General features: G+C 37.3%; 1 protein-coding gene and 1 non-coding gene across 3 annotated transcripts; one reads left to right on the top strand and one right to left on the bottom strand.

The window, feature by feature from the left end:
* Positions 1-79,892: 79,892 nt before the first annotated feature.
* Positions 79,893-80,002, top strand: LOC114673875 (U6 spliceosomal RNA). Its single transcript, XR_003724729.2, has one exon. It is a non-coding gene; the product is annotated as a U6 spliceosomal RNA (small nuclear RNA).
* Positions 80,003-85,971: 5,969 nt separating this feature from the next.
* DSC3 (desmocollin 3) lies at positions 85,972-139,429 on the bottom strand. 2 transcript variants are annotated; one of them, XM_015121770.3, is made up of 17 exons: positions 138,435-139,429; positions 127,973-128,057; positions 126,738-126,937; positions 125,275-125,394; positions 121,539-121,694; positions 120,132-120,276; positions 118,096-118,262; positions 114,081-114,215; positions 113,479-113,664; positions 103,635-103,891; positions 103,380-103,522; positions 102,139-102,363; positions 99,370-99,594; positions 96,869-96,990; positions 92,587-92,844; positions 90,237-90,279; positions 85,972-90,154 (listed from the first exon to the last, which is right to left on the bottom strand). In XM_015121770.3, the coding sequence occupies exons 1-16, from the start codon at positions 138,501-138,503 to the stop codon at positions 90,253-90,255; spliced, it is 2,520 nt and encodes an 839-aa protein (XP_014977256.2). In that variant the 5' UTR covers positions 138,504-139,429; the 3' UTR covers positions 85,972-90,154; positions 90,237-90,252. The 2 variants fall into 2 exon arrangements, with proteins under 2 accessions (XP_014977256.2, XP_014977255.2); XM_015121769.3 differs by lacking the exon at positions 90,237-90,279.
* Between the last annotated feature and the right edge of the window lie 4,750 nt (positions 139,430-144,179).

Here is a 144,179-nt window from a genome sequence, read left to right as displayed (position 1 = left end):
CTTAATTTGGGCTTTAGCGCTGTTTGAACTTTGGCTTGTTTCTGGAAAGAAAAGAGAAAAACGATGATAAAAGCAAATTATGAAGGACATGCAAGTCTGTTAAAAATGTAATTATCGATTTAAAATATAACACAGTTCTATCTTAGGCCAATTAATGGATAGATACAAAGAGATGAAATAAGAAATAGTAAAATGATACACAGGTTTTTCAAAGGCATAGAAAAAAAGAAGACATTCAGAGAAGTACAGATTTGAACAGAATGTTTCATAGAATAGTTTTATTTTGGAGCCTACAGGAAAATTCTTTCCAAAGCATGTAGAACTTTTTGTATTCTTGAGATCATAGAAAAAAAGAAGCAAATTCAAATCCTTGGCACATGATCCATTGGAATAAGAAAGAATTAGCCACATTCAGGAATTGAATGATGAAAAAGCAAAGTATTTTAGCATTTTTAATAGGGCTAATTGTATTATTGAGTGATAATGGCAAATGTTAACACTTGATTAGAGCAGCAATAAGTTAATTATTAAGTTTATGGAAATACATCAATCAGGACAAGGACTAGAATGTAATTAGAGAAAGAGGATAAAATTGATTAAGAGTGAATGAGTCAAGAGTTTCTAAAGAAATAAAAGCAATGAAAATCCAATTACACACATAAATAATAGTAGAAGCAAGCTTAATCAGCATTTACCTGCAAAGTTCTACAACGAAGAAAATGTTAAAAACAAACAAACAAAACAAGGATGCTTAATGGGGCAGAAATAATTCTTAAATAGTTTTCAAAGAGTTTGTATCCTGAAGATAGGAAGCAAGAATTATCGAGAAGAAGGCCACACTAAAGCAGTGAAAATTAGATACATTTATTGCCTTTTGTATAAAAGGCCCATTTCACTGAAACGACCACTGAATGTGTGTCCCACTTCTGCATGACTCCAGCTGGCCAATAGATGCTACCTTGGAAAGATTCTTCAAAACGGAAACTTGTATTAGGCCCTTCTTGCATGCTTTAAAGACATACCTGAGACTGGGTAATTTATAAAGAAAAGAGGTTTAATTGGCCGATGGTTTCGGGGGCTGTACAGAAAGCATGGCACCAACATCTGCTTCTGGGGAGGCCTCAGGAAGCTTACAATGATGATGGAAGGGGAAGGGGGAACAGGCATTTCACATGGAAGGACAGGAAGCAAGAGAGAGAGTGTTGGGGTAGCTGGAATGTTAGCTGGCTGAACATACCAGAAGTGCTGAAAATATTATGAATAATAAGATATGTCTTGAGGTCTTTCCTAAATATTTCCCAAACACATTTAAACAACCAGATCTTGTGAGAACTCACTATCACGAATACTGCACCAAGCCATGAGGGATCCTCTTCCACAGCCCAAACACTTCCCACCAGCTCCCACCTCCAGCACTGGGGATTACAATTCAACACGCGACGTGGTGGAAACATATATTCAAACTATGTCAATACTACATCAACAAAGTTTCAAAGGTAGTACACTGATGTGATGGCTAGGACAGAGACGAAATGACATTAGAGGAAGTGGTAAGAAACCAGGCTCATGGGAATCAGAGAGATTACAGACACAAGACATAAATTGAAGCAAGGCACACATTCTTATTTCATAGCTGCTGTTTACCTCCTCTCACTTTTCTTTCTCTGCACTGAGCAACTTGTTTGAAGAGAAAACTAAAAATTTAGAAGATATTTAAATGGCAATTTGGGCTGAACTGACTTAAAGAATTTTGCATACCCTGTGACCTCTTTATTAATTTATAAGTGCATGCATTCTATTGTGCTGTCTAGAGAGAAACTTTGACTTAAAAGTACAATTTTAAAAAAATATTTATATATTTGGAGAGTACGATTGAAGATTTCTTGATGCATATATTTTGTAGTGGTGAGGTCTGGCCTTTTAGTGTGCCGATTACCCAAATGGTGAATATTGTTTCCAATAGATAATTTTTCAACCCTCATCCCACTCCCACTCTCCCACCTCTTAGAGTCTCCAATGTCTATTATTCCATTTGGCATATCCATGTGTATCCACTGTTTAGATCCCACTTACGAGTGAGAAGATGTGGTATTTGACTTTCTGTTTCTCAGTTATTTCACTTAGGAGAATAGCATCCAGTTCTATCCATGTTGTTGCAAAATACATGATCATTATTTTTTATGGCTGAAGAATCTTCCATGGTGTGTGTATATATCTCTATATCTAAGTGTCCGTCACTAAAGGACTGGATAAAGATATGTATACACCACATTTTCTTTATCCAATCCTCCAGTGACGGACACTTAGGTTGATTTCTTATCTATGTTATTGACACTTAGGCTGATTTCATATCTTTGCTATTGCAAATAATGCTGTGAGAAACATACAAATGCAGGTATTTTTTGATACAGTGATTTATTTCCCTTTGAGTATACACCCAGTAGTGAAATTGCTGGATCAAATTTTAAACATCAATAAGGTTGATCATCAAATAATATTATGCTTATACGCAATCTTCAGAATCCAGTCTAACAGTTAACAATCAAACGTATTTAATCCAATTATTTTAAAATCTAACTATAATCATCAATTTTAATAAAAATGTAAAGATTAAAATGAACAAAAAAAAAGAAAATGTGTTTCTATCAATGTTAGGATTGTATTAAAAACCAGAAAAGAAAAGAAAACTGTGCTAATGTCATTTTAAGCTTTTAGTTCAAAATCATTCATCTCTGTGTGTAAATTCAACCATTACATCTCTCTGTCAGCTAGCTGAACACTCCAAAAGTGCTGAAAATATTAAGAAATGATAAAACGTGTCTTAAATTTTTTCTTAAATATTTTCCAAAGCTCTCTATTATACTTCATTATGTACATTTATGGTGATCATGATGACTTTGTTACCATTGATGCATATTTTATAATTTTACTTATAAAAGTGTGATAATTTTCTACAAGTATAATATGCCTATTTAAAATATTCTAGCATATGACACTGATTATACATATAATCAATTTAAATATCACCACATACTTTCATTTGCCCAAGATGGGCTTATCATTCTCCTTAAATTGACTAAACTTTAGACAGGCTTCTTCCTGGCTCTCAACTCCTGGCTTCCTGTATCTTACAGCATTTACTTAAGAAAATTTCTAATTATAAGTTTGTCTCTGTTCCTTTGAGCAGTAAATCTTCTATTAGTTTTACAACTCAGGAAATGTCTTTCTCAAGGACCTGGGCACCTTTCCTTTGAAATGTAATCATCGAGAAAGACAGTGCCCCTGTCTCCCAGTCTCTATGGGATAAGTGACAATTAGCTCTTCCATAACTGACAATTAGCAAACACAGATGTCGTAATCACATTGACCAACCTTCTCCCTAATGTCCACCAGTACTTTTCCACTAGCTCACCCAGTGCCTAAAAACCATCCCACTTTGTGTTTCAGTGAACATTAGTTCACTCCCTCTCTTCCATTGCAAGAGTCTTGAGTAAAGAGTTTCTTGCCTCTAGCTTGTGTTTGTGCAACTTTTCTTTGACATATTGCACTCAGTATCATTTCAATAGTGAGAAAGAGCACGTTCTCTAAAGAAGTTATGTTTTTTGTTTTTGTGTGTGTGTGTTTTGTTTTTGTTTTTGTTTTTGTTTGTTTGTTTGAGATGGAGTCTCACTCTGTTGCCGAGGCTGGAGTGCAGTGGCACAATCTCGGCTCACTGCAACCTCTGCCTCCTGGGTTCAAGTAACTCTCCTGCCTCAGCCTCCCTAGTAACTGGGATTACAGGCATGAGCCACCACGCCTGGTTAAGAAGTGATGTTTTAACATAATTTTTTTGTAGTTACATTTTATGTGCCAATTTTTATGATTATGATGAAAGATGACAGAAAAAAAAAACAATGTGGAAGCAAGACTGTGTGATTCATAGGGAACGCTCTTGATGTGCTCATTGTCACACCTAGATCTGGCCTTCACTGTACAGCGAGCTCATATGCTTGTCCCTGATGTTAGCATCTGACTATGCCTCTGTGTACACCAGAGCTCACATGTTACTTGCTGGCAGAATCCAGCTAGGAGTCCTTTTGGTTTAGACCGCATGTGAATCTGAATGCCACAGAGTTCACCATTACCCACATTTCTTACACACACTCAGCTTCATTTGTTCACATTATCTTTCTGACTTCATTTAAAATATTACACTCTTTAATATATGGCACCTTTAAAATTGAGGTGGAGCCTTTTAGTGAAAGAATCTGTTTTCCTAAAATAGAAATAACTTTCATATTTAATAACTTCAGGTTTATACACTCCTTTTTTTTTTTCAAAATGTAGAATTTTGAGGATTTTTTTTACTTATCAAAGTAACTTCAGAAGTTTTGTTTAAGGTGGTAGAGCGAGCGCATGTATTATCACCAATCATACCAAAAGTTTATTGACATGGAACTTAGAAATTACATTAAAAGATAAATAAAACAGCACTGAAAACCACAAGCAGAATGGGAAGAGGGATTTGCAGATTAGAGATTTTGGGAAGTTTTTAGAAAAACAGGTAAATCGTATTAAAAAGCAAAATGGAGAGGAAGAGCCTAAGTTTAGAACATTTCCTGCAGATGGTTACAAAATATATACGATAACTTCTCGCTGGCTGCATCGTAGAAAATATCTTAGCTTATAGTTACCAAAGAACAGAATAGTTGTGGTAATTACTTTCTATCACCTTTCAAATACTCAAAGTAGGAGGTACCAGAAGTATCTCTTAAGATATGTCTATTGCTCAAGAAATTGAACAATATGCGTAAGGCTTCTGGTGAACTATGGTTAATGATGGTAAATTGAGCACACATGTTTCATTCCAGAACCCCCAAAACAAAAACAGTACCTCTAACACGGACTGTCATACTTTATTTAGCTAGTGTCTTTTTAATGAATATTCAGACTGTTTTGAACTATTTCATATTTGATACAATTTTTTAGAAAATATCATTGTATATACTTATGGTTGTTCTTTGAGATTAAATTGACAAATTCAAAATATTTCAGTAAATATTTGATTGGAAACTTTACATACTTAGATTAATTTGGAAATTGCCTATATATTTGTAAATAGGGTGTTTTGAAGTGGGGATTATCATTTGTATATTGATTTGTGAGAGCTCCAGTCCCTAAAATTAAAATGTACTGATGTTGGTGGAGAAAGGAAGGCCTTTGCTCTCTGTATATGTTATACACCAATAGTTTGAGTGGGAAACAGAACAAAGCCATATAGATAGGGGGAAAAAAACAGCACCGTAGAGCATAATTAACTGCTGAATACCTGCAATAAAATTAAAATTATGAGACTCATATATCTGCTGCCCAATAATATATCTGAGTATATAATGTTCCCTTTCCTAAGGTAGAGAGAAGACAAAAGTGTGGGAAAGAGAAACCAGCCTCTTATTTAACAAATACTGAGTCAGAAGTGAACTTTACCTTAAACAAAAGTAAACAGAGAAAAAGAAACACAAAACCAATAAGATGTGTTTTTAAGTTCTCCATTTATAAAAAGGGAAAACAATCTAAAAAAATTAAGAAAAGGATTGCCATTTGAATCATATTATTCCGGGATCCAAAGACAATGGCAGAAAACTGGTAACCATAGATTATAAATTATAGCTTCTCTGAGAAGGCAACAAGATGAAAAGGAATGTTGACAGAATGAGAAGAAAATGAGGTGAATGAAATAAGAAAGGAATACAAATAAAAGAATTAAAAGTACTTTAGAGGCTGAAAAGTTCAGAGGATATGAAGTCCCATATTCGGAACTCAATAAGTATGTGTTAAATAAATCAATCAATAAAAAATAAATCTGTGAGTGGTACATGTGTGCTTTCTTGAAATACAAAAATAAGCAGATAAAGATAATGGGAGAAAAGGTGATAGGTAGGTAGACTAAAGAATGGAAATTCTATTTACTTGCTGGTAAATTTCCTTAAGAAGAGACCAAAACAAATGACACGGAAGAAAAATTAAAGGCATTTTTTTAAAAAAAGACATTTCCTAAAGAAAAGAGACCTGAATGTGATTATTTTAAAAATTCAGCAAGTTCAAAGCAAAAAAGTATGCAAGGAAACTTAGTTTTACACATTGTTAAAATGTAATAATAACAACTAAGTTATTTCCATCAGCCAGACAGATAAGGGGAAAAAATGCAACAAACAAGTTATTCACACACAAAAAAATAGAAAGTGGCATTGAAAAAGAATGTTGATAAAAATCAATCTTCACAAATCACATAAAACTGAAACTTCATATATATACACTTTCAGGAGAAGGGCCAATAAATCGATAAAATAAATGTTTTACAAACTAAAATGTGGTTGAAACTTAAAATCTGATATTAAGTAATATAAGGGGGAGATAATTTTTGCATATCTCAGAAAAGCACAATGAATATTATCTTGTTTAATCAAATATGCATTAGATAAATATATCTTTAAATATAAAAAATTAGTAGACATAAATATGGGGATAATTGTTAACACTGAAGAGAGGATAGTGTGAAGAGTGGGATATAGCATAAAACAAGTATATATAATATTTATATATACTTATAGGTACATATTTATATATTTTATATTATATTATATATACTTATATATACATAAGTAGTCCCCAGCCTTTTTGGCACCAAGGATTGATTTCCTAGAAGACAATTGTCCCACGGACTGGGGTAGATTGGGGATGGTTTCGGGGTGAAGCTGTTCCACCTCAGATCATCAAGCATTAGTTAGATTCTCATAAGGAGCTACAACCTAGGTCCCTCACTTGCACCATTCACAATAGGGTTCACACTCCTATGAGAATCAAACGCCTCTGCTGATCTGACAGGAGGTGGAGCTTTATAATTCACATATAAATTGCATATATCTGTATGTCCCAAATATAATATTTTTAAAAATAAAGAGAAGAAACTTCCACTTCAAACAAGATGAGTAATAAGGACTGGTTTTACCCTTCCATCTAATCTAAACTACTGAAAGACCAGATAAAATTCAAATAGCAATGATTTTCAGGATACTGGAATTAGATGAAAATAAAAGGTAGTTTCTAAGATACGGAAAACAAATGAGGTAATTCTTATGATTGCTCTAGCTTACAACCTTAAGAAAGTTTTCTGGCTGTGGTACTGAAAGGAGAACACAGATCGACAATGGAAAAGGATGGTTAGATCTCTCAGGGCAGAATACTGGAGAAGAGAAAACTGCACAGAACATGATAGCCAGAGAGTTTACCTTGGGATTCTGCAGAGTAATAATAATCAGTGCATCTGTGTGACGAAATGAACCATGGCCAGGAAGAGAATCACCTAAAAGGATTAGGGGAAACAGTACTCAGGAACTATACAGGGCAAGCAAGCTTGTCCTATTACCAAAAGTCAGACTGGGAAACTTTCTAAGTCATGGGAAACTGGGTATAATGTTCAGACAAGCCTTGCCTGAGTGGTGGAGAATAATTAGCTCTAGACTAATGACTGCTCTGATCCTGCATAAGGAACCTTAAAAACAGCTACCTGATGTAACTGTTTCCAAGTAACATAGTTGTATCCCAGAACAAAGCTCAAAAGTGTTTATAGGAATACAAAAAGATCAAGCACCCAACAAGGTAAAACTCACAATAAAACACTAGCAGACATGTAAAGAAGCTTTAAAAGATTATGCAAAACAAGGAAAAAAAAAAACAGTCAAATTCAACACAAAACCTACACAGGTGTTAAAATGATCAGACAGGGATGTTGAAACAATTGTTATGAGTGAATTCATTAAATGAAATTAATGACAGACAAAACACCACAAAAGAAAAGATTAGCAAACCTGAAGACATAGCCATAAAAATGATGCAAAATGACATGCAGAGGGAAAAATGTCTGAAAAAAAAATAAAACAAAGCATCAGTGAACTACAGAGAAACTTCAAGCTATCTAATAGGCAGGTAATTGAAGTCCTCAGTGGAGAGCAGTAGGGAATATTAAATATACATGTTATGTTATATATGTGTGTGTACATGTGTGTTATGTATGTATATATGTATATATGAGACACATATATAACTATATGTATATATAGAGAGAGAAAAGTCCAGACCCCTATTGTTTTATTGGTAGCTTCTACCAAACCTTTAAGGAAGAAATGACAATATGCTACACAAACTCGGTGGCACTATTGCAAAGGGAATACTCAAGTCATTCTATAAGGCCAGTGTTACCTTGACACCAAAATTGGACAAAGACATTCCCAAAGCAAACAAACAAAAACTACAACCTAAAATATCTTATGAACATATATGGAAAAATTCTAAATCAAATACAATATATAAAAGTAGTAGCACGTCATGATCAAGCTCAATTTACTTCAGAAATGCAAGATTGGCTTAACATTAAGAAATCAAGCCATGTAATTCGCCATGTTAACAAGCTAAAAAAAAAACATATGATCATCTCAGCAGTCACAGGATAAGCATTTGACAAAATTCGACACCCATTCCTAAGTTTTAAAAACTCTTTCAGCACCCTGGAAATAGAAGGGAGAAATTTCAACTTAAAAAGGGGCATCGACAAACAAACAATAGCTCTCAGACATAATTGTGAAAGACTGAATGTTCTCGTGCTATGGCAACGAATAAGGCAAGAATATATTTTCTCCCTAATTCTATTTAACATGCCGGAGGTTCTAGCTAGTGGTCTCAGGGAATAAAAAGAAGTAAACATTACCCAGCTTAGAAAGGCAGAAATAATCTTTGAAATTCCCAGATGACATAGTTATCTGGTAAAATATATGATGTAATCTACTAAAAATCTGCTACAACTATTAGTGAGTTAAGTAAGATGAAAGAAGAGTAAAAGGTGGTATAAAATGAATTGTATAGTTCAATACTAGTAATAAACAACTGGAAGTTGAAATTAAAAGGTAATTTCAAAGTAAAAAGTAATTAAAAAGTGGTATTAAAATACCACTTACAAGAACATCAAATATATGTAATCCTTTAATATAGATCTGACAAAATATGTATAAGAACTATATGCTAAAAATACAAAATATTAAGAAAAATTAAAAATGCAAATAAATCAAGGCATATATGTATATCAATGGGAAGACTACATTATTAGATTATCAATTCTTCCCAAATTGATCTATAAACTCAACAAACTCTCAGTTAAAATATCAACCACCTACAACCATCTGATCTTCATCAAAGCTGCCAAAAAAAGCAATGGGGAAAGAACTCCTTATTCAATAAATGGTACTGGGATAATTAGCCATATGCAAAAGACTAAACCTGGAACTCTTACTTACACCATATACAAAAATCAACTCAAAGTGGATTAAAGACTTAAAGCTAAAATCCCAAACTACAAAAATCCTGGAAGACAACCTAGGCAATATCGTTCTGGACATAGGAACTGGCCAAGATTTTGTAATGACGACAAAAGCAATTGCAACAAAAGCAAAAATGGACAAATGAGATCTAATTAAACTTGAGCGCTTCTGCACAGCAAAGGAAACTGTCAACAGAGTAAACAGATAGACTAAAGAATGGGAGACAATATTTGCAAACTGTTCATCTGGCAAAGGTCTAATATCCAGCATCTATAAGGAACTTAAACAAATTTACAAGAAAGAATCAATCCCATTAATAAGTGGGCAAAGGATATGAACTTTTCAAAAGAAGACATACATGCAGCCAACAAGCATATGAAAACAGCTCACATCACTGATCATTAGAGAAATGCAAATCAAAACCACAATGAGATACCATCTCACAGCAGTTGAATCGCTATTATTAAAAAGTCAAAAAAATAACAAATGCTGGCAAGGTTGTGGAGAAAAGGGAGTGCTTATACACTGTTGGTGTGGGAGTGTAAATTAGTTCAACAATTGTGGAAAGCAGTGAGGCAATTCCTCAAAGCGCTAAAAATAGAACTACCATTTGACCCAGCAATCCTATTACTAGGTATTTACTCTAAGGAATAGAAATAGTTCTATCATAAAGACTCACGTATGCATATGTTTATTGCAGCACTATTCACAATAGCAAAGACATGGAATCAACTTAAATTCCCATCAATGATACAATGGATAATGAAATGTGTTACATATACAAATTATCATACCACGGAATAGTATGCAGACATAAAAAGAAATGAGAGCATGTCCTTTGCAGAAACATGGATGGAGAAACTAACATGGGAACAGAAAACCAAATGCCACTTGTTCTTACTTATAAGTAGGTGCTAAATGATGAGAGCACATAGACACGTAGAGGGGAACAACAGACACTAGGACCTATTTGAGGGTGGAAGGTGGGAGAAGGAAGAGGATCAGAAAAAGTAATGATTGTGTACTAGGCTTAGTACCTGGGTGATGAAACAATCTGTACAACAAATCTCCATGACACGAGTTTACCTATATAGCACATATACTACTGAACCTAAAAGTTTTTTTAAACATAAAATCTCAGCTTTTTTTTTTTTTTTTTAGACGGAGTCCCACTCTGTCACCCAGGTGGGAGTGCAGTGGCACGATCTTGGCTCACTGCAACCTTTGCCTCTTGGGTTCAAGTGATTCTCCTGCCTCAGCCTCCCAAGCAGCTGGGATTACAGGCACGTGTCATCTATTTTTTTGTATTTTTCGTATTTTTAGTAGAGACAGAGTTTCACCATATTGGCAGGCTCGTCTCAAACTCCTGACCTCAAGTGATCTGCCCGCCCCTGCCTCCCAAAGTGCTGGGATTACAGGCGTCAGCCACCGGGCCCAACCAGCATAATTTATTTTATAGGAATGGAAAAGTTGATTCTAAAGTTCATATGGGAAAGCAAATAACCTAGAAAGAATAAAATAACTCTGAAATAGAATGAAAAGTCGGAGGGCTAACACTACTAACAGAAATGACTACATTATTTGTGGATCCTGTGCAAAATGAAAATGCAGAGCCCTTGTTCACCTTGTGGTTCTACCAGAATTCTAATGTTCATGGGACATTATGAATGCCATATGCAAACTGGGTAGCAAGGATCACCAGACACATATATTGCATGTACCTCCTCTGCTTATGTGCTTCCTCCATTGTCCCATCAGACTTCACCTACAATACACAAAGTTCAAAGGTAACATCGTTAAGAATTTAAGATAGCAACAGGAGAGCATTAATCCAAGCATGGGACCTTATGGGGCCCTGTGTGACTGCACAGGTTGTATGTCTATAATTTTGTCCCTGTTACCTAATTTTGACATATTATAAACCTACCCTAATCAAGATGGTTGATGATGGCATAAATATAGAGAAACTCATCAATTGAACAGAATATAGAGACCAGAATTAGATCCATGCATATACGGACAATTGATTTTTGACAAAGGTATGAAGTCAATTGAAAGGAAAAGCATATTATTTTTAACAACTGACGCTGGAAAATTGGATCTCTTCCGTAAAAATAAAAGCAGCTTGATTTATAACTCACACCATATACAAAATGAAGTAAAAATGGGTCATAGATCTAAATGCAAAACCTAACACTGCAAAATCTCTGGGGAAAAAAGCACTGAAAAAAAAGCTTTATGATCTAGGATAAGATTAAGATGTCTTAGATACAACACCAAAAGTGTAGACCATAAAAGAAAAATAATAAATCAGATTGTAAAGTACTGTGAAGGGTCTGAATTTCTATCTACCTTGAAAACTAGCAGATTAGCCTGCTACAGATTTGTAGATGCTGAAAGAAGACACAAGACTAAAATGACTAAAATGACTTACTGAAGACACAAATGACAGCATGAGCTTTGTGTTTACATCAATTCTCTTTGCCACCCAAGTCCCATGGAGGCTACCCAGCACAGTCCAGGTAGCATATTGTGTGGGTTTGCAATACAACTGCAGAACAGTGTGCTTTGGAAACCCCAGTCTTTTAAAAGGGGCTGAAAGTAAACTTGCCCAACTTTTGGTCTAGAAGAGGACATTATCTCTGTGTTCTAAGGCTGTTTGTTATACAAACATCTTTGAAATTATAATCTAGATAAAAAGTTGTCAATGTGTCTGCTGAGATGTACAGATGCAAAAGAATAATAGAAAAAGTTTTATCAACATAGATTTTATCAAAATTTTGAACATTTCTGCTCATTGAAGACACTGTTAGGAAAGTAAAATGACTAGCCACAGAAAATATATACATACACACACATATATATACACACACACATATATACACATATATATACACATATATATAATAAAGTCTTGTATTCAGAATATAAAAATCATTCAGAACTAGGTAATAAAATAACACAATTTTTAAATGAGCAAAAGATTTAAACAGACACTTCACCAAATAAGTATATTAAAAGAACCCCCAAGTTGTGTTATTAGAGAAACACACATTAAAACCACAATGAGATACCACTACATTATCCACTAAAATTGCTAAAATTAAAAAGATTGACCATCCTAAGTGTTGGTGAGAATGTGGAAGAACTAAAACCCTCGTGTACTGCTGGTAGAAACAAAAAATGCTAAAGACATTTGGGAAAACAGTTAACATACACCTACATGTTATTCAGCCACTCCACTCCTGGGAATTTACCCAAGACATATTAAAGCATTTGTCTCATACAAAGACTTATACACAAATATTCTTAGAAGCTTTATTTGTAATGCCCAGAAATCAGAACAACTCAAATGTCAATTAACATGTAAATGAATAGACAAATTATAGGATATCCACACAATGGAATACTACTCAGGAGTAAAAAAATAATAAACTATTGATGCATATGGATGAATCTCAAAAATCATGATGACTTGGTGAACTTCAAAAAGATGAGTTGAGGAAGAGAAACCAAGCAAAAAGAGTGCAGAGTGTATGATTCCTTTAATATATAATTCTAGAAAAAGCAAACAAACATGTAGTGAGAAAAAGACAGCCAGCAATTGTGTGGAGGCAGAAGAGGGTAGAAAGTATGAAAGGGCAAAATAAAGGGATCAAAGAAGCAGACAGAAACCTAGAAGGTGATGGCTCTGTTTATTATCTTGAGTGTGATGAGGTTTTCTCACACAGACACATATTATATAAATAAATATATATATATATAAAGTTAAGAAAGTATATGTTTCATACATGTGCATTTATTGTATGTCAGTTTACCTCAATTAAACTATAAAAAATAAAGCAAAATAAAAGAACATCCATTCATGATAAAAGCTCCCAGTTAACCATGAATTGAAAAATGCCTCAACTTGTTGAAGATCATATACAAAAAAACCTGCAGCTAACAACATAATAAGACAGAATTCTTTCCCACTAATATCTGAGAAAAGGCAAGGATGTCCACTGTTACCACTTTTATTCAATATAGGACTGAAGTGTCTACCTACTGAATAGGCAAGAAAAAGAATAACAAGCATAAATAAGGGAAAAGAAAAAAAAAACTGTCTCTTTGCAGATCATGATTGTGTATGTTGAAAATTCCAAGGAACGTGTAAAAAGATTCCTAGAACTGATAGGTGAGTTAGCAGGGTTGCAGAATATAAGATCAACACCCAAAAATCAATCACATTTCTATATACTAGAAATGCATATATAGAGACCAAAACTTAAAACATGATGCCATTTTGAGGGATGTCCCCAATGACAGTGAAATACTTGGGAATAAACTTGATAAGACAGTTATAAATCTATATGCTGATAATTTTAAAATACTGATGAAAAAAATCAAAGAAGACCTAAATAAGTGGAGAGACGTACATAAATTGGAAGACAATATAGTCAAGATGTCAATTTTCTCAAATCAGTCTTCGTTGTAATTCTTACTAAAATACCTGTAATGATTTTTGTCAACATTGACAAAATAAAGTGAGAGGAGTCACTGTACATGATACTAAGTCTTCCTATGTATCTACAGTAATCAAGGCATGTGGTATTGGTGGAGAAACAGATCAATGGATCAGAATAGAGTACCAAAAAATAGGCCCACACAAACATGCCTGATTATTGAAATGTGAAAAACCAACACAATAGAGTAAGGATAGCTTTTTAAATAAATGATGCTGGGTTAATCTATAGGCAATTAATGAATCTTGACCTAAACTCAAAAGGAATGATGGGCATAAGTGTGAATTTGAAAATTATAAAACTTTTTTCATATATAAGAAAAATCTTTAAAATCTAGGGCTAGACAAGGAATTTTTAGACTTGACAGCAAAAGCACAATAAAAGGAAAAATTAATAAAAATGTATATCATCAAAATGATAATTTTTTTCTGTTAAAGTTTATGTGAATTGTATAAAAATACAAGCTATAGACTTGAGGAAAATATTTGCAGACCATATATCTGACAAATAGCCGATATCTAGAATACATAAAGAACTATCAAAACTCAACAGTAATAAGATATGCAGTCCAGTTCGAAAGTGGGCAAAAGACGTGAACAGATAATTCAACGAAGAGGTTACACTGATGGCAAATAAGCAGTAGGGGGCGGGGGGAAAGGCTTGATGTCATCAGTCTTTACGGAAATGCGGATTAAAACTACAGTGAGATATCAGTATTCACCTATCAGTATGGCTAAGAAGAAAAATAGTAACAACACCAAATGCTGGTGAGGATGCAGAGAAACTGGATCTCACATATATTGCTGATGGGAATGTAAAATGGTACAACCTTTCTGTGAAACAGTCTGGCAGTTTCTTATAAAACTAAGTATGTAATTACCACATGAGCCAATGGTTGCACTTTTGGGCATTCATACCAGAGACATACAAACTTATGTTCAGAAAAAAACCTATACAGGAATGTTTAAAGCAGCCTTATTCATAATAGCCCAAACTGAAAACAATCCAAATGTCCTTCACCAAGTTAATGATTAAACTGTGGTGTATTATACTATGAAAAATGTCTCAGCAATAAAAGGAAAATTCCACGGATACACCCAATATTCCTGATGAATCTCCAGAGAATTATGCTATAATAATTATTCTTACATTATAACATAATAATTATACCTATTAGAAGGATACATACTATATGATTCCATCTCTATAACCTTCTTGAAATGACAAAATGATAGAAATGGAGAACATATTTTTGGTTGCCAGAGTTAAGGAGAGTTGGTGTGACTATAAAAGGGGCAGCATGAAGGATCCTTGCAGTGATGGAAATACTGTTTACCTTGTCTGTATCAATGTCAGTATCCTTGTTGTAATTACAATCTATAGTTTTAGAAGATGTCATCATTGGAGGAAACAGGATAAATTGTACAGAGGATCATTCTGTAGCATTTTTTTTTTTTTTTTTTTTTTTTTTTTTTTTGAGACGGAGTCTGGCTCTGTCGCCCGGGCTGGAGTGCAGTGGCCGGATCTCAGCTCACTGCAAGCTCCGCCTCCCGGGTTCCCGCCATTCTCCTGCCTCAGCCTCCCGAGTAGCTGGGACCACAGGCGCCCGCCACCTCGCCCGGCTAGTTTTTTGTATTTTTAGTAGAGACGGGGTTTCACCGTATTAGCCAGGATGGTCTCGATCTCCTGACCTCGTGATCCGCCCGTCTTGGCCTCCCAAAGTGCTGGGATTACAGGCTTGAGCCACCGCGCCCGGCCTTCTGTAGCATTTTTTACAAGTGTTGTGAATCTACAATAAGCTCAAAACCTCAAGTTTAAAAACAAAGGAACAAAGTTTATGATCTGCATATTTCAGACTATTTGAAGTTATATCAAGTGTAAAACAATAACAAGAACAAAACTGTAAAAATATTTTTAAAATACTTGAAGATATATCAACTTCAGACAAAAAATATGAAGTAAAATTAAACTCTCAAGGATAGAAAATTCAGGATATTTTTAAAAGGTGATAAACTCTGAAATCAGTGAAACAAATACACCAGTCTAAATAAATTCTACACATCTGGTTACAAAATTGATATGTAAATATTGTAAGTTACCTTTACAAAGAAGGAATATAAATAAAAATAATTTTAACGAAAGTAACTTATTTTTAAAACAACAAATGTCCTTTTAAAAGTCAAAATACTAAAGGAGGGACACTTCAATAGCTTCTGCTCCACATTTAATTTTAAAAATAAGAGAAATGTGTATTTTACAAATTGTGGTGTTATCATAACAACTTTTAAGCCTAGGATATTTATTTTTCTTTCTTAGCCTTCTCACAATTTCTCTAAATAAGCAGCAAGCTCAGATAAAAACCAAATTACGTATCTATGTTTATTTCATTAAGTATCTGCTTAAAGTTAAGAAGAATGTTTGCAATATTTAGTTTAACTTCTGCATCCAAATATTAATCACAAGTTCATCTAGGTGACTAAGCTCAAGAAAGCATCACCTTCAATACACAACATTTATTTATGGTTGGCACTATGTGCTATTGTTTGATTCTCTTATTTGTTTATGGTTTTGCATCAGGTGCTGTGTAAAAAGTGATACATAACTCAGGTGGCATGGTGCTATGACGAACACATAAAAGCAGAGTAGTTAATTTCTTAGTTCTTCATTGTAATGCTTGCTTAAAGTGTCTATACATTATATAATAATATATAAAATTATTGTGACTTTGGCACTTGATATATTACAAGCACACATTTAAAAAACTGGTAGATGTTTTTAAATCATTTGAAGATTTTTATCAAATAATTTTTTTAAATCCCACTATTGAAAAAATAAATATCCACAATTTAAAAAAATGCTTAGGTTTCAGGCCCTAGGTGTCTGAATACCACACCGAAGTGATAGCTGTAAAAAATGTCTTTAATTTAAAGAGAAAGAGAAAGAGATGAAATGGAAAAATTCAAGCCATATGTACTGTATTTGGATATTGAGGGAAACGTTGAAATAAAGCTCTGAGGTAAAGTCTAAATCCCACAACACCGTTACCAGCATTAATTGTCTCAACTATTCATGCTTTGGTAGATGTGCCTTAGTTTATACACAGCCTTTCTTTGGATTTTTAACATTCACAGTCAGAATAATCTTTTTCTTACAGCAAAGTTTCCATAATTAATTTTCAGAGCTGAAAATAAGCCTATGAATTGACCTAAAGAAAATCTTGATTTTGTCCATTTTCTACTATGCATTTTCTATGCTGTCTTTATTTTAAAAGCTGCTCTTAGGAATGTTATACTATATCCCACAGTGTTTCCTTAGCAACTTCTATAGTGCCCTTGGGCTACAGATCTTAATTCCACCACACGTCGTAAGTACTTTTTAAAAGTATAACATGTTTAAAGCTTAAGCTTTCATATATACAAAATTCAGCACATTTTCGGGTTTTCCTGTGGGTGTTTATAATAGCATCTGTTAGTGGCTGTCCACAGAAGTGAGCCAAGCTCCAAAAAAGACAATGAATGGCATGATTTCATAAGAATAACTGAATTATGGTTCTTCAGAATTTAACATCTGAAATCCTCTTAAAAAGATCCACTATGTTGGATCCACATTTAAATCTTGTTTCTGTGCTTGGTCCAAATGAAGAATTACTGTTATCTGAACAGCTTTGAGTACACTGCCTATAGATAACCCAAGGATATTGCTTTCTGAGCCCCTTAATCCCAAACCATATGAACGTTTTTGTATTTAAAGTGAGTCCAAATGTTTTCAAGCTTTAATGCGTACAGTTATGTAACAATGATTTTGCACCATTTTTGTTTAATTCAATTTCTATTCATTGCATTTCAAAAAGAAAGTGGAAAAATGCACCGAACTTTCCACTATATTATTAATGTATCATTTTGTTTATATTAATGTTATCACCTATTTTCTCCATAAAAGCAAAAGGTGTTTTATCATATTAGCAACTCAGTAGGAGTAACTGTGATAACAATAATACATTTATGTTGACCTTCTAGTTCTTATATTAAATGTTTTTATTCTATATAAACAGAATCATTTTTAATTCTGTATAGGAGATGCTAGATGATGAAATAGAAAAATCACAGGCTGGACACTCCAAAAAAAGTGAATTCAAATTCCAATGTCAGGCTTTACCAACCTTCTTTTTTTGGTAAATTACTTAATCTCTCGTCATCTAATGTTTCAATAGTATAACTGAGTAGTGTAAATATGTAAATATGGAGTATGTGAAATATATCTACTTCAAAAGACTAGGGTTTTTTTTTTAAAGACTTTTTTTTACATGTTATCTACAAAGATCAAGCATTGTTATTATTGGAGTAGATGTCTAGGATAATCTATTCAAGGAACACCAATTAGTCCAAATTGATGAAGCCTGTATCTCCTGCAAAGGAAGCACTAATTCCACAGCTATGCAATAATCAGCAGTAATTATTGAGGCTGTATTTCCAGATCAGAATATTCCATGTAAGCAGATATAAAAAGAACATTTGCCACAATGTGGATGAACCTAAAGATGTTTACGCTAAGTCTGGCCAGGTATAGAAAAAAAAAACTATATGATTTCACTTATATGTAGAATCTGAAAACATTGACAGAGAGGCAGACAGTGGAATGGTGCTTGCCAGGGGCTGCAGTAGCCAGAGAGACAGAGAATGGAGGGATGTTGGACAAAGGGTACAAAATTCCAGTAAACAGTCTTGGAGATCTATTGTACAACATGATAACTATAGGTAATAATGATATATTCTTAAAACAATCTTGGCATGGTGTGGTGCCAATCAAAAAAAGAAAATATATATATTCTTGAAAATTGCTGAGAGTAGATTTTAAGTGTTCTCATCACACACACAAAAATATGTCGGGTGATAGATATGTTAATTTAATCATTCCACAATGTACACATATATAAAAAAATCACACTGTATACCATGTATATATATACATACACAATTTTTCAAAAAATCATGTTGTACACCATATATGTGTATATATACAATTATATATAAATATTGTGCATATATATATGAACCAAGGCTGAATTTTCATGGAGGTGATGGTGACCAGTGGAGCAAATTGTGACCCATCTTGATATCAAGGACATAAAAAGGGAAGGGATCAAGCACTGTTTTGAGAGTTAAATGAAAGAATATAATTTTTATAAGTAGCGCTATCTATAACATAGAATAGATACTTAGAATGTTAGTTGTCCTTTGCTTTGCCGCTTGAATTTTCAAATAACATCTTCTGAAAAAAATAATATTGCAAATGGGAATATTTTCTAAATTGTACCAAATATTATATACACATTTAAATAGATAGAGAGAGAGACAATAAGCAGGTAATCAGATAGCTAGTAGTAGATGTTTATTCAGCACCCACCCCTGTGAAGAAATCTTTACATTAATCCTCAAAATAACCTTATTAGTGGGTACTATTACCTCACTTTACAGATGAGTAAACTAATTTCTTTTTGTATGTGGCTACAAAAGGTGAAACCAGGACTAGATACCAGCTGTCTCCAGAGCCCATTGCCTAGCAAATACCAGTAACAAACCACAGAACTATGACAACAAATTGTTTGTTTGTTTGTTTGTTTGTTTGTTTTTTGAGATGGAGTCTCGGTCTGTCACCCAGACTGGAGTGCAGTGGTGCAATCTCGGCTCACTGCAACCTCCACCTCCCGGGTTCAAACAATTCTCCTGCTTCAGCCTCCAGCGTAGCTGCGATTACAGGCACCCGCCACCATGCCCAGCTAATTTTTGTATTTTAAGTAGAGACTTTTCACCATGTTGGCCAGACTGGTCTCGAACTCCTGACATCAGGTGATCCACCCACCTCGGCCTCCCAAAGTGCTGGGATTACAAAACAGTTGTTTTTAAATATATACAGATTAAACACATATGACTCTTCAACATCTAATTTTAAATTTATTTCACAATCCTAGTGCTGATTACATAGCTGTCATAAAATTCACGTCATACTTTTAATGAAACAGAAAATATTCTGATTCAAATCCCATTTCTTTTCCTCACAGATTTTTAGTTGGAATTTACAGATTTTGTCAGGCAATAAATTGATAGGATCACAGACTACAAATATGAAAAAAAAATCTGCTTAAAAAACTTCTGGAATTATCAAACACCTACTATTAATCCCACCTCCAGATATAAACACTGACTTTTAAAAAAGTTGTACACTAGATTCTCAGAAAGATTAGGTCTCTATTGGGAAAGACAGCCTGTCTTAGAAGTCAACCCCAAACTATCTAACTCTACAGGAGATAAATGGAGATTTGCCTGGAGAGGGAAGTAAAATATTGCCATGAATCACCTTCCTCACAGCAGTTCTGAAGCTTTTAATTTTCAGCATTGCTGGTCTCCAGGTATGTGCAGTCGATTAACAGTCAACAGAAATTGAATCACCTCCATGCGGAGTCCTGGATATTAGTGTGCAACACTCTTTTAAACAGCTTCTTTCTTTCTCCTCTTTTCCTAAATCCATGCTTATTTTTCTTGTTTCATTTTCTTTAAAAGAAAATATGTGCACTATTTATCTGTCACATGGGTATCACAAATGTATTCCAGACAAATTAAGAAATTACTATATGTCAGAGTTATTGTTTAAACCCTCTTTTTCTTCTTCTTCCACTGTCACGGTCCTCTTTCCTGGACCTTATAAGGAAACTGATCAGATCTCTGAGAAATGACTCATGATAATACATGCATGCCACTGATGAGAATATTCTCTATTTTCTCTTCCTCTCCTTTGTTTCTTGTTCAGTTTTTACTTATCATTCTAGTTCCTCTTATATCAATTATCCTATCCTGTATCTGCTTCTGGTATTTGGCTTTGATAGCATTCAACAAATACTGAATGCTCAGATTTTCCAGAATTTACACTTACAGGATTTTCCCCCAAAATTGTCTTGTTTGTGTTTGTAGACAGCATAAAATGTATTAATTTTCTCTCTCTCTTTTATTTTAATTCAACTGTACAGATTTTATGAAATGTTTCTCATATATGTGGAGATCATTGCATAAATATGTTTAATTAATTCATCGGCAACTCAAAAATTGTAGTAACAAGGATTATCTCTTAGGTGTCAGTCTTATCTCAATCCAGAAATTTCTTGGATAATAAGTCTTCTGAGCAGTCTAATACCTATTATGCTATTAACATTTATACAGTGAGAAAGAAAAATATTATTCAGAAGACAGCACCAGCACCAAATTAGGAAAACAACTATGGGAAGTAAAAGTATTATATAATAATCATTTCTCAATTGGCTGGGTGTGGTGGCTCATGCCTGTAATTTCAGCACTTTGGGAGGCCAAGATGGGTGGATCATCTGAAGTCAGGAGTTTGAGACCAGCCTGGCCAACATGGCAAAACCCTGTCTCTATGAAAAATACAAAAATTAACCAGGCGTGTGGTTGGCGTCTGTAATCCCAGCTACTCAGAAGGCTGAGGCGCAAGAATAGCTTAAACCCAGGAGGTGGATGTTGCAGTGAGCTGAGATTGTGCCACTGCATTCCAGCCTGGGTGACAGAGTGAGACTCTATCTCAAAAAGATATAATAATAATAATTATAATTATAATATAATAATTATTTATTATATTTATATAATAATATTTATATAATAATAATTATAATATAATAATTATTATAATAATATTAATATATAATTATTAATAATTAATAATAATTATATGTCATATATATTAATTATATATTATATATAAATAAATATATAATATATAATATTAATAAATTATATATTAATATATTATAATAATTATATATTATATATAATAATTAATAATTATATTAATTATTAATAATTATTAATAATAATTAATTATTATTATTATTATTTCTCAGTATCAATGATAAGCTGTAGGGAGAATAAAACAACGTGTACATAGGGTGAGTACCTGTTCTTTGTATTCTGAATACCATACTAAACACAGGCACCGAATCTCTGTTCTCAGCCCAGACTTCCATTGTGAACCTGTTTCTGTGCCCTGCTATCTCTGTAATTCGGCTTCCTCATTGGTGGCTGTGTTGGTGATTTCTAAAGCACTGTCACCTGCTCCCATGTCTTCTTTACAGGTTGTCAATTTTTGTGTCCTTTCTTCTTTTTCATCTCTAAGGGTTGGTCATGGCCATTCCACAGAGACCAATGCTGCCTCCATTTCTCCTTGGTGGAAAGCTAAGAACTGGTCCCTCTACCTTCTGCAAGCTCTTACACCAAACAACCAAAACCTAGAAAGAAGATGGGAAAATATCCAGGAGCTGTTCTGTTTTTATACATACCCTCTCTTTGCTACATACCCCATTGACCTAATCTTTCGCAAGCCACTGTCACTCCTCTCACAGCATTTCCTTACTTACCCCTGAAGTGGGCAAAACTTGACCATCATAATGAGTCCCTTTTAACTCCCTTCAGCACAACTAGAGTTGACGCTGAAATGTTTGGTACTAGTTTATATAGCTGGAAGATAAATTCCCTTCCTCCAATATCTCAAACTATTTTATATTTGCAGCCCAATGTACAAATTCTTAAGTTAATGCATGTTAAAACCAGTGAACAAAAGGCTAAATTGTATGTACATTGGCAATGTTTTAAAACCCAGTATTATTCATTACTAATGTTTTATGTGTTAAATTTCAATTATGTGCTTTTATATGCCTAAACATTCTCTCTAATATTAATTTCTTAAGAAGGTGATTTGGAGTTAATTGCATGGCAAATGAATTTTGGTGTTGCATAATTAAGAAACCTCAAGCCATTTTCTTCCTGGGATCAATAGATATTTGACATATAATAGCTACATTTTGTAATCTAATTAAAGGATTATTTGACATATTATAGCTTTGGCACATGGAGTCAAGTCTTTCTGACAGAGAGCACTGATGTTGATTGTTTATTTTGTCAGGAAATCCTTACTTATTACACTGAGGACTTGCTTCATAATAAAAGACCTCATGTGTAACATGAACAATAATTTGTATCTTGAAGTGTATTAAATAATTTCTAGATTGCTCAATATTATGAATGTGGTAGAGATTGTATCATATGAAAAAGGAGAATCAACAATTCCACTTAAATCTGAAGATTTAAAAACCTTTTGAGGAAAAAAGGAAGTAATAGAAAAAAATTGCTTTAAGATTGCAATTTAGGTCACTTCCAGCTCTTCCAGTTAGTGTTTGATTTTGTATAATCAAACTTTATGTCCTATTTCTCATTAGCCATAATCTTTTTAATATGATTGGCTCAAATTAGAATAATAGTTATATTATTTTCAGGCTTGTTATTATTTTCGTGTCTTTTATTTGCATGTTGTTTTATAGAATACAAAGTTTAATAGTATAATTACTACTTATGATGTATATTGGATGAATCTACTTTTACAAATAGTGAAATCCAGGTTCAGATAGCTTCTCTTAGGTTACATAGCAAATAAGTGTTAGAGTTGGGACAGGAATAAAATCTTCTGACTTCAATGCAAATATTCATGACATCTCATATCCTCCTATTGTACTCTCAAAGGAAGCTTAACAGCACTAAGAGGATGAAAGACCAGTAAGAAAATATGATCATGAAGAGTTATCAACTCTTCCAGTGCTCCATTTCTTGGACATTCTTTGCAAATTGTTTTGGAGTGTTCTGAATTAAATCCTGAGGGCACTCCCAGAGATCACAAATAGATGAATACAATTTTGAAAATACTAAGTTTTTTGACTTTGAGAATTTTTTTACTTGCCAGTCATATAACTCAATCAATCACCAAATTCCTTCATTTATAATTATTAATAAGCACAGTGAGAGTAGCTACTATTTACTATCCATTCATTCATTTATTCATTCAGCAAATATGATATTCAGAGGGAACCTACAATGTGTCAAATACTTCTCCAAGAAGGTAATGCACAGCAGTGATAAAAACAGGGCACTATAGTCATTTACATTGAATTATCTCAATCTATCAGAGATGAGATTGAGATAATTGAAAAAACCAAAGCTCAGAGTTGTTACTCCCTTAAGGTCACATATGCTTCTGTAAGGAAAGAATGTAAATCCAAATAATATGCCTCACCTAAAACAAAACTCTCTCTTTTCCTTCCTTCATGACTGTCACATCTTTGATCTCATCTTTTGACCACTGATACCAGCCATATTTAGTTCTCACTATGTCACAAATTGATTATTCATCAATTTTCCATCTGACCAGTTGGCTTCCAGCTTCCTTCTATATGAATCTATTTAACCCACCATAGTCAGATCAATCTTCTTAGGACAGCAGTTTCAGCATTTTATTCATCCAGTCAACACCCAACATTCTCTTCAGCAGGTGAAATCCAAACTGCTTAGTCAAGTATTCTAGATCCTATGCATTCAGTTACAGCATACCTACCTAAACTATTCTCTTTTGCTACTTCTTATTATAAACCATACCTTCTACCCTCTCTCTATACTACTCCTGTCCTTCAACCATATGACACTCATTGTTGGCTTCTAGAATTTACTATGTTTTTTCTCCCACATACAGTTTGCTTCCCCTCACTTTCAGTTTTCCATAATTTATTTCAAAGGTCATCAGAAATCCCAGTTTATTTGCTTTGGTGTTTTTCACCATTTTTAGTGCATAGTGGTGTCCCTCTTCTAAAATCTTAATGCACTTGTTTTTATCAATCTTTTTTATTGTATTCTGCCTACATATTTACTTACTTGCATCATGTCTCTATTGACTATGTTACTAAATTGTAACTCCTGGAAATCAGAAACCCTGTCTTAACATTGTATTTTAACTGCTCCTCAGCACTATATACTTAATATACATTATTAACTTAATCTATTAATATATTAGCTACAGTTCATATGCTATTGACTAGTATCTTTCTCATTAAACTAAGAATTAAAAACACACTCTATAATTTGGATAGGAGATTTTCTCTGTTATCATGCATGACATCATGCTAGTATTGAATTTGATTGAAAAGAAAATGATACTATCATTTTACCCATATCTTTGCTTTCTATTCCATTAGGTTACTGGATATTTCCTTTAAATTACCACATTTTTAATATTTTCATTTGCAATATATTTTGTATTATCTTTCCATTCACATAATTATCGCTCTAGTCTGATCCCTCTTTGTTTTATTTCTGAACTATATTTACAAATATCTGTGAGATAATGGTCTCCCTTATTAACAAAAGAAACAATTGATAAAAGCAATAGAAAACTCTCCAAAATTCAAGCAATTAAGGGATGCGAAGTATTCCAAGAGCTTACTACAATTATTAAAAATAGTCAAATAAAATAAGCATATAATTACAATACAGGTATAATAACATATCTATAGAAGAAACATCAAAGTCAAAGTGGGTAGTGGGTAAAGGGAGTTAGAAAGTGAGATAGAAGGTTCAGAAAAGTGTAAGAGCAGAATTATTGGAGGAAGAGATGCTCAGGCTGAGTCTAGAAGGATTGCTAGGCTAATAATGGGATTGTGAAAAGATGCAGGGGAAGCATTCTGGGAAGAAATAATAGTACAAATATTCTTCTATTGTATTTAGGTTGTTTTCAGAGCCTATCTAAGGTTACACCGGGTCATTACTGAGCCATTCAGGGTCCTGGCAGAACACAGCATGCTCAAAGATGATAGGTGACTATTTACAAAGCCATGGTCAGGATTAAAAGAAACCAACAAGGAATAGTGCATTCCAGGACTAACAGCAGTGGAAACTGTCACAGTCCTAAGCCTGAAGGAACAAGGGAAGGGAACAGCTACAGAAATTTAGCTCTGCAGAGAGTGTCGTCTGAAAGGAACTCTGGCCTTCTGCAGGGAAATGCAGACAGCCTGTTGCACCCAAGCACAGAAGCAGCCAGAGTTATACAAATCTTGGTATTAATTTATTCTCAATTTTTTATTTTCTCATGATATCCACCATGGCTGTATCCAAATGGAAGTCAACAAGCAAGAATTGCTGCCATTCATAGGTCTGCTTCCTGGAGTAGACAACAGAGAGGAATAATGGCAAAGTAGATCTAGAGGGGCAAAAAGTAAATACCCAATTCAGTTCTTTAATTTCTCACATCACAGAAAAAAACAAGCTATAACATTTTATATATTTTACAAAGCACTTGAGGATCTCAGCAACAACAATAAAAATCCTCAGAATTTTTTACAACTGTGTCACAGAAACATTTTTCCTGGAGCTAAAAGATATTGATCATCTTCAAGGACTGCTTAGACAGCTGTCTTTCTAACTTAGAAAGTGTTCTTTCCCCACCTTGTTCCCAACTTGTTTTCCTGTAACAGAGGTACGCTGTATTTCGCTAGCGCCCAGGAAGGCTCCAGCACATCTAGACCCTCCAGAGTCCAGCCCTAAAAGAAGAAGACCTGTGTCCCTGAGGCTTATTTACTCTCATGGGACCGCTCTTTCCACCATGACTAAAGTTAAAAATATGCACTTACTTTAGCAGATGTTTTCCCTTCTGTCTGTTACTTGAGCCTACGATCCTTGCAAAATAACAATATATCAATGAAATCGCCCAATTTCTGTACAAAGGGTAAAGTAGCCAAAGGGTAATTTCATCACAATTAACATTTTTGAATTATCAAAAGAAGGTGTAACTTTTTCTGCTTTTATATTCCTCGATGTTTGAGTTATTCAACTTCAATTAACTTTGGATGTGTCCTCATTAATACCACCATTTTGAGTTTCACAAAGCAAAACAGTTGGTGGTTCCGCCCTCAAAATAAGATAAATAACATAAAGGACATGACTAATTCCTTCCTCCAGTTAGTAGGTCTCACTTTCAGGCTCTTCCAAGCTGCCTCTTAACCAAAATTATGTATCTCCAAAAACAAGCAACAATTTGCAATCACACTCTAATTAAAATCTATTTTTAAGATAGTTTTCACAGAGGAAACATTATATAGAGATGCAATTCTGCTTACATCGCAAAAACGTTATACATTGTTATTCAGGGTAATTTACCTTACGGATACAGCTTCCTACACATCTCCATTTTTGCTTGTGATGGGGGTCCCCAAGATCACCCTCAGATTTGATGATACACGCAGATTCACAGAACTCAGAAAAGTTATTATGTTGAAGATTACAGTTTATTACAAAGATAAAATACAATTTAAAATGAGCAAAGAAAAAAAGGTTTGTAACATGAAGTAAAGGAGAAATCAGGCACAAACTTCCATTTGTCCTTTCTCAATGGAACTGTACAGAGAGAACTTAATTCTTCCAGCATGATGTACAACACAACATTAAAAGTGTTGCCAACTAGAGAGGCTCACTAAGGCTTGGTGTCCAAGGTTTTTATTAAGGCTCAACCATCTCTTCATGGAGCACCCACATGACTGACCTTGCTACTCTCAGTTTCCAGTGCCCCCGGAGGTCAAACCGTAATAGCACATGGCAGGACCCTAAACAAACAAAAATACACATCTGTCCTATCACACTGTTAACCCAAACTGTGTGGTCCAAGGTGCCACACAGTTTACAAAGATACTTTTATTAGGCTGAATATTCCAAGAGCTCTGAGGTTGTCTTTCAAGATTCAGCCAATGCCCAATCCTGAAGGCTTTTGGAATGTGTAGGGTTTGGACAACTTAGGCCTGCTGAGTTCACCCTTTAATGCATGCTGCTGATAGACTTTTTAAAATATATTTGCTTAAGGAAACAGTCCATTGCTTTGTTCTGTCCATTATAAAAACTATCAGCATGAAAAGTGTCTTCAGAGCTCTGTTTATAAGACAGAAAACTGTGGTAGCTTTAAAAAAAATACTTTTCTGGTATCTATTACTCCCACTCCACAGGATTTCAAAATTCTCAAGGCCATATTTTAGCCACTTTATACTTTCCTTTCCCCCAGTGTTATTAAAAGAAGAAAACATCTACCAAATATCTGCCTAGAAATATGTGTTCATATCTGGAAAAGAAAAGTTGAGCCCTTTGCATGCTGCTTTGCAGATCTTTGCCTTTTCAACTTTTAGAAGCTGAACTCTGTCTAGTCTCCATTTAGATCCAGGCAGTCAAGTGCATTCTCTTATAGAAAGCAAACAACAATATCACACCAAAGTAATAATAGGAAATCCACGTAAGCCAAAAGAGGGGGCAATTGAAAAAATACAAATAAAATTCAACACTTTTAATATTAAAAATAAGTTATATGTTAGTAGTAAACTATGGTCAATTCTTTATTATTTTGTGTTTCATAAGTATTCTTTTTGGTAAATGCTATTTTCTTTCCTACACTTATTATACTTATTATATTGAATACACATTGACTTTTATTGAAACTTATTTCTGAAATATTCATTTTGTAGACAAATTATTATTGAACTAAATGGCTATATAAAAAAGATGTAGCATATTAATAATTCAGTCTTTGAATTATATTCTACTGACCATAGTAAGCCATCTGTTTTTATAAACAAAACAACAACAAAAAGTAATTCAATGATTTAATGGAATGTTTCTAACAATTGAAAGAAATTTAAAGGAAAAAAAGTAAAATAGAATATAATTAAAGATAAGTGAAAGAGTCTTTAAAGAATGCCCATTCTTACATCTTTTATTTGGTGGTGGTATAGCAAAACATAATAGCATTGTATACTTTAAAAAGCAAAACTTAAGGATCACATGTAAGCACTTGGACAAAAGTAACTTATGTATGAATCTCACAAGTGCTTCAACTATCAGGTTTAGCCAGACACTGCTAGAACTGGAAATTGGCCAATAAAAGTATAAATTCAATTACATTACTTTGAAGCAATTAAACTTGCCTGATCACTTTGACTGTGATAGAGAAAACATTAGCTGTAGTAATATTAGATCAGTGAGAGGCAAGACAGTGCAGCAAGAGGTAAAAGACCGATTTAAATTTTGCCTCGAGGTCTAGAGGGACTTGCTTTCATTTGCTAGAAATAAGCAAAACACAAGAAGGTTTAGTGTCACATATAAACAGTTATCAATCAAGATCTCTAGCTAATGCCAATAGACCTTAGGGGCAAGTTAAATGGCTTGTATGCAACACAAAACCACAGCATGATAGAAAAAACAATATTTCATTTTTATTGAACCATTTATTGTAAATGATAAAATAATAGCAAAGATTTAATAGGAAAAAAAGTCTGTTGTTTGAATCAACGAATTTATCTTTCTTCTTTCAAGAAAACATAAGAAGTGTACATTTATCCTAACATTCTGAGCTCCAAAAAAGCATGTGGTCAAGTGTTTTTGGTCGAATGTCTTGGCCTGAGCTATTAGGAAATTAATTTGATAATTTATTTTTAATGATGCTTCACTAACCTGAATGCCTTTGTGCTTGGATGAACCAACATATTTCTACAAATCGAACACAGCATGATTTCCTTTTCAGATTTCCCTATATAATAACTATTTGAAAAGGTTTTTAACTCTCAATGCTTTAGCCAATGTAATGTGTAAATTATTTGACTAATTTTTCATGTTAGCATTATTATAGGTTCCTCCTCTTCTGTGAAACAATTTATTCTCCCAGTTCACTAATATCTTCACAAATGCAGCATTGACACTAAGCAAAACTGATCCCCTTGAAACAAAATCCTTCCTTCTCTGGGCTTTCACAGGAGTACTTTTGTCAAGTATTCTCCTCTTACTTAACATATTCCTTTTTACCTCTTATCCTACTTCTCTCTCTCGTCACCTTATAAAACAGTATTCTCCGCATTCTAAGACCATTCTTCTACTCTTTATTTCTCTTAGTAATGTCACAATTTTCATTTTGTGAGAATGAAAGTCAAAGCCCCTATCCCACTTGCCTCCCTCATGCTTCCACGTTCCCTCTCCCAATGCCTGATAGACATTTGTCAGGAGATGGTCCTCTGGAACCTCTACTAACTAAATCATAAGCAAATTCCATTCCTAGTCCATAGCTCTTCCCTTCATTACTTCATTACTGAAGTTTGACCCCACCCCATAGGTGCTCAGTCCTGAGGCATGGTGCATTCCTTGACGTCCATCTCTCTTGCTCACACCTGGTCAGCCTCACCTTTGCAGTATGTCTAGACTCTGACCACTTCCCCCACCCCTACTGCTGTGCCTCTTCCCAGCCACTGCCATCTCCCACCCCCTCACTGGGTGGATAAAGACTCCAGTATCTCTGTCCTGTAGCCTCACAGGGGGCACTTTTTTTTTTAAAGTGTTTGTATTGTTTTTATTTTATTTTGCACAGTTCTTTTTATCCTTAAGTTATATGTCATTAAGGATATAATATCTAATGACTATTTTAAAAATTTGATTGTGGCAAAATACATGTAATATTTTTCATCTTAACCATTGTTATATTTGGTAGTGTTAAGTACATAAACATTGTTGTGCAACCAAACTCCAGAATTCTTTTCTTTTGAGACAGAGTCTTACTCTGTGACATCCAGGCCGAAGTGCAGTGTCATGATCTCTGCTCATTACAGCCTCTGCCTCCCCGGTTCAAGCAATTCTCCCACCTCAGCCTCCCAAGAAGCTGGAATTACAGGCATGCACCACCATGCTTGGCTAATTTTTGTGTTTTTTGGTAGAGACAGGGTTTCACCATGTTGGTCCGGCTTGAACTCCAAGTCTAAATGCAAAATGTATTTATGTTTCATATATACCTCATATCATGGCCTAAAGGTAACTTTACACAATATTTTAAATAATTTTGTGCATGAAATAAAGTGTGTGTATGTTGAACCATCAGAAAGCAAAAGTGTCACTATCTCAGTCACCCATGTGAACAATTGGTGTGGTATTTTTGGTATCACCATCATTCCTGACTCTCATTTTATATGCTACCAAGAAGCAATTATTTTTCTCACCCTTATCTAAACATAAGCACTTAACAATGAAAAATATTGACCGGGCGCGGTGGCTCATGCCTGTAATCCCAGCACTCTGGGAGGCCGAGGCAGGTGGACAGGGTAGTATAGACACGGGTCTCTCTAGATAAACAGGGTAGTATAGACACATGTCTCCCTAGATGTACACAGTAGTATAGACACAGGTCTGTCTAGAAATACATGGTCATATAGACACAGGTCTCTCTAGACATACACAGTGATATAGACATGGGTCTCTCCAAAAATACATGACAGTATAGACAGAGGTCTCTATAGACATACACAGTAGTACAGACATGGGCCTCTCGTTAGTTGTACACAGTGACCTCTTCATCAGCCATCTGACTGTTAACTTTCTTCTGGGTCTTTTGATGACACAGAATCAGCCCTTAATGGTGATGTCTATATATTCATCCATATTTTCAACTTATAATTTGTGCTTTTAGAATGTGTCTAAGAAGCTGTCCCCTAGCATTGAGTCATGACAATATGCACCTAGATGACTTTGGATTTAGAGATTTGGGGATAACTGACACCTTTTTAATGTTAAGTGACTCATCCATTCCTGAAGTCCAGAAAAAGAAAAACAATGTTTTTAGTTGAGTGTAAGGAAGTGATAAATGATCCTATAGCTGCCTCATGTGAGCGGATCAGACCGGTTCAAACCGGATCAGACTGGATGAAACCGGTTCAGACCGGATCAAACCGGATGGAACGGATCAAACAGGATGGAACCCGATCAAACCAGCTCAAACTGGTTCAAACCGGATCAAACCGGCTCAAATCGGTTCAAACCGGATCAGACCGGATGAAACCGGTTCAGACCGGATCAAACCGGCTCAAATCGGTTCAAACCGGATCAGACCGGATGAAACCGATTCAAACCGGATCAAACCGGATGGAACCGGATCAAACCGGCTCAAACTGGTTCAAACCCAATCAAACTGGCTCCAACCGTTTCAAACCGGATGGAACCGGATCAAACCGGCTCAAACTTGATCAAACCGGATCCAAACGACTCAAGCCAGTTCACACCAGATCAAACCAGATGGAACCGGATCAAACCGGATGGAACCCGATCAAACCAGCTCAAACTGGTTCAAACCGGATCAAACCGGCTCAAATCGGTTCAAACCGGATCAGACCGGATGAAACCGGTTCAGACCGGATCAAACCGGCTCAAATCGGTTCAAACCGGATCAGACCGGATGAAACCGGTTCAAACCGGATCAAACCGGATGGAACCGGATCAAACCGGCTCAAACTGGATCAAACCGGTTCCAACTGACTCAAGCCAGTTCCCACCAGATCAAACCGGATGGAACTGGATCAAACCGGATGGAAGCAGATCAAACCAGCTCAAACTGGTTCAAACCGGATCAAACCGGCTCAAACCGGTTCAAACAGGATCAGACCGGATAAAACCGGTTCAGACCGGATCAAAACGGATGGAACCGGATCAAACCGGCTCAAACTGGCTCCAACCGGATCAAACCGGATCAAACCGGTTCAAACCGGATCACACTGGTTCAAACCGGATCAAACCGGATCAAACTGCCTCCAACCGGATCAAACCGGTTCAAACCGGTTCAGACTGGATCAAACCGGTTCCAACCGGCTCAAACCGGATGGAACCTGATCAAACCGGATGGAACGCGATCAAACCAGCTCAAAGTGGTTCAAACCGGATCAAGCCGGCTCAAACCGGTTCAAACCGGATCAAACCGGATGAAACGGGCTCAAACCGGATCAGACCGGATGAAACCGGTTCAGACCGGTTCCAACCGGCTCAAGCCGGTTCAAACCGGATCAAACCCGATCAAACCGGCTCAAACTGGATCAAGACAGATCAAACCGGTTCAGACCGGATCAAACCGGATGGAGCCGGATCAAACCGGCTCAAACTGGTTCAAACCGGATCAAACTGGCTCCAACCGGATCAAACCGGATCAAACCGGTTCAAACCGCATCAAACCGGTTCAAACCGGATCAATCTGGCTCCAACCGGATCAAACCGCCTCCAAACGGTTCAAACTGGCTCCAACCGGATCAAACCGGATCAAACCGGTTCAAACCGCATCAAACCGGTTCAAACCGGATCAATCTGGCTCCAACCGGATCAAACCGCCTCCAAACGGTTCAAACTGGTTCAAACCGGATCAAACCGGATCAAACTGGCTCCAATCGGATCAAACCGGTTCAAACCGGTTCAGACTGCATCAAACCGGTTCAGACCGGTTCCAACCGGCTCAAGCCGGTTCAAATCGGATAAAACCGGGTCAAACCGGATCAAGCCGGTTCAAACCGGATCAAACTGGCTCACACTGGTTCAAACCGGATCAAACTGGCTCCAACCGGATGAAACCGGCTCCAACCGGTTCAAACCGGATCAAACTGGTTCAAACCGGATCAAACCGGATCAAACTGGCTCACACTGGTTCAAACCGGATCAAACTGGCTCCAACCGGATGAAACCGGCTCCAACCGGTTCAAACAGGATCAAACTGGTTCAAACCGGATCAAACCGGATCAAACTGGCTCCAACCGGATCATACTGGTTCAAACCGGATCAAACCGGATCAAACTGGCTCCAACCGGATCAAACCGATTCAAACCGGTTCAGACTGGATCAAACCGGTTCCAACCGGCTCAAACCGGATGGAACCGGATCAAACCGGATGGAGCCCGATCAAACCAGCTCAAAGTGGTTCAAACCGGATCAAACCGGCTCAAACCGGTTCCAACCGACTCAAGCCGGTTAAAACCGGAACAAGCCGGATGAAACGGGCTCAAACCGGATCAAACCGGATGGAACCGGATCAGACCGGTACAGACCGGTTCCAACCGGATCAAGCCGGTTCAAACCGGATCAAACCAGCTCAAACCGGATCAAACCGGATGGAACCGGATCAAACCGGTTCAGACCGGTTCCAACCGGATCAAGCCGGTTCAAACCGGATCAAACCAGCTCAAACCGGATCAAACCGGATGGAACCGGATCAAACCGGTTCAAACCGGTTCCAACCGGATCAAGCCGGTTCATACTGGATCAAGGCGGGTCAAACCGGACCAAACCGGTTCAAACCGGCTCAAACTGGTTCAAAACGGCTCATACTGGATCAAACCGGCTCAAACCGGTTCAGACCGGATCAAACAGGATGGAACCGGATCAAACCGGCTCAAACTGGTTCAAACCGGATCAAGCCGGCTCAAACCGGTTCAATCCGGATCAGACCGGATGAAACCGGTTAAAACCGGATGGAACCGGATCAAACCGGCTCAAGCTGGTTCAAACCGGTTCAAACCGGATGTAACCGGATCTAGCCGTTTCAGACTGGATCAAACCTGTTCAGACCGGCTCCAACCGGATCAAGCCAGATCAAACCGGATCAAACCGGATATAACCGGATATAACCGGATCAAACCAGCTCAAACCGGATCAAACCGTCTCAGACTGGTTCCAACCGGATCAAGCCGGTTCAAACCAGATCAAACCGGTTCAGACCGGTTCCAACGGGCTCAAGCTGGTTCAAACGGTATCAAAACGGATCAAGCCGGCTCAAACCAGATCAAACCAGGTCAAACCGGTTCACACCGAATCAAACCGTATGGAACCGGATCAAACCAGCTCAAACTGGTTCAAACCGGATCAAACCGGTTCCAGCCGGATCAAACCGGTTCCAACCGGCTCAAACCGGTTCAAAACGGCTCAAACTGGATCAAACCGGCTCAAACCGGTTCAGACCGGATCAAACAGGATGGAACCGGATCAAACCCGATCAAAACGTCTCAAACCGGATCAAGACAGATCAAACCGGTTCAGACCGGATCAAACCGGATGGAACCGGATCAAACCGTATCAAACCGGATGGAACCCGATAAAGCCAGCTCAAACTGGTTCAAACCGGATCAAACCGTCTCAAACCGGATCAAACAGGATCAGACCGGATAAAACCGGTTCAGACCGGATCAAACCGGATGGAACCGGATCAAACCGGATCAAACTGGTTCAAACCGGATCAAACTGGCTCCAACCGGATCAAACCGGCTCCAACCGGTTCAAACCGGATCAAACCGGTTCAAACCGGATCAAACTGGCTCCAACCGGATCAAACCGCCTCCAACCGGTTCAAACCGGATCAAACCGGTTCAAACCGGATCAAACTGGCTCCAACCGGATCAAACCGGTTCAAACCGGTTCAGACTGGATCAAACCGGTTCAGACCGGTTCCAACCGGATCAAGCCGGTTCAAATCGGCTCAAAACGGGTCAAACCGGATCAAGCCGGTTCAAACCGGATCAAACTGGCTAACAGGTTCAAACCGGATCAAACTGGCTCCAACCGGATGAAACCGGCTCCAACCGGTTCAAACCGGATCAAACTGGCTCCAACCGGATCAAACTGGTTCAAACCGGATCAAACCGGATGGAACCCGATCAAACCAGCTCAAAGTGGTTCAAACCGAATCAAACCGGCTCAAACCGGTTCCAACCGACTCAAGCCGGTTCAAACCGGAACATACCGGATGAAACGGGCTCAAACCGGATCAGACCGGATCAAACCGGTTCAGACCGGTTCCAACCGGCTCAAGCCGGTTCAAACCGGATCAAACCCGATCAAACCGTCTCAAACCGGATCAAGACAGATCAAACCGGTTCAGACCGGATCAAACCGGATGGAACCGGATCAAACCGTATCAAACCGGATGGAACCCGATAAAACCAGCTCAAACTGGTTCAAACCGGATCAAACCGGCTGAAACCGGTTTAAACAGGATCAGACCGGATAAAGCCGGTTCAGACCGGATCAAACCGGATGGAACCGGATCTAGCCGGCTCCAACCGGTTCAAGCCAGGTCAAACTGGCTCCAACCGGATCAAACCGGCTCCAACCGGTTCAAACCGGATCAAACTGGTTCAAACCGGATCAAACTGGCTCCAACCGGATCAAACCGGATCAAACTGGTTCAAACCGGATCAAACTGGCTCCAACCGGATCAAACCGGTTCAAAGCGGTTCAGACTGGATCACACCGGTTCCAACCGGCTCAAACCGGATGGAGCCGGATCAAACAGGATGGAACCCGATCAAACCTGCTCAAACTGGTTCCAACCGGATCAAACCGGATGGAACCGGATCTAGCCGGCTCAAACCGGTTCAAACCGGTTCAAACCGGATGGAACCGGATCAAACAGGATGGAACCCGATCAAACCAGCTCAAACTGGTTCCAACCGGATCAAACCAGATGAAACCAGATCGAACCGGATGAAACCGGATCGAACCGGATGGAACTGGATCAAACCGGCTCGAACTGGATAAAACCGGATCGGACCGGATCGAACCGGACCAAACCCGACCAGACCAGACGAGACCAGATCAGACCAGAGCAGACCAGACCAAAACGGACTAGACTAGACGAGACCAGATCAGACCACACCGAACCGGACCAGACAAGACGAGATCAGACGAGACCAAATCAGACCAGACCAGACCAAACCGGACCAGTCCAGACGAGACCAGATCAGACCAATCCGGACCAGACCAGACTAATCTGGACCAGATCAGACTAGACCAAACCGGACCAGACCAGACCAGACCAAATCGGACCAGACCAGACCAGACCAGACCAGACTAAACCGGACCAGATCAGACTAGACCAAACCAGACCAGACCAGACCAGACCAAATCGGACCAGACCGGATAAAACCGGATCAAACCAGACCGGACCGGACCAAACCGGATCAGACTGGTCAAACCGGATAAAACTGGATCTGACCGGACCAAAACGGATGAAACCAGACCAGACTGGACCAAACCGGATAAAACCAGATCAAACTGGATAAAACCGGACCAGACCGGATCCAACTGGATCAGACCGGATCGAACTGGATCGGACAGGTTAAAACCGGATCAGACCGGATAAAGCCGGATCAAACCGGACCGAGCCGGACCAAACCGGATCGGACCAGATCAAACTAGATAAAACCGGATAAAAGCAGACCAAACCGGATAAAACCGGACTAAACCGGATAAAACTGGATCAAACTGGATAAAACCGGACCAGACAGGATTGAACCGGATCAGACCGGATAAAACCAGATCAGACCGGATGAAACCAGACCACACCGGACCAGACCAGACCAAACCGGACCAAACCGGACCAGACCAGACCAAACCAGACCAGACTAGACCAGACCAAACCTGAGCACAACAGACCAGATTACACCAGACCAGACTGGACTAAACCAGATCAGACCAGAGCAGACTAGTCCAGACCAGATCATGCCAGACTAGACTAGACCAGACCAGACCAGGCTAGATCAGACCAGAACATACTACATCATATTAGACCAGACCGCCCTTCTACTTAGCTCTTAGAGACTGTGATAAGGTGCAGGACTCAGAGCAAAATCAGACCCTACATCATCATCATTATTGAACTATTGCCAATATTTACAAATCAGATTTTACCCCCAAATCTAATTTTCTAACTTCTCTAGAAACAGGAAGCCCTGGAAAAACTGAGCCCACATTTCCCCATGACAAGCATTGGCCTCAGCTGGGCAGCTGCTGTCCCTCAGCAGGCCACACTCTCTATTTTATCCTAGCCCCCGCTATTCCCTGCTGTCTGGAACCAGCTTGCTTCACTGGTCCCCACCAGCCCCCGTGGGCATGTGACGTGGGGCTTCTTGCTGAAGTCAAAAGATGGATGAGAGACCCATTAGTTCTGCTACTTCCCACTCATCATTTCAACTGCCTCTGGAAGCACTCATGTGAGCCAATCCAGGTGGAACATGAGGCACCTGTGAAAATGCGAGTTGCAGGAGAAGGTGTGAACCCAGAATCCAGCCTCAAAGGCATCGGGAAAAAGCCCAGGAGCCAGGGATGGCCCAGGGTCTCCACTCCACTTGCCTCTGCTTGGGCGCACCTCTTGTGGACACATTCACCTGCCTCAAAGGCACAAAGCCAGGTCATCTCCCTCCAGGGAACCCCTTCCTCTCCTGTCACTGTCCAGAGTCATCCTTTCTTCACCTGACTGAGCAGGGCTGGGAGGTAGGAGTGCATGGGGTGACATGGGGCTTTCTCCACCCAGTGCACTCTGTGCAGAAGGCCCACAGACAGCTGTCACTTCATCAAAAGCCTCACACCTCTCCTTCCATGGACCCAGCCCCATTTTCTCCCACAAACAGCCTTTGCTCACCTGAGACCCTAGGCAGGCAGTGGCACAGGACTCTCCCCTCCTGGAAAGTGGAGGCTGCTGTTATTAGTGTGCCAGGGACTCTTCTGCTGGAAAGGGTGCCAGGTCCAGTTGGCTCAAGCCCAAGCCTCCTGATCCCAGACCCCTCCCAACTGAAATCCCCTCGCCCACCAGCTGACAGCCTGTGGGTCAACAGAAGGTTTGAGAATTATCCCCTGACAGCACTTCAGCTTCATAGCCACCATTACAGAGCAATGGGGAGAGCCTCCCTGTGCACGGATTTCATAACCAGTCATTGGGTTAGAGCAAATCAGTGGTTTAAATATTTGGCCCTGCTGGCACTGGGAAGTGTGTGTGTCCATGGAAAACTCCATGGTAAACCCACAAAGGCTGTGGGGACCAAGCAGAGAATGCTTTGCCGCTGAGGGCTGCGAACTGGGGAGCGGAAGAGCCTGACCTGCCTGGGGAGGGCCCTAGCATTTTCTGACCTGCACCTGAACCCACAAATGACCACCCAGCATGCTGGCACAGTACCCTCACGTGTGGCCAGTGTCTGAGGGTTCAGGGCAAGGCGGGCACAGGACTGTGAGTGGGATGGCTGGGCAACAGCCACCTACATAAGAAAAAAAGCAAAAGAAAATTCATCATTTCCATCAGGCAGTGGTCAGGCCAGTTGAGTTTAGTGAATAAAAGAAGGTTTTTACCTTAAGCATCAATGTTTGTGTTTCTTTCAACACTCTTCTATATTGTGGTTTAAATTACATTGCTTTTTCAAAAGCTGTAATGATTGAATTAGTCAGTGTCATTTTGTTTGCATGTGACAGAATCCCCACTTGAACTTGCTCAGGAAAGAGGATGGCTGTTAGACTGAGGACGTTATGCTGAGTGCAATGAGGCAGCCTCCAAAGGACAAACAATGCCCAGCTCCACCGTACGAAGCACTAGCATAGCCAAACTCACAGGGACACACAGTGGAAGAGTGGGTGCCAGGGGCTGGGGAGAGGGCATGGGGAGTTTAATGGGGACAGAATTTCAGGTTTGCAAGATGAAAAGAGTTATGGAGCTAAACGGTGGTGATGTTTGCACAACAGCGTGAATGCACTAAGTGCCACTGAACTGCACACTTAAAAATTAAGATGGTGAATTTTATGTTATATGTATTTTGTGATACATTTTTTTTTTTTTGAGACGAAATCTTGCTCCGTCACCCAAGCTGGAATGCAATGGTGCGTTCTCGGCTCACTGCAAACTCCGCCTAGTGAGTTCAAGCGATTCTCCTGCCTCAGCCTCCTGAGTGGCTGGGATTACAGGTACCCACAACCACACCCAGCTAATTTTTATATTTTTAGTAGAGACAGAGTTTCACCATGTTGGCCAGGCTGGTCTCAAACTCCTGACCTCAGGCAATCCACCTGCCTTGGCCTCCCAAAGTGCTGGGATTACAGGTGTGCACCACCACGCCCAGCCTATCACAATTTTTAAAAATTAAAAAATAAATAAGGCCAGGTTCAGTGGCTCACACCTATAATTCCAGCACTTTGTTGCTGTCGTTGTTGGGTTTTTAATTACTGACTCAACCTTATTACTTGTTACTGACCAGTTTGTATTTTCTATTTTTCATAAATCAATTTTGGTAGATAATATGTTTCTAGGACTTTATCTATTTTTTTCTGGTTAAGCAATGTGTTGTCATATAACTGTTCCAGAAGTCTAAGACCCTTTGTATTTGGGGAGTATCAGTTGTAAAATCTCCTTTTTATTTATAATTTTATCTATTTGAATCTTTCCTGTTTTTCATACACTTACTAATGATTTGTCAATTTGTTTATCTTAAAAAAAAAAAAAATTCTTGGCCGGGCATGGTGGCTCACACCTATACTCCCAGCAATTTGGGAGGCCAAAATGGGCAGATCACAAGGTCAAGAGATCAAGACCATCCTGGCTAATATGGTGAAACCCCGTCTCTAGGAAAAATACAAAAAATTAGCAGGGCGTTGTGGTGGGCACCTGTAGTCCCAGTTACTTGGTAGGCTGAGACAGGAGAATGGTGTGAATCCGGGAGGTGGAACTTGAAGTGAACCAAGATCGAGCCACTGCACTCTAGCCTGGGCAACAGAGCAAGACACCGTCTCAAAAAAAAAAAACACACAAAAAAACTCTTAGTTTTGTTAATCTTTTCTGCTATTTTTCTAGCCTCTTTTCTTTGGTTTTGCTCTGCTGTTTATTATTATTTTCCTTCTGTTAATATTGGAATTAGAATGTTCCTTTTCTAGTTCCTTGGGGTAAAATAATAGGTTATTTCAGTTATTTCTTTTTTTCTTAATGTAGTCATTTATTGCTACAAAATTCCTTCTTAGTACTGATTTTACTGCATTCCCTAAGTTTTGATATGTTGTGTTTCTGTTTTCATTTGTCTCCAGTTTTTTTTTAAATTTCTTTTGTATTTCTACTTTGATTCATTTGTTCTTCAGGAGTGCATTCTTTAATTTTCACATATTTGTGAACTTTCTATTTTTCTCCTGTTATTTATTTCTAGTTTCATAGCATTGTAATTATAAGAGATACTTGATAGGATTTCAATCTTCTTAAATTGTTAAAACTTGCTGTGATCTATCACCTGGATTCCTTAGCTTTTGTGAAGGATTTTTCATGCATAAATGGTTATTCAAATTGATGGTTCTGTTAGGGAATGAGCACTGGAGAGTTTTATTCTGCCGTCTTCCTGTCACTCCAAAATCTCTTCAATTTCTCAATAATGTTTTAACAAAAGGCTCAATATTTGTATTTTATGATGAAACATGCAAATTATATAGCCAGTCCTGTCTGTGAAAGTCCTGGAGTTCTAGCCCCACCATTCAGCATACACTATTTGCATCACAACTCCTTTTATTAACGTTGCAAAGCACTTGCCTTCTATGTTTCATATTAGTCGTTTCTTTATGTTCTCCCTATGACATTAATGTTCACCAAGTTTTCACTCTGCTGTCAGATTTTATCTTTATTCTTTTGGAGAAGTCATGATACCTATCATTATTTTATTTTTAGTTCACAGACCAAGCTGATACATAACCTGAAATAGTTTGGCAACTTTATTTTTGACTTTGAGATACAGACTCTTTGGACATTTTTTAAAAGTACTCTAGCTTAGAACAAAGGCTCTCATAGTAGAAGTTTTGATCAAATATACCTTGATATTGTAAAGGTCCCTGAGGCAAAAAAAAAAAAAAAAAAAAAAAAAAAAAAAAAAAAAAAAAAGTGTGTAATTTCCAAGTGGAAAAGATTTCTAGCTTATAAATTTCTTTCCTATCCTAAAAAGCATCTAGTACCTTTTAGCTTTAGGAAGCACACCATTTTGTTCACAATATATAGACATACCTCACTTCCAGAGAAGGTGCCTGCTTCAGAGTAAGTGTAGGATAATTGAAAGTTTACAAATTAGCACATTTCATTGCTTTAAAGTGTCAACTCAGACATAGGAGGTAGAATACCATAAGAAATAATTTAAACTTAATTATTTAAAAGAAGACATAATTCTACAAGTTTTTAAAAACCTTTAGACCCATGTCTCAAGATTTAATCTTCTATTTAATTTATCTGCCAACAATGCTATAGTAGAAGTGAAATAAGCCAGTTTTTAAAACTAGTGAAACTGTTCACATTAGGGGATATTTTAGACACATTAAAATCAGATTCACCTTTTCTGGTCTAAAAACAAAACAAAATCCAACAGAATACTTGAAGAATTGTGAGGAAATAGTAGACATATTGTGTATTTCATAATTAGCTTAAAGTTTGCTTTAACATTTTAAGGTGTGTTTTTTTCTTTCTTCACAACATTCATTGACTCTATTTAGCCAACATTTAATACAATTATTTCAAGTTTATCAGGCAATAAACTTTGGTGAAGTTTCTTTGAATTTGAAATAAGTGAGTAAAAAATGGAGCATTAAATATGTATTATTTGTCATCTAGACTTAGAAAAACATGGAATCCTTTACTACTGGTTTTCAAATTAGACCTCTGCTAAGTAACTTCTATCGACTTGTTTTAAAACAGTGTGTAGACCTGTAAAACTTCCAAAACACTTTACTGAAAAAAAAATGAATGGAGTTACTGTTTGGGCAAACTGACCTCTTTGGTTAAACAATTAAATCCAACTTCTAGGAGTCTCTTGAATATTATAATTTTTTAAAAAATTAAGTCCATAAAATTTCACTTCAGAGTGCTTAAATTCTGCAGTCCTGAGTTAGGATCTGAAGATTAATGAGATAGTTTATCGTCACTAACTAGCCCACAAGAGAATGAATACTAATTAATTCATCATCAACAAAACTACCCCAAATGAGGACAGCCATAGAGAAAACACGTAGCTGTACTATTACCTAAAATATTAAGACAGTATAATTGAGTGTTTTCAATATTGACTGCACATCAGAGTAACCTACATATGTGTGCAGAGGTTATGGGTGTGAAGACCAGGGGTGAAAAATTACCAGTGCATGAGGAGTCCTACCCTCAGAATTTCTGATTTATTTGGTTCTGGTGGAGCTGGGAACTGGGTATATTGAAAGCATCCCAAGTATTTTTAATTGGCGCTTTGGTGGATAAAATTATTTTTTTCAATTTATCACCAAGAATGTTAATACAGCCTCAGACAAATGAGTAATGGATTCATTGTAGCTGCACCTATAGATTTGCATGAAAAGTCTCAGTATCATTTTTCCATGTGAAAGAAGTTTTGTTTTACGCTAAAATAAATGTGGGGCACTTTCCTTAAAACAGAGCCCTGAATTGTGGTGGTGAAGGTTCTGTTTGCTTTGTTTCACTTTGTGTTTCATCCGTGGGCATGATAATTACAGCTGAGTCCCAGCAGCATATGGCAGTGGGCTGGGGAGAAGAAAACCAAATGAGGACAAAAGCACAAATACAAAAATAAACATAAGTCAAGTTTGTGCTGCTGGATAGTTTTCTTTCATCTTTCTGTGAGGTTAATTAACTGCACAGTATGTCTTTGCCACTCTGATGCATCCAAAGCATCCCAGAAGGCTCCTCCTCCACAATCTAAATTATAATGATGCCTGACGGTTGCAGAATTTTTAGTTTAACTAGAATGTACCGAATCATTCTGGACAATGCAAAAGTGAACCTTAACCATTATCCATATTATAAACTGAATTTCCATTGCAGGATCTTACTGAGGCCAAGAGCTGGTGCTGACAGATTCAACAACACACGTTCTGCACTCCGGCTGTGAGAGGTCCTACCCCACACTATATCAAACCTACCAAACACCCCCATCAACCACATTAAAATTGCTTCAAAAGTTTTTACAAGGAGTATTATAAATTTGCTTTTAAAACTATCTGCCTGTGAGCCCTTCATTTCATTATAATTGACCATATTTATCTTCAACTTTGAAGAATTGAAAAAAAAATTATCCCATAGATTGTTTTCAAATTATGAAGATGAGAAGTTACCTTTTGTGAACACCTAACTAAACATTATTTGGTTTCTTTAGAGTTTTGTCCTTCAGTTTTACATCAAACATTTCTTTTCTAGTCCAAGATATTAGATATTATCATAGTCCTCTAACATCTCTTAAGCCCTAGACTTGTGCCTAAGTGTCTGATGAATAAATAAGACCTTGGTGCCTCAACTCGAAGATTCCAATGAGAGACTGAATCCACAAAAGGAGAGTGGACAGAACATATGTGACAACAGAACTCTGAGCTACAATTCCTGCAACAGCCAGCCCAGAGCAGACAGGACTAGTCATGGCCTGCCAGCTACTCTATTCCTCCTTTCCCTCCAATCAGAACTTGCTTCAAGCCTTCCCTTTTTCCTCTGTAAAGCTTATTTCCCTATCTGTCTTTGAGTCTCTGCCAAACGCCAGTGATTGTGGCTGATTCCCTTGCTACAGCAAGTACTGAGTCAATAGCTTTGCTTATTTTCATTCAACTAGTCTTCCTTTATTTCCATGCCAGCAAGGAAATATGGGAAAGGAGCTGATGACTGACTCCACATCTGACTTCTAATGATGTCTTTCATTCCAGCTTGCATTTAGAGGTCTACATGACATTATACACCTAATGAAGAGAAAGGGAATCAGCAGTTTACACTGCAGAGACTAAAGAATTTGGTAATTCAATACCATAGCAGTATAGTCCATTCTGATTGATAAAATATTGGTACAATTTTAAAATAATAAAGTTTTTAATAATCATTTTTAGAAGCAGACTAATCTGCAAAGAGGTGGCCTTTATGCAAAAGGCCACATAAGCCCTGGTCAAAGGTAAGAATCATTTAGGATCATTCAAATCCAACTAGGAGTAGCAATACAAGGAGATTTCTGTTAGTCTCATGGGTGTCAAAATTATTTCTCTTTCTTGAGAATATAAAAAAAAAAACCCTAGAGCTACAATAAGTTATGTTAGTGAACATAATTAAATAAAACTGTACAATATTGACTCCCAATAGCCTTACCTTTATTTGCTACCTTCAGCTGTAGAGTTTTTCTCTTTCCTTCACAGACGTCAACAGCATAATATAGGAAATCAGCAATTTAAAAATAGTCCATTTTATTATTGATGCAAAGACAAACCAGTGAGGACAGAAACATATATCTGAATTTCAAGTATGCAAAGCTCTCTAATTAAAATTCAAGATCATACTTAATCATCCAGATTTCCCAATTGTGTAAGTAGTGCTCTAGAATTAGGGCAGTCTTGACTCACTATAGCATCTTTTACTGTTCTCATTGGATGACTGAAATACTATGGCCAGAAACAAACAGAGGAAAATGAGTGTATGTGTATGTGTATGGATGTATGTTTGTGTGTATTCCGAAGAACCGTATTCCTATTGTTTCTACATGCCCTGATCTTAAGTGTTCTCATCTCTCTCTCTCTCTCTCACACACACACGTACACATGCACATACACACACACATGCACACACACACACAACTATAGGAGGCGATGATTATGTGAATTAGCTTGATTGTAGTAATTATTTCACAATGTATATATACATCAAAACATCATGTTGAATATCTTAAATTTTTTACAATTTCAGTTTGTCAGTTGTACCTCAATAAAGCTCAGAAAAAATAAAATAAATTTATTAATATTATAAATATATGGCAGTAAAATATATAGACTATTTTCATGTATGATAAATATATATTTTAACATTTAATCATTGATAAAACATTAATAATAAATAAAGTTATGAATGAGACTGAAATAGCTACAGTCTATAAAATACAGTTTTCAATGCTACCATGTAGTTTTTAGGCAAAATTTCTATGAAGTATGCTCAAGTGTGTTAGCCAACTGCCAAGATGGCCCTCCAAGATTCACATATTCTGGAATGTACTTCCAGTTGTATGCTTTCACACATTTTACTGGGGTTGGCCTGTGTGACCAATAGAATAAGGCAGAAGTAATGAAGAATGATGATGTGTCACACCCAAGATTAAGTATGAAAGTCACTGTGATTCTCTCTCATCACTTGATGTGGGGAAAGCCAGCTGCCATGTCCTGAACATTACTATGGAGAGTTCCATTTAGCAAGAAACGGAGGCCATGATTGAGTAGTGTTGGAGATAATTCGGCAGCGTCCTAATACCAGGACTATGTTTACATTCAAGTTAAACCAAATTAATTAAATTTTATTTCTTCAAAGTAGGGATCCTTTTGTGTAAGAAAATAATTGAAATTTCTACTTATGTAAAATTTAAGTTTCTACACTTAAAACTCCTATCTTGACCATGCTAATAAGGATGCTGAATATTGGATCAACATTTTTCCCTTTTGAGTAGCACTATGTATTTATCCTTTGATTAACTTTCCCATCATTCATGTTTAATTCTAATGTCAAAATTAAAAGTATATATCTGTATGCAAAACAGAGACTATAAATCTAATTTTCATTATGATTACCAAAGTTATCTGAAACTTTTTAAAAGGAGGAGACAAATTTGTACAGTCAAAGAAAAACCCCTTCTCCAAATACACCTCTCTTCCAGCAGCCACTGTTGATACCTCCACTAAAACATGCAAATCTTCCTTAATGTCAAGTGTGATGGTGATTTGTCAGCTTTGATCTCAGCTGATCCCTTTGCAACACTGACCCCCTGACTACTCCTTAGAAAATGTTTGCTCTTTCAGCTACATTGCCTGTGCTTTCTGCAGTTTCTCCACTTATATTTTTATCTCTTCTAGATCAGTCCTCTTAGTTGGTTTCTTTTTTCTTTATCACTCACGAATTGAGTTGCTCCAGAGATCTGCCTTCATCTGACATTTCTTTCCAACCTTTACTGTATAACCTCATTCCATAATTTCGACTCATTTTTGCTGGTCACCTCGATGTTTCTATCTTCCAGGATATGTTAATTATCTCCTGTGCCCCATCCTCCTCTCCTCACTCAGCAAATTTCTAGGGTTATTATCTTTGAAGGGATATCTGCTGCACATTTATAACGCCATAACCCACAAGAACTTAAATTCAGCATATCAAGCACGATCTCATTTTCATACCATACCTGTAGCATCTCCTCATCAGGAGTGTCCTGTTTTAATAAATCATGATGCCTCTTACCTAGTTACTAAATATTGAGGTTTTCTGTGTTTCTCCTCTCCCTGCACTCTCTGAATAAGAGACTATTCTAGCACTCTACTTGCTAGCATTTCTTCAAGTTATTCTCATTTTTTGCCATTGTACTTTCCTTAGTTTGTAATTTATTATTTCTTGCCAAGATCTCTATATTAACTTTCCAGTTAGAGTCCCTACCTCCAATTAATGTCATGGTAGGCAGAATAATGGCCCTCCAAAGATGCCCATGACCTATTTCTTGTAACTTGTGAATATGTTACCTTATATAAGAAAAGGACTTTGCCGGTGTGATTAAGGTTAAAGACTTCAGAATAAGGAGATTATCATGGATTTTCTGGATAGACTCAATCAAATCCCATGAGTCCTGAGTTTAAGCAGCAACATTTCCTGGATGCAATCAAAAGAGTTGTGAGAACATAAGAAGGGTCACGGAGATGAAATTTTGCTGTCATTGAAGAGGGAGGAAGGGGCAAGAAGCCAAGGACCATAGCTGCCTCCTAGGAGCTGGAAGTCAAGGAAGCAGATTTTTCCATAGAGCTTCCAGAAAGAAACACAGTCTGCTGACACCTTGATTTTAGCCCAGTGAGTCCTGTGTCCATCTTCTGATCTATAGAATTAAATAATAAACACAAATAAATAAAATATTTTCATATGTAATGTATATGAAATATATATACCATATTTTTAGTAAAAAATAATAAATGTGTATATTTTTAAGCAAATGAGTTTGTGGTAATTTGTTAGGGAAACAGAGAAAACTATATATCTCTATGAATAACTTTCATTTCACGAATAGACAATCTTTCTAAAATACCATTATGTTCATGAAAATATGTTTATAAATTTTTATGCTGTATAACAAATTACAACAAACTTAGCAGCTAAAAAAACATACATACTTTATTATCTCACAGTTTCCATGGATCAGGCACACCTTAGCTAAGTTTTCTGCTCAAGATGTCAGCAGCAGTGGTGATCTCATTTAAAGTTCATTTCCTCTCCCAAACTCACTGGTTGTTGACAGAAATTTGCTCCTCTTCCCTGTAGGACAGAAGGCTTTAGCACCTAGAAGACACTGGCAGTTCTCTTCCAGGTTCCCTTTCCACACATGGCAGATCATTTCTTCAGAGTCAACAGGAAAGCAACTCTTACTGCTTCTCCTTTCTGTGACCTCAAGACCTTCTTGTGAAGGGCTCAACTGATTAGTTTGCATCGCGATACCCAGGATAATCTCACTTTTGATTAACAGCATCCATTTATAAAGGAGCTTAATTACATTTGTAATCCTTCATTTTGCCATATAATATAATTACAGGACTAGCCTCCCATTGCATTGGTTATAAGCATGTTACAGGTTCTACCTACACTCAACAGGAGGCTCTTACAAGTGTGTGGGTCCCTTGATCACCTTAGAATTTGGCCTACTATATATGCTACCTAAAAATTCTGGCCCCTGTATTTCTTCTCTCACCTCTATGCTTTTCTACTTGTTGTCCTTCTAGAATGTCCTCCTGGAATGCATTCAACACCCCTACCAACCTTTGAGATGCTACCTCCAATCCTGTGTTTACCTCTGGCACAGCACCACTCAAATTTAACTGACATAGTAAATTATCACACTCAAAAATATTTTTTCTGAAAATAGATCTAATACATTATAATACTGTGTGTGAGTGTGTGTGTGTAAATCCATTGGATTTCTTAAATTAATAACCCAAGAAAGCTGAGTATAGCTAACTGTACCCTTCCATTCTGTCAATGTTACAAACGTTTTCAAACAACAAATCTTCTATGATTCTGCCTGAGGTGACTGCGTTCTTCCCTGTGTGTTGTGGTCATTAATTTTATACTTTGGGAAATGGTTTTGATCCATAATTGCTGACAAAAGTTGTACAAATAATAGTGTTAGCCCTGTCACAAAGTATCAGGGAAAGACAGTCATGATGAATATTAAAATGCAAATGTTCTGTAGGAAATTGTAGTGCAAGATAAAGAATAAAAATCATCAGGCAATTAGGTAGTGACAGAAGCTATTTGATACTGTGGCAGTCACTGTGCATATCATTGTGTGAACTGGATGGAACATATCTGGAGGACCTTGATCTTAGGAGCTGAGGCCTGTCTTAACTGCAAAGGGGTTTTAGACACATTGAAGAAGCAGGATAAACCTGCACCCCAAATTTAGTTTGAATGTCAAGAATGATGTCACATACACCAAGAAAGTGCAAAAACATTTATTATTCGGCCAGGCGCGGTGGCTCACACCTGTAATCCCATCACTTTGAGAGGCCAAGGAGGGCAGACCACGTGGTCAGGAGATTGAGACCATCCTGGCTAACACGGTGAAACCCCGTCTCTACTAAAAATACAAAACATTAGCCGGGCATGGTGGCGGGCGCCTGTAGTCCCACCTACTCAGGAGACTGAGGCAGGAGAATGGCATGAACCCTGGAGGCGGAGTTTGCAGTGAGCCGAGATGGCGCCACTGCACTCCAGCCTGGGCAACAGAGCAAGACTCCGTCTCAAAAAAAAAAAAAAGTTATTATTCATATAATGAGGCTTTCAGGGAGAGAGTAAAGTAGGCCTCCCTCACTAGTTTGAAATGTCTTCAGAGAGTAAGGAAAGTAGCCTGGGTTGAGTTTTTATTGTAGGTAAGAGGCAGGGCCAGGGTGCGGGGTCCCACATTCAGAAAAGGACATGTGTGGTTTAGACTTCCTACTACTACCAAAAGAGGGAGAATCTGGGCTTTTCTTCCCCTGGTGTAGAGAGGAAAATGGAGGCATAAAACTTAAAAACTATTAGCATCAAACAAAAATGATAGACTTAGATTATTTATTACAAAGAAATTTGAGAGATTTGAGAAAGATTGCCAAAAATGATGCTGGGAATGCATTCGCATAGGAATATTATCATGACTTCATAGCTGAATTATTTCATGCACCATATCCAGGTCTGTAGTGCCCACTCTACTCCCAAGGGCACGCAGGAACACAAGTAATTGACTGTCGAACATCCAGATATCGCAGCAATAGATTTTGAACAACCTGAGAATAGGAAGCATATTTTACATGTCTTCATATTCCCAGACTTGAACATGGTACTCGAACGTGGAACTAGCATACAGTAAATGTTCAATAAATGTTTACGGAATAAATGAATCTATACACTCTAATATATTTTTTAAATTTATTTTAAAATATTTGAGTGTAAATAGTGTGGTAGCAGGTATGATAATTCCTTTTGGGCAGTTAGATAAAATGTGTACTGCTTTAATCAGTATTACACACTCCAAGATGGTTGGTTATCATTTTAAATACCCTTACCAGGGATCCTCATTCCAGATGCAGCTTCTACAAAGGCTTACATTATATGTATTTATCATGAACGTAATAGAGTATGAATTGACATAGGGACACCAGTGATAAAATAAGTAGTGTCCCAGGTATGTGGATTGACTAGAAATGCTGTGTAGCCCTTTGACCCTGGCATGAGCACGGTCTAAGAATCTAATAAGCCAAATAATCCATCTCCTCAGGAGTGATGCCAATAGTTTAGGGCTCCGTTCAGGCTTCTGCTCAGAAATATACGGAGGAGTCTGAACCCCAGGGTTCTTGAATACAACCCAAAATGGCCAAAGCCCATGAGCCAAGCCTCTCTGGTCTTGGGGTAACCTCATTCCTTCACCACAGTTGTATCAGTTGCCAAGGGTGTCAAACGATTTTTTTAAACATTGGGAGATGATACTCTATAATTTGTTTGTATCAGCCTCTTATAAGAGTTTTTAAAAATAGTGAGAGCTGACACCTCAGAGAGCTTACAAGAAAAACATACGTGGTTATACTTTTTTGCCTGTTCTCTAATATGTGCTTTTACATATTCAGAATTGTGCATGCAGAATTGGGTCTGTCTGTATCTCACCATCTTCTTAGAAGGACATGTTACTCCGGTATGACCTCATATTAATTATATCCACACTGTAATTAAAAATAAAGTCACATTCTAAGGTACTGGGAGAGAGAACTTCAACATATGTGTTTCAATATAAAATCAGGCAGTGAGATTGTGTAGGAAGTCTATAGCCATAACTCACCGCCATTCATCAAAGGCTACTAATATCTGCAGCAAGAAATATCAGTGTTGGCCGGGCCCGGTGGCTCAAGCCTGTAATCCCAGCACTTTGGGAGTTCGAGGGGGGTGGATCACGAGGTCAGCAGATCGAGATCATCTGGCTAATATGGTGAAACCCCATCACTACTAAAAATACAAAAAAATTAGCCAGACATGGTGGTGGGCGCCTGTAGTCCTAGCTACAGGAGAGGCTGAGGCAGGAGAATGGGGTGAACCCGGGAGGCAGAGCTTGCAGTGAGCCGAGATCACACCACTGCACTCCAGCCTGGGCGACAGAGCCAGACTCCGTCTCAAAAAAAAAAAAAGAAAAAAAAAAAACGAAATATAATCAGTGTAAACCACTAAGCTGGTTTAGGTAGGTTCACAATAATCCCTAGTTATCATGGTTAAAAGAAAGATTCTTCAAGACTTCTTCAGACTTATAATTAAGAAATATTTCATGTGGAAGGTCTTATAGTTTCCTGGGACTACCATAACAAAGTATTGCAAACCACACCGCATAAAACAACAGAAATGTATTGTTCTACAGTATTGGCGGCTACAAGCTTGAAATCAAGGTATTGGCAGGGCTGCACTCCCTCTGAAACTTGTAGGGGAGAGAGTCCTTCTTGCCTCTTCCTAGACCCTGGTAGTTGCTGGTGGTCTTTGGCATTTTTTGTCTTGTAGATGCGGCACTTTAACATTGTCCTCAGAGACTGTCACAAGGTATTTTCCCTGTGTTTCTCTTTATCCGGCCATCTTCTTAGAAGGACACCAGTCACATTAGATTAGGGGCCCACATTACTCCAGTATGGCCTCATCTTAACTAACTATATCTACAGTGTAATTAAAAACAAAGTCACATTGTAAGACACTGAGGCATAGAACTTCAACATATTTTGGGGAGAGAGATATAATTCAACCCAGAATAGAGTCTATTTATTAACTTGCACATCTGAGACCAAAAGAGAGCTGTTGTTTAATTATTCATCCAAGAGATATTTGTTTAGTTTATCTTGTGTGTGAAATACTAAAATTTCAGTCCTTGTTCTCAGTCTAATGGTGTGGTAAAAGCAAGTAGATGCTGTGAAGCCACTGTTCCAATGGTGGGTTAGGCCTCATTATGGGGAAGCATAGAATTTGAGAGAGGAAAATAATTATAACAGATTCAGTTACCATTCTACTGAAAGTTTAGAAAGCAAACACACACATTCATTCTAAATTCTAAAATGTTCTAAGCTCCCATTAGGAACCTTCATTACTTCTGAAAAAAAAGGAAAATTTTTAAATATCTTATAGAAAGAAAAGCTAATAGCATAACAAGATGATTTGGCAACTGAGAAAGCAGTTTGGGATGCAGAAAACCAGCATCCATTCATCAGCTTCTGCATTTCTTGTCTTATCAGAACTAACCAGTGCTGTCAGCCTCAAAGCAGAAAATATGACAATAGTGTTTTTGTTTTCACCAACAGGTGAAATCATTTTTCAATCCCTTCCCTGACAAAGCATTTTTGCTTTGAAATATAATAAGTTTAATACTTATGTAACTCCTTCGTTATACACTTCACATCAGAGAGTCAGAACAGCATGTCTATTTCCTGTAAAGAAACAACAACAACAACAGCAAACCTCAATTTTGCTTCTCAGTAGCACAGAAATAGGTCCAGAAAAGGATTCAGAAAAGCTCTTAACCCCAGGCTCATGTCATTGGTTACACATGTACGACATCCTCCCTAGACACAGAAAATTTGCAACTCACCCACCTGGCCTTCAACTGGTGAGCAGGCCTGGTTGTCATCCCTCAAGTGTCCTGGGTTCTCTGTAACACCCTCCCCATTGGTCTCTGAAGTTCACACTCTTTCTCTCTCTGCTTCCCGCCCACCCTTCAAGGTTCTTCCTCTTCTCTCAGCCTCTTTTTACCTTCTCTGATGCTGAAGAGGGCTTTAGATGCTTGTACTGGAGCAATTTCTTCTGTACATTGTGCTAAGTTGTCTGTCTTTCTGTTCCAAATGACATTCAGGGGCAAAAAGGCTTCTCCTCCCTTACTGTTTCTAACCTGTAAACTGCCTGATGCCAGAATTAGAATTGGCACATACCATGACCCAGCTACGGGACGGGGTGGGAGAAAAAAATATCCTTCCATATTTAAATTTGGGGAAAAGTTTAATGTCGTTAATCTTAGACAGGAGGACATAAAGAGATTCTGACCATATGCATTTATACTGTAACATACTCTTAAACATGTCACAAGAAGAGGTAATGTGAAAAAGAAAGAAAAAGAAGGAAGGAAAAGGAAGGAAGGAAGGAAGGAAAGAAGGAAGGAAGGAAGGAAGGGAGGGGAAAGAGAGAGGGAGAAAGGGAGCAAGAAAAAGAGGGAAAGAGAGAAAAAGAGGAAGGGAGAAGGGAGGATGGGAGGAAGAGGAGAAAAGAAAGAAGAAAAGTACAGAAAAATAAAATTATCCCCTGAGAATGTAACAAAAAGGTCGTTACTTGTATTGATATTTTGAAGGATGGGATAAGGACAGAAATTTACTCTATGAAGTTAAGGCTTAAACTCAAAAGACTAATGATGATAGCGATAATCTTTTCCCTTTGAACCATTCATGGAGAAATTAATATGTATCATTTTTAAAATATAATAATAGATTGGGTATGTTATATTTATTTTTAGGTAACAAACAAAAAATCCTTAAGTTACTATGTTTTCAATTCTGTAAGTATCTTCTAATACTCTAAATGTCTTCCCAACATTCTAAATACCTTCTAATTCTAAGAGGCATAAAAAACATATAAAAATTCAATTCTTTCTTGTCCTCTTACCTTAAATGACATTTTTTTCCAGAATGACTATAATTTCATAATAAAGTACACGGTCCTTACACTTGCATTGTTTTGTATAGTAAATTTTAGATGTGTGATATGACTCTAACATTTGATTATAAAACAAGTTCTCTCAGTCTGGTGAATGTAAGCTGATAGAGACTTGCCCCAGACAGATGGTGCTTGGTTGAATGCATTTGTCTGCTAGCAGGAACCTTGCATGGTAAAGCTCTAAATTCATGCTGGACAAAATATGCAAACCACAGAACCATAGAGTGTAGTGATCACATTTATTCAGGTTTTCATTCATTAAAAATACCAGTTGAATTGTATCACTCCAAATAGGATATTGTACTGCCAGACATGGAGTCAGCAGCCATTCTTCCAAAACTAAAATGCATTTTTTTAATTTCAATGTGAGTGTGGTAGGCAAAATAGCGGTCCCCCACGGATGCCAATCCACAGAACCTGTGGTTATGCTACTTTATATGGCAAAATGGACTTTGCTGGTGCAACTAAATTAAGGCTCTTGAGATAAGGAGATTTTACTGGATTATGTGGGTGGACAAACTGTAATCTCAAGGGTCCTTCTAAGAAGGAGGCAAGAGGGTCATGTCAGAGAAGGAGAAGGAACACAGAAACAGAGGAATTTGGCAGCCTGTAGAAGATAGAAAGAGCAAGGAATGGATGCTCCCCTGTATCCTCCAGAAGGAACTCAGCCTCTGATTTCAACCTTATAGGACCTATTTTAGATTTCTGACCTGCAGACTCTAAAATAATAAATTTGCATTGTTTTAATCCACTAAATCTGTAGGAATTTGTTACAGCAGCTATAAGAAACAAATGCAGTGGGTCATATTACTTGGTATAAGAGAATCAAGAAAGTGCAATATTGAAGAGCTTTGGCTCTGAGTGCAGGCACACCTGTCAGAATATGCTGCTCTGACTCTTGTGTAATAGTAGGCTAGATAATTAACACCCTGAAGACTAAATGTTTCTTATTTGTAGAATGGATATGAAAAATAGGGTTTTTATAATGATCAAAGGTGATATTTGCAATGCACTTTAAAAGGTGTCTAATTCTTGCGACAAATATTAGTCACTGTTATCACATATTAGCACATATCTTTACCAAAAATTCAGAAGTGTTTTTTACTATAATATTATCAGAGGAACACTGGAACAACCCTGTCTTGGGTAGATATTATCCTCCCCTCATTGCTGCCAGGAAAATGAAACTTTGAGAGTTGAATTGAATAAAGTTATCCAGAGCCACGCTCAGAATTTTATGGTTGAATATGAAGCAGAATGTAGAAGTGCTCAATCTGGGAAATATGATCCATCTATAACTTCACAAAATGGAAGGAAGAACCAAAGATTAGATTGTAACTTGGATCACAATTTTTTAAAATATTCTCTTTTGGAAACAAAAGCATAATCAGGCAATTTGTAGTCAGCTTTCTATTATAGATACCAAATCATACTCTTGGAAAACTTGAAAGTAATTGACTTTTTATTTATTTTTAAATACCTGGAGCCATAACTTTAACCTACCTTATAAAACAAATGTGGCTTTTTATTTTCACATCAGGATATTTTTAAAAAGTTAGTGTGAAGTGGCTATAAATATGTGAAGATTTCAACAGCTAAGACAAACATCTCAGTAAATAACTTAATTGAGCTGTGAATATTTAGTGATTGAAATCCGATTACTTTGTGGCTTAATTTGTGTACTGCTTGACTGCTCTGCAGTTTCAGGCAATTTAACAATGTAGACAGCATATGAAGATGGAATGTTAAATAGCAACTGAGACTCTCAAAGTAAAAATGTCTGAGTTGTGTTAGTTTTCCTAAGCATGCCATTGGGTGAGATTGCAGCCTGGATTCAAAGACTCCTAATGGGCAGAACATATAAGTCACCGAAAGCACAGATTCTTTCCCCCCACATCTTTGGATAATTAGTTTTACTCTCTTGCTGAATTTTGATGCTCACTGGGCTCATAAAGATTAATAGCATAACATGAAAAATCACCTTCACCTCTGTAAAATACAGTTCTCTCTATGATAATAATTAAGTAGGGTCAGTGAGTTCTCGTGATGACCTTATGCTTTTAGAAGACATTTAAGGTAGAGGCTCTTCTGATGGATGTTTTTGATATTCTAAAATCCAACTAAGGAATTTCTGATATTTTGCAATGCTGTATACTTAGACACACTGAGCTTTAAGAGATTCATAGTAAGCTGGGTCAATAGAGAGAGCAAACTTGGACACTGCATGCTAAACGAACTGTTTTCCTCGGTCTATCTTTCTATAAGTACATTTCGGATTAGTGTTTATAAAGATTCTCCAAAGAAACAGAAGCAATAGGCTGTTTATATGTGTTTGTGTGTGTATAAAATGTATTATATCTAGGGAATTGGCTCTCATGATCATGGAGGCCAGAAAGTCCCAAGGTCTGCAGGGTGAGTCGGCAAGCTGGAGACCCAGAAAGTCAATGGGTTAATTTCAGCCCACAGGTTAGAAAGCCCAAGGTCCAGGAAGAATTGATGTTAAGTCTAAAGGCAGAAAAAAGCTGATATCCCAGTTTGAAGGCGGTCTAGAAGGAAGAATTCTCTCCTACCTGGGGAAGGTCAGCCTTTCGGTTCTGTTCAAACCTTCAGCTGATTGGATAAAGCCTACCCAACATTAAGGAGGGCAATCTGTGTTACTCAGTCTTCCAATTCAAATACAAATCTTATCCAAAAACACCCTCACAGACACACCCAGAATCACGTGTGATGAAATATCTGGGCACTCCATGGACCAGTCAAGCTGACACATAAAATTCACCATCACATTGCTTCTGTCATTAGTTCCTTTGATTCCACCTTCAAAATAAAGCTGTAAGTTGTATTCATCTCCACCCCTGGACTGACACAACAGTCTCAGTTTCTTTACATTGATCTCACCCCTGTCCCTTTCTATTCTTCTCACAGAAATCAGATGCCTTCTTTAGAAACTGATGCTGTTACAATCTTCTCAAAACCTGTCAATGTCTTCTTAGTTAAGAAAAAATTAACTCACCATGGTGCCGCATGCCTGTAATCCAGCATTTTGGGAGGCCAAGGTGGGAGAATCCCTTGGGCTCAGGAGTTCGAGACCAGCCTGGGCAATATAGTGAGACCTCATCTTCACCAAGAATCAAAGAAAATAGCTGGGTGTGGTTGTGCGTACCTATAGTCCCAGCTACTTGGAGGCTGAGGCAGGAGGATCCCTTGAGTCCATGAAGTGCAGGCTCTAGGGAGCTGTGACTGTGCCACTGCACTCCAACCTGGACAAAAGAATAAGACCCTGTCTCAAAATATAAAAAACTTGAAAATCCTTCCCTTGACTCTCAGGTCCTGTTCTGACTGCTGCCCACCTCTGCAGGCTTGTTCTCATCTTTATTTACATCAATATATCAACATATTATTATTTCAACATGAAATCAACATAACAATAGGAATAAGAGATTTTACATCCCTTTTGCCATGCTGTCTTCAAAACAACCTGGAGCAGCATTTCTTGATTTGGACTGGCCAGATGCTGAGTACTCAAAGTCACATGTGGCACTAGTGTTGGTCAGGGCAGTTCTAGACTATAGACTAGTTACTGTCAATGGGAATATCATATCAGGAGAAACATAGATAATTTAATACAGGGGTCCCCAAACTCCAGGACACAGACAGCAAGTGATCTGTGGCCTGTCAGGAGCCTGGTCGCACAGCAGGAGGTAAGCTGTAGGCAGCAAGCTAAGCTTCATCTGCATTTGCAGCCACTCCTCATTGCTTGCATTACCACCTGAGCTCTGCCTCCTGTCAGATTAGTGGCAGCATTAGATTCTCGTAGGAGCACAAGCCCTACTGTGAACCACATATGTGAGCGATCTAGTTTGCATGTTCCTTATAAGAACTTAATGCCTGATGATCTGTCACTGATCTGTCACTGTCTCCCATCACCCATAGATGGGACTGTCTAGTTGCAGGAAACAAGCTCAGGACTCCCACTGATTCTACACTATGATGAGTTATATAATTACTTCATTATATGTCGCCATGTAATAATAATGGAAATAAAGTGCACAATAAATGCAATGTGTTTGAGTCATCCTGAAACCATCCTCCTTCACTGGTCCGTGGAAAAACTGTCTTCCACAAAACTGGCCCCGGTGCCAAAAATGTTGGGGACTGCTGATACAATACATTATTTCCTTCACAAACAAAAAAGCATTTTTTTCTAGAGTTAAAAAAAAAAAATTCTGAGAAGTAAAATCTTTTCTTCAAATGAATAAGTAGTAATTTCTAAGCTAAATTATTTCATGTCAATGTAAATTATAGTTATCCATCTAATAAATTCTAATACCTTAGATTTAATTGTTGTTCATTTTCTTAGTATTAACTTTTTACTTTTATAATGATTATATATTAACGTTGTGACAAATTATGATGTTTCAATATACTCATATGAAATGTTTCCTTACCAACAAAGAAGTATTTCATAAAACCATTTTTGGCATTTATAATCAAATTAATCAACAGTAAACACAATAGCATGTTCATAGTTACTGTGATAAATGTGGTATAATTGTAGGAGCTACTAGCATCTATCCTTGACACATTGTAATATTGCTATTAAGGAAACAAAAGATATCTTAAAAACTTTCTAATTTTTAATTTCAATAATGTTAAAAGACTGAAAACTACTAAAATTGATTGTACTGTGAGCAAAACTACACTCCATTAGTTCTGCCCTGAATTAACTTTTATCCAGTTGATTAAACTTTTTCAGCTTTTATATCACTGAGAACTAAGCAATTGTTCAGTCATGAAAGACCGTTTAAATTTAGTGATTTCAAATGGTCATTTGTACTTACTAAATACAATTCTGAGTGTCTGTGTATAAATTGCACTGATCATTTAGCAGCTGACTGGTGGGTCATCTATGCCCATAGCAGAAACAAACTCTTCAAATTAATCAACGGTCACAAGCACAGCCAGAAATAGAAGTTTAAACATAGTTCGCTTAAACTGTCTATATCTCAATCATAAAATTAATATGAATCATTACACCCTGAAGTGAGAAGTTGTCATTCATCTCCAAGTATCCTAAATGTTGTCTACAAAATAAAAAAATTGGATATTCCAAAATCTTCAAAACAATGGTTCTTCCTAGCCTATAGATGCCATGGTCATCCAAAGAAATAGAGGAAGTTCTATTTAGTTTCACCCTGGATTTCAGCTTACTATTTCAACATTTCCCATTACTCTTTCATTAGGAGTAACTAACCATAAGGAGTGGAGGATTTATCTTTGTCAATGAAGTAGGCATTCAGGGTACAAAGATATATGTTGGCAAATTATTAGAAAAGAACTAGGTGATAAGGATTTGAAAAACCTTGCTTTCTCCTTCCTAACATGGTTTAGCTCCAGCCTGAATATTTCTTGAGTTCTTGATGAAAGCAAAATTGTATCAGTATGTGATTCAGATATAACTTCATGTTTGGAGGAGAGTTGTTTTTTCCTAACAGCCACCTAAGCTAATTTGCTTCTCGCTATTATAAATATGGAATTCTACAAAATCATCTATCTCCCCTGGACCCCTATCCTAGCTACAGTTTCACTGTCGCTCTTCCAGCTCCTTGTGGTTTGACACTAGTATCTTTCCAAGCTTCTGTTTAGTCTCTTCAATCTTCAGACATTGTTTCCAGACGTTTCCCTCATTTCCGCCTCCTGTCTTAATTCACACTTCCTTCCAGGAATTATCCTAGCCGTACACTTTCTGTTTATAATCATTCTGTCTTCCTTCAATAAGTTTTTGTGACATTATAAAAATAACATTCCTAAGATCAATATGTTCATGTAGATATAGATGAAGAAATCTGTTAACTTGGTTAAAATAGGTATTTTGGTTTTCTTCAAATTGTGCAGAAGAAACAACGTTCCACTGCCTATAAAGCAGTGCTTCTCAAACCTAATTGTGTAGAGGGGAACAGATTTATTTCTCACCCATCCTAAGGTGCATGACTGACTCCTCACGGCAAGAGGCAGTTGTTCATGTCATGGGAGCCTTCAAAAATGAAGACAGAAAGACCCAGGGAAAAGCATGCATTGTTATGGACAGTCATGCGGAAGTATGAATGGTAAGAAATTGAAGGGAAGTTGACAAGATTTGTTTGTCCAGATCCTTCTCGGTGTTTTTGAGTGACGTGCCTTTCCTCCGGTTTTAGGGCAGGACACCTTTCAAATGAGGCCGTTCAGAGGAGAAGCAGCGGAGTAGATGGGAGAGGTTTCCTAGGTCTTATGACCTGCTTCAGGGGATAATGGAGGAGGAAGAGTGAGAGTGACCTTCCTGCTTCTGCTGGTTCCTCAAATGCCAAAGAGCCCTATTTTGGGGTAGCACTTTCTGTACCACATCAACCACACATGAGAAATACATGCTGGGGCCCACAGAGACTCTGATTTAAATGACTTCGGGCGAAGCCGAGTCATCTGTATTTTTAAAGTGATTCTGATGTACAATCAAGGACAAAAATCTGTTCTAATGTGTTAGATTATAGAACTCTGGGTAAAAGGAGCAGTCCTGAGTAAGGAAATTACTACCAGCTCAGGTTCAGTAGAGACGAAGAAGGTACTGAGAACAGATGTTGTGAGGTGGACTTGCATGAGAAGAGAAATCAAAAATAGGGAAGCTGGGAACCAGGGAATGGGGTAGACTGTCAATGTTGAAAGAATTTAAAGGCCACTTGTGAACAATTTATACTCGGAACTAAGGACAGAATTAGTAACAGGAAGATGTTAAGGATGTATTTAATGACTTCAACTAGGAGCAGAGTGTAAACTAAGATAATGAGTCAGGCCAAAATCAAATAAAAATGTATTTTTGATATGTTAAAAAGAGATAATAAACCTACTCTTAGAAAGAGAGATGATCAAAATTAATGCCAAATCTAGTTGGTAAAAGAAAAAAAAAAAACAAGAAAGTAAATAGAAACCTTCCTTAGCCCTAGCTGCCCGAGACTACCTCTACCATCTATCTCTTCCTCTTCCCTCCACATCCCAGGCAGCATGGCTAAGAAATATTGTCCTATTTTTAACACTTCTTTGCCTCCAGATACTCATCCACTTGTTCACTTACAGTGGTCAGCTTTCCAGAACAGCTATCTGGAGCCACTCTCACCAGGTTCATCTGTGACCTCTTTATTGAGATATTGCATGAGCCTCTTTCAGTAATCTTATGGGGACTCTCAAGAAGACTTTATCTGAGTTGATTGCTGTCTTATTGAATTCCTCTCTCTTCCCTTGGCTTCTATGACATGTTATCCTCCTATATCCTGGAAAATCTTATTTTTTCACCTTAGTGTTCTCTTCTTACTTTTCTCAGGATCTGCCTTTAGCCCACCTCACACTCCACACTATACCCAGGCATTTTGATCAACTCCTGTGGTTCAACTACTCTCAGAAGGCTGATGATGCACACATCTTTGTCTCCTGTACAGACACCTCCTCCAAGCTCTAGAACTTGCATATTCTCTCAGATTTTTCATGGGCACAGTTACATTCAACATGTTCAAAACTGAGTTCATGATCTTTCTCCAAATTCTTATGATCAGATTCCCTTAGTCACCAAAGTCAGAATTAATAAATCATTCTTAAAGTTTGTACTCCCTCTCTCCCCTATGCAAAATGCATAATCCTCCTCCATAAGATATGGTCTGAGGACCAGAAGTTTTGACATCACCTGGGAGCTTGTTAGAAATGCAGAAACTCAGGCCTCACTTCAGACCTATTGACTCAGAATCTATAGTTTTGAAGATCTTCTGGGTATTCTTATATACAGTAATGTATATACACTGCTCTGAAATTCACACCTCAAAAATGCCTCAAATTCAACTCCCACTCTTTATCTCTGCTGTAACTATCATAAGCCAAGCCGTGGGTTCTCAAAACTTGCTGCATATTACAATCCCTTGGATTTTTTTTTTTTTTTTTTTTTTTTTTGTAAATACCAATGCCAGGTTCTGCCCATGCAGATTCTGATTTAATTCATCCAGAGTGGAGCCCAGGAATCAGTAATTTTAAAAAGATCCCCAAGGCATTTCATTATGTAGCCAGAACAAAGAACCATTTATCTAAGCCAAAATCACCCTTTAACTACATGATTATAATAGTCCTTAAACTAGTTCCTCTGTCTTCAGTCTTTCCAACCCTCCTTATTTGCAATAGAGTGATCTTGCTTAAAATCTGTATGTAAGAACTTTCACTGCCTAATGTTGTCTCCAACACTGAGTCTGCACAGTTCAACATCTGCCCCCTGCTTGTTTACCCAAGGCCATTTCTTTCCATAACCTGTACTCCCCTTGTACTCTTCTGTGTCACAACCAATTGAGTTATTTGCAGTTCATCAAATGGACCATGGGGTTTTGTGCCATCGTCTTTGATTTTAATGCTCTCTCTCTCCACAGTGGCCTTCTTGGTCCTGATGCTGAAGATCTACTCTTTGCATACTCAATTTAAGCATCACCTTCTCTGTTACGCCTGTCCAGACCTTACCCTTACCTCCCCGTGGTAGACCTCATCACTCCATCTCTTTGCCACTTTTATATTTAGTGCATATCTACAATACCACATTATAGTTGTATTCTAATTATTTGTTGTTATGCCTGCCTCTTTCTATCAGTCTACAAATTGGAAGCAAGAAGCATGTAATTCCCTTCTGCATCTCCAGAGCTTCAGAGACTATAAGTACATATGGAATGCATACATGAAGGAATAAAGTAAAATTCATACATATTTTTCTTAAACTTGGTTAAAATGATATGTTCTATAACCTAGAAGATGTGCCTTTGCCATAAAATGTGATAATTTATAAATATCAAAATTTTCATCAAAAGACTGACTAAATTTTTATCTTAAGATAATTAGTTTCTCGCCTGATTGTAAGACTGAAGAATTATTATGCCATTAATCATGTGTCGCTCAGATGACTTTTAGCCATCACTTCTTGATTATGAGGTATTAATAGAGGCCAGGAGTTAAAGTAGAGCCTTCGGGAGTTAGACAACACCTAGTTCACATCCCACTTCTATTTCTTATCAGGGCAACTTTCAGCAAATTTCTAACCCCCACTGTTCTCATCGACAGTGGAAAGACTTTTATCCACAGTAATAGAAAGTAAAATGAACTATTTTGACATTGTTTTTAATTTTGAGACTGAAAATTTTTGAGTTTTCTCAACTACTCTTCTAAAAGATGTGTCTGCTATGACTTTCTTATCTAAAGAAGACACCACTAATCAGTTTATGGAAGCTCTCAGAGGTGGAACTTGGAGGACTTAAAAACCTAATCTATATTGAAAGGAGTAACTGATGTAACATAGCATTGTATTACACTTATTCATCAAATATGACAAATATTTACTGAGTACTTTCTGCATATTAGGCACTGTGGAACATATCAAATTAGTCCTTGCTATTTAAAACATTAATATAGGTGGATAATAAAAAATGCATTCACTCTTGGATGCAATGTACACTATGTGGGTGATGGATATACTAAAAACTCCAATATCACCACTGTGACATATATCCATGTAACACAGCTACACTCATACCCCTAAATCTACACACATAAAAAAGCCAATGCATACAATAATTATACCTCATATTTAATACTTTATGCCAGATGATGCCTATATTGCATTAAGTCTCATATCCACTCTAGAAGGTATTCATGATTAAAATCTTTGTACTGTACATTTTTCATAATTTGAAGAGTGAAGTTGCATAGCCTGCTCAAAGGTACCCAGCTAACAGGTGAGACAAGTGGGATTCAAGCCAGGTGTTGTCTAACTCCCAAGGCCCCACTCTTAGTGGCTCTCTACCAACTCTTTACAATCAAGGGATGATGGCTAAATGTCACCTGAGAGATGCACACCATTGACGGTGTAATAATCCTCTAATCTAACAGTCAGGCAAGAAGCTAATTAACTGTCAGTCTTTTGATGCTGCAAATTCAGATATTCGGACACATCTGGTTAATTCACAGAACTTCTACTTTTTATCCAGATGGCTTGTCATTATAAATGTCAGAACATAAACACAACCAAACTTGAACTGCTCAAGCTTTCCTAAATGAACCTCAAAGCACTCATTGCTCTTTCAGAAGCATAATGTTGGTTTTGATATGCTATCATCATCTTTTGTGTGGTGCCCCATAATTAAAAACTTTTGATGCTTCATTTCAGGACTACCAAGCTGGAAAATAGAAAGTTGTATTGATGAGAAATGTGGAAGTTTCTTTCTAAAAAATGGAGACAAGTGAGAAATATCACTGGTGTTACAGTTACCTCTGTAGAGCGGAGCTTCTGTTGATTCAAAGAATGCTGGCCTGCTCTAAGAAGAGTAAGATGGAAAGAGACTCAGAGCCCAGTGATGGCTAAACGTAACCTTCATAGGAGCAGTAGCAATGAAGTCTGTCCACTAGGTAAATCACAAGATGGAAAAGCTACAAGATATTTTTAGCTGTTTTAGTGCCTGTGCCTTTCCATAAAAATCTTATATTAATAAGTTTGTCTGTCTACACACACAAACACACACACACACAGAGATGTATACATATGTGAGAGCTGGAATTTTGATAGGAATTGCATTAAATCCATTGATTTTATTTGAAAACTGCCAAGTAAAACAACGTCAGTTATCAGTAAATACTGGTACTTAAGCAACACATACCCACTAACTAATACAGGTATCTGGAGAATGTGTTCCTGTTCAGATACTCCACAGATTATATCAGGGTATGCTCAGGCTTTGTCTCTGGAGGAAGACTATTTCATGATGTCATGTGTAAAGTAATTCAGTAACCAACATATTTCGTTTCCAGGTAGACAGCAATGATACGTAAACAAAATGAGTTGTGTCACTCTTTTTCACATACCCTTTTTTTTTTTTTTTTGATACGGAGTCTCACTCTGTTGCCCAGGCTAGAGTTGCAGTGGCACAATCTTGGCTCACTGCAACCTCCGCCTCCCGGGTTCAAGCAATTCTCCTGCCTCAGCCTCCCGAGCAGGGTAACTGGAACCGCAAGTGCGCACCACAATGCCTGGCTAATTTTTTTTTTTTTTTTTTTTTTTTTTTTTTTGGTAGAGATGGGTTTTCACCCTGTTGGCCAGGCTAGTCTCAAACTCCTGATATCGGTGATCTGCCTGCCTTGGCCTCCCAAAATGCTGGAATTACAAGCATCAGCCACTGCACCCAGCCTCGGGTACCCTTTTAAGAATTGTAGGCCCTACATCTCGTGGAAATTGAATGGTAATACCTGCCTGCGTTCATACTCTTGTAGAACTAAGACTAGCATGACTTTTTCTGTCCTCTTACTTCTTTGGAGAGGAAACTGACATCTCAGCTAATAGTCATTTATTTTACACTGATGAATTTTAAGCTTTTCTCCAAATTCATCATAATTCGAATCAGATAATAGAGTTCTGTTTGAGGCACCAGTAGCGTCCTTTAGAAAATCAAGCGGATTGTAATTAAGAATTGATGTGATACTTGGCAGAACCACAGAATCTTCTGGGTCACTTTCTGCGTGTTCTCTGTGAAGAGCCTTCACAGGAAGCAGCTGGAGCTCCAAAAGGACATTTGACTGGTAAATTGACTTGATTGATTCAAATTTGATTACATACTGGAAACACATTTAGTTCAAGGTAAGCACATTAATATCTATCAGTTAGAATAAAGACCCAATTCCTTCTTTGTTATTCGTTAATAAAACTTAATTACTTCAACAAAACATTAATGAAGAAAAAATATTGGCTTGCATAATTCATTTGGAAAAATTAATTAATTGTTTTATTCAGGGCAGCCTGCTCCACCAAGTAATTACTGAGGCTTTGATGGAGAATTGCTTTATGTTATTTACTTAGCAAGTCGTTGTTTACCTCTTTCATTTGTTATGTATATAATTTTTTCCTCCGAGAGGAAAATTAAATATAACTTGAAGTCATGATTGTAACTATGTACTTATAATTGATAAGGTGACTGCATTTTAATATGATGTTTACTAAATTCAACCTGTATTCCAAAGATAGAAGGCTTATTTAGTGGCAATATTCTTCCCAGCTAGATTTTCAACACAGTAGTATTTAACAAATAATGTCCTCATTTAGTAGGTAACTAGAAGGCATAAATGAGGGAAAATAAACTTGAGCAAGCTTGTATCACGGCTTTCCTTTCAATCAGGCAAAGTCGTGGTTTGTTAATATTTTAACATAAAAGTGCCAGGAATAAATATTTAATATGAAAATTACAATAATTAATGTTTTCTGAAATGTAATATCCAGGGTTGTATGAATGAGTAATTAAACATAAAACTGAATCGATAGTTCAGAATCCTACCTTTCTTTCCACTTATTTCCTTTATGACTTTGAGCTACATACTAAACCTCATCATAGCTATGTAAAATAGAACTATCAACAGGAAACTTCCTGGTATATACTAATGACTTTAATTGGTTTAACAATTAATACAATGACGAATATTAATATGATTTAAGTTAATTGTTAACATAGTGTTTTAAAATTACTTTTTCATTAAATGCAACTGTGAAAGAGCGAGTCATTTGTTTTAAATTATAAATAGGTGATGAGAAGCTATCCTTCTTTTAGAAGATAATTCATTATCTGCTGTGAATAAGGGAAAGTATTTCTACATTGGATTGCCTAAAAGAGACTTTCATTCCATTACAGGGTAGATGATTCTGCAGGTAATAGCAAGAACACTTGCATAATAGCAGCATGTTTCATTAAGATAAAAAAAGATAAAACCTGCAGTAGTGGCATTCCAAAATAAATCACCCCAGCACTGCGCTGATGAGCATTCACTTTTTCATTACTATGTGGATATGATGGATATTTTTCAAAGCTTAGTTTAGACAAACTGTTCAGAAAGGAATGAGTTCTCCTGATGAAACGAAAATTAAGGTGAAAATAAATGTCCTTCCTCCCTCCCCCCCATGGAAATATGTAAGAATAAGAGACAATTATTTCTCAGAGTGGTTAAGTCCTCTCAGGATTTTTCTCCTTCATACATTATGCAGCAACTGTTTCAAACTCAGACTATCTCTGAGGGGCAGAAGATAGAGAAAAATAAATGAAGGAATGCCAGTGAATGTCATTCTTTCTAGAGACAGAAGGCACATGTCTGCTTGAGTCTCTTTTTTCTATTATGCCACGGAAGCAGATGGCTCAAACCATTTTTTTAAACATTGGATTTCTCCACTTTATTCATTTCTCAGGTAACCACAGGATGGCAGCATAGGACGATAAATCAAAATTGATTGCTAAATTCAAAAACATCCACCAGCAGTTATTAATCAGACTTCAATCCTTTCCTGCCTACCACATGGAAGTGGTGGCAAATTCATTCATGGGGAAAGTGTGGGTGATATTTACTTCTCCCCGTGCGTGTGGTTGCAATGACACCTCACCAAGAAATTTCTCAATTTAGTCCAGTAAAACGGGCATAACAGAATCTGCCTTTCATGCGATAGTATCCTGTAGCATCACAGTTTTATCAATCTGAACATGATTTGTAGTGAGAAATCGTATAGCTTTAGAGAAGATGTAAAAGATCTATCCATGACAGCCTTAGAGCTTCTCTTTTAGGAAGCAATACCCAGTTTCTTGTCTCTGTTCCCATTTCCCTCATTTATAATGATAAAATTAAAATGTGCAAAACTTCATCCCGATTATATTAAGTTATTTCGGCTCATTAATACAGGCTTTTCTATTTCCCCATTATTCACTGCAGAACAGGATATAATTTATTTCAAAGCTGGATGAACTATCCAATTAATTGTAGGTACTTTTCAAAGTTTAAAAATTATTATCTTTCAAAAATTACTTTGGATTTGAAATATCCCTATTCCATATACATTTTTAACTTTATATTTCCTGTTTCCTCATGGGGCTACAAATACTTCAAATGATATTATCTGTCGTGCTTAAACATCCTCACTTAGAACAGCACTTGACCTAAAAAATGTGCTGTATGGAAATGTTTTATAAAGAGTTCCATTTGGGAAGTTTTACACACTCTTCCTTTTGAAGAGAAGGGATATAGACATTAATATTAGGCTTTTAAACCCTGCTATTAACATACACTAATAAATACTCATTTAGTACATATAAGCCAAATGTTCCTATTACTTTTCAAGATCCATAATATCTCACATACAACAGACATGCTAACATCTCAAATACTGAATTTTCAATCTACTTTGCTGTCTACTCATAATATTTGTTAATCAAAAAACTCCTCAAAAATTCCAAAATTCCTGAAATAATTTTTAACTCTATTTTTAAAGTCTCTCATACATTCTAACTAATGTGAGTCCTTCTATTTATTTTTAAATGATTTTTGTGAAGATTGTGCATCGTATAACTTTGACCCATGAAAATGATTGAATGTATCAATATATATTGCCATCTAGTGGCCATTTCTTAAATCACACTTTGGATATGAAAATGGAGTGGACTTTTGCCTCAAAAGAGCCACACTGCAGTGATTACATCCAGAAAGATAATTGTAGAGTAGATAATCTCTGAATTCAAACTAACTTATTACAATTCCATTAAGATAACAGTTCAATTTGTTGGGACCACTTTCTTTAGGAAACCTGTTTAATTTTCATTTCCTTTATCCATCTTTTCAAAATTTACTGCATACATCTTAAGAGTAAATAATAATTAACCACTACTTCTAAGAGGTCTAATGTCAGACTGCCTTCGAATTGCCTACCCATACACATTCCCACTTGGCTGTTTACATGCAATTTAATTTATAAATGTTCTAATCATTTCAATTTGATGATAGTCACACTGCCTTTTACAAGAAATAATAGTTGTAATATCAGCTAATTGTGCCTAACTAGAATTAAGCTTGTGGTCAGCTCCAAAAGTGATAAAATATTCCAACGCCAAGCCCTAAATGTAGTTACTGTTTCATTAATTTAACAAATACTTTTGTAAAAAGCTATTTGGTGTCTTTTATGCTGGTAAGTAGAAATAAATGATAAATGATACATCTAACTTCTGCTTCATGGGGCATCTATGGGAAAAAATAAATGATAAACACATAATTATATGCAAAAAAAATATTTCACTGGAGTATGAGAATCAGTTCTACTCATTCAAAAACCACCTCCTTTAACATACTAGGGAAGAGAAGTTTTCACATGTCTACCCACTTCTGCACCAGCAGCTGCTTCTCCAAGTCTATTCCCTGCTGGTCACTGCACGAATCACCCACCACCACTCAATATGGTGTTGCTGCTCCACGAAGAACTCAGTAAATGTGGGAGGACCCACTTTACTGCCTTCCTCCTTTGTGTCTCAAAATTCCAAACCAAAAGACCACAAGGGCACGTAAGATAGTACTAAGTGTCTGGGGGATAAAGAAAAAGGAGTTACAACCTAGAGGAGGAAACTGCATGTTAACTATGATCATTACCATAGTAATAAAAAATTTTTGCCAAGAGTTACATCCTTCAGAGCAGACACCTCTGGATGCACCTCAATTCCTAGCAGTTCCTCCCTGTCCTTGGATCCATGTTTCTCTAAGAAAACTCCTGACTTTTCAAATCTTCCCATAGCAGTTAAGACTGTCTACCTGGGAGGTATTCAAAGACGCTTCCTTCTTCCTAGTTATTCATCCAGCTGGTAACTATTAAACCCAACAAGCAGGTGCATCATACATACATACGCACGCGCACACACACACACACACACACACAATTTTTCAGGGGCATAAAGCTTAAATTGACAATAAGAAAAAGACGTATATTCCTAAAACAACCCCTTCCACTGTTCATAGAGGCAGCATTCTTTGTCTCCCAAAGAATAGTGGTGGTTTCCGTTTGTTACTTTTCATTTTTCTTTTTTTTCTTTTTGAGATGAAGTCTTGTCCTGTCGCCCAGGCTGGAGTGCAATGGTGTGATCTCAGCTCACTGCAACCTCCACCTCCCGGGTTCAAACGATCTCCTGCCTCAGCCTCCTGAGTAGCTGGGATTACAGGTGCCCACCACCACACCCAGTTAATTTTTGTATTTTTAGTAGAGACGGGGTTTCACCATGTTGGCCAGGGTGGTTTTGAACTCCTGACCTTGTGATCCATCCACCTCCGCCTCCCAAAGTGCTGGGATTACAGGCGTGAGCCACCATGCCCAGCCTCTTTTTCTTTATTTTTTTAGACAGGGTCTTGGTCTGCTGCCCAGGCTGGGGGGCAGTGGCACGATCATAGCTCACTGCAACTTCTACCTTCTGGGGTCAAGGGATCCTCCCACCTGAGTCTCCCAAGTAGCTGAGGTGCTCACCACCACGCCCAGCTGGTTTTTTATTTATTATTATTATTTTGTTTTTTGTAGAAACAGGGACCTGCTATGTTACCAGGCTAGTCTCAAACCCTTGGCCTCAAGGGATCCTTCTGCCTGAGTCTCCCAAAGTGTTGGGATTACAGGAGCCACCATGCCTGGCTACATTTTCTTTTTTATAAGCCTATGTTCCAAGGCTTCCTGACACATATAAAACAAATAATAAATTAGGTACATTACAGAGCCATACACCCTTTGATGACTGTCTTAGCTACATAAAGACAACAGCAGACATTCTGAAATTAAAATTACTGGGAGGTCTTCCCTTTGGATGTGAGGTTAGGTTTGTGAACATGGAATTTTTGATTTTTTTTCTTACATAAAAGGGAGTCAGAATAAGTCTTTTATTCTTCTACTTTTTCTTCTAACCAAGCAACACACCTGGAAGTGAGCGATAGGTAGCGATGGTGATGGTATTGAAGGAAACGATGGTGAATTTTCTCCACTTACACAGTTTGAGTAACTGCTCACAGGAAAATAAAACCTAGGATTAAAGGTTTGGAAGACAATAAAGTTAAGATGATTCTTCAATAATTAATATAAATTAGCTCGAATAAAAGGCTGGTAAAGAGAATGGGAAGAATTCCAAGTAGAAGAAAAACCGTACGCAAAGTCGTCTGTGCAAAGAGGAGCTTGACCCCTCATAAGGCTAGGTTAGCAGAACACTAGTATCATCATTCCTTAGCAGTCCACTGGGACTATTTCAGTGAGAACACTTTCGGATATGTATTTCTTTCCAGTCAATTGTGTTAACTATGTTATATCTCATCATGGAATTCAGGCTTGGTTATCTTCCAGCCTACTTTCTCTTTTCCCTAGGCTGAGGATGTCAAACTACCCAGTTCAACCCCAAAAGTACAGATGAGAGTCCATTTTCAACCACATACCCACTTCACCAGGTGTCCAGGAGTCTTCTAAGAGATTCAGATGTTGCAACCATTATGGAGCAGAAATCTTCATAAGATAACCAAAAACTGTCAAGAAAACTTAAGACATTTGTAGCTCCCCCTCACATGTTGGAACTGGAATGCAGGTACTTTGGAGCAAGCAGTGCGACATCTCCTCTTAAATGGGAACTAAACAGCAGACAGTTGGGGACTCTGGATATAATTACATGACCTCCCTATGCTGACACTGTGCACAGCTGGCACCTGGAAGTCTCTCCTCATAAATCCCAAACACCTGAGGTCAGCTCTTCAGTCTCACAATGGTCCCACTCAAAATGATGCTGGCCTGCTACGGATGCTTTTATCCTGGCTTAGAGTGACTCTCCCTTCAAGGACTAAGGTATCTTCTTTCCTTGCAGCCAGAGATGGGAGAAATGGGCACAGAGTGCAAGAGCCAGAGACAGGGGGAGACAGAAAGTGGCAGGTGGGGTAGAAAAGTAGAGTTTTCATAACTTGTTCAGTTGGAAAGAAGTTAAAAAGCAGCTGGGGAAATATAAGCATAGTTATCATGTGAAAGCAGAAAAGATATTTCAGAAAATAATGATTAAAAATAATGCTAACATACCACTGACAATTTTGAGATAGTTGACCTGAGAGACCAGCGGAAATGAGAGAGAAAGAGAATGGTCTTTTTCAAAGTGAATATTCTTCACCAATCCTTAACCAATAGAGCTTACAATTTTCAAATGCTTCGCTAAAATGACAGAAGCCTCTCCATCTTGTTTCAAATATTTTTAATCTTTGCAATTCTAAACTAAGACGGTTGGAAGTGATCACACTCCCTGCTTGCCAGCACAGACATCAGGTGCTTTTCCAATGAACAAACTACCAATTTAGTACAGCTAAATAAAACTGAGCCACAAGTATCCATTACCGAGTAACGAATCACGGCAAAACTTAGGGCTTAAAAGAAGACATATTTATTATCTCACAGTTCCTTTCAGTTAGAAATCTGTTCTATTTCAGGGTCTCTCACAGGCTGTAATAATGGTGTCAGTGGCCTATAATCATTGCAAGGATCAACCAGGTAAGGAACTTCTCCCAAGCTAGCATGGTTGCGGGTAGGACTCAGTTCTTCATGGGTTCTCGGGGTAGGGCCTCAGTTTCTCTCTTACTTGTTGGCTGGAGGGAGTCCTCAGATTTTTGCTGTATGAGCATCCTCAACATAGAAACTTGCTTCATCAAATAGTAGAAGCTGAAAAAGCAGTAAAGTCAACAAACAACATGGAAATTGCAATATTTTGTAACCAAATTACAGAAGTCACACCTCCTTAACTTTGCCATGCTCTGTTGGTTAGAATAGAGTCCCAATGTCCAGACTGCGTTCAAAGAGAGATTACACAGGAGTCTAAATTCTAGGATATTGGGATCACTGAGGACCATCTTAGAGGTCTTCCTGTCACAAAAGGAATAGGTTTCTTGATGAGACTTGTAGTTATCATAAATGCCTATTTTAACCACCTACTGCACACATTCATACACACAAGAGAGCTTGCAATCTGACATCTGAACTGGAATAACACATCAACCATGTCTTTGAAACCTGAGAAATTGTCCTGTGTCTCAATCTAAAGCAGTAGCTGGGAAATGGTTTAGCAGTGGACACTGTTATCTCGCTGCCAGCCACGCACACTAGTAATACCTGCCAATGCACACATTTCAGCAGCCAGCTTTTCAATGCTATGAATGTTTTAGCCAGTATTTAATACCGTCAATATTTAACTGTACTGTTTGAACCAGTGTTAGATATTTGAACTCACCAATGAATAGGAGACAGTATGGGTCAGGGTTCAAGGAGAACAGATTATACTTCAAGTAGTTTTAGCAAAAGTATTAATTAAGAGTATTAATTGTTTACAGACTTGTTGAGAAGTCTGAGGAAACACATTCTAAGTTGAATATGTAGGAAGTAACTGAGCCACACTGCAAAACAATGTCACCATGGGAATAGTTCTACAGCAACTAGCTCCAGGAGTAAACCACTACTACTACACTTATGAAACTACCCCCATCGGGACAAAGTCACAACCAAGAAGCATAAATTAGCAGGAAACAATTGCAGAAAAATAAGGCACCTCCAAAATAGTTCTTTTCAGAAGCACATGAGAAACACAAACCAGATGTCTGCCTCACTTCTGACTTCTAGGGCATGTACAAAGGCACCTGATGGATGGAACCTAAATTGCGGCCAAAACCCTAAATGCGAATGAGGCTGAGAAATTTAGATATTACATTTCTGGCTTATAAACTACAGGAAGGTCCATGAGAAGGAATAGGGAATTGATGTTTTCAGTGCTGGATCAATTTGAGTGATAGTTTTTCAGACATTTGAATTTGACTCAAAGTAACTCTTGGCATGACCAGACGAAGAACTGTGTGGCCACGTCCCTTCACCATCACTGTACCAGCTTCTCACCTCCTTTTTCTAGTTGCATTCCTAGAGAAGATGCTGGATCATTAATTTCCATATAGCAAATAGCAAGACAGAGGAGTATAAAATGGGACTGTGATGACACACAGAGATCCATTCCTGCTAACTTTAGGTTAATTTTTTTAAAAGTCACATTTTGTTTAAATTACAGGTGGTTGCAATTGTTACTTTTGCCTTCAGCAAATTTACAAGAAGAAGAGAAAATCAATGTGACCTGGAGAAGAGGTTACTGGTCCAATATAGAGATACATATCTTGTCCTTCAGCTGCTGAGACACAAATTGAAGAAGCATTTGCAATCAGTATCACAAATAGGATGCAGCATCCTCATCTGATTTGTCGACTAGATTAATTTGCTTCCTTTTCTTATCCACACTGAATAAGGTCTTGCCACTGGATTCCATACTTTTTCCATACTTGGATTTTATGACAGCTGTACCTGTTTCTCCTCACCTTGTTTTCTGATTCAAGTAGACACAACCACATCAACACATGAGTACACAGTTATCATTTTAAGGTTCCAGAAAATCATCTTATTTTAAATTATAGTTGGTATTACCTCTCGTTTTCTCATATTTTTGTCATTTTGCCTCTCTTGATAAATGTTTTTCCTTGGTGTCTCAGTAAAACCTTCCTTTTCTCCAGTAAATTCCACCATGATATAAAATAATCTAAATCCTTAGTTTGAATACTGTTTGCTTGAATGCTTTTGCTTCTAGAGCTCTGGTTTTTCTTTCCTTTCTCCAAATTCTGACATAGACTTTTTTCTTTCTAGGTAAGAATTTTGCCTAGTTTATTTTGATGTCTATATGTATTAGGTTACTTAATAAATTTTTGACTACAGTTTTGGTTTACAGAATCATTTTTTAGGATATTTGTCTGCCATTTCCCTTGCCTTCAGGTATGGTGCCTTTTTTTTTTTTTTCCTGAAGATCTTGGCCACATCCTCGTATCAAAAAAAAAAAAAAAAAAAAAAAAAAAAAAAAAATCCAAGTCATATAATGATTCACTACTCATTAATATCCTCTTCACTATTCTCACACAGAAATTAAAAATCCATGCTTTCATGGAAAAGAAAACTCCTGCATTACACAAAAAATCTTAAGTACACTTTTAAAATATTTACAATTATTTATATTAATGTTTTTTAAACATTTTCTTTGGTATTCTCTAATGGAAACAAATCCTGTCTAAATTTGCAATTAATTTTGGAAGAAAATATTTATTATATAGAAATATTGTTGTAACATTAAGATTTTTGTCATTATTTTCTCCAGCTAGAACATCTGTATATAAATTAGAGACAGTAAGTAAGAAGAAAAAAAAATAAAAGACTAAGTAGGTGCTAAATAAGTGTATAATTCATCCTTGATATATTTTAAAAATTGTCTGGGGTAATTTTTTTAGTACTACCATTGTTTTCATGAACTGAAGACAGATAATTCTTAATGTCTAGTATTGAAAACATACGGATTCTTGACATGATATCAATAAAATATATGTGGTTAAGGTAAGAGGTAAAAGATTAGCTTTTACTTTTACCACCCAGATTTTTGATGTTGATACACAAAGCTAGAGTATAACAGCCTAATATGTATGCATCTAGATAAATCTATAATGATTTTATCTCAAGCTGAATTCATCATAATGTAGACTAAAACCAGTTAAAATAAATTTACCAGTTGCAATCAAACAAGAAATGAAGCCTGGTCGTGTGCAACCTCCCCCCCAAACTTTGAAAAGAAACAAACACCAAAATAAATAAACAAAGTCTTGTGGTTTTACATGTAGCACAGCTTCTGACCTCCATCCCACCTCAAAGAGAGAGTACTGAGGAAAGAATAGAAATTATTTTTTAAATCGTGAATATTCCTACCAATAGCCTTCAATTCTGAGATAAGCTGACAGCTGCTGTGAGGAAAATTACAAAGATAAAACCACCAAGAGTAGGAAACTGCTGGAAGCAGAAGTTTTCAAGGTTCACCTTGAGACCTCAGCTTAGGTAGGAAGATCACACATAGCTTTTCATCTTTCAAGGCACTAGGCTGAGTGGAGGATGAAACTTTGCTACCATAAGAATGCAAAGGATCCCCAACTGGGATAGTTCAGATTGGTGGAACTTGGGGATGATACATGTTTTGTTATTTATACTTGTTTTCAATGTTTACATTTTTAATAATAAGTATATATCATTTTTATTATAATAATATCTTTTTTAAAAAAAACAGAAACATAATGATTATCTCCTTATACCTTTTAAAAAACAGGAACATTATGATTATCTCGTTACACATTTTTATCTTCCTGTTTTTTATAAAAGACACACGTAGAAAGATTTATCATGATATTAAGTGGTTATTGACTCGGTTGGGCATTGACATTCTAGCATACTCCTATGGGCAGTCAACACCGTAGAGCGGCTCGCCTCTCTCTAATGTTTACCCTTGTGTCATTATTAAAATAATCCTTTGAAAGTGCTTGGTTGACATTCTCCAAAATGACCCCTTTATTTTCAAAGGTCTTATTTGGACACATTTTTATCCACAAAGCACTTCTTAGTTAATTGAAAATGTAATTGGAAGCAAAACCAACTTTAAAGCCTACTTGTGAGGATATTTCATAATTACAACATTAATTGAGTTGATTAAGTCAACATGATTTTGAAAATTACCTTCACAAAGACAGTTCCTATGTCCACACATTAAAGTTCCTCAGAAAAAGAGTGTCATTTCTTCTAAAACAAAAAATACAAGAAATCCTTAAAAACATAAAAAAGGATTTTAAACATAAAGTCAACACTACTAGGTATTTTAAAATATATTTTTTTAAAGCCAACAGATATATATATATATTTGTAAATAAAAGCAAATAGTTTTATGACTTGAAATAAATATAAGTGATATTTGAAGTATATATAAAGTATTTGAAGTATATTTACCAACTCTACAGGGAAATCAAGCACAGCAATGTAAGCTGTTTTACGTAACTATTACCAAAATCAGGAAATACTTTATAAATAATTTCCACAGACAAATGTTATCATTGAGCCTGAGTCATTAGGATTTAACATTCTACTCATGGCTCAGTGGGGAATAAAGCTAAACTTCTAGACGATAAACAATGCATTCTTTGATTATTTTATTCCGATCACATCTTTTTACACATAAAATACCAGAAGATGCATATGAACATGAAAACAAATGGAATTATTTGGAAAGTTAAGAATTCTGTAGAATCCAACATCAGCAGAATGGCAGACTAAAAAGCTCCAAATGCTTTTCCTCCAAAGAAACGTTGAATAACAACAACAACAACAAAACACCCTCAAATGATCTTAACCAACTTTGAATGAGCTCTGAAAACAAAGGTTTATAGCAACCAAGCAAACACCAAATCAATAAGGTATCTCCAAAACAGTGGGAGACCTTTTGTGGTGTTTTTACTTTCTCCACTCTGTCCCTGGCCCAGTGGTAATCTTGGTCATGGAAAAAGCAACTCAGTTTCTAGTTCCTCTCATCCTCAAATTGAAGGGAGCAGAACATACCTTATTTGCAAATTACTGGGCATATCTGTTCTAACCTTTTGGAGGTTATTTGAAGAACTGATGCACTAGTCTCTCTCATAATTTGGAATACAGGCAAAGAACGAGATCCTCGTAAAAGCTGTAAGGAACTACAAACCCACACATGCCTGGGATAAGAGATCACGCATAATAGACCATCTAAGGCCCAGAGGAGAAGCTGGGGTAAGACTCTGGGAAATTACGACATTGAAAAGCAACTGTTTACATACATAGGGGATTTTAGAGAATCACAAGTGCATGTCCAGCCAAGATTCACACTCAGAAATGTCCTGAGAAGACCTTAAGCTTTCACCTCAAGGTGAGGCCTAGGCTCAGGGCGAGCCTAGCTAACCGATGAAAGGCTGACCCTGCGTGAAGTCAGTTTGTGTAGACCGGGAGAGGTAGTTGTTCTTTCTTTTCAGTCCTGTGTGTGTGTCTCTCTCTGTGTGTGTGTGTGTGTGTGTGTGTGTGTGTGTGTGTGTGGCAGGGTGACGTTTTTGTTTATTTGTCTATTTCGACTCCTGGCATTCAAGGAAATCTCTTTCAAAGCACTTGCTGAACATGAGCTAAAGGAACAGAGGCTTCAATGAGTCCATATAGAAGAATAATTGCTGCATAGTTTAAAAATGTCTCAAAACAGATGGATTACTGAAGCTTTTAACAATTAAAAAATAGAAAGTCTTGAAGAATGAGGAAAATCTGATTTTCAGAGTTACTACATTATAATAACGAAATGCCCGATTTGCAATGACAGCAAAATAATCACAAGGTAAATAAGGAACAGGAAAACATGACTCATTCAAAGGAACAAAATAAATTGACGTAAACTGGCTGGGAGGAAGCCTAGACAGCACATTTACCAGACAAAAAAATTTAAAACAACTGTCTTAAATGTGCCCAAAGAGCTAAAGGAAAATTACAAATCTGTTTTAAAACATGGAAGTGAAAAAGGGAAATAGGAGGAAAATAAAACATACATTCCAATTCCCTTATCTATAGTAGCTGAGACTCAAAATATTTAATATATCGTGTAAAGAGGACAATTCAAGTAACAGAAGTCTCAGCATATTTAAAAGTACAGAGGTAAACACTATGAAAGACAATACTATCGACTAAAATTGTGTAGTGAAGAGATGTAAAAAACAAGAGAGAGAGAAGAGGTAATAGGCTAATTTTACCACCACCTGACAACATTACTTGAATATCTACAAGTGAAAAAAGCATTAGAGTAAGTTTTGCCATCAGAAAGTGTGATCTTCCAAATTCATTCTTCTTTTTCATTTGGTTTGGCTGTTGTTAAGTCCCTTGAGTTTCCTTATCAATTTTAGTATCAGTTTGTCAAATTCTACAAAGAAACCAGCTAAGATTCTGATAGGAATTGTGTTGAATCTGAAATCAATCTAGGGTTTATTGCCATTTTAACAATATTATGTATTTTTCAAAAAGTCGCCTAGATCAGTCTCTATCCTGAAATCTTAACCTCATCAACTTTACAGAAGTTTTAACAGAATTAAAAAAAAAATAGGCCGTAATCCCAAACTGGGATTTTTCGTCTAGTGTTGACAAGCTATGGAAAATAAATAAATCTTATCATGGAAATTATCTCAAGTACATTTATTTATTTATGTATGTATGTATGTATTTATTTATTTATTTATTTATTTTGAGATGGATCCTTGCTGTTACCCAGGCTGGAGTGCAATGGCGCGATCTTGGCTCACTGCAACCTACACCTCCCAGGTTCAAGCCATTCTCCTGGCTCAGCCTCCCAGGTAGCTGGGACTACAGGCATGCGCCATCACGCCGGCTAATGTTTTTGTATTTTTAGTAGAGATGGGGTTTCACCACGCTGGACAGGCTGATCTCGAACTCCTGACCTCAACTGATCCATCCACCTCTGCCTCCCAAAGTGCTGTGATTACAGACGTGAGCCACTGCGCCTGGCCAATTCGTGTAAAAGCAGCAGGAAGAAAGCACTTACAAATATCTACCTACCACACCTAAATTGCACTGAGCTTTTATGGTGTGTAAAATAAAGCATCTGGTTTTAAATAAAGAAGGGAAAAGTAAAGAAAATAAAACAGTGTATTAACTATGAATTAAGGTACAGCTGAAGTAATTAATAATAAATGGATCAATAATTACCATATCATACATTAGTCATGTTTGACTCCTTCCAAAAACTATCTAAAATATGTTACTTAGACACATACATAAACTCAGGGGTAGAATTAACTCCCTAGTAAAACAATTTGACAAGTGACCTTACGTCTATTTATAGAGAATGTCAGTAGACACAATTGATATGATTTTTATTATAAAAGTTACACAAATTTCCAAATTTAATCACCTTGAAAACTTTGTTTTAATCTGCTTAATCATAAGGAAGATTGATCCATATATTTGTTTCACAGGCTCCTCGGAGCCTAAATATTTACATCTTTTGCCTTTCTTACCACCGTGTAAATTGTAGAACTGTTGGTGCAAAGATCAAAAGGAAACCTAGACTGAGGGACCAAAAGATGGCATAAAGTTTGGAAGGCTATGTGGGCTCTGTGTGAAGGGGATGTTTTCCAAGCATTGTAACAAGAGTGGATTGACTTGAGGTGGAGTCAAAACATTCACAGGTAATGTAAGCTGGCTGGAGGGAAGACATCAGATCTGAAATCAGATCAGGTTCCTTGCTGTGAAGATATGTTAGAAGGCAAGTTAGAGTTCCATTGTTAGAACAAGATGCCAAATGTTGATCCTGGCAGCTTAGGTTCTCAAGAACACTTGCTGGTTCAGGTCTTTTTATATATTCCCTGTGATATTCCAGAGTCACTCACATAGGGCCTCCACTGTGACATGCAAATAAGGCATCTGGCAGGTGGCAAAGCCGGGATGCAAACTCAGTTCTAACTGTGGGTTAGAACAATGAAGCAGAAAAAATAACACAAAAGAAGGAGGAAGGAGAAGGTGGAGGGAGGCGGATGGTGGGGGAAGAAAATAAAAAGAGTGTTGGCTTCTGCAACACGTGTACTAAAATTTTACATCAATGACACAGAGATTAGCATGACCCCTGCACAGGGATAACATGCAAACTTTGTGAAACATTTCATATAAATTGAAGAATGGGATGGGCATGGTGGCTCACGCCTGTAATCCCAATAACAGACTGGAGTTTGAGACCAGCCTGGTCAACACGATGAAATCTTGTCTCTACTAAAAATACAAATACGAAAATTACCCAGGTGTGGTGTGTGCCTGTAATCCCACCTGCTTGGGAGGCTGAGGCAGGAGAATCACGTGAACTTGGGAGATGGAGGTTACAGTGAGCCGAGATCACACCGCTTCACTCCAGATTGGGCGACAGAATGAGACTCCATCTCAAAAAAAATAAATAAATAAAAGAATGTTTTAAAAAGCAGAGAAGGCAAAGAAAGAAGATGAAAAGGAAGAGAAGGGAAAAAACAAGAAAACATGTGTACTAACATTTAACCTATGGTGCAGAAACTATGAGAGCTCATGTCTCTCCTCTGCTCAAAACCATCCAATAGATCTTACTTGAAGTGAGATCCCATATCATTATTACTTTTTAAATTTTATTTGTTTGTCTGTTTTGAGACAAGATCTCACTCTGTCACCCAGGCTGGAGTGCAGTAACACAATCATAGCTCACTGCAGCCTCCAACTACTGGGCTCAAGTGATCCTCCTGCCTCAGCCTCCGAAGTAAATGGGCCTACAGGCATGTGCCACCACACTAGCTAATGTATTCAATTTTTTGTAGAGATGAGGTCTCACTATGTTGCCCAGACTGGTCTTGAACTCCTGATCTCAGGCAATCCTCTCATCTCAGCCTTCCAAAGCACTAGGATTATTCGTGAGCCACCATGCCTGGCCTCCCATCTGCTATCATAGTCAATGACCCTACAGACCCTGGCTTCCCACTGTTGCCTTCTTGTCATCTCCTCTCACTCTTCCTCGCTCTCAATCAAGTTCAGTTGCATCCACTTTATTGAACATATCAAGCAAAATAGCACCTCAGGGCCCTTGAGTTAGCTGTTTCCTTTCCCCAGAAATTCTCTGCCCATTTTTACCCCATGCCCACATGGCTTGCTCCCTCACGTCCTTTCACTTCCTTCAGGTCTCTACTCAAATGCCACCTTTTCATAAGGGCATCCTTCAACCATTCTTAATAAAATAAAAACCTGCCATTGTTCTCTATGCCCCTCACTCTGCTTTATTTTTCTTCATATTATTTATTGCTACACGATGTATTATACATGTATTTGTATATTTGTTTATTACCTGTCTCTCCTTTGTTTCTGGGATGCATTCGACAAGAGAACACAGATTTTGACCATTTTATTCACTGCTACATCTTTAGCCTCTAGAACTGCGTGTGCTTGGCATGTGATAGTTCACCAAGAAATATTTGTCAAAAGTCGAATGCCTGAATAACTGAGCAATTGAACGAAGAGCCCTGTTTTAGACAACCAACTGAAACGCAGAGAAACTGAGTCGCTTACCCAGGTCACTTGGAAAGTTAAACATTTTTCTCATGATGAGCCAAACAGCTATTGTATCTGTTTAGAACATAACTTGCACTCAAACTTGGTTTATATTTTGTGTGTGTGTATGTGTGTGTGTGCATGTGTGTGCATGTGTGCATGTGTCTGTGTGTGTGCATGTGTGCATGAGTCTGCATGTGTGTGCCCGTGTGTGTGCATGTGTGTGCGTGTGCATGTGTGTGCGTCTGTGTGTGTGTGCATGTCTGTGCGCATGTGTGCGTGTGTGCACCTGTATGTGTGCATCTGTGGGCGTGTGTCTGTGTGTGTGTGCATGTGTGTGCACATGTATGCATGTGTCTCTGTGTGTGCGTGTGTGTGAGTGTGTGTGTGTGCATGTGTGTTTATGTGTTGTTCTTCTCTTTGGATCATTGTTCTTTTGTTGCCTTGTCCTCATCTATCAAGACAATAATCTGATTCTGTTGTTAATATGTTTGGTATGCATGTGGATGTATAGACTGGAGATAGGAAATTACTCCCGATCACTGACATAATTTGTTTAATTGAATTACCAGGAAAATCTGGTGAGAAAGATTGGTTAGATTCAAAAATCACAACTTTTTGAAGTACTAGTATAAAATAGCATTTAAAAAAATGTGACAAGTCCTCCATCTGAAGATCTCAAGAGCAGAAATCCTTCACTCTGATTTCCAATTAGTTGAAGGGGCATATAATCCTTGAAATTCAGACACAATCTGTGGATAGAAGAATGAGGAGAATCCTAATTTTAACCTAATAAAATTGTATTTTTATTTCACTCTTGCCACCTGCCTAAATGGGGAGGATGTCAAGATAAAGACAAAAGTTATGAAAAAATAATGGCATATTTTCTACATCGGAATTTGTGATTGATGATGTGATTTGTAGTCTAAGTTAATACATAAATACAATCTAATTCCTTCTAAATTATATGTGATCTTTCTGGATCAAGAGCATGAGGTGACTTGCTTTCTTTTGAAGAGTACAGGTTACACTGAGAAAGGGATTCATGTGACACTACTCTGAGACATGGCTTTGTGGATCAGAGATATCCCACTTCACTAAGGTAGAACCACAGAATAAAAATGTGACTAAACCAATATGATTCTAAGAAAATTCATGTCACTTCTTTCTTCTCTACTTTTGTTTTCTCTTTCTATGCCTTATATGCTTAAGACCTTTTTTTATCTTTCCCCAAATAAACTTATATAATATGTATCTGCTTTAAGGTGTCTGTGATGATTCACATTAAGAAAAAAAAAACTGAGAGCTCTCAACATATTAGAAATTTCTGTGAAAGTCTTCTTTAGCTTGGAACACATCACATTATGTCACAGAAACTTGAAAAGTCTATGAGCCATAATTTTAATGTCACAACACAATTCTATAACGGGTAATGCAATTTATATAGAATCAGATTACATATGTACAGGGAGTGAATCTATTAAGGTTAAAACTAAAATCTATCTTTTAATAAAATAAATTATACATTTGTATTGCACAACACACATTTACCTTAAGGTATCTGGAAAATAAAACAACAAAATCAATATAAATTACATGAGAATTCAGTAGCAGAATACTCAGATTCCTTGTGGAATCATATTGCATCTATTAGTTTGAACCAATAAAAAACACTGGTTTACAGCGTTCACAGTGCGCATGCTCCTCCCACTATGGTTGCATTGTGCATGGGAGGCAGAGGCATATTCTCGAACGGGTAAGTTGCAGCTGTAGCTTTCTTCAAATTGGTTTCTGAAGACTCTTTTCTCTTTGAAGTCATCTTTAGTAACAACAGTCCTGGCACTGTCAATGTGTCTGTCCAGCCCCATGTGTCTATTCCTGTTTGTTCATGGGCATGGGAGAGGTCTGAGTCACTGAAGGGTGTGTTCCCCACTTTCTTGTAGAAACTTGAAAAGGAGCCATGCACACTGGTGCCCAGAGGCAAAGGCAGAACAACAAGGCCCTGCCACCTGGAGGACTCACGTGGAACTTACATAACCCACCCCCGTCCAAAAATAAAAAAAAACAACAACAAAAAGTGCAAACCAGTTTATCGCGAAAGGAAATGTTTCTGCCTCTCTGTCATTAATTTCCAGTTGTTCTCTTGTTTGACTAGTGGGTAAGAATCTCAGTTCACTTCTCCTACGTTCCAGAAATTTAGCTTCCTTTATTTTTCTATTGGTCGATTTCTATTTAGAGTCCTAATTGAATCAAAGTAGTGGAGATAAATCTCAGTCTTTTGGGATTTTATTTTCACCCCGATGTTTCTGAGACTGAGTGTAAATTTTGCCTACTCTTATGGGGTAATAAGAGTTCTGGGTAAGGACGGCACCTGGTGTTTGGTCATAAACTTACACAGGTGATCACTGAGGCAGCACTTACTCTGGTCAGGGTCACCTGGGAGCTTCAGACCAGGAATTTCCACGTTAATTTTATGGTTTACTTACATAGTAGCTAACAAGCACTGAGAGGCATAGTTGCTTAAATGGGATGGGAGCTGGGCAATAAGAACAAATCAAACACCAGAAAAGGAAAAAAAAAAGTGTTACAGGATATTTGTGTGTATTACAATCTCATGCTTTTCAGGAGAAAACTAATTTCTTCCCCATCTTCCCAGGTCTACCCCATTGCCCATACTAAATCCTGTGGTCTCTCTGTTCTCTGGAAGGTAAAATGTTGGGCAGCCAACAGACAGGGACAGAAGCTGCTGGGGCGGGGGGTAGTGGGGGGCTCTTGAGATTCAGTAAAGCACAGTCTGGGAGAAAGATCATCTTATATAGAGGCAAATGTGATCATTTCTAAGTAGATTTGATGCTGCTACTTTTTTGGTGAATTTATTTTAGAGCAGAGGCTAGTATTTTAGTGCAAGCCACTCTCAGTCATGAATGTAAAAAGTCTAGGCAAGAACTCCCTAAAGATGTTCAGTGGTGTTACACAGAACGCGTTCTGGCACAGGAATGTAGCATGTTATTTTCAGCAGACATTAACCTCCAGAATGGATTCTATTTTAGACAGCATGCTGACTAACGTATAGAGCACGTTGACAGAAAGATGGATCCATTTAGATAGTTCAGATGTGAACAACAGCAGATTTTCAACTCAAGTTTCAACTTTTTAGAAGGTTTTACCCTTTTGAGTACAGATATCATAATTAGAATTATGCCTGGATTTATAAATTTTTATCCATAAGGTATTTTAAGCTTAAATAAAATTAAACAATTTTAATTTTTCCAAAGCAAAGTTAAACTAATTTTTTAAATTATTTCATTAATATTATTTGAATAGGAATTATTTTCTGCTTATATTTTACAATAAAAACTGAATCATTTGATTGATTGGCCCCTTATATAAAATTAAACCATTTATAGTATTTGCATTGTCAGGTTTCTTTGTGATCATTTATGCTAACCAATTTTTATAGCTGAAAAATTTTTGCCAAGAAGATATGATACTTGTACAAATAACAAGTATTTGTACATGCTGTTATACTTATTGTCAGATCAATTTTTGCTTTACCTCATTTGACGTTCCTTTTAAAAATACGCATTTTGAATTTGAGAGATGACTGATAATCATATTTGTTCCTAAGAAAAGCCTGAACAAGTCCTTTAAGATATTCTAGGATTTCATTCCCAAGTAAAGAGATGCATGAAACGTCCTCATTTCAGTGAAAGAAGCCAGACACACAAAGCCACATATGTATGATTTCATTTATATGAATGTCCAGAATAGGCAAATCCATAGAGACAGAAAAGATGTTAGTGATTGCCAGGGAATAATACAGGGAGGGGAAGAGGGGAATGACGGCTTAAAAGGTTTCCTCTTTGGGTGATGAAAATGTTCCAAAACTAGATAGTGGTAACAGTCGCACAACATTTCAAATGTACTAAAGTCACCGAATTATACACTTTAAAATGGTGAAAATGATGAATTTTAACCACTCATAACCATGTTTTATTAATTTTACCACTTTTTTTAAGTAAAGGGAAAAGAAGGTTCTGAGATTCAAACCTTTGCAATCAAAATAATCTGTCAAATAGAGAAGCTGTAAACATATTCTGAATACTATTTAATTTTTCTGTCCAATTAGAAACTGAGCCTAATTCTAAATAGTATAAGAGCCAAGAGAAACTGTCTAGGCTGGTATTAACCTTTTTCTTAAATTTAAGAAACATGTATCCTGGAACTTAAAATAAAATAAGTGTTACCAGTGTTCATTGTGAAAAAATCAATACAGAAAGAATAAATTATCAATTCCATTGTCTGGAAATCATGTTTTGGGATTATATATATATACACACACACACACACACACACACACACATATGTGTATATTTGTGTGTGTATACATGTATGTATATGTATATATATGCACAAACTGTATTTCCCTAAAAAGAGATTAGATATTGTTCGGTAGTATATCCAACTACATAATTTTACCAACTACTCACACTTGTAATTATTTTACTATGTGCAGGCAGGGTTCTATGTACTTTAAGTATATTAACTAATTTAATCATCCAATGACCCCATGAGGCTGGCATTGTTCATTGATTTTAATGAGAAAGCTAAGAGAAGAAATAAGTAGCCTTTCAAAGGTCACACAGAAAGTAAGTGACAGATCCAGGATTCATATCCAAGCATTCTGGCTCTAGCATCCATGCTTCTCAACCATTATGACCCAACATTCAACCAAATCAATACTGAGGGACATGTGAAATTTATCCAATATTTTGCTATTACAAACAAAAATCCAATGAACATTCTTGAAGCCATACACAAAAATAATGGTTACAATAGAAGTTACTGGAATTGAAATTTTGGTTCAACCTATATTAAATTTTAAGGCTTTTGATATAACTAATACATTTTTGAAATGATCAGTCTTATGCTTGTGGGGGAGCACACTCCTGCATTGGGAAAAGATTCACTGTGAAGCACAGAGCACCTTTATGGTTGGATCATCTTGTGATTAAAGTTCAGGCATTATCTATCCTGTAAGTGGCAGAATCAAGACTGCAATATTGACTGCTTTTCTTTTTAACTCATGTTTTCCATTGACTACACTGCTCCTCAAAGTAAAACCCCTGTGTCAGTGTACTATTCATGGAATACTCTGCAATTGTAACCACCTTCTAATACTTTTAATACCCAATCAAAATTTATTATACATATGTATACATAGATACTCATATGTAGAGTTGTGCTTCAAAATAGTGATCTCTTCCCAACATTACAATATATATTAATGATGCCGACAATTTGATAATGACCCATTGTGCAAAATATTCCCCATTAGTATAACAAAGACATAATTGAGTATTTCTATTTCCATGCCAGCCATAAGCACAATTTTGCAATGTGATCATCTTAGAATTATTTAATCTCTAAATACAGCAAAAACAAGAAACCAAGTTAATGTTGTTTTATTACTTCCCCCCATATCTGTAAATATTACTTTCCACATCCAATTTCTGCTTATTTTAAGCAGCCACGTTTCTTTAAAAGCAAAGGAACTTCTTTTAACAGCAATATTAAAGCTCTGTTTAAAACGTTGCAAAACAAACCCCACTGCATTTTATACAGCTGCTTCCTTATAAAAATAAGAAAAAACCAATCTGTACATTTACATAAAAATTCCAAATCATTCACTGGGGGAGAAATGAAAGCTTTAAAAATATATTTTCTTGCACACTGACATACCATAAATTTCACCTTACACATATAAGGAAATAATAATACTACATATGGGAAAGTCAAATAAAACATAGAAATGAATCCCTGAAATTAAATTTTCATTTGAGATAAAAGAATTGCAAATTAGGGCATACATGCAGACCAGGTGGTTTTCGGCATGTTCAAAGAACAAAGACAAGGTTAGAGGTTTTATAAACAGGGAAGTGATACTAGTTGCTCTTTGAGAAAGTTTGTCGGCCCTAGTAAGGTCTTGGGGAGGTGGCACGTTTTGATTGGCGAGTGAGGGAGTGCGCGAACCACAGTGGGTGTTTCAGTAGCCATTAGATAAAACTGGCTTCTGGTTACAGTAGACAATTTCATCAACGAGGCTTGCAGAGAACTCCATTCTCAGAGCAATATTTTGTGCCCTGAGTTTTCTCCCCCTGGCTTCTCTACTGTCTTTTGGTTGAGTATTTCAAGATTGATCCAATTCACATGATCAACTTTCACACATGTTCAAAATGATTACATTAAAATAAGAAAACTTTAAACGGAAAATAAAGCCAAGCGCGGCGGCTCACGCCTGTAATCCCCGCACTTTGGGAGGCCGAGGTGGGCGGATCACGAGCTCAGGAGATCGAGACCATCCTGGCTAACACGGTGAAACCCCGTCTCTACTAAAAATACAAAAAATTAGCCAGGTGTGGTGGCGGGCGCCTGTAGTCCCAGCTACTCGGGAGGCTGATGCAGGAGAATGGCGTGAACCGGCAAGCGGAGTTTGCAGTGAGCCGAGATCGCGCCACTGCACTCCAGCCTGGGCGACAGAGCGAGACTCTGTCTCAAAAAAAAGGAAAATAAAAAGTATAAATCTAAAACACATATATTTCAGGGTCAAATTAGAAAACAAAAAATGTAGGAATAAATCAGAATTTTAGATACCCATTTAATTCATAGACCTTCTTAGTGCCCAGAGGGAGGGCTACAGAAGGAATACAGCAATTCCCATGAATGCCTTGTTTGTTCTGCACAACCAGTTCAGGCTCATCCTGCAAATGCCTTCAGACTCATCATTCAGTCAGCTCTGTCTCCTTGATTTCTCACTCCAAATAAGGTTAGCCATAGAGAAGAGGTTGGCTGATCCCTCAGCAGACTCAAATGGCAGTTGCCATTGGCCTGGGAAAGGAAAAGGCAGTGCCAAGCCTAGGAAAAAGTATGAAGTAGATGATGTTGCCTTTACTCTCACCCATAGTCCTTGTGTCCTCTCCTTGCCCTAGAAGGCCTGCATCTTCATGTTGCCCTCTGACTTCCAAATGCCTTACTTAGGCTGCTTTCTCCTAAAGTTCCCTCTGTTCTAAAATGACAACTTGATCTTTTTCTTTTATACATTCAAAGTTTCTATTTCTTCTATTATTTTAAAATTTCTCTGGAGAAAGCAAACTGATTAAAAATTAATTCGCACTGAAGGATGGTGGAAAACCTGGAGTATTTGTCACTTAAGGGAATCTCTGCTGGAGGTGTTGCTGACAATGTTAGCAGAAAGCTGAAAGAAGGGGGCCCACGAGGCCTAGCTCTCCTTGATTCACGCCAATACCACTCAGAAGAAGGGTGGTAAGGAGAAAAATGAAATTTTGTAGCTCTCAGGCCCTGATCAGGTGTCAAGTTTGTGGGGCTTAGGCCTAAGGACACTCAATCTCCCCAGGGTGCTTTCAGTGAGATCCGCCCCTCAGCTGCCTCTAGCCTCTATACTCTGGGAGGACATGGTTATTTGGTTCTAAATTAAAAAGATGTTGGTCAATATAAGAGAGAACAGAAACAGCAATAGAGGATTTAACTTCAGTAAAGGTAAGTTTTAAAATGTTTTTGTTATTAGCTCCCCAAAAAAACACCTCATCTCTGGACCCTTGCTACCAAAAATCAGGGAACCCTAGCTACAGCGAGTATTCCCAAGTTTGCTACTCACTTGTGGATACAGAAATCTTGAAACAGACTGCAAAGCAAACCTACTGTTCCATCAGGTTCCCTCTTTCCTTTCCACAGAAACCAGAAAAGTTTAATTTGTTTACAATTTTAAACAAATTACACAAATTGGACAGGAACTATTTCCTGACAGACTCAGTTATAATGCAGCATTTAAGAGCTAGGCCTAGGAAGCTCTCTCTTTTTTCTATTGCAGGACAAACTATACCCCAGCCTCATTTCAAGTTTTTACAATTTTCCTCTTTGTTTTCATTTCATTTTAAATGTTGCATTGGTTAATAATAATATATGTACACACATTTTTTTCCAACTATATTCCTATGGAAAATTGCTACTTCATGGGGCGCTTCAACAAATTTTGCCTCCAAAGTCAAATGAATTTGGTAGTGCGGTAGAGGTGAGTCCCTATTCTTTATGAGCTGCAACGTTTTTAAGTTAATTCAGTCTTCAGTGTTTCTTTTCCAAATTTTTCTTCACATAGTAATACTCAATATTTCTTGTTTATTTTTTAAACTATCACTCTAAGTGAATATATAATAATGTGATATTAGCATAACTTAGCTATTGTTGGACTAATATTTATCTAACATATTTATTACTAAAATATCTGTTTAAAAAAAAAAAAGAGCAGATGCTTTAGAGACCTTAATTTCAATGCTGCAGCTTGAGATTTACTAGTTGTCTGTTTTAACATTTTTCACTTTTTGGAAAAGATAAGCAACAACATGCTTAAAAAATATAAATTGGTGAGTAGCATAATTCAAAATTGAGAAAAAAAAGTCATCATCTACATACATGTTGAAATTGAACTTTACAATATTATTTTTGGAAACCTCCAGAATGTCTGGCAAAGACCTAATTGTAGCACTGTGACATTATCTCTTTGTGCATGCTTCTGCTAATGTAATAAATTTGGGTTCCAAATTATTTAAAAAGTCAAGGCCGTCTTCTTCCTGTTTTTCACTGCAGCAACCCACAGAACCAGCTGGAGATCCTCTTCCCTCGTAGTTATAAGTAAGGACATAATCTTGGGATGGCATGTGGTCTTCATTCCGATTACATCGATGCAATTTCTGTAAAATTTTTTAAAAAAATGAATTGTATTATAGTTTTAAACAACTTAAATATATGAACATAAAATTTATTTTTATTTACCTTTTATGTTTAATTTTTAACCAGTGTGTCCTCTAATGGATTCCTACACACAAAAAATGCACATGATTGGTCTATATTACAACCATACCATAAAGTCAGTATAGTTTACATTTCTAATAATCCATATAAGTAAAAAATTATGTATACAAGTGTTAAATTTAAGTACATTCAAGTTATCATTAAACGCTTATCCCTAAATTTTATACACAGAGGTCAGGTTAGTCCAAAAAATAGAGACAATAGTCATACTGGTTGGGAGTTTGAGATTGGATGTCAAACAGTCTTGGTTGTGAGTCAAAGCTCTGGCTTTACCAACTAGCTGTATGATTTTGGACAAGTCACCAAATATCCTTTAGTCTCAGTGACCACCTAACGAGATTATTTTAGAAATTAATGACAAAATAATAATGCATAATACACATATTATGCCCAGCACATATTAAATGTAAAATACATTTTAACTAGAATCACTATTATATGCAGTCATAAAGTAGGTAGGATTTACCAATTTAACTTCAGAATCAAGTTTCCAAGATACCCAAAACATGGCAAAATATATATATGCACCAAAAAGTTCAATGAAATTAAAAAGAATGAACATAACCCATATTGCAAAAACGGGGCTTCTGTAATAAAGAAGCCAGGCATTCAGCCACATCTACCCTGTCTGCCACTGGCCTGTCTGCCAACTCATCAACTGCCATGTCTCCTCCTTTTCCTCACCTGGGTGCCCACTCCTTGCCTATGTGGAGCTCATTGGCATGACTTACGTTCTTTCTTCATGACGTTGTTAGCCTTACCTCCCATTACCTGGTGTGCAATTGAGGAACCCTCCTAAGACTATGTCTTAAGCTTCACTCCATCTCAACCTGATCTTACATGAATACTGACTGTCTAGAAGTAGAAAAAGAATTAACACTTGAATTTGACCCTCCAAAATGCTATGGATACATAACCTACAGCCCTATACCAGAGTATCACCCATTTGCATTCCATCCAAGGATGAAAGGTCCACTGTTTGTCCTGCAATGGCACTGGTATCCTCTGATAAAAGAGGTAAAAATTTAGTTCAGAAGAGTGTCTAATCCAGTGGCTTTCTATCTAGCTGCACATTTGAATCATCTCAGAAATGTAAAACAAAAACAAAACAAACAAGAAAACCCAAATTCATTAAATAGGAATCTTTTAGAGTAGAATACAGACATCAGTATATTTTAAAAGCTTTGTAGTGGATTTTGCCAGACCCAGTGGCTCATGCCTATAATCCCAGCACTTTGGGAGGCCAAGGTGGATGGATCACTTGAGACTGGGAATTGGAGACCAACCTGGGCAGCATGGCAAAACCCCCTCTCCACAAAACATGCAAAATTTAGCCAGGTGTGGTGGTCTACACCTATAGTCCAAGCTACTCAAGGGGCTTACATAGGAGGATCACCTGAGCCCAGGAAGTCAAGGCTGCAGTGGGCGGAGATTGCACCACTGAACTCCAGCCTCAGCGACAGATCAAGACCCTGTCTTTTTTTTAAAAAAAAAAAAAGAAAGAAAGAAAAGAAAGAAAAAAGCTTCCACTTCATAGGGGATTTTGGTATGAACAGAAAATTCCTTATTTTAATTCCTTCTTTCTTTCACATTCTTGTTTTCCTTAAAATAAAAGCACTTTACATTTGCATGGTGCTTTGTATATTTAAAACATGCCCTGCAATGGTGATGATAGTTAATAATAGTATATTGTATATTTCAAAATTGCAAAGAAAGTACACTTCAAATGTTCTCACCACAAAAAAATAGGTATTTGAGGTGATGTGTATGTTAAGTGTGATTTAGTCATTCTACATTGCAGACATAAATCATAATATCACTTTGTGCCCCATAAACACATTCAGTTATATTTTGTCAATTTGCAATAAAATAAAAAATATATAAATCTTGCTATTTAATCTTTATGCTAAAACTGCATTCAAATGTTTGTGTTTTCACAGAGAAATACAGATTTCATTTGAAAAGTTTGTCATTGTGAGGAAGTAGAATTGCTTTCACATTCTTCTATGTCAAAAGGGTTCATGAGGTAAATACACAACTAAAAGTGAGATGTTAGTGAAGAATACTAAAAACCTCCAATATTTATGGGATTCTATAAATTAAGTGAAATATGACAAGTGAAATAAAATCTCTTTTAAATTAAATAATGTAACAAAATCAAAGAGCACAGGAAAATGAACAGAGCAAGCAAGAGAGGGCCCACAGAAAAATACGGAAAAGCAGTTTCTGAAAATATATGTTAATTTGAATTTTCTACTTTTCTCCATTCAGAAGTTTAAATTTTAGAGTCAAAACACCTAAGGAAACTCACTTCACCGAGACGGGGCTGAGTAAAACTGTGCCACTCCGAGTAGGTGTATCTGCAGTTGTCCACCTCCGTGTGTCCTCCCCTGCAGGAATCCAGGGTGTGATGGTGCCCAGCCCCCCGGCAGGATTCCAAGGTCTGATGTCCTCCTTTCATCATTTCAATGGTTTCCTGTCCTCCATTTTTCATTCCTGATCCCACGGTGCCACAAAAACCTTGGCTAGAGTTGTTGGCAGTCTGGGTCATAAATCCATTGGCAGAGCACTGAAATAATAAAATAAAATAATTCATGTTGAGAGCAAATGGATTCTAAGTTGTCATGAGAAGGCAAAGGAGAGAGGACATTTATTCAACCTTTTTATTCATTCATTCATTCAACAGACATTCATCAGTTTCTGATTATGCGCCCAGATGCTGTCTTCATTCATTTTGTGCTGCTATAACAGAATACCCGAGACTGGGTAATTTTTAAAGAACAGAGGTTTATTTCTTACAGTTATGAAGTCTGGGAAGTCCAAGATCAAGGAGTTCACATTAAGCGAGGGCCCATCCCATGGCAGAATGTGGAAGGGCAAAAGAGCAAGAGTGAGAGGGAGAGGGAGAGAGAAAGAGGAGCAACAGGGGACTGAACTTGTTTTACAATAAGCTTTCATGATAATAAACCCATTCCCACGATAAGGACAGTAATCCATTAGTAAGAGCAGAGCCCTCATGATCTAATCACCTGCTAAAAGGTCTCACCTCTCAACACTGTTGCATTGGGGATTAAGTTTCCAACACATCAGCTTTTAGGGACAAATTTCACCCATAGCAAATGCAAAAGCCTAGGGATATAAACGTAGGCATAGTCTCTCGATGGCTCCAAGAAGCTCTTATTCCAAGGAGAGAGAAAAACAAATACTTTAAGAATGTGATTACTCTACTATGTAGGTGAGCACAAAATGTTACAGGAGTACAGAAGTAGAGCATTAAAATTCAAATCCAAACAGGGTAAGTGAAGTAGACTGGAAAAACTCTGAGCTAAGAGACTAGGGACTAGGAGGAGTGGGACAAACAAGGCAACCACTGCAGAAGGTTCTGGAGGCAAAAGGCAAACAATGTCCTTCAGGGGTCCCCAACTTCAGTCAGTTGAGAACAGCTACCACATAAGATTGGCGTTGGGGGGAGGCTAGAGAGATTATAAAAGGCCATAATATATAAAGATCTATATGCCATGCTAAAAAAAATACTTTATTATGAGGATTATAGGGACTGTGAAGAATTTTAACTCATTACAGAGAGAAACACGTTTCAAAAATATCATTTTCGGCAATAATGTGGAAGAAAAATAAGACAAATTTAGTGTCATGGAGGTCAGATGGCGGTCACTGCATCTGATCTGATCTGATATTCCAGGTGAAAATGATAAGGATCGGCCGGGCGCGGTGGCTCAAGCCTGTAATCCCAGCACTTTGGGAGGCCAAGACGGGCGGATCACGAGGTCAGGAGATCGAGACCATCCTGGCTAACATGGTGAAACCCTGTCTCTACTAAAAATACAAAAAACTAGCCGGGCGAGGTGGCGGGCGCCTGTAGTCCCAGCTACTCGGGAGGCTGAGGCAGGAGAATGGCGTGAACCCGGGAGGCGGAGCTTGCAGTGAGCTGAGTTCAGGCCACTGCACTCCAGTCTGGGTGACAGAGCGAGACTCCGTCTCAAAAAAAAAAAGAAAAAAAAAGAAAATGATAAGGATCTAAGCCAAGGTAGAAGCAGTCATGATTGAAAGAAGTAGGTGGACTCCACAGAGAGTCTACAAGTATCTAGATTGATGAGGCAATCAAGGACAGAGTCAGAAATTATTCTTTTGTGTTCCATGAAGGCAAATAGGTAGATGGTACAACTGACTGAAACAGGGAGGAAAGATGTGCTTGTGGGCAAGAGGAGAGTGAGCAACTAAAGTTTAGATACGGTAAACTTTAGAAACATGTGGGATGTCCAAGATGAATATATGAATATGCGGATTTGGAACTCAGATGAGAGCTTTGAGCTGGAGATATAATTCTGGGAGTCACTCCCAAATAGGTGATAGTTGAGGCCATGGGAATAGAAGACCAATCCCGAGAAAATTGTCAACCAAAAGAAAAAAGGGCTAAGGATAGAACCACAAGAAAAATCACATGTTAAGGGGTGGGTAAGAGACAGCTGTGACAGGCCAGATCTGAGTAGCCACTGAGACAACAGAGAAAACCAAAGAGGCAGGATTCTGAAGCCATGAAGAGAGAATATGATAAGGAGTGGGAGCAGCCAATGGTGTTAACAACAACAGAAAAATCACAGCAAGGTAAGAATGGGTTCAATTAAAGTATAAGTGTCCATTGGATTTAAGTGAAAGAACAGCCATTGATCATCTTTGTCGAAAGAATTTCCAAGGAGTGCTGGGTAAGCAGGAAGTAGTATCATAGAGAAATCAAATATAGTTTTTTCTTTCCAAAAGTTCAGTTTGAAAAAAAAAGAGAGATTTGGAAGGAACTAGAGGATGACAAAGAGTCAAGGAAATGCTTTAAAATGAAAATGTCTTCATTGAACATTAGCTTAATACTGGAACTTCACTCCAACCCTCTGAGCTATAGGACAGAAGTTTAGTTACAGTGGTAACCTCGACATGTCAGTTTTCATTACAAACAGTTACATTACTTTCAGGGCAAGAACCTCCATTACATTCAGGTTCCTTTGTGCCACCTTCTCATCAATTTAAATATTTTTCTACTTAAAATGCAGTCTTTAACTAAATTGAAAGATTTTTCAAGTGCAGATGATTTAATGAACCTGAAATATATCTACAAAGTCATATTTATATTGCCTTAGAAAAAAATACCAGAAAAAAAAATTGAAAAGTAGCCATTTGGTGGCAGTGCTACCCTATATTTTTTTACTTAGGTTGCTGTTACAATAAAATTCAATTACAAAAAAGGAAAAAAGCTCTCCTCATTATTAAATCTTCTTGATGGTACAGTTTTGTTGTAATAAACACAAGTTCAAAGATCATATTTCTAAGTGGATAAAAGAGGAATTTAAAACAAACTAAAGCAATGCTGAACCTACAGAGCCAGCTTTCATATTTTCTATTCTCTGCTCCTTTCTGTCCTCCTACAGCCGCATTTCCCAAAGTTCATTCTCACAGGGTATCAACAACTGCTTATCCATGTCAATAATTTCCAAGTTTACTTTTCCAGCCCTGATTATTCACCCAACTCCTAACCCCATGTGCATGCCTTCAAATGAAATTCAGATCCAAAGCTAAAATGATCACTTTTACTCATTGTATTAAAGCAAGTTTATAGATTCAAGAAGAAATTTTATGTTTTTGTAGAAATTAATATTTCCAAGCTCCTTTTAGAAGTGTTCCTAACACAGAACAGGTAAATATTGTGAAGTGGCCACTCAATATAATCAGCTCTAACATCAAATGGCAAAGAACAAATATTAAGTAAAAGTCTTATAGGTTATGCTGTTTTCCTCTCCTTTAGCTATTCTCACCATCTCTTCACTTTCAAACCCTTCTTATTCTTTAAGTTACCAAATAAGCTGTACCTCTTGTCACTAGCCTTTCTGGTTGATCCAAACCACATGAGTACACTTAGGTATCACAGGAATTTTTGAACGCTGACAGTGCTTTATCATATTGGTTTATTGTCATGTTCCTATTTTGCTTTTCCATAAAAGTGGGATCTATTTCTCATAAATAAGTTGACATATTTTTGAGGAGAGAACATGCCTTGTAAGTACTTTTGTGTATATATATACACTTCACACAAAACAAGAAGCATAAAAGCACCTCAGAAGTCCTAAGAAATATATAAGGAAAGAGTGGCAGTAGTCTTCCAAACCCCTCTCCCTTTCTTTTAGAAATATCTCATTGATATTTTCCTAGTTAACTTGAGAACTTTTAGCAAGCTTTTTTCCCCATTATAAATGGTTAACAAGTTACATGAACAAATTATATCTGGAAATATACATTGTAGAGTGCAGGCAAAACAAATTATTGCTATAATAAATTCTCACCATCAAAGAACAAGTTGAAACTATAACACTAGAGTGCAAAAAAGATAACTAAAACAATACGTCTGGATCACGAAGTTTAATAAATTACCACTATATAAACATTTGCATATTGACAGACAATATTTATGCCTACTAAATCTGATTCAATTAAAAATATAAATTAACTCCTAAATTCTGAAATGAGTTTATGAGGATGAATTAAATAAATTATCAGAGATACAAATACATATTTATTTAAAAGTTACTTACCACTCTATCATCTCCAGGTGCTTCTGTGTTTGATATAATTAAGTTTTGCTGTGCTAAATCTTCAGGAAAACGTTTGCCTTTAGTTGCACCCAAAACTCCACATACTAAAGTTAGCAATACAGCTGAATTTAAAAATAAAAATAAAATAACTTATTTTAGCATACATAGAATAAAATCATCATCATTTATTTCTTACGACCTAAGGATCAAAGTAGAAATTAAGCCACTAAGCATGGCTTCCCATGAATTATCTTGGCTGTTCTAAGTTAACATGTCACCAGCTAGCTTAGATTTTAGAATCAGAAGCAATCATCTGTATTTTTTTATTATATCTCTCTAATTGCTTGAATTCTGCCCATCAAAATAAAGTACTTAGAATTATGAGTTAAACAGTACATAAAGAAAAGAAATCACCAACATTTAAGACAAAGACTTTGAAAAAATTTACTGATTCCCCCCAAAATAATTTCCCCACATGAAAATGTAAAAAGAGAATTGTGTACAAAAAAACATGAAAAAGACAGACTGCTTTCCTAGAAAAGATTTATCTTACTTGAACCTACTTTGCATCTTGCCTATTAAGAATTCTTATTCTAAATCATAATTGTGGGAGATTGAAAATACATGATAATTAAACTAAGAATAATAACAACAATTCTTTCAGTCTAAAAGACCCTATAGTGCATTGGCAAAATCCCCAAACTCAGACCACTACATATTTTTGCATGGCCTATGAGCTAAGACTTTGTATTTTTAAATGGTTGAAAAAATTCAGAAGAATAAGAGTTTATAATGTGAAAATTACATGAAATTCAAATTTTACAGTCCATATGTATTGTTCTATTGGAACACAGTAATGCCCATAATTTATATATTTTTATAGCAATGTTATTGTTTCAGGGACAGATTTGATTGGATACAATGGAAAACACATGGCCTGCAAAGCTTGACATATATACTACCTGGTCCTTTACAGAAAAAGCGTGACAACTCTTGCCTATCCTACATGGCCCCACACTACCTTTCTGGCTCCATTTCCTAATCCTCTTCCCTTTGTCCACTCTCACCACACTGGTTTCCCTGCCACTCCTTGGTTTCTCCAGACATAATCACAACTTAGGGTCTTTCCATTGACTTCCCTCTCTGACTGAAAGTTCTTGCCCCAGGCATTCCACCTGGCTAACTCTTTCACCTCTTCCAAAAATCATTAAAAATAATCTTCTCAGGTCTGACCTCTGTATTGAAAATTGCAATCACTGGCACCAATACCCCCCTCACCAACACACTCTATGGCACTACAGATCCTAATTATTTCCCTCTCTTTTTTTCCTCCATAGCATTTAATTTATTCATTAACTGTCACAAGGCAGATTGATTGTTTTTGCTTGTTCGTTTGTTTGTTTGACCTTCCCTATTTTTCCTAAGCACCTAGAACAGTTTCCCGCCTACAGTAGGTATTTGATATATGTTTATTTTTTGACTTGATGAAAAATAATGAACACATTAGAAATTTACTATGTACTGTTCTAAGCACTTCACATGCATTACCTTATTTAATACTCAGTGCTACACCATATGGTAGGCTACTACAATTATTCCTTTTACAGATGAGAAAATTGAAGCACAGCTAAGTAATTTGTCCCAGGTCACATGGCTTACAAGCGATGAAGCCGGGATACAAACCCAGGCAGTCTGATTCCTGAGTTTTTTGCGCTTAACTTCTACTCTTACCGCAAAACAAAGCTAATCTAGGCTGGAGGAGGTTAACAGAATTTAAAATTGGCAAGATATACCCAAGAAGAGATATTGCTGAGAACAGAACATCTCCCGTAACTCTGCGGCTGAATGGTAAAAAGATACGGAATGAAGCCTGTAATCCCAGCACTTTGGGAGGCCGAGACGGGCGGATCATGAGGTCAGGAGATCGACACCATCCTGTCTAACACAGTGAAACCCCGTCTCTACTAAAAAATACAAAAAAACTAGCCGGTCGAGGTGGCGGGCGCCTGTAGTCCCAGCTGCTTGGGACGCTGAGGCAGGAGAATGGCGTAAACCCGGGAGGCGGAGCTTGCAGTGAGCTGAGATCCGGCCACTGCACTCCAGCCTGGGCCACAGAGCGAGACTCCGTCTCAAAAAAAAAAAAAGATACGGAATGAAAGTAGTTTTTAGTGGACTTTCCTAAGGCAGAAATTTTAGATTATTCTATTTAGCCCTAAAAGGAATGGCACTGGAACCAAGAAATAAAGGCTATCTGTTTGCCAGATTCTGTGAAATCTAAGGAATTTTCAAAAATTATGTCTAAGCATAAAGTCTTTTATCTCAAGAAGGATCATGTTCCCTTCACAGAAAATATTCAAACAGAACTCAGGTAATAACACAAAAGGAACTTGGAAAGAGACTCACACCTGATGGATGCTTGGACAAGATTATTTTTTAAACATCTTTTCCCGCACCTAGATTTGTTATATATATTTTAAGTTCAAGAAAGTGAAAATACTTACAAAAGAGCAGTGCTATACCCAGTAGTATTGCGAGGATTGCCCATTTTCCAAGTACTACTCCTGCACTCCTTGAAGTCACACGACACTGAGCTGGATGAGTACACTCACATAGATTAACTCTCAATAATTTTGTTGCAGCTTGGCCGGCCCTGTCTTTTACAGTAATAGGAATGGTATATTCTTGAAATCCAGCATTTTTCTGATATGAAAGACGGGCAGCTGTGTCTGAAAGAAAATAAAAGAAGTTTATTTTTTAATGATCATTTATCATTTAGCATTTGTTTCATCACGCTTGTTTTTGAAGGCATCATTCTCAAGGAACTGCCTGCCACATGAAAGTAAATAAAAATGGAGGACTATCTTCAACCCTTTCAAACTCTAATATTATCTTATATATGTTGTCCCTTGTAATTCCTTAGAAAGGAGCCCTTAAGAAATAATTTGGCATTGGAGTGGCCCAGTAGTGTTCTAGTAATGCTTATCTATACAAACTAATAATGTTAGGTTGGCTGTTAACATACGCTTCAAGCATTTTTCTCCAGTACCAATATATCTACAGGTACACACAAATAGTTTCTGAAGTTCACATTCTCTTATCCACTGACCTTCTAGTATTTGCACATTATTCATATGGATAAGGTAATTTTTTCAAAGCACAATAGATTGTTTACAATTAACGCCTTGTATCTGGAAGTAATCTTAGTACCAGAAGCTAATTAATGTCACTCAGGCTACTTATAAGACTTACACAAAACAGAAGTGTCTATATAATAATTCACTTTTACCAACTGTGATAGTCAATTTTCCCCAATAGTCTTGGTCTATTATTTTAATGACCATATTATCAACTAACCAAAAGCTCCACAGAATTTCAATGGCAGTTACAACCTCCTTGAGTTTTTATAATAGAATAAGTAAAATGAAAAAGTAGCATAAAACACACCCTGGAAGTCATCTGGAATTCCTAAGCCTTAATTAAATGCTCTGCTGTAGCTGTAAGAATTTCAAAGATTTTGGCTGCACCTCGTACCTGAAGGCTCCCTAGAGGAATATGAATTACCACTTGGGTTTACTTAGGACCACTCAATACCACACTGTATCTAAGGTAAGATACTTGAAATCCCTCCACTCCCTCAAGACAACAAGTGGAGCCATAGTAATGTCTTATTCACAGTAGTGTATTTGCCTCTGATTTTCCTTCACTCACCTATGCTCCCTTCATATTATCCTCCTGTCACCAGTGTCACCTTTAAAAGATGTAAATCCTGGGATGGCATTGCCTTACTTGCACATTCCCAATGCATAACTGCTGTTGCCTACTGTACCAAGGTTAGTCCTCTCAGCCTGGCACACAAGGCCCTTCACCACCAGATTCCACCCTTTCTTCCACCCAACCTCTTGGCATTCTTACTAAAACCTTCTAAACTCTAATGACATGGATGTACTAATTCTTCTGGTATGTTTCTTCTTTTATGCACATTACTAATCAATTATTGAACAAGCAAACATTTATGAAGCAGTTAGTATCTACTAAGCATTAGGCTAGGTGCTGGAAGTACAAAGATGAATTGCAAACGCTCTAGGAAACTCATGTATTGGAAGGGAGAGGTAATCAGATGTTAATACAACAGGAAAGGCACTGCAATGCAGGTAGCAAAGGGTCATGGTGCCACTCCTTCCAATTCAAGACAAACTTCAGAGGTGGAGCATCTCAGCTGGGATTGTGTCTGTCTTGTTCATCTCTATATAAATCCTCAGGATCTGGACTAATGCTTAATAGATAGTAGGTGTTCATAAATATCATGAAAAAAATATCATGCTCAAAAATATCAAGCTAAGAATCGGAAAAAGAGGTATTCTATGTAGATAGGGCTATCCACACAAAAGCCCAGTTGCATGAAAGAACATGGCAGTAACAACAGAGTGAAGTATGGATGAAGTACAGAACATGACACCCCCCATAAACTGCTACAATAGGCAGCAGCCCCTCAACAGTCCTTCTCATATCCCTTCCCATATCCCGCCAAGTTCACTTCCAGGATACCCTAGAGTGCTTAGTCTATACACCTGAGCTCCTCACTTCCAGAGTCAGCTTACAATACAATTTAAACTACACATCTTCTGCTCTCTCCTCACCTCACTGGTGAGAAGAGAGCAGATGCAATCTCCCTCTGTGCCCTAGGCTAGAATGCAGTGGCACCATCTCTCAACTCACTGCAACTTCGGCCTACTGGGTTTAAGCGATTCTCCTGCCTCAGCCTCCCCGGTAGCTTGGATTACAGGTGCCCGCCATCACGCCCAGATAATTTATGTATTTTTAACAGAAAGGGGGTTTCACCATGTTGGCCAGGCTGGTCTTGAACTCCTAACCTCAAGTCATCCACCCACCTAGGGCTCCCAAAGTGCTGGGATTAGAGGCATGAGTCACCGTGCCCAGCCACCGGTATTATTTTTAAAAACATACACACACACACACAAACACACACACATACACACACAGTTTGTCTTAATGATAAGCTGCCCAACATTTTTAACAAAGCTTTTCTTTGTTGTAAATGTAAATTTTGCCTTCATAAAAATTACAACTTCTTTCATTTTATATATAACAGAGCCCCCATACAATATTTATAAAAGGTTAGTTTATCCTTCTAAAATATATTAATGAGACTCAGTTTTACTTAATGCTTTGTGTAGGTAAGCAAGTCAATCTATCCTCCAGTTATTCTCAGTTATTTCAGAGTTTATAAATCATTATTTTTTATTAAATACCATTAACTTTGGTGAGGCTCCACAGTCTACTGATTTCTGGAGAAGTATTTGGCAAACTGAAATAAAATGGAGCTCCATGGACAGGTTCATCAGGATCAACAGCTAAAATGTCGGTATAACCCATTTTTGGTTTGCAAATGACTACATATTCTTGAAGTATTTCTGGTGGATTATCATTTATGTCTTCAATGTCCACAGCAAGTGTTCCAGTACATGACCTATTATCTAAGGACAGAGGAATAAGGTTTAGTGTTATTTTAAAATTCTTTTATAGTTTCTTAAAGAATAAAAAGTCAATTCAAAGTCAATTCAATTATATTCTTGTTTTTTGTTGTTGTTGTTGTTGTTGTTTTTTGAGACGGAGTCTTGCTCTGTTGCCCAGGCTGGAGTGCAGTGGCACAATTCCGGTTCACTGCAAACTCCGCCTCCCAGGTTCATTCTACATAGGATATCTGTTTTTAAATAAAGTGATTATTAAAGGAAATGATAAATAAATAAGAACATAGATGGATAAATAGAATCTGCAGCTAGTCTGAAATGACTATTGCTACTGATAATATCAGATACAACTGCCAATAAATCTTTTACCAGAATTACTACCAAATAAAAATAAATGTCTCAATTTCAATCTCTATTTTTGGGGGTTCCAGGTGCCAGGTGTTAATGAGCAGTAAAGTGGTTACAGATAAGATTTCCAATCCCAGGATATATTCAAACCACTAGGAAGATTTTTTTAAATATAAGATTCCCAGGCTCCACAACCAGAGATTCTGATTCAGTTATTCTAACAAAGTATCTACAGAGTATTATTTTTATTTTAATGTGAAGACAAGGTTGAAAAACTCTGAGTTACTTTAAGGAACAGAATTCAAGAAAAGGATCACTTTGACGTAATATTTGGCTGAACATATAGTTCAATTTAAAGCTCAATTTAAAGTGGCACAAACAGATGTGGAAGTCTGATGAGACCATTTTATCTAGTTTTAGATTTCAGTTTTATTTTTGTCCTCTAGCACAGAAATATATAAAAATGTAAGGTCCTGCCCTATTGGGAATATAAAGATAAATAAAACATGGCTTCTTGCCACCAGTTTCACCTTGTTAGATAATTAAGAGAGACAGAAAGAGTCTTTAATTTCAAAGAATTCCATATACTTACCACCAAAAAAACTGCATAAGAATAATTATATTTTATTCTCTAATTCCTTTATAAAATACCAGATTAAAACTTCATTTTTTACCTTTGTCTATTGCCAAGACTGTAATATTATACAATTCATTTTTGGGAGTTTCAACCTCCCTATCCAGGATTTTGGAAGTTATGATTGACCCTGAAATTTCATCAATGGTGATCCAACCTTTAGGATCATGCAATTTTTTGTACCTGTTAATAAAAAAAAATAATAATCTTTAGCATTAGAAAATGTTTTCAAATAAGTTACTATCTCAATGATTACAAATACATTATTAGTATGTGGTTATAGATTTATTTTTACCTTAAACCATTGCCATTTCTAGTTTCGGGGTCATATGCCTTATAGCCATTGATCTTTGACCCCACTGCTAAGTTTTCTTTAATCCGCACATATTGGGCTGCAGGGGTGCATTCAGGCCCCTCATCCAGATCCCTCACATGAACTGTAACCAAGGCTCTGTTCAACGCTGTCACTCTGGGTATATCTCTAGTAAATGGTGCTTCATTGTTTACTCCAATTTCCAGGTTCACTTGATGGTTTTCTTCATAATTCAGTGGCTTTAAAATAAAGTCCATGTATGTCATTATCAGTGTAAAATACATTTGGTACTTCAAATGGCAAGTGAACATTTGTCATTCTGACCAGTGTTGCATAAATTCTATGTTCACATTTTGTTAATACTGACTGTTATCCCTTGCTAGAAAGAGAGTGAATCCTGTGCTAAGCCTTTACCAAGAATGTTCCAAAAGCTTCTGCAGGTGGTTTTATAGAGTTGGACAAAAGAAATTCCTGAAGTATTTTTATATTTCACTCTTACTAAGGAAAATGATTCTGATTCAAAAAATAATGCAAACAGATGACAGTATTCTTATGGCCCTCCTTGGAGCACTGTCTAACAGGCTGGGCTAAGGGTCATCTGAGTATGGGAAGGTGCCTTTATTTGGCTTATCAGTTACTACTGACTATGGCCCAGGCATTTTATAATTCTTGTAAAGTTTGATGTTGACTTTCACAAAACCAAAAGGTGCAATGATTTCATTTTCGGTCTCATAGAAAAGATATTCCCAATGTCTGGGTGTTTTTTTATTTTATTTTATTTTATTTCATTTTTGAGACAGAGTCTTGCCTTGTTTTGTCACCCAGGCTGGAGAGCAGTGGCACAATCTTGGCTCACTGCAACCTCCACTTCTTTGGTTCAAGTAATTCTCCTGCCTCAGCCTCCCATGTAGCTGGGACTACAGGCACGTGCCACTGTACTCAGCTAATTTTTGTATTTTTTTCTTTAGTAGAGATGGGGTTCTGCCATCTTAGTCAGGCTGGTCTCCAACTCCTGAACTCAGGTGATCCACCTCCCTTGGCATCCCAAAATGCTGGGATTACAGGCGTGAACCACCATGCCCGGGCCCAGATGTCTGTTTTAATTGCCCTCTAAGGCATCTAACTGAGCCATCTAATTTCTGCTTTTGCTTTTATCAAAATCCATCCAGAGGCTCATTTCTTCTTAGGAATCAACTTGTCTTTTTTCTGGTTCCTTCATGAATGAGTGAAAACCTTTATCCATCCATGCCCACTACCTATTTTTATGAAAATTAAATTTTTGAAAATTTGAGAATTATACTTTGCTTTTGTCTATAATTCATCCAATGAAATTTTCACAGTAGATACACAGAGGAATAAGGGAAATACAATGTGATAATTTCAATGACATTGAATCTCAGGCACTGCTCTAACAGTGCAAATAAACTCACTAAATCCTCATGACATTATGAACTAAGTATTATTGGCCTCATCCTCATTTTACAGAGCAGAAAATGGGAAAAGGAGATAAACTTATTTTTTTAAGGCCAAAAGATAATCATTTGAGCTTGAGTTTGAAGCCAGGTAGGCTGACCTGAGCCCATTTCCTTAGCTCACGCTATAATCCCTATGCTATCGTGTGCTGCTTAATTGGCTCACTGGTCTCTAAAAGATTTCCAAATCAATCTTTGATTAAATTCAGTTTCAGATAACAAATCAAGTTAAACCCATAAAACATTATGTTACACTGTATTATAAAGTTGAAGCACTTTTTCTTCAATTTCTCTTTCTGCTTATCAGAACAATCACTGGCTAAACATTGAACATAATCAAAACTGGTGAATAAAATTATTTTAAATCTTTCTCCACACCTAGGTATTAATGGAGTAAGACACGAATATCACGAGTCCACTAAAAAGTCAAGAAAGTTTCTGAATCTTAGAATCTACAAAATGTATGTAAAATCTTTTATATTTTGTTTGAGTATCCCAGAAACTGGAGAGTCAAGGAAAAAAAAATTAATATCTGTTCATTTGATGCTGATGAACACTGCTTCACAAATTTCATGCACTGGTGTGATCACATGGAGAGTAAGAGCAACTGCTGGCAATGAGAAATGGATGGAAATGTAGAGAACAGCGGCTGCACTGGAGGAGGTGCAACTATTCAATCCAAAAACACTCACTGAAGCCTTGGAGCTTCTTTGTCCCATTTTTCAACGCTTAAGATGGATATTGTCTTAGTAGCTTAAAACTCTCCAAAATTAAAAATCTGGTGAGATGAAATCCCAAAGATTAACGAGATTAGTTAATCCCATTAATTAATAGGAAAGCATGTAAATTATTTTCCACCTCAGGGTACGTTTTTGTTTCACCATTTAAAAAAAGTGTTTAAAAATATCCCACATCTGCACTGAGATGACAACTCCCTAGAAAATGGATAGCTGTGGAAATGGAGCTGAGGACTCTCCATGTTGAGAATGACCAAGAATAATATCATCCTCACTCAAGCCCATATGCATCACTGCTGCTGCTCAAATGGACAGAAGCTACTGAGATGGAATGAGTTTACCCAGAACTCAGCAAAAGGCCGTATCACTCATGCTTTGTGGTTACAGAAAAGTTATCTATTATGGAACAGTATAACACTAGTCTCAAGGACATCGTATAACTTTTTAAAATAAAATAATAATATCCTACAGTTTACCAAGTGCTTTTACATTCAATATTATATTTGAAAAGCTATTAGGGAGGCAGAGAGAAGTATTGTTCCCATTTTACAGATAACACAGAGGCTAACTTTCCAAGATCACACAGCTGTGGAAAACAATTTAACATAGTGCTTGACAGCGTATACTTAAGAGTCAAAGAGCTAGGTTCAAATTCTGTCTACACTACATCCTAGCTGTGTGGCACTGGGAAAGTTATTTAGTCTCTTTAACTTTTCTGTGAAATTGTTGTAAGAATGACATTTAACACTACAGCATAAAATAAGTGCTTTACACTAAATTCTGAGTAATCTCTCAAGCTGTCGCAGAGGCAAATGAAGGGAGTAAATGATGTATGTTTTTGTTAGCAGCCAATGTAATGCGATAAAAAGAGACGCTAACTAACAAGAAAATGTTTGCAAGCTTTATTCAGCTAAAAGAAGTATACCAGAGCAATTCTTGGTTTGGCCTACTGATTACTTAATTCTTTGAGGCATAAAGGAATGAATAAGGTGCTCTCTTTCCCTGAATACAATTCTCACTAGCAAGGAAGAACCAGGGCATTGGAAGAGGAAGATTCCTTTCGAGTTAACAACATAGTGATGTCATTCCTTAATCAGTACGCAAAAGGTTACTCATCATTAGGTACATAGCCTACATGACAGAAAGATGAGTTTTGAACACCCTGATTACATAGGGTTTGATTTTCAAATAAAAGGTGACTCACTGAGATTAAAAAGTACTTAAAGATGCCAGGCGCGGTGGCTCACGCCTGTAATCCTAGCACTTTGGGAGGTCAAGGCGAGCGGATTGCCGGAGCTCAGGAGTTCAAGACCAGCCTGGACAAGGCGGTGAAACCCCATCTCTACTAAAATACAAAAAATTAGCCGGGCATGGAGGTGTGCACCTGTAGTCCCAGCTGCTTGGGAGGCTGAGACAGGAGAATTGCTTGAACCTGGGAGGTGGGGAGGCAGAGGTCGCAGTGAGCCAAGATCACACTACTGCATTCCGGCCTGGGAGACAGAGTGAGACTCCATCTCCAAAAATAAAAAGTACTTAAAGACATGATTTAACCACACAATCACAACTGTTTCCCAAGGAAAAGAATAAGATACTTTCAAAGACTAGTATGGCTATCAAAGGAGCCCTGTGATAATTCAGCTTTTCTAAGGGTTTGGATAAAATATGAAAAGGATAACATAACATGGCAAAAGCAAATTTTATTAATCAAAATGTTAGCAAATAATATGAATGACTCAAAGGAAAAGAGAAGGTACGATTAGCAAAGGAGCTAGTAACGTCAGAAGAAGAATATAATTTAAAAAGGAAACACCCAAAAGTAGAAATGAATTAAGGTTCCAAAAAGAGAAGATCCTCTTGTGCAAATGAAGTAATGGCTTTATCAAGCTAAGTAACTCAGGTATGGAAAAGAGGCGACATAAGGGAAGCAAGGATACCAAGCCAGAAGGAGAATAGCCCAGGAATTATGAGTAAGAGCTCTGCATCAGACAGATCCGGATTTGTATCTTGGATGTACGAACAGAGTTATCTCTCCTAGATAGTTTGGACATTCAACACCTGATTGTGGGGTACAAATCACCCATCCTAGCTGTATGGGCTGCAGCATGTTATTTCTCTTTGATTCAGTCTACTCATCTGCAAATGAGAAGAATGAGAGTAATAACCACATGGCTTGTTTTGGAAGGATAAATAAATCTTTTAATTCAATGTTTTTGGGGGGTTTTGTGGGACACTGTTTCAGAGCATGAAAAAAATAAGGAAAATAAATTATTTTTATGAAGCAAGCAAAAACTAGATAGTAAAAACTTAATAGCAATTATACAAAAGGAAAAACTATGGATAAATCATTTTTGTGGATATGGATGTAAATCCTAGACAGATATTAGGCACAACAGCTGAAAAAATGAAATTATGATCTTGGGTATGACTTATGAGAAAAATGCTAATTCTCCCCAACTCTTTCTACAAAATTAATATAATTGTAAAAACATCAAAAGGAATATTTTTAAACTTGGGATGTGATCTGAAAGTTCACATGGAACAACAAACAAGCAAGATATTCATAAGAACAAAATCCACAAAGGAAGATCACTAGGTAAGAATGGCATGGAACACTGCAAATACTAAAATGCATATTATACATTTGATATTCTTAAATAGCTAGCAATAATACAGCAGTGTATAGATGCTAATTAATAAACAATGAATTAATGGTACAAAAGAGAAAGTCAAGAACAAACTCAAATATACATGTATCTTATTTTATGACAATGAAAATATGTCAAAACATGAATTGTGTTGGAACAGATAGAAAAACTAAAATTGGATTCATATCACATTTGCTCTAGGATAAATTTCATACAGATCAAAAATTTAACTGGATAGATAGATAATTAAACAATAATAAATTAGAAGAATTTCAGATAAAATACTTTCATAATGTCAATACCGTCATAATGACACAAATCTCATAACCATAGAAGCCTCTGATAAATCGTGACCATGAACAAGCAAACCCTGCCAACAAAACAAATCCTAGAGGTCAAAAACCAACACAAGCAAACTTACACAACAATAAAAATGGGTAAAAATATTTGCAAGAATATTTCCTACCATAAAACTCTTATAAATGAATAGTTAATAGATGAGAAGAGCAAAACATAGAAAGTGGCTAAAAGACAGGACTAGTGAGCTTGAAGATATAAAATACATTCAATGGTGTCTTCATATAAAAGGAATGCTCAGCTACACTGAAACACCTTTTTTTTGCTATTTGACTGATAAATATCAAAACTTGAAAATATCATTGGCAATTATTGTACAACAGGCATGTGTGTACATTTCTGGTGAGCATGTCAACATGCACCACCTCTCGGGAGGACAATCAGGCAATAAATTCACCACAGAAAAAATAGCCATGTCCTTGACTAAACCATTCCATTTCTAGAAAATTATCCTGCATTTACATTGTAGTATATTCATTGTAGTATATTTTGAAATAATGAAAATAAATTAGAATTTCAATTGATATGGTCTAAATTTCCATTTATAATGAACTAGTTAAATAATAATTTATATTCATATGATGGATATTTTACTGTAATGTCTAAAATAGATAGCTGTAAAAAATAGCAAAGCTATTTACATACCAATATGTAATGACTTGAGAGAAAGGTTGTTGAATGAAGAAGAGCACAGAATAAGGAATACAGACTATCCATGGGTGTGGTCTAAACGTCCATAGATATGGAACTGGTTAAAAAAGTATGATACATCCATACCATACCATGAAATATTACCAATGTATATGTAATGAGCTCAAGAGATATGCTAATTGAAGTGAAATGTATTTGTTTTTTAAAAAGAGACATGATAAGATTACCTAAACATGTTTGTGTGTATAGATAATATCTTTTGAATAATATACAGGAAACAGGTGGCATGTATTAATTCTTCCAAGGAGAGCTGAGTGGCTGACAGAGCAAGTAAAAGTGAGATGTTTTACACCATGCTTTTTGTTTTTTTGAACTTTGAATTTTTGTTTCTTTTGAACTTTGAACTAATGAACTGCTTACTGAAAAATTTAAAATTACTGGCTTTATTATTGAATAAATGTAATAAATAATCTATTGACATTTAAAACAATTAAATGAGATACTACAGGTTAAGCACTTGGCATAGTGTCTGGCATTTAGTAAATAATAAATGTTAGCCATTATTGTTAATTTGCATTTAATATGAAGTATGAATCTGAGAACATAATTGGATTTCATGATAAGGGGCTGCAGATATAATAGATTCTGTGACATACTGAATACAAACTGCCATGTGGGCTTAATGAGACATGGCACACGGTAATGGAAAGATAATTAATTTGGGAACAAAACAGATCACGTTTGTACTCCAGGGTGGACAGTTAATATATGCTTGACTTTGAGGAAGTTATTTACCTTCATCAGCCTTAGGGGTTGTTGTGTTTTGGGGGTTTGCTTTTTTTTTTAGTTAATGTAAAATAGGGATAATAACACCTTGTCATATAGGGGATGTGAAAACTACGTACAACTTATGTAAAGTGCTTAGCATTTTCTGTGACATAAAAGGAACTTGATTCATGGTAACTTCTTTTAAAATTCTAAAAATAGTAAAAGTATTTCCTTGATGCAGAAATTAAGATGTAATATCAAATATAAGGGCAACTATCTAATGTTTTAAAATAATGGAAACAAACGTATATAAATGTATTAGGGAAATTTTTGATATTCTCCAGATGTGAAATTAGGTTAATCTGAACCAGAAACAAAGCAAAGTATTATTTATCTAACTGCTCCCCATTCTGGAGAATCCTGGAGTGCTACCCAGAAACGAAACAAATGTGTATCAGTCACATGGAATGAGAAATATTCCATGATATAGGTTATAATTTCCAATCATCTTTGGAAATATTTTCTTAATACCTCTACGGTCAGAACTCCTTGGACAAAAAAACATACAAAAGACCATTGAGTACATATACTCATTGATTAGGCCTTTCTAAAAATTAGAGTATATTCTTTTGAAAAAGTTTACTAGAGCTCATGTTGTATTGGTCAAAAAAACTTACAAATAGAAATTTAATTCCTAATGGTATTTAAATTTTATCTCCTCTAAGCAAGACAAAACCACTGATATTAAATAATAATGATAATAATAGAGTTTCTCCATATGGCTCTTGAGTAACAGCCTTGAGAGAGACTGGAGGAGCTGCCTTCTGACCAAGGAACAGATGGACAGCATACCAAAAGGTCTGAGCTTGGGTCTCTGACAGAAGCTACTGTAGTTAGCATCATCCACCCTCCCCAAATCTTAAACTATTCCTTTGACTTATTTACAGGAGAAGCCCAGGCTTGGTGGGGGTGAGGTAGGCGATCAGCAGGACTTGTTTTCTGAGCACCAGTCATGACCCTGCTGATTAAAACAGAATCTCATCAAAACAGTATGCAGTCAAGAAACCAGCCACAGTCAGTTAAACCAAGAAGATGATGAACGAGACCTCTAGTTGGCTCAATGCTCATTATATGCTCATAATAATGCATTAGCATGCTAAAAGACATTCCCACCAGTGCCATGAAGGTTTACAGATGCCATGGTAATATCCAGAAGTTACTTTATATGATCTAAAAGGGAAGAAACCCTCAGTTCCAGGAACTCCTGCCCGTTTTTTAGAAAATTCATCAATAACCCACCCCTTATTTAGCATATAATTAAGGAGTAGCTATAAATAGAGCTAGTCAGCAATCCACAATTGCTACTCTGCCTAGGGAGTAGCCCTGCTCTGTCTGTGGAGTCACCAATTTCCTTTGTCTGTTGCTCTAGTAAGCTTGCTTTGCTTTCACTTTACTCCGTTGTCTTGCTCTTAAATTCTTTTCTGGGTGAAGCCAGGAATGGGCTGAGGCCCAATTTTGGGATTCGCCTGCATCAGGAGGAAGAGGGGAGAAGGGTGTCCAGGAGAACACTTAACAAAACATCTGTTGCAATCACATCAATTCGAAACAAATGCCTGTACTACCTAAGTGTTCAGCCTTGAAAACTATGAGATACACGGTAGCCCTTTTCAGAACAATTATACACCACAGCCCCTCAGCCAGTTCCCATGAGTGCTGACAGATTTACATCTCAAGCACTGAAAGATTTGGCTCTTCAGATTCAGGGTCCCCCTAAAACCAGAGGACTCCCTCAGCAGACAGCAGGCACAGCCCAATCCAGAAGTGCGGTGAATTTAAGGATCCCTGGGGGAAACCTTCAACCAGTGGGGTCTGGGTACTGAGAAGGGATGTGAGGGGTAAATGCCCCAAGTATCCATCTTTGAGGGGATAATTATGAGGCAAGTTCTACATGGTTTCTAGAATGGATGAACACCAAAGATGACGAGCTCAATAACACAGACTGGATTGGCTTTTCCTCCTTTCTTGTCTTATTTCCCCATTTTAACATTGGCTTCCTGGGACCCACTTCGTAAATATCTACCCATGTTCAGGTCTTTGTCTTGCATTCTGTTTTCTGGAGAGCTCAAATAAAGACTAGATTGATTTAGACTAATAAAAAACAAAAGCAGTAAGCGGTATTTTCTTATTTCCTTTCCTATTACTGTCAACTGTAAAGCATAGTGGTTTTTTTAAGTACTTGGTTTTTAGTATTCAATTTGAGCAGATCATATTATAAAAAAATGAAATAGGGAGGTTTGATGTCAAGAGTTGATATTTGACTCTTCACATCTGGACAGAACTTGCCAAGTCTTAGTATATGAGCCTTGGAAATTTTTATGGAGGAATAACTGCAAATAGAGGGGTTTATGTACCAAAGATGCCACTATACTATTTTTGGCAGATAAGCCTCTTTCACTCAATGAATGACCCTTATTCTTGTCCATAGGACAATATTAATTTTTTTTTTTGCTCTGGGCAGGAAGTATAAAACCAATAATCCTTTTCAAACAGATCCCTTCCTACCCTCTTCCTACCCTGGACCCTAGAATGTACCAGCACAACCAAATATACAACATATTGAACAAAAAATAAGTTCGTTCATTGCTGTCTGAGATAACACTAAATTTCATTGTCAATATCACCTTTAAAAGGATCAAATACAACCAGGCATATATTATAGAGAAAACGAGAAGAATATGGGCTTGTATGTCACATCATGTAAGAATTAAGAAACTGAGAATATTTATCTTACAGAAGGTAAGTCTCAAATGAACATAGCAGCCTTTTCAAAAGAATTATACCTGTTCTGAATAGCATTAGAGGAAGAATCAGAACCAAATACATGAGTTATAAGAAAAATAACCTGGGCACAGTAGAAGAAAGAACTTCTGAGAACCAAAGCATTTCAAATGTGGAATAAGTGGCCAATGGAGCTATGGAGATCCTTATAAATGAGAGTGTTCAAGCAAAAGCTAGGTGACTGGCAATCAGCAATAAAATTACAGAAGACAGACAAGCATGAGATTGGAATAGTGGTTTAAATAGATTTTAAATTCTCTTCCAACTTGCAGAGTCTATGATCTGAAACTAGTTGATTAAATTATTAGTTAACTAAAATCTGTTAATTTGCTAAGTTGTCAATTACACATTACTGTACCTTTACAACACAAAGAACACCTTCATTAGTTTCTTTGTCTGTGCTGATTTTGAAATGTCCGTTTTCGTTTCCCTTTAAAATGGTAAAATTGACTCTCCAATTGGCAGTATTAATTAAATCCTTATCTTCTACAGGTATTCGTAAGATTTCCACATTGAATGCATTTTCCTCTACAAATGCCTCATACTGAAACAGAAAGAAGTCATTGAAAATTGAAATTTTACTTTATAGACAACTTTTACAAAAAAAAAATAAAGTTTCTTCCATTCCAAAAATACTTTCCATTATAATTTTATATAGATTATTTTAAAACTATGAATCATAAACACTATTGTTTCATTAAGGGTTATCTTGTAAATAAAAGAAGTTTCATTACAAATGAAGACTGATGTTACTGCCCTTTAACAGAAGGGAGATAATAGGAGCACTAATATGAATAAATAAAATAAATTTACATATCATTTGTTTCAACTTTAATTTTACTCATAAAATATACATACTTCAAAGTATGATACTTTATGAAGTATTAATTTTATTAATTCAGTTTAAATAAAAAATGACAGCAGATAAGACAGAGGTAGATTTTGATATTATATACTTACAGCATTTTGTCTGAAAGTGGGTGCATTATCATTTGAATCTGTTACTGTTATGATACAAGTTGATGTGCCTATCAATCCAAAAAACTGGCCGTCCATGTCTTGTACTTTCATTATCAATGAGTACTTGTCTACAACCTGAAAACAAAGCAAATATTTAACTAGTCTTGAAAAATTTTTGTTAGATTTATGAGTGAAACCTAATTGCACTCACTCACTCACATGCACACACATCTGTGTGTGTCTGTGCTTTCCATATTTGCACAGACTCTAGCAATGTGGTAGACAAGGATAAAACTGAAGAGGCAGGCAGAGATTAAATTACAAAGACCCATGGCCGGGTGCGGTGGCTCAAGCCTGTAATCTCAGCACTTTGGGAGGCCCAGATGGGCGGATCACGAGGTAACGAGATCGACACCATCCTGGCTAACACGGTGAAACCCTGTCTCTACTAAAAAATACAAAAAACTAGCCGGGCGAGGTGGCGGGCGCCTGTAGTCCCAGCTACTCGGGAGGCTGAGGCAGGAGAATGGCGGGAACCCGGGAGGCGGAGCTTGCAGTGAGCTGAGATCCGCCCACTGCACTCCAGCCTGGGCGACAGAGCGAGACTCCATCTCAAAAAAAATAAAAAATAAATAAATAAATAAATAAATAAATAATAAATTACAAAGACCCGTACTCAGAAATAGTACTTATGCTTTAAGTAACAGGTAATAGCTAAAAGGTTTTTGGAAGTCATAGGGGCAACACAAAATAAGAACATTTTAGCTTGGTTTAGTTTAGTTTTGTTTTGTTTTGAGACAGTCTCACACTGTCACCCAGGCTGGAGTAGAGTGGCGTCATCTCGGCTCACTGCAACCTCCGCCTCCTGAGTTCAAATGATTCTCCTGCCTCAGCCTCCCTAGTATCTAGGATTACAGGTGCCCACCACAACGCCCGGCTAATTTTTTGTATTTTTGTAGAGTCGGAGTTTCACCATGTTGGCCAGGCTGGTCTCAAACTCTTGACCTCATGATTCACCCGCCTCGGCCTCCCAAAGTGCTGGGATTACAGACATGAGACACCACGCCCAGCCAGAACATTTGAGTGTTTAAAAAATATATTCTTAACGAAGTTTTGGCATAATTTGGAGTAAGCTGAAAAATCTAAGCAATTAGTCGAAACTCGCCTGCAGCCATCTTCTAAAACAGATGGCTTGGGCCAGCGCAGTGGCTAACACCTGTAATCCCAGCACTTTGGGAGGCCAACGTAGAAGGATCGCTTGAGGCCACGACTGCGACTCAGGCCTGGGCAATATAGCTCATCTCTACAAAAAAATAAAAGTTTAGCTGGGCACGGTGATGTGTCTGTACTCCCAAGCTACTTGAGAGGCTGAAGTGGATGGACCCTTGAGTGGGAGTTTGAGGTAACAGTGAGTTATGATCACGCCACAGCACTAAAGCCTGAGCGACAGAGCAAGATCTCTTCTCTAAACAACAAACAAATAAATAAATAGGGCAGGTGTCCCAAATCTGAGGCAGTAGCAACGAGGACAAAGAGAAAGGATGGCAGGAAAGTTACTTGGGAGTTAAAATGGAGTAGGACTTAACAGTAAATTCTACATACAAATCAAGAGAGAAAGAAGGGATCGAGAATGATTTTCAGGTGTCCCATTTGGAGAGATAGGAAGACAGGGGCACCACCAAACAATACAGGAAATTCAGGAGAACAATTCTCAGAGGAAGTAAACACTACTGAGGTTGGCAAAGGGGTAGAAATACTGAGTTTTGTTTTGCGTATGTTGAATCTTATGTGCCAAAAGGAAATCTAAGGAGTAAAGTCCAAAAGACACCTGGATATATGGCCTCATATGTACCAAAGAGATCATGGCCAGAAATGTCTATCCAGAAGTCATCAGTATGTAGATGATGGTTGAAATTATGGCAGGAATCAGATTATTCAATTCAGCAGAGGTTGCAGATTAGAAGAACCTAGGATATAAGGACCTACAGCATTCCTACCATGAAGGGAATAAGAAGACTATGCAAAGGCCACTAAAAAGGAAAGATCACAGAAGCAGGAGGAAGACCAGAAATCTAAGGGAAGAGAGAGTGTTAACAAGTGTCAGCAATAGACAGGGACTTAAGGTTGCTGTTAGATTTGGCAATGAAATTTTGCAGATGGTGTGGTGATAGTGAATTGAAGTCATTAATTTGTGGTACAATCATCTTTGTGTCCTTCTTCTTTTGTCTTACTATTCTTTAGTCACGTTTTTATTCTTTTATTTTTCTTCATTTTTTGTTTCCTTCTATCTCTTCCCTCAGTCTTTATTTTACTTGAACTCCCTTCCATATTGAAAATCAATATTCTGGCCATGGCTCACACCTGTAAATTCCAACACTTTGGGAGGCTGAGGCAGGCTTATTGCTTGAGCACAAGAGTCTAGACCAGCGTGGGCAGCATGGCAAAACCCTGTCTCCACAAACAATAAAAAAAAAAAGCCATTTTTTTTTACAGGACCATGTGCATCCTGTAATCCCAGCTACACAGGAGGCTGAGGTGGGAGGATTGTTTGAGCCCAGGAGGTAGAGGTTGCAGTACACCATGATTGTGCCATTGCACTTCAGCCTGGGCAACAGAGCGAGACCCCCTCTCAAAAAAAAAAAAAAATACAAACAGAGAAAGTAAACCAATATTCCCAACTTAAAACGCTCTTCCCATATGCTTTAAGAATCCCTGATATTCTGTTTATCTTCCTCTAAATTCATTTTTTTTAATCTCCCATGATTTTTACTTCTCATGTTGTTCCCCTCAACGCTCCATGGTTATTGCCCATAAAATCCTGGTAGGTTTTTTCTTCATCAGGAAAGTAGCAGACCTGGGTTTAATCCTAAAACTGTATCTTACAAGTTGTAGACCCCTAAATTTAATTTTTCTAAACTTCATTTTAAAAAATGTGATGACTAAAATCTGTTAACTTGCAAAGTTTCGATTATTCACTTGATTACCACATCATCTCTACATACTCCACAGACACAAAAGCACGTTTGGATTTTCTCCTTAAAACTTTCCCACTTATTATTATCCTTATGTATTTTATCTATAACATAAAATGCTCCAGCCCCACAGAAAATAAAAAGAACGATAATTAGAACGTTTGTACTACTTCTCAGGGATTCCCACCATCCCTCCCTGTTTCTTTGTCATCAAATCCCATTGATTTCTTCCTTATATTTTCCAGTGATATTGACTCTTCTGTATAAGGTATTCTAGTTGTAGTGGGAAACATTGAACTATTCCAATAAAGCTATTTTGTGCATATAAAATTGATTCATCTGCCTTAGTCAATAATGCATGATTGCTGACAAAATAGAACAATAAAAACTAAAGATAAGATTCAGTGCAATAATTTGACTTGAGCAAGTCAATCAAGGTTTCTGTCACATTTTTCCTTTATAGATTGGATATAACACCTATCTAGTCAAACAAAAATATTCTAAAGGGCAAATAAAAGTATGCATTAAGAAGTTCAACATATAAAGTACTAGATACATGACAATATGCTATTACAATCATCCAAAAAAGTGTTACATATTTTTAATAATCCATCAATTTTATTTCAACTAATCCTTTTCCCTCTAAAAAAAAATATATATCTATAATAATTAAAGTAGAAATCAGGGCATGATCTACACTCATAGAACAAGCAAAACTGATTGTCCTACAAGAAAATTGAGACCTTTGCTGAATTGGAACCAACTAGCCACACATAAGAAAAAAAAAATTTATAATGAAATTTTTTCTTTTCTCATCCCTTCTAAATGCCAATTGATCTGCATTTCTAGTCCTTATGGCTACTCTAACATAAGGAAATAGAAATAATATTTTTAAAAAAAAACAGAAAATATGTTAAGAATTCTTACTGTCTTATGCCTAAAATAAAATTAAACTATTAATCCACAGGATAGCAAGTTATAATAAATGGGGGAGGGAAGCGTAATCCTCAGCGAAATGAAATTCTATGGAGTGTGTGAGCTACCTCTCTGTCCAAATAATGAGAGACTGTGGTGATTACACCTGTGCTGGGATGCACAGAAAACAGCCCAGGGGATCTTGGTGTCTGCTGCAAAATGCTGTATTTCAGGCGCGTATGCATTGTGTCCGGTTCATCTCTGTCTGTGGCACAAACCACGCCCACTGTAGTACCTACACATTAAAAAATAAAAGAGCCTTTAATTTTCAGAATTGCTAAATATGCTTTCAAAGTTCTTAAAATGCTAACAATGATGGTGGAAACCTAATTTAAAATGTATTTATTACCAGAGTATTATTTCATCTTTAGATAGGACTGATGAAGATAACTTCAAATTCATCACACAAAACACTCTGATGCTGAAAATGAAGGTATACTTTTGTTTTGCTCACAGTTTAACACATTTGATCATAAATTACTAAAGAAATTAGTTAAATGGCAGTCAAAAATAATTTGAATACATATCTGCACATATTTCAATAACAAACCTAGCTGGAGGAATAAACCATGTGTCCTTAATAATCAGATTTTTTAAAAATTGGACTTTTGATTGATAGCTAAATCAAGACTGATTAGGGGTATGCAGTAATAATATAGATGATCGATCGACCTTTAGTAGTCCAGCCTCTCCTTTCTATAATCTTTTTGCTACTTCCTGATTTGATTTGTTCTAATAAACCAGTTTAGTATCACAGCCTCAACTGATCTGAACCTACTGATAAAATGTACTTAAAGTACCTTGGGTTAAGCTGCGCATCAATGTGTTTGTCCTTTATTTTTCTCTGTTACTAGGGAAGAGAACAGAACCCTCAAGAAAGCCTGAAACCAATTACCCCTTTTGGAAAAAGGGAAAGCATATCCCATTGCTAATTAATTAAAGGCAATACATTATATTGCCTTTAATATATAATGTAATGTCATAGAATTGTGAGGCTAAAAACATTATAGGTCATCTAATGTAATGAGCTCCTTTTACATGTAAGAAACCTCAGAGGGACTTCCATGAGTTTCCACAGTGAGTTAGTAACAGACCCTACATTAAAAACTATGTTTTCTATGCTATAGTGGCCATTTTATTATCTGTGTGTATTCCATAACATCATGTTGTAAACCTTCACTATACACAATAGTGTATACACAATAAAATTTATTTAAAAAGAAACAAAACTAAGTTTCCTAAACTCCAAACCAATAATTTTAAAAAAATTTTTAAACTGTACCATAGAAGTTAACATCTATGACATCAAGTTAACAAAGGAAAACGTGGACGGAAAAAGCAGATATAATATTGCAGTGAAGATCTAAGCAACTACTGAAAACTTTAAAAAGCAAATTGGCAAAGTCATCCTTTATGACTGAATCCTCTTCCTTTAAACTTTATTGTGAGTAGTTATTCTCCATATTACAAGTCTCAGAAGCCATCATAAGTGCCACATTTTAAGGGCCAGGTAAACTAAAATACTTCAGTTTTCCACAGGTAAGAGCAAGTGTTTAGAATGGAGAACATTTGATGTAAGTTTCTCTGAAGTTATTCTGGTATTCATTCTAAATTGGAAGTAGTGAGGTAGTAGTTTTAAAAGAAGAGACTATGAATAGGAACATAAAAAAAATTGTACCCTCAGTGGAAACCATTTAACACCTTCCTAAATAAAACCCCCCCCCAAAAAAAAAAACCATACCGATTTTAGTTTTATTGTTCATTCCACCCTGCATGTCCTCTCTTGGAGTTGAGAATAATGAAACACTCACATAATGAGGAAATGAAATAAAATACATAAACTAAGTATCATACAAAGCTTGAATAACTGTTAGCTGCCTTTACAGTTAATTAGTATCATATTGACAACGACAAAAACTTCTGTACTATCTGGGTAAGGCACATATTGATTGAAAGTGATGGAATTAAGTGTTTTCTGGTAAGTAGATACTAGTTCAACGTTATCTCAGGCTGATCTGGCCTTGAGTATAAAAAGCTCAATGTCTTTTAAAATGTACACAGACATGTTTAAAATGATTCTTTTTATTCTTAAAAGCAGACTTACCAAGTCTACTACTTTCTGAAACTTCAAAATTATAAATTGCTTCTGTGAAAACAGGGTGGTTGTCATTTTCATCCTCAACTCTGATGGGTAGTGGGAGAGGCAGATCTGCTGAATATCCATCTGCAGTTGACGCATAAGCAATCAACTGCAAAACAGCAAGAAGAAAGTTCCATTAATATCAGATTCTGGCAAGACAGAATAAGATGCTTTCTCTACTAACTGCTTTGAAATCTTTTCAATAATAAACTACTTTGAAGTTTTTGTATTCACTAGGTTTTTAATTATCAAAGCACCAAATAGAGAAACACTTTACTGCAAAGATCATTCAGTATGTGGTGGAAATGGCTATCACAAATAAAACCGAGGTCAGAGTACAGTGAAGTCGGGGCTGACTCTGTCCATTAGACTGAGGAATTAAATGTGAATATAAATCCTCTCTGTAATCAGAAAATTATGCTGGAGAGAACAATTAAACTCACTGCAATGGGAAAAATTCCTACTACATTATCTAAATAAAGCAGCAATGCCCAATTTGTAACTACTGAGCTGTTATTATTTTACCTAATAGACCACATATTTGTAAGAATTTTTCTGAGGAAATACATGTACTAATTTCCCCATTGATGATTAAAGGCAATGTAATGTCAAATAGAATATATTTCTATTCAACATGTGATTACAACACTGAATTGAAAATTTTCTAAGCAAATGCAAAGCATGTCACATGGGGGACATCAGTCATGTTTGTTTACACAGCATCTCTTCTCTCTTTTTGTAGGAACAGAATCTCTCTTTCCAATAATCATTCCATCAGAGTCACAGGAATGACACATGACCTCCCAGCGTTTACCATATCATACTGAAAATTATCTGAGTTATTTCCCATTGACTATAAGCTCATCTATATCAGAATACTGGCTTATTAACCCTTATTTGAGTTTGGTCTCCCACTTTCACTTTCTTATGTAGTTCTCAGATGTGATCAAATAATCATCTGTGTGGAAGAAAGGCAAAAAGGGAAGTAAGAGCAGTATAGAAAGAGGATTCTTCCAATCAACTGTAGACACGCCTTGAAGTGAAGAAAAGGTGCCAGTAACCAGTGAGAAAGAGAGAGAGATTATCTCATAAGCAAAACCAACTGTTTGGAAATTTACTGACATTTACATCTAAATACATTGAAATTTACATTCAGTATTGAACCTCTTTGCTTCATTTCAGGCTTACCTAACAGCAGTTGAGACAAAGAGCTGACCAAGTATTCCAAAATGTTGCACATTCTATTTCCCCTTGATTCTAAGATACCCTCTAAGAAGGGAGTGCAAGGAGACAGGAAAGAGTAGCTGGAGTAAGCATCAGAAGAAACATAGTTTAATAATTTAAAGTCAAGCATATCAATAAAAGTCCTACATCAAAAACATCATATTCTTCACGATCCACAGGCTGAGTGCAAAATAGATTTCCAGTGTCTCTTTCTATATAAAACAAATTTAAAGGTTCTTGATCAACTCCACGTCCACTTATTGAGTAGAAGACAGTATAGTTCTGTGCTGCATCAGATTCAACCTAAAAGTGGAAAAAAAAATGAAAACAATTAAAACTAAATTCAGTTACAATTTTTTAAAATGCAGCCGATGTATCTTTTCATTTTAAAGAGATAATTTCAATAGAAAAGGTAGAAAAGAACAATAATAACCATTGTTGGCAAGAGTAAGGCAAACAGGGATTCTCATATGAAGAAGGGAATCCCAATTGGAATGTACCTTAGGAAGAAAACTGACAAAAATTAAAAGAATAAGCTATGAAGATAAATAGGGAAGGATCTTTCTAGCAGAGAAAATAGGAAGTGCAAGGGAACAAGCCGGCGTTTTGCCTAGCATGTTCAAGGAGTAGCAAGAAAGTCACTGTGATTGGAATAGAAAGAGCATGGAAAAAAGAAGTAGCAGATAAAGAGGTAGTGAGGTAATAGGGGCCACATCACATTGGAGAATTCGAGGATGCTGGCTTTTCCTTAGAGTCAAATGGAAAACCACTGGAGAATTTAGACAAGAGTAACATCATCTGATTTATATCCTTAAAGGTAATACCTGCTGTTTTGTCAAGCATGACTAGATGTGGTTGGATGGGTAAGGGAAAAAGCAGGTAGACCACTGAGGAAGTTACCGCAAAAACCCAGAGAAGAGACTGTAGTTAGTTAGACTAACATGATAGCCATAGGGGTGGTGAGAAGTGGTTAGATTCTGGACATAATTTAAAGGTACAGCCATCAGAATTTGCTGATGGGTTGGATGTGTGGTATAAAGATGAAAGTCAAGGATGCTATGTTGGAGGGTGCTAGTATCTCTTAATATCACGAACAAAAATGATATGTGCAAAATCCAGTTGTGCTCTAGAAGGTGAGAGAGTGTCTTCTCCCTGTTGGACACAGAGGGGAGTCATCTGGAACCTGCAGGGACAGCCAAGCTAAAAAGTAAAGAAACCTGTGTCCTTGGTGTTTTCTCAAATTAGAGCGTTTTTACCAGATCACACTTTTACAAGAAAGGAATAAACTTCTGTCTTGCTTAAGCCACTATTATTTGGGATCTCAGTAAAATGTACCTATGCCAATAATGTACAATATAGAAATCAAATAACTATAAGAAGAATAGACATATAGGCTAAATTGAAGCTCAATATCTGTTTCATTTTCCTTCTACAGTGTCTTCTCATAGTGCAGATGCTAGAAATGTTCAAACAAAAATAAAATCCCCAAATTTTGCAGAATCTCTTGAAACCAGAGTTCTGGATTTAAACATGGATGGTCAGATGTGCTTGAACAAGATCAGAAAGCCAAAAGTGAGGTAGGCAGGTGTCTCATTTTTGCTGCTTCTGTTATTTTTGCTGGCATCACAGTTTACATTTCTTTCTTTCTTTCTTTCTTTCTTTGCTTTCTTTTCTTCTTTCTTTCTTTCTTTCATTCTTTTTCTTTCTTTCTTTCTTTCAGGTAGGCAGGTGTCTCATTTTTGCTACTTCTGCTATTTTTTCTGACATCTCAGTTCAGATGCATTTGTTTTCCTTCCTTCCTTCTTTCCTTCCTTCCCTCCTCCCTCTCTCCCTCCATCCCTCCCTCCCTCCCTCACTCCCCTCCTCCCTCCCTCCCTCCCTCCCTTCCTTCCTTCTTTCCTTCCTTTTCTGCAATAGCATATGTACTACTAGATATTTGCCAACTTTGTGTTACAAAATAAGATACAGATCAATCTTTTCACTGATGCTGGTTGGCACAGTTCAGAGACTGTTCTGAAGTTGCATGAGGAGGAATATGGCTATGGTGTTTTCCTCACTGTGCCAGTGGCACTTTGGTTCTTGAAATAATGTCTTCTCTATCATGGAGAAGGCAATATGTCCCTTGGTTGTAGATTCTGTGGTGTAGCTAGCTTGAGGATTTTTTCCTGAAAGTTCAATTAAAGTTTGTTTCTTCAGCCCTCTGGACAATTCTGTAAACTCTTTAATAAATGGTAATAAATCCTTATCTGTTAAGAACTTAGACAGAACTATGTTTTCTGCAGCTTAAACCTTATGAATCAGACTCCAATGCCCAGAGATTTAGAAGGATTGAACTCAGCTAATTGAGATGGCTATTTTTAGGAGAAATAACAAGCATTTTATTTCCATAAGTTTAGTTTGAAACCCTATTAAACTTCCAAGTGTTAATATCAATTAGATAGTTTGGACTGGAAATGCCAAGTTTTAAGTATTCAGTGTATAAATAGTATGTAGAGTTAGGAGATCTGATGAGATCACTGAGAGAGTAAATATCAAGAAACAAGAGATAAGATTCATTGACTGAGCCCTGGAGCTCTCCAAAGTTTAGAGACTGGGACAGCAGGCTGGGAGGATGGATGAGGAAGATCCAACCAAACCTACTAAGGAGTGATCAACGAAGTAAGTGGAAAACTAGATGAGTGGTGTCCTAGGAGCCAAATAAAGAAACATTTCCAAAATAAGGGAAAGGTCAGGTATGTCAAATGTAAATATGTCAAGGAAATGAGGACTGAGATGGTGACTGGTTTTGTAAAGCAAAGGGTAAAACTAGCTATGATTGGCACAGCTTTGGCAATTAGAAATCATTTCTTAACATGCTTCATCAGTGTTCAAGTTATAATATTCATGGATAATAAACAAATATCTAGCACTGGGGTAGAATAAAAAGTAAGTGTGAATGACAGTAGAAGGATAGTTAAAAACTGAAACAATTAGTACACAGGTTACACCATTAGTATTAAATATCAAGTACACTATTGGAAATTTAAGGGGAAAAAGGCAAGCAGAAGGCCACAGCCCTACTTCAGTAATGGTTTCAGTTGTACATGTTCCATTTGGATCTTAATGAGAAAAGTAAACCTGATCATGTCAGTAATCTGCTTAAGAATTTCTCCTTGTTATTAAGATAAACTTACTAGTAGAATGCACATAGTCCACAGTGGTTTGACCCCTACCTCCTTCTTCAGCCTCATCTACCTGCTCCATTCCATCACAACTTGGAAGCCTAAGCCACCCAGAGCTCCTCTAAGGAGCTCTCACTTCTGTACTTCCCTCTTCTTCTACAGTTATTCACCTGCAGAAAAGTTTTCCATTCTTCAGGACTCAACTCAGTTGTCTCCTTCTCTAAGCCTTCTCTTGTTTTTTACCACCTTACCTCAGGGTTTCATGTTCATCTCATTTGTTACCAAATCACCAAATAGCTCTATACTAGAATCATAGCACTCATCACTAAAGTTGTAATTACAACTAAAAGTTGTAATTATTATCCTACTTTTGTCTCCTTCACGAGGCCAGTAAACCACATGAGAGCAAGGGCCATGACTAAATTTACTTCTATCTTTAGGACCTAGAGCAGTACCTCCCACAGGATATAGTAAGTGCTCAGTAACTCCCTGCTAAATGAACAAATAAACAAATAGAGATCATTCAATGGCTTTAGAGCCTTTCTCAGTGGAAACCTATTATTAGGTTTTTAGTGATTTTATTTCTCATTTTACTTTTGTTACACCTCATGAACATCTTTAATCAGATCTGTTTATTTTTATATGTTTAAAGAGGTATTAAATCTCAATGAAACAGACTCTCAGAATTAAAGCAATCCTAACCAGAAAAGATGTAAACCTACTTGTTGAAGAAACAAAGGGAAAGGGCCCAAGGAATTCTCTTGCATAGAGCAAGGAATAGGTGCCCATCTCCTCTTGGCACGCCTGAGAACAGTTTCTCTAGTGTGTCTTGTCTTCAGTACCTGAATTTAGAGAAAAACAAATACATAAATAAACAAAAGCATCACAGTCTACATTGTGTAAAATAGTGGACAGCTCATAAACCTAACCCTTCTTTAGAGGTTCAGTGTCAGGCATTTCCATGCTGAAGCTAAACCAGTTAATAAAGTCTTTCTGCGTTAGAAGGCTAAGAAAGAATATATCCAGATTTTATAGGTTTCAAGAAACAGAGAATTTCTTTTTGTACACCATTCTAATGCTGACTATACTTTCATGTTAGGAAAATCACCATTATATGCTTAGCTCTTCTTGCTTTGTCCCAAATAGAGATATAGAACACATTCTCTCTACAACAATCTCCAGATAGCACTTACCTGTTCTTTTAGTTAAAAGCTCATGCCCTTAGGTCAGAGAAAGAAAATATATGTCCTTCACTGCCACAGTGCTCTATATACACTGTCTGATACGGTAGCCCTTGGCCACCATAAGTCATGTGATTATTTAAATTTAAATTAACTGGCATTAAATAACATAAGAAGCTCTATCCTTCGGTTGCACTAGCCACATGCCAAGTGCAGAGTAGCCATTAATATTGAGCTACCATATCAAACAGTGCGGACAGTGCACGTCTCTATCACGGGAGAAAGTTCTATTAGACTTTTTAGTGATGTCCATCTCATTTCATGATGCAGCAAGGGAGATATTTTATTTCATGAGAATTAATTAATAAATAATTGCATTAAACATTTAGCAAAGTGCTAAGCTGTAACTTAAATTAGCTTTATTGTTGATACAGTTAACACAGATTAGGTGTAATCCAGCCTAAACTTTTCATCATTTTGTGACTACTTTCATAATGGCATTCCTCACTGTAAAGGCTTTGCATTAAAAAAATTCTGAATTCTATAATAGAGGGATAATCAAACCGACACCAGTGCACAAAAGACAACAGTTAGAGTTTAGAGGTGGAAGAAGCCCTCACAGAGGAGAAATAATTTAGGTTTAATAAAGTAAAACCAAAACCAGAGTTCAACAAGTGTTAAGAAAGAGAGAGAGGGAGAGACGAGAGTGAGGTAGAGAGAAAGATAGAAAAAGGGAGAGAGGGAAGGTGACAGGGAGGGAAGAAAGGGAAGGGGAAAGAGAAGGGGAAGGAAAGGAGAAGGAAAAGGGAAGGAATGAAAGGGACAGGGTGAAAAAATGGAAGGGAAGGAAAAGGGTAAGAAAATGGAAGCGAAGTGAAAGGAAAGGAAACAAAATGAAAACAAAAGGGGAAAATACCCTATTTATCCTTGTTTCTCTTTGCAATTTTTAATGAGAGTATTTTAATGAAAAAAATGCCTGAAAATATTTAATGTACTTTAAATACCTTCTTCTGATGTTCTAGCAGCACAGTAACCTCTTTCTGTGTCTGTTTCCTTTTGTCAGAAAGCCTTATGGTAAATGATCTTTTCTCATCAGACAGTACAACAGCCCTGGCTGTGTACACTGACCCGTCACTTAGAACTCTGAAATCAGGATCACCTGACTGGATGAGGTCTGCAGATCTGAAGCACTCTTCCAAATTAACTGCAAGTAAAAATTTCCAAGTTATAAGGTGGAAACACATGAGAAGAAAAAATGTGTTAAAATAATGTATATAATCTTTTTAAAAACCATGAAGTGGGATGAAATCAGCCAATCACTTTGCATTTACCAGATATCTAAACCTGTTTTTTACATTACTTAAAAAATAATCATTTTCTTTCAGTTAAAAAATAATTATCGACTGTATATTTCTATTAAATAAACCTTTTATTAAATAAAGTTTTAAACCTTTATATGCTTCTAATAGACTTATGAAAATGACCTTCCAGATAAAGATGTGGGCATGTTATAATCATGACAAAACTTAGCTACATGCCCCCAACACACCAGAATAAACATATAGAAGAGTTTCCCTAACAATACAATCTGAGGGTTTAAGATACACCTATATTTAGTGAGAAGTCATGAGCCAAAGAGCGATGGAGTGTATGAGTTTGGTAAAGAGTCACATAAGAAAAATCTGATCTCCGAATTTTTCTTCCCACTGGCACTTTTCTGTACACAATTTCCCCTGCAGGCCCACGATACTCTGTGTGTTCCAAGCTTCTCAAGGCCCCACACTGAAACTCCACATTGAGTCTTTCTTCCCTGGGATTTCTGGCCTCTAGTAATGGGTAATAAAATGCATATAAACATCAAAATGTACCTGTCATCCATCCCATTCTTCAACTATTTGTCTTAACAGAAAGCAAGTGGATAAATTACTACTCATATAAGTAACAACCTTTCAAAGGATTCATTTGCTCAGTCCATGAGTCGTGTTTACACATTAATTCAAATCTGTCACAGGTGGAAATATTTAGCAAAAAAGTAAAATAAACATCTTTAGGGCTGATAACATATTTCTCTCATCTTCACATTTTTAGAAGAATGATAACTTCTCGTTTACTCCCTGGAGGGACATCCCTTGTTAGTAGATTCAGGCTACCTCCAAAAGGCAAAGGTATGCTCTTTCATGCTCTTTCCAGCCTATGTAAACTAAATTTCTGCTTTAAACAGACTTTTAAAATTTCTCACCTCTGCCAATTATTTTGTCTGCCTCTAGTTTAGAAGGTACATTAAGTATCACCTTTTTGCAGGCTTCACCAGCAAGACTGAAGATCTAGAATTTAAAAGGTCACATTAATACAGTAGAAAATAAAGATTAAAAAACATAATCATATAAATAGATATAAAACAAGCAACTGACAAAGTCCAACACCCATTTATAACAAACCCCCAGCAAACTAGGAATAGAAAGGGACTTGCTCAATATGATAAAGTTCATTTATGGCAAACAACAACTAATTTCATATTTAAAGGAGAAAGATTGAATTATTTCTTCTAGCATCAGGAATAAGACAATGATGTCTGCTCTGCTCTAACTGCTTCTTTGTTTATATTTATTTATTTATTTATTTATTTATTTATTTATTTTTGTGACTGAGTCTCACACTATCGCCTAGGCTGGAGTGCAATGGCATGCTCTCAGCTCATGGCACCCTCCACCTCCCAGCTTCAAGCAATTCTCCCGCCTCAGCCTCCCAAGTAGCTGGGATTACAGGCACCCACCACCATGAGCAGCTAATTTTTATAGTTTTAGTAGGGATGGGGTTTCACCATGCTTCTATTTAACATTATACTGCAGCTTCTAGCCAGGAAAATTACACAAGAAAATAAAATCAAAGGCATCCAAATTGGAAAGGAAAAGGTAAAATTGTTTCTATTCACAGATGACATAAATTTGTAGATAGAAAATCCTAGGAATCCACTAAAAAACTGTCTAAATAAATGAGTTCAGTAAGGCTACTGGATACAAGATGAACATGTGACTGCATTCCTGTACACTAGCATTGAAAAATTTGAAAACTAAGCAAGAAAATTGATTCGTAGAGTATTAAGAAGAATAAAATACTTAGGAATAAAGGTCATCAAAGAAATAAAATATTATACACTGAAAACCATAAAACATTGCTGAAGGAAAATTTTAAAGACCTAGATAAATAGAGAGATAGCCCATCTTCATGGATCAGAATACACATTCCCAAAATTAATTTACAGATTCAATACAATCTCTGTAAAAATCCCAGATAACTTTTTTGAATAAATTGAAAATTAGTCTTTATAGAAATACAAGGTACCCAAATAAAATTGAAAAACAAAAAAAAAATTGAAAGACATATTTACCAATTTCAAAACTTGGTACAAAGCTACAATAATCAAAACAGAGTGGTACTGGCAATAGAATAAATATATAGATGAATGGAATAGAACTTAAATGCCAGAAACAAGGCCTTACATTTATGGTTAGCTTGCAGAAATTTCAAGAGAAATAAATAGTCTATTCAACAAATGGTATTGGGATGATTTGATATCTTCCTGAAAAAAAAAAAGTGAATTTGAACCCCTACCTCATACTATACATGAAAATTAGCTCAAAATGAACCACAGACATAAATGTAAGAAATAAATTATTTAGAGGTAAACTTGAGAGCAAATCTTTATGATGTTGGGTTAGGAAATGATTTATTATACACAACACCAAAAACACAGTGATAAAGAAAAGTTGTTAAATAATACTTATTCAAAGTAAAAACTTCTGCTCTCCAGAAAAATACCACTTTCTTTACAAAAGTGAAAAATATAACTCATGGGATAGAAGAAAATAGTTTCAAACCAATAAAGGACTGGTATCAAAAATATTTAGAGAATTCCTGCAACACAATAATAAAAAGGCAAATAACACAGAAAAATGGGCAAAGGATTGGAATAGGTATTATCCCAAAAAAGATATTAAAATGGCCAAAAAGTAGATGAAAAGATGCCCAACATCATTAGGTTTTAGGGAAATGGTTATCTAAATCACAATGCAATACCTACTTGCTAGGATAACTAAAATAAATATGACAGAAAATAACAAGTATTGGTGAGGATGTCGAGAAACTGAAACCTCTACACATTGCTGGAGGAAATGTAAAGTGGTGCAGACACTTTGGAAAATAGTTTTGCAATTTCTCAAAAAGTTAAAAATAAACTTAAATGATCCATCAATTCCACTCTTCCTAAGTGAAATAAAAACCTATGTCCACACAAAAACTTGTCATGAATATTCACAGTACATACCATTATTCACAACAGGCAAAAAGTAAAAACAATCCATACAATGAAATTTACTTTGTTAAGTACTATGCATGCTACAACAAGGATAAACCTATAAAACATACTCAGTAAAAGAAACTAGAACAAAACAACACATACTGTATGATTTCATTTACATAAAATGTCCACAATAGGTAAATAGGCAGGAACAAAGTAAATTTCCATGGGAAGTGCTTGTAAATGGGCATGAGGCTTATTTTTAAAGTGATGAAAAACTTCTAAAATCAGATTGTAGTAATGATTGCACATTCTTCAAATTTACTAAAATTCACTGAATTGTACACTTAACAAAGGTGAATTTTACGAATGTAAATTATATTTCAATAATGCAGTTTAAAACAAAAAAGGGCACTAACGTTGATCGAAAAATGACTCTTTCCAGTTACTTCTACAAATTGGTAGTGAAAGGCCTTGTCAAATTTACAAATTCACAGAAGTAATTTCAACACAATAAAATGGAATAATAACCACAAAGAAGTATTTTATTTCTGATATAATCAAATATAAAATGGATTTCTACACAAATTAAAAGATTTTAACTCATAGTAACATAACAACTGTAAATATATCTATATACAAATATATACATTATCAAAATTATTCTAATATGTGATCTAAAATTATTGTACTTCTCAAAAATTCACCTTACCCTCACTTGAATTAGTCAGAATAAATAAAATATCTCAAAAATATGGACAAATAGGGCCAACATGTAACAATGCTGTTTAATTTAGGTATAATAAGCCAAGAAGTCGTTTTCAGAAAATCCTAACCAGATTGCAAACTGGGACAATGAAGTAATACGTTGTTTGCCCTTTAAAAAAAAATCATACATATGCTTAATTTAATATTTTCCTTAAGCATATAGTTGCCACCTTGGGATGAAAAATGGTTTCCTTCAACAAACCACCCATTGGTTGAAATATATTGTAACTTTATAGTTGCTATTTTTGAATCCCAAAAAAACGCTACGCCCAATATATACTTATTCACATCTCTTTTCAAAATATTTCAGCTAACTGAAATATTTAAATCAATTAGAACATAATAAATGCTCTGTGTCCATCTAGATCTTTAAAAAAATGAATATTTTGCAATTTTTGCTCCATTTTTTAATTAAAATTTACAGATGTGGCTAAAGTCTTATGCTCTATTATATTTCCAACTCTTCTCCAGGGAATAGTTTTTTCAGAAGTTAGAATTTATACTTCCTCAGTAGGATTTTATACTTTTATTATATAGTATATGCTTGGGCCTATAAAATATAAGCTGGTATTGGGTAGTATGTGTTCATATGCACCCCTTTGCCATTTGCTTTTTTCACCCAACAGTATGTTTGAGATTTTTCCATAAATGTACCACAGTTTATTACTAGTCATTTTCTATTGATGGTTATTTAGATTGTTTTTCATTTCTTCTATTACAAATGATGCTATGTGAGCAGCACTGCCTACAGCAGAAATTACTGTGCCATACATGAACATCTTCAATTTTATTAGCTACTGCGAAGTTGCTCTCCAAAGTACTAATATCAATTTCTATTAATGCCCCCAGCATATTAAATCTCTCTATTTCCCATATCCTCCCTTACAAATAATTGTATGACTTCTTCCATGTTGCCAACCTAACGGCTGTTTTAATTTGCATTTTATTAATTTTTAGTGAGATTGACTGTATTTTCTTGTGTTTATCTGCCATTTATTTTCTGTAAATTGTCTATTCTTCTCCTTTAATCACTTAAGTTTGCATTTTTTAAATTTATTTTTTTCTTATAGCTTTACATAGTTTGCTTTTTACCTTTTATTACAAAATCTTTTGATAAACAGAGTGCTTCAATTTTGTTTTTTTATTGGACACATCTTTATTAAAATTTTATGTATACCAGATACTCAAAAATTTCGAAGTCCCCATTGCTCAATCTTCTTTTTTAAAGTAGTATTTTTGCTCTTTTTAGACTTTGACTTTCAAAACAATTTTATGATCAGCTGCCCAAGTTCTGTAAAAATTTCTTTTAGGATGTTGATGACATTCCATTTCATTTAAATGTTAATTTAAAGAGGATTTGACATTTAGGGCTCTTGAGACTTTCCATTCATGAACATGATTCATTCTCAATTACTTATGAATTATGTTTCCTTTTTGCTGTTTTTTTCTCCGCCCCCCCCCCCCAATTTGAGATGGAGTCTCGCTCTGTCACCCAGGCTGGAGTGCAGTGGCATGATCTCGGCTCACTACAATATCTGCCCTGGGGTTCAAGCAGTTCTCCTGCCTCAGCCTCCTGAGTAGCTGAGATTACAGGCGCGCACCACCACACCCGGCTAATTTTTGTATTTTTAGTAGAGATGGGGTTTCATCATGTTGGCCAGGCTGGTCTCGAACTCCTGACCTCATGATCCACCTGCCTTAGCCTCCCAAAGTGCTGGGATTACAGGCATGAGCCACTGCGCTCAGCCGAATTATGTTTGCTTTTCAATAAAGCTTTGTAATTTTTGCTATAAAGGTCTTTCACATTTTTTGTTACATTTATCTTAGATACATTGATTTGTTGTTGTATGAATGGGATTCCTCTTAACATATTTTTGAGTTGTCCCTTGATAATATATGCAATCATGTAAAAATATTAAGCTTCTATTCATGAAACTTGCTTACTTTTATTAGTTCTAGTATCTGTCAATAGATAGTGTTGGATTTTCTATGCAGTTAAACCTGTCGCTGGCAAAATGACAATTAGGTTTATTTTCTTTTAATCCTACAAGTCTTTCATTATTGCTATTTTTTATCTAATATGCTTGTTAGGACCTCTTCTGGAATGCTGAATAGAAACACCTATACTGACCATTATGGATTTGTTTCTAACTTAAAGAGAATATTTTTTATAATTTTGCCATTAATTATGAGTCTTTTTCTTTTTTCCTTATAACATTCATTCATTACATTAAAAGAATGAATGTACTCATTACATTAAGAGAGTTCACTCTTGGCCAGGTGCAGTGGCTCACACCTGTAATCCCAGCATGCTGGAAGTCCGAGGCAGGCAGATCATGAGGTCAGGAGTTCGAGACCAGCTTGACTAACATGGTGAAACCCCGTCTCTACTAAAAATACAAAAATTAGCTGGGCATGGTGGCGCGAGCCTGTAATCCCAGCTACTCAGGAAGCTGAGGCAGGAGAATCACTTGAACCTGGGAAGCAGAGGTTGCAGTGAGTCAAGATCATGCCATTGCACTACAGCCTGGGTGACAGAGAGATACTCCATCTCAAAAAAAAAAAAAAAAAAAGTTCGGCCAGGCGCGGTGGCTCACGCCTGTAATCCCAGCACTTTGGGAGGCCGAGACGGGCGGATCACAAGGTCAGGAGATCGAGACCATCCTGGCTAACACGGTGAAACCCCGTCTCTACTAAAAGTACAAAAAAAAACTAGCCGGGCGAGGTGGCGGGCGCCTGTAGTCCCAGCTACTCGGGAGGCTGAGGTTGGAGAATGGCGTAAACCCAGGAGGCGGAGCTTGTAGTGAGCCGAGTTTGCGCCACTGCACCCCAGCCTGGGTGACAGAGCAAAGACTCCGTCTCAAAAAAAAAAAAAAAAAAAAAAAAAAAAAAAAAGTTCATTCTCTATATTCTGAGTGTACTATGAATTATATGAATTCTTTTAAAACGAACTGTTTCCACTTATTTTGAAATAATTAATTTTTCTCTGTTGATACATTTTCTTTGTTGATACTATGTTAAAATACAGTAATAGATGTTCTAATGTGAAACCATGCTTCCTTTCCTGAGATAAGCCTTATAGGAACATCATATATTTATGCTTACAAATATATCGGTTTGCTTTCAATTTATCTCAACATTTCACATATTTGTAAGTAAGATCAGGCTACTATTTTTCAACTTCATACAATCCTCATAAAATGAGTTAAGAAGAGTACTGTATTTTTCTGTTGTTTGAAACAATTTACAGAAAGTACAGACTCTCTGTTCCATATAATTTTGAAAGAATTAACTTATCATAAGCCCGGGCCTGGTGGATCTAAAGAAGTGTGTGTGGAGCTCTCTGGCTTCTAATTCAGTTTATTTAATGGTTATAGGTCTATTTAGATTTTGTATACCTACTCAAGTCAATGTTGGTTATGTGTATTTTGTAAGAAGTTGTCTGTTTTGTCTGTATTTTCAAATTAATTGGAATTATCTATTAATATTATTATTTTACTTTTTAACATTTGTTCTCTCCAAAACTGTACTTCCTTTTCATTTCTAATATTGTTTTATCTATGCCTTTTCTTTTTTTACTTGATCAATTAGAGCAGGGTTTCTCTATACTCAAGAGGTTTGGTTTAGTTCATACCCTCTGCTGCTCATTTCTTTCCTTTTTTAAAAATGTTCTTCCTAAAATATGAATTATAAATACCAACGATTACATATAGCATACGTGTGTGTTTTAATAAATAATAAAATGAACATTAGGGTACTCACATTCAAGGTTAAGAAATGGAACATTACTAATATTTTCAAAGTTCCTAACTATATAGCAGTAGTTCATTCATTTTCATTGCCACATAGGACATTATTAGAAAGAATGTACAGTTAATTCATTAATACAACTTTTGAAAGGGATAATATTCAATATAGACTTCAGTTATAGTATGTTTCTTGAAACTATGAATTCAATTGAGATTATGTTTTTGTGAGGTTTGGATGCATTATTGAAAATAAAATAAAGTAAAAAATGTAAACACACTAGTATATTAATGATGATGAACTAATGACCTTTAAAGTTATTTTATAATAAAAATAACTTCTATATACAAGAGTGCCCATATTTTAAATTAAAATATAAAAAACTAAGCTTAAAAATGATAATGTAAAGTATTACCTACTGCAGCCTAAGCAAAATAAATTGGTTTGTTGCATTTTACAGTACTAAGCAAATTGTATTAATTGCATGATAGAAAGCTTATCAGACAAATCACTAAATCCTGATTGAAAAATTTAATGCCAAAGAGAGAATGAAAATTAAAGGTGTTATCTGCAGTTGTTTCACTTTTATGCTAGTGTTTAATTTTATAGTAAATACACAAAGTAGGCTTTCTAAAATGACACCCTGCTTCAGTAGAGAAAGAAGAAAAAGAATGGAAATTTATGGTATGTCTTAAATGTGAAGAGGATCTTCTGGGATGAACACAATAATTACAGAATTTTAAACTCTTCATCTCTCCTGTGGCCATAAGTCTTCTCAGAATGGAAATATTACCTTTACAATTCTTACCACTTCAAAAAGTAAATTGCAAGATTTACTGCTCTGCATTCTCAGTACTTAGATGAGTATAATAAATTTGTTTCTACCCAAACTCATTGTAAGATGGGAATTCCAGCTATCACACTTTCAATGGAAAGTATGATTAACTACAGGTCACCACAGATACCATCTATGGAACAGGACTGCCACATGGGAATTACAACAGGACCAAAAAATGTGCATGAGTTTACATTTATTTATTCAGAACGTGCTTCCGTATCTAGCTGTATCTCAATAGGAACATCAACAATCTCCTTTTAGTAAGGTAGCTGATAATGCATCAATCTAAATATACGTATACTACAATTTTGACTTTTTTAAGCTTGCAGTTTTAAAACTAGTTTTCCTCTACTTCCTTTATTTGCCATAATCTTCTTTTCATGAATGTAAAAGTCTTTAGAAATTACTATAGTCCCTTTCATTTTAAAATGATGATTATATCAACTATTATCAAGAGCAAAACAATCACACAAGTTTTTCTGGTACGGACTCACATTATTCACATTAACCCTATAAAATATAAAAATTTGGATGCCTATTTATCAACATAGGTTGCAGGCAGAGTTCATAAACTCCAAAGAGGAAAAGTACAGGTTTGAGGGGAGTTATTTCAAAAGTTTCAACTATTTTAGTTCCTTTAGAAAAGGAGCCCGTTTAACAAAATGATGGATTAGCTGTGTCCAAGTATGTGCCATTTATAATGTATAATAGATAACATAATTCTTAAAGTGGATTTGGTAACAGTATCAACACATATTTTTAAAAGAATCGTATTATTTGTAACAGGCAGAAGACAACTGATCTCATGAAAATGAGCTTCCACCATCCCTAACAATTCTGGTTACATTAAGAAGAAAATACACTTTCTGAGGCAATCAAAAACTTAACAATAGTGAGATGCTCTGATATACTTCTTTTTTAGTATTCCCCTCTCATTTTTTTCTTTCTGCGTGTGATTATTAGAAATTGAATTTACACTTCAGAGTGTGGTGGGGCACAGGGTGGAAAGGAGATACAGGAAAAGTGCAGAATGGGAAAATTCCTCAACCTGTTGGGCTGCTTACTGGGAAGACTAAAATTTAACAAGTCTCAGATTCTTGTTAAAGACTTGCTTTGAAAAGCTGTCTCCTTAGAACAAGCAATGTTTTAAAGATAAATAATGGTTTAAAGATACCCATTAAAGTCTCTATAAAATGAAAAGTGTTTCTAAAATGCGATGTCATTAATATTATAGTGAAAAGTTGAGAGTCGTATGAGTCAAAAGGAAGGAAATACAGACATGAGATGGTCAAGAGAAGTGTTAATTTACCCATTCGGTCCGAAACTGCAAGTGTTTGTAAATTGACAATTGCAGATGAAAGCAACTGTCATTTTATGTACAATTTCGGATATTTAAGTCTCCAGATATAGCATTTAATCTAAACTCAATGGAATTATTTTTTTTTAAAGAAAATCTTAAACCAGTATGTCCTAGATCAAAGCTGAAGCTTCCTCCATTTAGATTTACGCCCACCTTCTTCCTTGCCACAGCCCGACACCCCCACCCATGCCTTGCCAGGACATCTCCTGGTCTTCTATGGCCTCCAGAAGCCATGAGCGAATGCGAGAAAATCTGAGAGCAGCACCCGCAGTTTCGTTCCCCATCCTCAATCCCTTTGTAAAGGAAACACAAAACCCCAAATGCATGCTTGTAAACTGAAAAGCTGAAAAAGCTTTTAAATATGTTACAAAAGAACACATTTTGCAAGCAGTTTGCATTTGTAGTCATTTCATAAGCTCAGATACTTTGTCGGAACAGTTCCCGGGCAAATAGATGCGCTTATTTGTCCAATTCCTTCTGCATAAACATATCGTAGATCATAACTACCAATCCCATATTCATATCTCGCTGACCTAAAGGGAGGACAACCCTTAGACCCACTCCCACTTGCCAGGGTGGAGGGCCAGGAAGCAGTAAGAATCCGCGAGACCAGATTCGACTCACTGCCGACGCGGATACTATACACCTCGCTTCCATCGGACCCCATGCACATCCGTGGATGCCGGAAGTCGCAGGTCCGCGGATCCTTTCTGAGCGTGCGGAACGAAACTCTGTTGAAGCCTGAAGCTTCGCGTGCAACCGCGCCGCCAGAGTTCCGAACACTTCAAGTCTCCCATGTTCTCAGAGCATTGTCTCTAACTTCCTCTCCTAGAGGATTTGGTCCTGGGCAGCAGGTTTCCGGAGACTCGAAACCCCAGGCTGTGCTCTGATCGCGCACTCCTCCAAGTACTACCCAACCCCACCGCATCCATCATCCCGCACCACTGTCACTCTCTACCCGTCTCCCCACCTCGGCCGCATCCCCCAAACACAACACAACCCCAACCCCCATTCTGGCCCAGGCTTCCCACACCTTCGCGCCCCGGGCACATCCCGCCCCCGGCTGGGAGGCTGGCGGGGGTAGACCGCATGCGTGAGCTTCTGAATACCCTTTAGGGGAGATACCGAGAAACCCGCTTCTCAGGGGCAGCCCCACAAAGGGACCGAGGGACACAGCCCCGGCTGCACACACTAACGAACCCATCCAGGTCAACTGGGACCCGGAGCGGGGGAGGGGGCAGCCCCTAAATCCCATTTCAGGTCTGTGCTTTGAGCTCTCGGGGGTCCTAAAATACTGACCAACAAGCTCTCTTCCTCCCTCTCCACCCAAAGGCGCCCTCCAACCACCACCACCAGCAGCTCCACCACCTGGGGAGGAGCGTGAATCCCAACCCCCTGCCCAACCCGCGACTGCGCCCGCCAGAGCGCAGCGAAGCCTGAGCGCGACTCAGAATTCCAACAATCGAACGCGGTGTCTCAAAACAAAAAGCTGAGTCCAGAGTCGACCCGCAAGCACGCGTTTTCTCTCCTCACTCTTGCAGGCCCGAAATTGGGGCGGCTACCAGACCCGCAGCATTGATCTGAGCCGCGGTGGTCACGTTTCGGCCCGCTTTGGCCTCAGCTCCGCGCAGCGTCCAGAGCGGATCCACCCCCGTCCCCATCCCAGCCCTATCCGGCGAGGTCTGGCTCACCACGAGGGTCAGCAGCAGCTGCCAGCAGGCGGCTCCGCGCACGGAGCGCCGGAACCCAGCGGCGGCCATCGGGATGCGGGACAGGGCCAGGAGAACGCGGGCGCCAGGAGGGTGCCGAGAGCGAGACCTGCTGAGGTGTGGGGCGCGGAGGTGCTTTTCTCGCCGCTGCTTGTCTTTAAGTGTCTTTGGCCTCTCTCAGGCTTGCCTGCCCGGGAGCAACTTCACTCCTGAAACCAGATTGGACCCAGAGGACGCGGAGATGCCACTCCTTGTTATTTCTCAAGTTTTATCATCGCCGGCACAGCTGAGGAGCTGCCCGAGCCTGCCCCTTTGCTCCCCAGCAGCCACCGGGGCGATCGCGCTCGGGAAAGCGGTCTCTGGCGCACCCTCTGCCAGCTCTCCCACGCCCCTCGTCTGCCCCGCGGCGCTGCCGCCCCGCCCGGCCTGCAGAGAGGCCCTGGCAGGCCAGATCGTCCCAGGGCGGCACCATCGCCGGCGCTGCGCGGTGCATCTCAATGCAGAACCCCAATCCGCCCGCAGGGATCCCTGCCTCGACAGGGGCCCTGCTGGATGCCAGGAACACCCTTGTCATTGGATCAGCGGATCTGCCCTTCGACGTCTGAACAAATTCTGCCAATGTTTTCAGATTAAAGCAAAATACATGTACAGTATTCTCTCCAGATTTGACTAACATGACAAAACACACGACAGAAGGAATTTATGCCAAATGGCATGAATAAACAGGTTTTGGCATGTCAGAAATTAAAACCAAATATAAGAAATTCGAATCTAACCATTTTTACGCAACCAAAATACGAGTGATTACACTCAGTGCTCTATTAACTGACAGTTTGGGGGACTTATATGCACCTTCTAAAAACGACTTTGTTGTTAGATGTAAATTATTGGTTTACTAATTACTGGTACCAAAATGAAGTTTTTCAGGTGGTCAGAGGAATATCTACCACACGAAACCTTCTAAAACGAGGCTTACAGATTCTACATCATGCAACGACTATTTATCAGGACCCAAAGTCGGCCAAGCTTTGTGTGAGGGGCTGAAAGAAAGGAAATGCATAAAATCCAGTTCCTATCGGAAACAATTCCAAATCAGAAAGGGACGAAAGGCAATCATTCCTAGCCCACTAGGCTACACTTTTTCATAGAGATGTCGTTTGTAACACTAGGGGGATATTCTCTTATTTCTCTCTAAACTGACTTTTATGTCCCCCGAGCTCCCACCTACGGATTCCGGAGGAAATTCCCCTCAGATATGTGATGCTACTCCTCGAGGTCCATTCAAAAGTTTCAAGGTCAAGAATTTCAGACAGCCAAGTAATCACGAAAGGGTGGTATGAGCTTCATTCATCTCACTCTGGTTCAAGTCTAATAGACTCCTCATCGTCTAAGCCATGTATTCCCTGAAATCTGGGGCTTCCCTGAAATTCATGAGGCTCAGCTTTAAGGGCTCAGACACTCTAAGTTGAGATTCCCAGTGCCAATCTCCCAGGCACCCCTCAGTGGAGGTCTCTGTATGGAAGAGCCCTTCCAATCTCAGAGAAAGTTCTCCAAACTTCTCTCCACTCCAGCGTTTTCGCCTCCCATCCTCCACGTGCCTCCAGCATGACCTCGGGGAAAGCTTCCAGGCCCAGCCCCAGCCAGCCCTCAGAAACCCAAGTAGAATGGTTTTCTTGAACTTAGATGAGTAAAGGAGACCCTAGTACCGATCTCCCTCCCTCACCACTTTGAATTCACTGTTAGAGTGAAGGGTTGAGGTGTTAAGGAATTTTAGAGGAGATTATCTAACTTAGCTGGAGAAAGCTTTCAAGAAGCACAATGTTGAGACAGGCCCAGCAAAGAAAAGGAAAAAGGTAGGAGAATGCTCCAAGATAACACAACATCAACAGGACATGAGAAGCTCCGGAGAGACCTGTGAGAGTGCCCCAGGCTAAGGAAGCAGAAAGGGGTTGGTTCAGATTGGTTAGATGAAGAACTCCCGTGGCTGGGAATTAGGTTAGAAAGATGGCTCATGGCTGGGCGCGGTGGCTCAAGCCTGTAATCCCAGCACTTTGGGAGGCCGAGACGGGCGGATCACGAGGTCAGGAGATCGAGACCATCCTGGCTAACACGGTGAAACCCCGTCTCTACTAAAAAATACAAAAAACTAGCCGGGCGAGGTGGCGGGCGCCTGTAGTCCCAGCTACTCGGGAGGCTGAGGCAGGAGAATGGCGGGAACCCGGGAGGCAGAGCTTGCAGTGAGTCGAGATCTGGCCACTGCACTCCAGCCTGGGCGACAGAATGAAACTCCGTCTCAAAAAAAAAAAAAAAAAAAAAAAAAAATGGCTCATGACAAACCATGCTGAGGAATTTAATTTCATCCTGACGGAAATGGAGAACCATCTATTCAATGTGTGAAAAGGATAACTACTGTTACAGAAGTGTCACTTTTGGTGAATTTGCACATATGAACCCGTTTGTGCTGTAATATGGCTTTAATACCTAGGGAATAAAAGACTTTGAAGTGTTTTTCTTTATTCTAACTATTCTTAGTCTTTCTATGATTTCAACTTTATCTTCAGATTTATAAGAGTCTGGCCCGGTTAGAACTGTCCTGACAGACTAAAACTCTAAAATTGCTATCCTCTGGTTGTTTTCACTGTGCTGTGTAATAGAGGATATTGTTAAGCCTAATGACTAATATGACAATTGCTGTGAGTTTCCATTTTTAGCTTCTGCAAAATAAAAGCTGTAAGAATCTACTTTAGAAAAACTGGAAGAAAACATATTATGGATATTTTTAACTTGTATTGCAATATTCTAGGTGCAATATGAACATTAATAACTGAAGGTAGTATTAGTAATGATTTTGAAATTTCCTGTTTGTCCATCATGAGCATACTAATCTAAGTCCCAATAAAAAGCAATGCATTTTTATCATATAAAGAAGAATCTTTACAGATCACAACATAAATATGACTTGAGGATAAATTAAATTGCTTATATTTTTTGCTTATACTTTTCCCATATAAATTATGATTTTAAATAGTTTATTGATTTTTTTAAAAATATGAGCTTCAGTTTAGATATAGTTAGAACTGGATGCTTTCTATTATAAAATTAATTTTAAATCATCATGAGGTATCATAAAGCATAAAGAGTTTTCTGAACTGTCTTTATCTGAATACCCCATCCCTCAAACTGCAAAGTCAACTGGAAGTCACTGCTAAAACGATAATGACCCAAAATGGGAAAACAATTTATTATTTTCCCTTGTTATGTTCTTAGTTTGAAGGGTAAGAGCAGCAATAACAAAGAATCAAAAATGGGAAGTGACTTTAGACTAAAGAACAAAACTTCAGGAATTCAGGTGAATTGCAACATATTCAGCAGAAAGCAAACAAGATAATGAAGAAGAGTACTCTCACTCTGGACCTATGAGAAATCTCTGGCTATGGAAGAGCTAACTAATCTTAGGGGTGGGACCTGACCTCTGCCCACGAGCCAGGCTGCCTTGCACAATTCAGCACCAACAGGTGCTAGTCTAACACACCTACTCATCTCGGTGGCTTACCTGGACTGTGACATGGCAACTGTAGGTTTCCTCAAACACTGCTACAAAATACTGCCAGGTCAACTATATGATGTTTGAGACAAACTTACAAGAAAAAGCAGAGGAATTTATGAAAAAAAAAAAAGCTTGAATTAAAAACAAGTAAAAGATTTGTGTGGATCTTGTGGCACAAAAATGAATTCTGCCATGGGACATGAACTCAGAAGCATGTTTGGAATATTATTTAGGATCAATAGCCGCAGTGTGACTAGAGGCTCTGCAGATTTCCCAGAACACTAGTGAGAACAACCATGACTTTTTGGTCATTTCAAAAGACTGCTGGGGCCTTGGGGATAATAGAAAGTTTAAGTCAAAAGTCAATTAGAAATAATGCATTGCTGCCCACTAGCAGAGCCATCCCAGAATCCCGATGTGCCTCCTTCTCACCTATTTACCCATGGCAAGCACCTAATTTGCACTTGGTGCTAATTTCAATCCCATGGGAATGCTACTCCACACAGCAATGAGAACCTCAACTCTAGATCCAAATGACCCTTGGCCTCCAGGGACATTTCCCCTTCCCCCTGTTCTGCTGTGGGTCTCCTCATGTCCTCACTTCTCTTCCTAGGAATCATATCTCCCCAGAATGATTGACACTAGGACTATCCCTTCCTCTCAGGAGACAGCTCACTCCCGTCCACAGAAATGTGACCTTTCACTATAACCTTGGCAACAATCATTCAAAAGTCAGACATTTGTACATTTCTCAAATTCAGCGTTGTCCAGTCTAAGTAACACTATTACAATAGTTCAGTCCAGATAGGGCGTGCCAAGCTCAGAAAGGTTCCCTTCCAGTCTCTCCTTGTTAATTAATGAGTCAAGATCTGTTACAATGGGGTTACTCTTCCTCCACTAAAATCTTCAGACTCCTTTACAAATATCCTCTTCTTCAACCAGTCCTTTTAAGGAGGGAGGAGCAATCTTCCAGTAACTTCCCACTGGCTGGAAGGAATGGTAATTTCCACACAAAAGACAAAACCCTATTGTGTGAGAGATAACTTCTTTTTTTTTTTTTTTTTTTTTTTTTTTTTTTTTGAGACGGAGTCTCGCTCTGTCGCCCAGGCTGGAGTGCAGTGGCCGGATCTCAGCTCACTGCAAGCTCCGCCTCCCGGGTTCCCGCCATTCTCCTGCCTCAGCCTCCTGAGTAGCTGGGACTACAGGCGCCCGCCACCTCGCCCGGCTAGTTTTTTGTATTTTTTAGTAGAGACGGGGTTTCACCGTGTTAGCCAGGATGGTCTCGATCTCCTGACCTTGTGATCCGCCCGTCTCGGCCTCCCAAAGTGCTGGGATTACAGGCTTGAGCCACCGCGCCCGGCCGAGAGATAACTTCTTATAGCAACTAAACGAAAGCCATATAACCAAGCCCTGATACAGGGTGAATTTTTTGTCCACCTCATCTAAGAATCATCACATAATTCTTCACTTTGATTTCCTCTAGAGTGAAAAATCTCTCTCCGCTGGGTGAGACTGCAGTTTCTCCTGCATATTCACGTGTCTCCAGAACTCATTGTATGCATCTGTCTGTTCAGAAGGCATTGCTCAAGAGTGAAGGTTACAGGTATGAGTGGGCTGACTGCCAGACCTCATGTGTCATTGATCCCGGCGTCATTCCCTGATTCACTGTCCCATCAGTCTTCTTCTTTCTCAGAAGCTCAGGATGACCATTCCTTAGCATCAGCCTGGAGAAGGGGTGTATTCCCCAGTTTAGATGCCTATTAACTAGCTCAGGAGCAGAGAAGCAGCTTTTGCCACCAGCTCCCCATGGGCTAGTGAATTATTTAACTCAAGAATTATTTATTATTTTATTAGTTCATAATTACATATTAATTAATGCTATTTACCTCAAGATTTGTTCATCTTGATTTATCTTTTCTTTCCAACCTACCCGGTTTCCCAAGTCTTTTGTCTCTAGATGACGAGTAGCTTTCTACAAATTAGCTATTTAGTGTTCATTGAGTAGGCACAATCCCAGAACAATAACCACTTCTTTTCTTGCATTGCTTTCAAGGCTCATATCTGCATCTGTCTTTCAAATGTTATAAGCTACACCCCTCCCTAACTGATAAGCACTAGTCTTGACTTACACACATCTTTGGTGGGTTTTACCAGATCTCTGTTTCTCTAAACAACTCTAA

Source organism: Macaca mulatta, chromosome 18 (genome assembly GCF_049350105.2).
Source record: "Macaca mulatta isolate MMU2019108-1 chromosome 18, T2T-MMU8v2.0, whole genome shotgun sequence".
Lineage (NCBI taxonomy): Eukaryota > Metazoa > Chordata > Mammalia > Primates > Cercopithecidae > Macaca > Macaca mulatta.
Note: the sequence above shows the minus strand (reverse complement) of the source record. Positions and strands in the feature narration are given on the sequence as shown.

Excerpts from the sequence above, each read along its gene's own strand:
- DSC3 (XM_015121769.3), bottom strand. The coding sequence starts at position 138,503 with ATGGCCGCCGCTGGGTTCCGGCGCTCCGTGCGCGGAGCCGCCTGCTGG. Across the intron at positions 126,938-127,972 it reads AGACAAAATAATTGGCAGAG|TTAATTTGGAAGAGTGCTTC; the intron begins GTGAGAAATTTT and ends TTTTACTTGCAG. Across the intron at positions 114,216-118,095 it reads CTCATTATTTGGACAGAGAG|GTTGTAGACAAGTACTCATT; the intron begins GTAGCTCACACA and ends CTTTGTTTTCAG.